The sequence below is a fragment of the Lygodium microphyllum genome, chromosome 29 (genome assembly GCF_053477565.2).
Source record: "Lygodium microphyllum isolate KBCC chromosome 29, Lygodium_microphyllum_v1.1.10, whole genome shotgun sequence".
Taxonomy (NCBI): domain Eukaryota; kingdom Viridiplantae; phylum Streptophyta; class Polypodiopsida; order Schizaeales; family Lygodiaceae; genus Lygodium; species Lygodium microphyllum.
Window position 1 is genome coordinate 2,598,259 of NC_141163.1, and position 144,179 is coordinate 2,742,437.

Consider the following 144,179-nt stretch of genomic DNA (forward strand, 5'->3'; position numbering starts at 1 on the left):
GTCAGTTTGGAAAACAGGCAAGGAAACCATTTCCTAGACATGTTCAAGAGAGTAAGAAGCCATTGGAATTAATCCACTCTGATGTGTGGACTACTAAAGCTGCATCTCTTGGAGGCTGTCATTATTTTGTTACTTTTATTGATGACTATAGCAGAAAAGTTTGGGTGTATTTTATGAAAAAGAAAAGTGAAGTTTTTGGGCATTTCAAAACTCTTAAATCTATGGTTGAAAAAGAAACAGGCCTGCAAATAAAATGCCTAAGGCCAGATGGAGGGAGAGAGTACCTCTCAAATGAGTTTGCAAGGTTCTTGCAGGAGCATGGCATAAAGCAACAATATTCATGCAGTCATACCCCACAGCAAAATGGAATTGCAGAAAGAAAAAACTGACATATTGGAGAGGTGTCTCGTACCATGCTCAATGAAAAAGACCTGCCAGATTTTTATTGGGCTGAAGCAGTTGCTACAACAGTCTACATAATGAACAAGACTCCCACTGCAGCAATACATGGAATGACTCGAGAGGAGAGGTATACTGGTAGGAAACCAGATATTTCTCATTTGAAAATTTTTTGTTGCATTGCCTATGTACATGTGCCAGATGAGTTGAGATCCAAGTTGGATCCAAAAGCTGAGAAGTGCATCTTTATTGGTTACTCTCTGCAGCAAAAAGGGTATAGATGCTATAACCCTTCTACTCGTAAGTTTACAGTGAGCAGAGATGTTGTTTTTTATGAGATGAGTAGCTGGTATAAACCAGTAAATGTGATTGATGATGTAGATGCACAAAATGGTAATGCTGCACAGAATTCACAACAGCAGTCACAAAATATTAGTGGACCTGGAGCGTCCTCTAGCAGTGGTTCACATTCTTCGCCATGGACAGGCAGATTGAGATCAGGAGAATCTTCTCAAAGTAATGCAGATAGTGGTATGCAGGTATCACGAAAAGGAAAAGAGAAGGTTGATCAGCCCATGTTTGATGTGAATGCAGGTCACTCTTATGTGGATGGTGAATCCAGTGGCTCAGAACAGAGCATTGATGATGAGTTGGGTATTCCTTCTATTGTTACACCTAGAGTAAGGAAGACCAGGGATGTTTTGAGAGAACCTGGGAGTGAACCCACTTTGCGCAGGTCTACCAGAGTTAGGTATCCTGTGGATAGGCTGAAATATGATGGATTTACAGCCATTCACTATGCATATATGGTCAAGGTGATACAGGAACCAGAACCCACTTCTTTTGAGCAAGCCATGGGAAAAGAAAAATGGGAGAAAGCCATGGATGAAGAAATGGATGCCTTGGAAGCAAATGCTACATGGGAATTGGTACCTTTGCCTAAAGGTAAGAATGCAATTGGCTATAAGTGGGTTTGTAAGGTGAAGCACAATGCAGATGGTTCTGTGAACAGATACAAGGCAAGATTAGTAGTCAAGGGGTATGCACAAACATATAGCATTGACTATGAAGAAACATTCAGTCCGGTTGCAAGAATGGCAACCGTAAGATCAGTCATTGCTATGGCTGCATCAAAGGGATGGTCTTTACATCAGATGGATGTAAAGAATGCCTTCTTGCATGGTGATTTGCAAGAAGAGGTCTATATGGAGCAGCCACCAGGTTATGTGCATGCTGTTCATCCTGAGTTTGTTTGCGGGTTGAAGAAAGCTTTGTATAGCTTGAAGTAAGCACTTAGAGCATGGTCTGACAAGATAGGACAGTATCTTGTCACTATTGGCTTTCAGATTTCCAAGGCAGATTTCTCACTTTATGTGAGAAAAACAGAGAAAGGTATTATGCTACTTGTCATTTATGTTAATGATTTGATTATGACAGGTGACAATGATGAAGATATCCTTCATGTGAAAATGCTCTTGAAGCAGAAGTTTGAGATGAAGGATTTGGGAGAGCTGCGTTATTTCTTGGGCATTGAGGTGATTAGATCACCAAGTGGGATACAGCTCTTGCAGAGGCAGTATGGATTGGACATGCTGTCCAAATATGGGATGACAGGCTGTAAGCCTATTTCAGTTCCTTTGGAGCAGAATGTGAAGCTGAGCGCAGATGCAGGTGAGCTTCTGGAAGACCCTACTATGTACAGATGCATAGTAGGAAGCTTGATTTATATGACTATTACCAGGCCAGATTTGAGCTATGCTATTGGATTGGTAAGTCAGTTTATGCAGGCTCCAAGGAAACCGCATTTGGATGCGGCTAGACGCATACTCAGGTATGTGAAGTCCACATTGCAGTATGGACTATTTTATGAGACTGGGGTTCAGATACAGTTGCATGGATACACTGATGCTGATTGGGCTGGTAGCATTTTTGATAGACGTTCTACCAGTGGATATGTGTTTTCTTTTGGGAGTGCTGCAGTCACTTGGAGCAGCAAGAAACAGCCTACAGTTGCCTTGTCGAGCACAGAGGTTGAGTACAGGGGTGCAGCAATGGCTGCATGTGAGGTAGCTTGGTTGCATAAGCTACTTTATGATATGCATCAGCCTACAGATGGGCCAGTTGTCATTTATTGTGACAACATGAGTAGTATACACTTGGCAAATAACCCAGTCTATCATGCTAGAACAAAGCACATTGAGGTGCATTATCACTATGTGCAGGAGAGGGTTTTACTAGGTCTTATTGATCTAGTTTATGTCAGCACAAAGGATCAGGTAGCTGACATATTCACAAAGGCATTGGGCGCAGAGAAGCTGCGCAAGTTCAGAGACCTGCTTGGTGTGCAGGAATTGGGATTGAGCCCGAGGGGGAGTGTTGAGATATCGAGCTCCACTCGTGATACGCCAGGGTGACCGTTGTGTATTTATGTCACTGACTTGTCAATTGTAGACGCGGTTGGTACACCGCCCATGAATAATAGCTACATGATAGCTATCCTTATCTACTCTAGTTCGTGGCTCAGTTAGTATGCCACCTTAGTTAGTTGAGTTTGGTTTGAGACCCATATATAGGGTTCTTCTATTTCTTTGTATGAGAGTTCTTTTGGCTTACACAACTAAGAAGAGGAAAACTATTTTCAGCCTCCACCTCTGTGTGTATTCCCCCATTGTGCAAGCAAAAAAGCTACAAGTGAGACTCCTTCCTTCTCTCCCACAATCTTGACAGTACACTACCACTTTGTGAGAGAGAAGGTACTTGCAAGAGAGATTGACTTGGTATATGTCAACACAAAGGATCAGATAGTTGACATTTTCACAAAGGCATTGGGTGTAGAGAAGCGTCGAAAGTTTCGAAGCTTACTTAGAGTTGCAGAAATAGAGTTGAGCTTGAGGGGGAGTGTTGAGATGGCAAGCTCAACACGTGCGGACATTGATGAGGGACTGCCTGGCTAGATGAGTCTGGATGTCTACATTTAGCACGTTGGTGGTCATTATGATACTCACATGGCCACTAACTTATCACTTATTATATTTAGTTTGTTACACCTACCTACAGTTGGCAAAGACATAGCGCCAATCGATTAGTGTAGTCCGTTGTGCACTGTTTGACTTAGTATGCCACTTTCCTTTATGTTATATCTTATCTATACTTTGTGTACATTGTATAGTGTGTGGAAGAAGAAGAAGAAATCAACAAGAAAACGTTTTGGCCTCCATCTCTCTTATTGTGTTCTTGAGTGAGCTTCCTCTTGTGTATACAATGTGTGTTTGGCGCTGCAGCTCAAGCAAGTCCCCCCACCACGTGATTCTTGACACGAATCTGTAGACAAAATATAACATTGGACCCATCCATTAACATTATAACTAGTTTTAATTGTATAATAGAGCGATCCCAATCAACATTGAGATTTTAATCCATGAACTAATGACACTTCCTTTTATCCAATTGACCATTTTACATTGAAAATGGCCATTTCAAGACTCATAAAAGCCTGATTCTTAGCAGCCTCACCTACCACAAGCCTTTTGTTTTGCAATCCAAGTCTTTTTCTCATCTTGCAAGAGAGAGACTACCTCTTGAAGACTTTGTTCCTAAGAAATCTTAGAAATATGGCTGCTAAGCAATACATGTCAACCAAATCTTTCTTGTTTAGTTTTATGGACAGCTTTTCAAGGTCCCTATATATCTTGCTATTTAGTACTAATTTGGGTTTGCATGCTAGGTTTTACTTCATTGGTAGTAGAGGCATAAATTGAGTTGCCTTGCCTATGTAGTTTGCTCCTCTAAAATTGGTTGAATGCTCTTAAGGGAGATGCATTGTGAAAGGGTCTGAGTGAGCACACCCCAAAAGCCTTGGAGACCCAAGTTAACTATGTTAGTAAGGCCCATGATGGCACCTAGAGCCATGTACTTGAAAGTTGTTTGCTTGGCATGTTGAGCATTGACGATTAGTTCATTTTTCTCCCCTCGTCTGCTTTCATGACCTAATAGAATGAGAGCATGGTGGTGAGATAGGAAAAAACAAAGTTCTACCTTCATTGTGAGGTGGTGTGAGAGAAACTCCTATCCCATTGAAGTAGAGAGCTTGTCAATCCTCAAGGATGCTGAGGCTGTTATAAGTGAAGTTGGAACCAACCATTAAACCCCATACCGCACAACCTTTGGAGGAAACATGTCTTTTACTCTATCCCAACAATAGGCTTCATTGCCCGTCAGCCTAGATGCTAGGGAGGTAGCACTAGAAGATTTCTCCACCATGTTCCTATTGGTTCCAAGAATGCCTTTGTGCACAAAGATAATGGCTAGATCATTCCAACAAGCAACGCTAGATGCTTTGCCATTATGTCCATATACAAGGTCCTCAATTGAATTACTCCTGATGTCCTTGAAGGAAGAAAAATATTTGGGCCTCTGAAGTGAACACCTTTAGAAAGCACTTGTTGTTGAGCCATCGTGAAAGAAAATCTCTTCCTCCATATGTAAATGTAGATTGTTTCACAACAGTCTACAATGTAGAGGGTCTTTAGCCAACGCATTAAATCGACTTGCTGCCTCTCCTGGCGTTGAAGGCTACCTAGTAAAAAAATTAAAAACCACAAAATGGCATTTGCACTAAATCTCAAAAAATTAAAAATCACAAAAGGCAACCAGGTCCATGAGTCTCAACTTTATGCTATGGCGGGTGCTGACCTAATCTTACTCTTGCCAAAATGCCAAAATGCCAAAAGCCTGAAATAGCCTCAGATGCCTAAAAAAACTATGGACAAGCCCTAAAGGGCTTGTTTGCAGAATAAACAGTGCTTTGCCCATCTAAAACATGTTCTCAAGAATTATCCAAGCTGCATGTGATGTTTTTTCATTCTTGATATGTCCCAACATAGTATTATCAATAATTGCAGATAACCAATACAATATCTTTTTGTCTTTTTAATTCCATTCTTTCCATGCCTTTAATTCATCTGGAGTCGTAGGGATACTCTGCTAGCTCCTTTTCTTCACTTGAAACAAACTCATAAAGGCCCTTTCCAATGAGGAAGTTCGTCGCACAAAACTTCCATGAAAGGTAGTTTTTCTTGTTGAGCTTCTCAATTATGGGATTGCCATTGTTCTCTATCATTATCACAAAAAATGATACAAAGCAGTAAGCTAGTCTTCTACAACCTTTCATAACAAGTGCATAGCAATACATCAAGCAACCTTTTTCACTGGTTGCTCAATGGTACATGTAACCTGCAACTTGTTTGTTGATAAACCTTATGTTTGCTTTCTGGAAAACACCTAAAAATTTACATATTCAAAATTTGTAACATGTACATCCACCTTCGGTTAATACAGCCAAAACCACAGTATACCTTGAAACTATTGTCTGCGACCTTGGGGCTCTAAAATGAAGCGTGAAATGGTCTTAGATGCCTAAAAAAACTTTGGACTGCCCTAAAAGGCTTGTTTACAGAATATACAAAGCTTTTCTCACACATTAAATCTCACAACAATCTAAGACTTTAATTTTACCTTGCTTCTAGTGCCTCCATAGGCACTATCCAAGAGAGAGAGTGGAAGAATGGGAGAGCTTCTTACCTAGCATTGCTTGCTTGCTCAAACCTTCCTTCTTCTCCTTCACTTCAGTCTTCAAAACTATCCTTTCTCAGTGGCTCCGCTCTAATACTATATCAAGAATCGCGTGTGGGGAGACTTACTTGAGGTGTTGCATCAAACACATACTATATACATAAGAGGAAGCTCACTCAAGAACACAAGAATAGAGATGGAGGCCAAAACGTTTTCTTGTTGGTTTTTCTTATTCTTTTATATACAATACAATGTAGAAAACGCATAGGTAAGACACAACATAAAGGAAAGTGGTCTACTAAGTCAAACATTGCATAATTGATTACTAGTCGACTGGCACTATATCTATGCCAACTATAGGTAGATGTAATAAGCTAAATATAATAAGTGATAATTCAGTGGTCATGTGAGTATCATAATGACCATTGATGTGCTAAGTGTAGACGTGTGGACCCATCTAGCTAAGCGGTCCATCATCAATGTCTGCATCAGGTATTGAGCTTGCCATCTCAACACCACGGTCCCTCACCCTCACACACTCACTCCCTCACTCCCTCATACTCCCTCATTCAAGCACAAGAACAAGAAAGCAAGAAGAAGATGATGAAAAAGAAGAAGAGACCTAGTTTTGGCCACACACAAGAATGAGCTTTTTCATTCACTTTTTGCCTTTTATACAAAACTCTAATCCCCTTTGGACAATCATATTTACAATCATTTTTGCATAGGTCCTCTTTTTGTATTCCCCTTCTATTTGTATTGTGATGTAATATTTCTATTGAAAAATATTACTAGCCGCATAAGTCTCATGCAAATGACAATTCCGGCATTAAAGCTACCGACGGTGCAATCTTTAAACTGGACGCAAGGTATCATAACTCTCCATTAGCAAAAACGGGACCGATGTTGAAAAACCCGCATAACCGCAGATGAACATCCTCTTGGGAGGAGAATAAGAGGATAATGAGGGGATAAAAAAATTCAAATTTTTATTTATTACTCCTTCTCCTAGCTAAATGCCAGGTTGGAGGGGAGAGAGTGTGGCGCGGATGTTTCAGCACTATTGCTGGAGGTCGTGGGGGGAATAGGGCCATGCGACAGGCCGCGTGTGGAGGGAGGTTCCCTCTCCCTTCAACTATAAAAACCCCCTTTGGCAAGGGGGGTAAGAAAAGGGAAGTGTGAGAGAAGGAAGACGACGCCCAGACTATGGCGAAAGGTATTGAAGCTACCGTTGTGCCGCGTAGGGGAGGAAGAATCTCTTGTAATTCGTAGAGCCGCTGTGCTGGTGGGAGGTCGCTGGTCAGAACGCTGCCACCTGTGGCTTAAGAGCTGCCGCTGGAGGTCGAGTTGTGCCGCCACTTTCCTCTTCCATGTAGACTGCACACGCCCAAAGAAGCTTCCAAGAAGCTTCCAAGAAGCTTCTTGGAAGCTTCTAAGGGGGCTCCCTAAGGCCCCTTTTCCATTGCATCCCTATAAAGCAGTTTTTACCCCCAAGATTTAAGCCCCCTTTCCCCCCTTGCATCCCCCAAAAGCCACCTTAGCCCGGGTTTTTAAAGGCCCTTCCCATGGATTCCCCAGACAAGTTCATATTACCCCCCAGGTTTCTTTAAAACCCCCTTTTCCCATTGCAACTCCCACAAGCCATTTTAACCCAGGTTTTTCTTAAGCCCCTTTCTAGAACATCCACCACAAGCAAAAATCTTTACCCCCCGGTTTTAAAGGTCTTTCCTTAGATTCCCAATAAGCCCATCCCGGCTTCGAAGCAAAGGAAGTTACTAAGGACCTAACCCCGGTTCTTGTAAGAAGAAGAGGGGTTTCTCTAAACCCTTCCCACTCGATTTTTCCCATAAGACCATTGGAGAGGGTTTCCTTAAACTCTCGGGATTTTTAAATAAAGAAGGCCCAAGCTCCGAACCCTAAGGCCTTCCAAAGCCCAATTCTGCAAGTCGGTGCTTCAGTCAAGGGAGCCATACTGCAAAGGGGATTTTGTGTATGAGGGAGAAGAGCCAAGATCATAATATTGCGGCCAAGGCAAGAAGGTCGAATTCACGATGGCCCCTAAAAAGGCACAAGGTGCAACCGCAGGAGGATCATCTCCTAACATTCATGTGGACATTTCACCGAACCCACAAGTCCAGATTTTCTTCCTATTTTTTGAGTTACATCGAAGTATTGCAATCATGCAGGATTAATTCATGAAATTAGAAAGTGCTTATGCTTGTCAAATCCACCTAATTTGACAAGAATGACTTACATTGGCTATTTTTAAAAAGAAATAACTCACGATTGAAGATTGGTCATTTGTATTTTCAATGAAACGAACGAAAAAAGAACATAAGATGTCTATGCATTCGTAGTTAGTTGTTTTTATGCATTGCAAAGTAATGAATCTAGATAAACTAACGACCATCATTACAAAGTCAAAATTATTGTAGTACACTTCGATTATGCATGGATTCTATTAATAGAAATTAAGGTATTGGTTAAGTTGGGTTAATAGGGTACAGCCCTAACCCAAGGACATAAGGGTTAACAAACGAACCCTTGGGGATCTTGCCGAGTCACAATTGATCCCGGATCGAATGCTGGATGCATTTGGAGAGAAGAATTCACTCCTTAGTAGTTGGCCAAATAACGACCACTGAAAATGATTGTGCTTGTAACAGTTTAAAGAGCACTGTTTGCTTTGTTTGACTAAAGGATGAAAATATATCTAATGCTTCAGGTTGAAGGCCTGAAGGGAGAGGCAGCCTTAGTTACCCTCCACTGTCTGCCTGACCCTAACCAAGGGGGTTGTTAGCCGCGTCGGGAAGGTGGACCAAACCTGCGTGAGGTCTTTCTGTTGAGCGCTACTTGGAGCAAGAGGATGCTTGGGTGCCAGGGGTGCTTTGGCTGTAAATCCTCGCCTTCTGGGCCCTACACAAGAGGCCAACATGACTTAGGATTGGATCTCGAGGCCCACATACTATTCTACGGGTGGAATCTTGGATTAATAATCCCTTTGGATTGCTGGATAGCCTTCGGGCAGATTATGGATAAGCCTACGGGCTGGACTTTATAAATGTATTCCAAAGATAAATATGATAAACTGTTGAAAAGGAACTTGTTTGACACTGCTTTTCTATGTCAACTGCTAAGATTATGTGAAGAAACTGGTGCCTAACAGGCTAATTAAGGAAGCTGCTTAATGCATGTCCAACTAAATGTGGTAGGTAATTAGACAACTAAAACAACTTGAGGAAAGTGTGGTGGATGTGGCCATGGGTCCGTCCTACAGATGGGTGGTCCCGGTTGGCCGAGAACTTTTCTCAATCATAATGGACAGCAAGGAGATCATTTCAAAGGAAATGAATAGCAAGGGCACTGACCTAGAGTCAAGATTATAATAATCCCGGTTTATGCTGTTTTAGGGGAACGGAATGGGACTATGCCTTATGGCAGAGAGGTTGAGCCTTGCATCCCTCTCGTTTCCCATTCTCCTTGAACCAAGTGTAGCGTGAATGCGATTTGGCCCTGGCGTTTCTGCGTAAAGTAGTTCGCTTGGGGTTCGACACTAGTTGTCATTTAGGAAATGACCATTAGGGGAAACACTGATTTAGGTCGGTCCTATGTGGGAACGGCCAAAATACTTCTGCTACGTGGCAGACGCGGGAAGTCCTAGATCGCGAACCCTGTAACATTCCATGGGAGTGCCGGGCAGAGCTTTCTAGATCTCCTTTCTGATGGACTGCTAAGACGTGTCTTGAAGGGAAAAGGTAGACACGTTACATGTGCCTTCACCCATGCCCATCTATACTTACAAATTGCACAACATGGAGCCTGGCGCTCTCTTATAAAAATTTAGGGCATGCCTTTACAATTAAAATACCCATTTTCTCTTTTGTGCTCGCCTTGAAGTTTTAAGGTAGTCTTTGCACTTTTGGCTTTTTTTCTCCGATATCTTTAGCCAGCAGGCTGCTAAATCCAAGTCTTTTTCTCATAAAATCTTGATTCTTAGTAGCCTCACCTGCTACGAGCCTTTTGTTTTGCAATCCAAGTCTTTTTCTCATCTTGCAAGAGAGAGACTAACTTTTGAATACTCTGTTCCTAAGAGATCTTAGAAATCTGGCTGCTAAGCAATACATGTCAACCAAACCCTTCTTGTTTAGTTTTATGGATAGCTTTTCAAGGTCCCTATATATCTTGCTATTTAGTATTGTTTTGGCTTTGCATGGTAGGTTTAACTTAACTAGTAGTAGAGGCCTAAATTGAGTTGCCTTTCCTATGTAGTTTTCTCCTCTACAATTAGTTGAATGCTCTTAAGAGAGATGCATTGCTAAAGGGTCCGAGTGAGCACACCCCAAAAGCCATGAAGACCTAGGTTAACTACATCAGAAAGGGCCATGATGGCACCTAGAGCCATGTACTTGAAAGTTGTTTACTTGGCATTTTGAGCATTGATGATTAGTTCATTTTTCTCCCCTCGTCTGCTTTCATGATCTGGTATAATGAGAGCATGGTGGTTAGATAGGAAAAAACAAAGTTTTACCTTCATTGTGAGGTGGTGTGAGAGAAACTCATGTCCCAATGAAGTAGAGAGCTTGTTAATCCTCAAGGCTGCTGAGGCTGTATAAGTGAAGTTGGAACCAACCATTGAACCCCAATACTCCACAACCTTTGGAGGGAACATGTCTTTTACTCTATCCCAACAATAGGCTTCATTGCCCATCAGCCTGGATGCTAGGGAGGTAGCACTAGAAGATTCCTACACCATGTTGCTATTAGTTCCAAGAATGCCTTCATGCACAAAGATATTGGCTAGATCATTCCAACAAGCAACGCTAGAAGCTTTGCCATTATGTCCATATACAAGGTCATCAAGTGAATTACTATTGATGTCCTTGAAGGAAGAAAAATATCTGGGCCCCTGAATAGAACACCTTCAGAAAGCACCTATTGTTGAGCCATCTTGAAAGAAGATATCTTCCTCCATATGTAACTGCAGATTGTTTCATAGCAATCAGTTTACAATGTAGAGGGTCTTTAGCCAACACACTAAATCAACTTGCCGCCTCTCCTAGCATTGAAGGCTGCCCAGTAAAAAGATTAAAAACCACAAAATGGCCTTTCCACTGAATCTCAAAAAATTAAAAACCACAAAAGGCAACTAGGTCCATGAGTCTCAACTTTATGCTATGGCAGGTGGTGCTGGCCATCAAACAACTCCCTACTACTAGGAACAAGCTCTCTAGAGTAATCTCACTCTTGCACATGTGCCCAATGTGTGTTAGGAAGGAGGAGTATGTCTACCATTTGTGTTGGGAGTGCCCTTAAGTCCAACCAATTTGGTCGATGGTGAAGAAGTAGATTTTGAGGCTAACTTGAACAACGCCATTTCTATTAAAGTTGATCTTCTTGGTGACAAAGGTTATTTTGATGATGAGGAGACCTTCACATTAATCCAAAATTCAAATTTTTGGAGCTTTGGTACTCAAGTTTATTTGGAAGCATAGAAATACTCCGATTTTTGAAAATAAGGGGTTCTATGTAAGCAACTTTGACAAATTTGAGAGATTGTGCATGCATTTACTCTTGAAAATAAGGGCTTCTAGGGTATGTTCGAAGATTTTACTCGATTGGGTAGAAATTGTGGAATTTGCACATATTCGAGTCTTAGAAATTGGGGTTTTTCATGTATTTATGGAAATTGCAATGAGATAGGTACAATTTTCTGAAATCTTGATGTATTGGACCTTGCACAATTTGGGGCTTTTGCGAATTTTGCAAATTTTGTGTCAATTTTGGTATTGGTATGTACTTGCAATGTAATTTCTATGCAAATTGAGCCATTGGACCTAGGACAAATTTGAAGCTTTTGCAAAATTTGTGAAATTTTGGCAAAACTGGATCATGGAATCTATTTAGGAGTTATGTTTGATGCAATTTGAGCACTTTGAGCAGATAATTTTTGGGGTTTTTGACTGTGTGAGTCAAACTTTTTGACGTGGATGCATTTGGAGGAAAAATTGTAGCAAAAATTTGGGGCTTCCTCATGCAACTGATGTAAAGGCCTATGCATAATCATTGTCAGCATTATGTTTCAAATTTCAAATCTCATACAATTGAGGGAGGAGATCCCCTATTGTGAGAAGGATTTCTCGGGTGCCCTTGCAAGACATAGACAAATTCTTGAGCCCACTCGAGGTAATCTTATGAAGCATCAACTCAATCAAAACATTGTTTAATTACTTCCATGTGTACATAATCTCAAGCAGAGTTTTGGTGACTTAAGAAAGGTTATGTTCATGTGAGATTTGAAGCTAATAGGTATATGAAAATGCTAGATTACAAAGGGTTGTTAATTAAGAATGGCTCATGGCTTCATTCCATACTTGTTAGCACACTTTCTAAGAGGGTCCACTTTACGATAAAAAATTGTCCCATTGATGTCTTCAATAGTCCAATGCGTGACCGCTTTCTTTCTCCATGCCTTTTATAGTGGATCAATAGGGGTCAATTCAGATGGTGTTGATGAGAGGGATTGTTAAGAGTGAGATTCCTTGCATTGGATTCATGAAGAGGATGCTTGGTATTGTTGGGTGAGATTGAGAATTCCCTTTTCATGATTGTTACTCCAAATAGCATTCCTTGTCATGTACAAAACAGATGTTGACAAAAGATGCATCAATAGTTGCATTTCAACATAGACATATATAGGCAGTTACACACAAATCATGAAAGTCTTTCATTTATAAAGTGATGTAATATGAATGATAGATTTATAAAATCTCTACCTTGTATCGCTAGGATTTGCAACTACGGCATGTAAGTGAAGGTGATCCCACTACCCTGGTGCTGCGGGCTGTTGCACAGAAGTTCCAACATGCAATAGATGATAATGGTCATGCCTAGTCAATCCTTGTGTTCTTAGGATGAAGCGATGCAAAATCATATCTTCACCACAATTTTGCAACAAAGGGCATAAATTTCAAATAAAAAATGGCACTTGCATACAAATATCTTAGGCAATAGGTATTTGATAGGCTCTTTTCTATCAAACATTCCCAAAAGAAGAGGAGATATGTATAATTAGGAAAGACTTCTAGCTGTTGTTGCTTTCCAATTTCTTACCTTTTTCCCTTTGTTGGTAAGTTAGAGAATGTTTGCATTTCTTGCTTCTTTTAAAAAGTTCAATTAGTGGAGCAATATCGAGTTCTCAAAGTTGATGTGTTCCTATTCAGTGGGCAAGTGACAAATAATTAGTAATTTGGCTTCATGCAGTAATATTTCATAGTCCTGTGTTACCCAATGTGTCAATAGTTATCCATTCAAATAACACATTGTTAATGTGGTGGAGATGAGCCATTTGTCTTTAGGTAGTATCCTACTTTGAAGTTACTTGGCCCCTAATTTGAGGTGAATAGTGCATATGATTGGAGAGGAATTGCAACTTTATTTAGAACAACTTGCAAGCAACACAACAATTGCAAGCTTTGCAACCATTTTGATAGTTGTTTGGTTGAAGACATACCACTAAGTAATGGACTAGAAGAGAACAAAGAGTTGCTAAGGAGCTCTTGAGGAGAAGATAATGATGACTTCCAGATTTCAGAATACTAGGCCTAGAAGAGAACAAAGGGTTGCTAAGGAGTGCTTGAGGAGAAGATAATGATGACTTCCAGATTTCAAAATACTAGGCAGGCAAAGGAAATGCATGAGCTATGACTAAAGTCGGACTTTTATATTATTCTGGTGTGAAAGGGGTGTATCACAACCTCATCACAACCATAATAAAGATTTATTTTGGTATCTCAATGCTGTTGAAAAAGGTGATGCATCTACAACAGAATTATTGGGGGGAATTTATGCTAGAGATAATCGCGTGAAGTGGAGTTTCACCGAATCCTTTGAGTGGTTTCAGGTAGCATCTAGACACAAGCAGCTCTCAACATACAATGGTATTGGATATCTTTATGTCAAAGGTCAAGGAATTGTGGAGCGAAACTACACGATGGTACTATGTTAGTCCCTTCTTTGTGACTTACTTGTTTAAAATTGGGCAGTTTTTTAGGTTGACTTGTATCTTTGCTAGCTTGAAGTTTCTGTTCTTTGAAAAGAAAGCTTTAGTTGTTCAATTATAAACTCTTAGATCCAAGTAGGCTATTTCAAACATTAATGCAATATTAGTAAGGTATGTGCACAGAAAAAAACTCTTGTACATAGTCCTAATAACTATATTATGCCTTCAACACTACTTGTGTATAATCGATTGATCAAGCACTATGGCCACTAGACACATGACGTTGTACTCAAAATCGACACAAGTAGACATTAACATCACTTTCAACAGTAAGCATCTAGGTTGCAAAGTGAGGCATAATCATAGTAAAGAGATCAAACACCAAATGCACTCAAAGATCAATCCAAAATATATTAATGAAATAAGGACAATACAACTTTCAGAGACTAATGGAGCCACAACGTAGAAGCTTGGGAATAGTTGGTGTGCAAGATTATAAGTACTAAGCAACTGCAAGACTCAAAACCAAGGCATCAAGACCAAGGTAGTACTACTACTGAATGTAGTGATTGTGGATGATACAATATAGGCTCTACTAGTAGAGAGTACTCAAGTCCCCAATCTAGAGAGACCGACATAAGGGACTTGGGAAGGATATGGTAGCATGACATTCTCTTCACTCGTGTGCCATGCTAGGTAGTCTTTACTATTTCTGCACCCATCGGATCTATAATGCACCGCTAGCGGCTCCTAGCTTTAAAGGCCACTAATTGTCGCCATCAGCACATGCAATGGCCTTGGATCCATGAATTTAATTGTCAATGTCTTTGTCATCCTTTGTATGGGGGATGCATCATCAGCTTGGAAATGGTCCAATGGGAGTGGAGGTGGGGCGAGAAGAACTAGAGGCAGAAGGGGAGGTAGAGAATGAGGTGGGTTGGGATTGGTTGGGAGACAAAGTCAAGGTGTTAATGGGTCGGGAGGTCGATGGCGAAGTGGGGGGAGGGGGTTGTACTAGAGGTGGTACTGCTACAACCATAGATCCATGTGATTCCAAGGAAGGTGCTACTAAATGTTATGGTAGATGAGCTCCATGGCTAGCTTCTCTAGGGAGATGGCGCCAAGCTAGATTTGTTGTTGTAGCTGGTCTTGTTTGAAGGTGATCTGGATGGGGTAGGCTTGGATTCCTTCCCATTTAAGTTTATGGAGACACTAGGCACTTAGGAGGGCATGGATCCAGTGCCAATGCTCAAGTGAGAGGGTCTTGGAAACCATGGAGGCTAAGCTTTTAAGCTTAGACTTAATCAAGATTAACTCTTAAAAGAGTTACAAGTGGCTATTTCCATGGCAACAATGCAATTGGCCAATGGATCTCTCAGGAAATGGGAAATGATGAGCTCACCATTGGGAATGACTGGATAGACTCCCCTTGGCAGAACTGCAAAGGACACGGCTTTCAAAGATGCAAATTACAATTCTCGTACTTTACATAAGTGCCTTAACTCATTTAACAAAAAAAAAATCCGCATAAATATTTCTTTGGTTAAGAGTTTTTATAAAATGTTTTTGAACCTCAATTTCAAATTTGGATAGTTTTTCGAATTTATGTAGGTCTGATTTTTATTTTAAAAAATAAAAAACCGTTAAAAATACTTTAAAATGGTATAAATAATTTTTTTCCATAATTTTTAAAAGATGTTTACTATGTCTTAAGAATCAAAAGTAGTTATTTTATATTAACATTATAGTATTTTTTGATAAAAATCATGTTTTTTAACGCAACAAAAATTAGGATCTTCTATAGAAAACCTAAGAATATAATTTTTTATGTTTAATGAAATTTTCTTGGGATCAAAGGAAAAAAAAAATTTGATGTTATTACTTTGAACATTATTAATATAAAATATGATGTGTCTAACTATATGCAAATTAAAAGTGTTGACGAGGTATTAAGTTATACCAATAATTGTCAAGGGAAATGTTTTAAAACAAAATTAGAATTTATGGGTTTGAAGAATGCTAGTTGATTTGATAATAAAAGGAATTAGATAAAACTATTGAATTTATGCTTTGAAGTTAATTCTCAGAGGGATAAAAATCCTAGTTTTAGTATTTAAGTGTCTAGTATAGAAATAGAGACGAAGTGCGAGAATATGTAAGCTTATTGAGTTCTTTATATTAGATAAGTTGGACTACTATAAACGAGTATCATAAATATTGAGGAAGGCTAGAATAAATCATATTAATTAGTTAGCAAGATCACCTATGCAGTGCAACAACTCCTAAGGAGTTGGCTTGACAACCTGGTTAAAAATGGCTTGGTCTTTGGCAAGTCAAAATGAGAAACACAAATGAGCACCAAGCAGCGATGGATGAGCCCATGGAGAGGCAGCAACATGTGGAGAGGAAGCAATCGGTGGGATTGTGGACAAGTCTAGAGCCATTGGGGGTAGTGGAGTGGGTGGATGCAAGTGGTTGGAAGTAGGGGCTGATTTTGAGCATGTGATGGGAGAGACAAAGGAGATGGAGTAAGAGGGAGGGTAGGAGGAGGAGAGATGGGAGGCAAGAGATGGAGGAGAAGAGGGGGGAACCTCAGAGGATAGGGTTTCCCCAAGGTTTTTTCTTTTGCCCTCTCTAGCTAAATGGAGATCCAAGTTGATAAAGGAATTTCACGAGAATATACATAAGTGTAGAGCTCTCAATGCATGTACTATTCATGAGGCCATTGTATTGTGCAATGAGTCACATGTGTTCTATGCTAGCACAAAAAAGGAAGCAGAGCATTGGGTGTTAATTACCCTATGCTAATTACAAAGTTTCCACATTACACATGTGATGGTTTTCAAAAGAGAAAAAGTAAGCATCAAGTTTGTATTCCATGCAAGCTTATCTATTATGTGTTTTTAAATGTTTTAGGCTTGGAACCCTTCTTACATGAGTTCATTCATCAAGCTACTTTGATAAAGGCTGAATTGATCCAAGATCTAGGAGGATGAAGTGCTAATGTACTTTCTTAGAGAGATATTTGCTGATAGTGGTACCTAATAGTGCACTTTTTAAGTGTATCAAGCTTCACTAATTTTTACTACTTTCAGGGAGATATAGCGATGCAACCCTCAACCTGCTTAGATAGATGTCAAATGCTATGAAGTTGCATTGCTATGCTTTTTCTCCTACATATCTTCTACATTTTTTATGTGCAAATATTTTGAAGATCACATCTAGAGGCTTTTGAAGATCACATTTTGAAGATATTTTTTATGTGCAGATATTTTGAAGATCACATTTTTTATGTGCAGATATTTTTTATGTGCAGATATTTTGAAGATCACATTTTTTATGTCATAAACTCCATGGTATTGGCTTTATGAGAACTGGTAAGACCAATTTGTATACTTAGGGCATCATAGAATCCATGGTATTGGCTTCATGAGAGCTTGTAAGACCAATTTGCATACTTAGTGTGTCATATTTGGCCTTCAACTCTTAGTGCCTAGGAAAAGTTTGTGGACTCTTGCCACCATCACAATACGCATGACAATCACACCACATACATAGTCCATTTGAATTATCTATGTTAGTTTCAACTCACATTTGAGATGTTTCTTCATGCCTTTATGAAGAAAGCTCCCATTTAATGATGAGTTTAGGAGATGATTTCTATCAACCTACTTAGCTTGTGTGACCCTACAACTATATCTCCATGCTTCCATGGTTGCTACGCTTCTCATTGGTGGATACATTGGCAAGTGAATGCCCAATTTGGATCTCCTTCCCTATTCTTTGGATAGGAAAATCAGGACACAAACTAAAGCTTTGGGGTAAGCATTGTATCTACTAGCTCCATCTTACAAAGCTATCATAGATTATAAGAAAGCCTCTATTCTCTAGGATAGAAAAATGGAAATGCATGAGTTCCTTGAGCTTTATGATATGGATGTGTTGGAGATTACAATGGAAGCCAAGTTCTCCTTCTTCCTTGATTCTTCATATATCTATAGGGCACTAGTAAATGCTAGCCTGCCAACATTAAATGATGGTCATTGAAGAGAAAAATACCAAAAAATAGGGAAGACCTTGAAAAAATCCTAGATGACAATGACAATGTCTAGCAGGTGTAGGTAGACTGTGGAAAGTAGAAATTGGCCTAGGGAAGCACATAGGAAGTCAATAAATAAAGAAAATGTACCTAAACTACTAGAGCTTCTATGTCTCTGTTAGACTCTAACAAGAGCTCACAACCAAGAGATAACAAACTAACATGACTAATATAGGTAGGCTAACATCCCCTCTCAAATCATGGGAGTGTTTGAAAACCCAAGATACTCATATGATAAAGAAAAAAAGACTTTGGAAAAGGCTTCATGGAGAGTTTTGCCCCTATGTGTCCATGCAAATGTTTAGTTTTGGCCTCGAAATGCATGCCATTTGGTATGCCATGTCACACTCCTCCCCCTTCCATTCACCCCCAGCACCACAATTTTTTTTTTGCCTTACCTCACACTTCTGAGCAACCCTCCCCCCATCCCAAACATATTCTCCTTCTCTCTCTTCATCCTCTTCTTCTTCTTCTCTCTCCTCCTGTAATGAAGGAGACCTAAAAGAGAGAGAGAGAACGAAGAAGACTGCAAAAGAGAGAGAAGAAGAGAGCAGAGAAGAGAGAAATACTAGGAAAAGAGAGAGAAATACAAGAAAAGAGAGAGAAAGAAAGAGAAAGAGGAGAGAGAGAGAGAGGAAGCCATGGGAGCTGAGGGTGAAGGTGAGGATACATATTTGTATTTATCAAATAGTACCCTAATCAAGTCCTTGTACACCTTAAATACCCCATCAATGTAACGAGGTATTCGCATGTGCTAACCCCATGTTAACCCCGTGTAGTAAGACCCTCTAATCCCATTCTTTACATTCCATCCCGACCCGGAAGGTTTTTGCCCTCAAAAACAATAAGAGGACGTATTGGTATGGCTGGGTGGGGGGGTAAAATCTTGTGGAATGGTGGCCGATGAGCATGTATGCAGTGTGAACATGAGGGAAGAAGGTAACTCAATACAAGGATAGGCACCAATTCCAAACAAGAAGGGTTGGACAACACTGGACAGCATGTTGTCCCGAACAGGCATGCAGTGGAAAAGTGATCATAACTTGCCATGGGCAACCCCAAACGAGACATTCCACATGTTAAAACGGAGCTTGTTGAGAGTACTTTCAGCCAGGTAGGTCATGCATGGGTGCAATTAATGCAGGCCCAAAACTGTTTGAAAACATATGGTTGTCTACTACAAAATAGGCCCAAATTGAGTTGTCCTTCAGCCAAGGTTGCCACCTCAAGGTGAGGGGATTGCACCGGGGGAGTGCTAATGTAGATAGAGCTTTTTTCCAACCCCTGGGATCAAATGGATAACCTACATGGTAAGCATCACCAGCATACAGATCATCCATGCAAGCATGAGTCTCTGCACTACCACTGGGGTCAAATGTAAAGTGGTTATCCTTTCCATGCATTGGGTTACCATCCACAAGTAAAGCTAGAACAGTTAGTACCACTAGCTGTTGCATCGAGTCTGCCATAAGCATAATATGTTTAAGCTCGGTCTGCGCTTGGATGTTGCCATTAACACATGGGGTTGCATAAGCTGAAAAGTGTATTGCATCAACGCTTATATGTGACATGTGTATAGACTAAAGGGTCTCCTGAAAGGACATGTTTTCTTGATCTGTAATATGAGCATGATCTTTAAGATCTACATGATCTTCTTTCTTGAATGAAAGTTCATCTTGCTTTGGATCCACATTAAAATGGTCTTCAGCAAGATCTGTCCTATCCTAGGCATAATGATATTTGAATACAAATAGGATTTTCGCATTCTGTGCTCTACATTTGTCTTAATGATCACAAGATATCGGCTTAGCACATAGATAGCATAATCCTGTAGCATGTTGTTCCCGTATCGTATTACTAGTAAGGTGTCTAATGCGTTTAGCCTTAGATAGCAATCTACACACATGCTCATCACTATTGGTTAGCTCAGTAATAGTTCTAACATGCTACTCATAGTCATCTTGCTGCTCATGTACAACAGATGGCTGCCCATGACAAGAATGCTCATGATGTCCATATGGAGGGTCATACCAATGTGGCTGCTGCTCATAATGATAGTCATGCTATCCATACTGCATATGGTGATAATAGCCCTACTGCTCATGTACATCTATTTGTTGTTGACTATTACTAAAACTTTGGCAATACTGTTTCCCATAAACATGATGCCCAAGATTGCATGATGACTGTCCAACATGACTACAATGGTGTCCTTGCATCCTAGGCTAACCATAAATATGATGAGTGGCAAGTCCATGAGGATAGGTATCGGCATGATGCTGGTCATAATCACTGGCTTGCTATTCCTACATTGCATAAGAATCTCCATATGCATGCTGCTGACCAATGTTGTATGAGATACCATATACATGTCCATGATCATGACTTGCATAAGAACTATGTTGCTGCATAAAGGAGTACTTGTGAGGGTAATCATGTTGTCCATTACCATGTGCATGCTGCCCATGTGCATCTACATTAGGGCCTTGTTGCCCAAAATTTTCATGCTTCCCATGCAATACATGCAAACCAAACTGAACATTGGGGCCTTGCTATGCAAAACTACCATGTGCATGCTGCCCATTGCCATATGCATGCTGCCCATTGCTATGTGCATGCTGCCCATTACCATGTGCATGCTGCCCATGTGCACCTATATTAGGGCCTTGCTTCCCAAAATTTGCACTTTGCCCTTGTATATAGCTTCCACTACCGGGGAGATGTTGTCCCAATGATGGGAAGGAAGGGTTCGTCACGGGTGAGGGGAGAATGTGTTCATCATGTTGCATAGAGGGATCGCCCAGCTCATAGGTGCTATGGGGAAAACCATGGGTGCTACCAAAACCTTGCTGGCCACATCCCATCTCCAAGGGGGGAGGGCGGTTGGTCTCACGGGGAGGACCATGCTCCTTGGGTTGAGTTGAGGAGGGTGAGAGAGTGGAGATGAGGGTGCCCATGCACTCTATGAGCAAGTCCATCTTAGCCTTTATCTCGCTATGATGTTGATCTTGGTGGTTTTCCACCTCCCTATGGCGGTGTTCCAGCTCTTGATGTTGCTCATCATGATGGGTCTCATGTTGACATAGTGTGTCGTTAAGCATAGCAAAATGGTCTGTCTTGGGGGCACCTTCTTCAAGCATGTCTTCACGATCCTCTTGGGTGGAGCTAGGAGCATTCATAGATGCACGAGAGTCTCTGATCTTGCGTTGTAAGTCTCCCTTTGTAGCTCTTGATTCGGCAGCAAGTAAGGCATCATAGTAATTAGACTGGTCTTTACAATCACTATGCCTGACAGCCATGTCAAGTCCTCTTGCTACCACCATTTCTGCAACATTGATGCCATGTCTTCATGTAGCAGCAAAGTGAAGAAATCACTTAACGATACTCCTCCTTGTCCTCTTTAATCAGAAAATATTCAGAATTGGTTGGCTATAGGGAGGCTTGTTGTGATACATGTAGGATAGCACACTGGGATTCCAAGCCTACACAATTGCATGCCATCATATGTTGTCTGGTGTGTACTCTGATCCAAATAGACCATGCCTTGTTCATCACATTAGTATGACATCTGATGTGAAGTTCAATCTTGCCCGCATACATGATCTTTTGATGGAAGCCAAGAATCCATACCCCCATATCAGAATTGAGGCAATTCTTTGTTTTTGAGTTCTGGACATGTTCATGTCAAGCAATCAATTTCATTACAAATACCAGTAATTTGCACAAAAATCCCAAATTCTACACATGGTCTTCTATCTTAGTATGCCATGGATCGAGCTATGAGCAAGGTGGAGGAGGTGCTTGAAATCAAGTCTCTCACAAGAGTCATTAGCGCCTACCTCAACTATGCAGTTGCCATGGAGCAAGATGTAGCACACCGGGAGAGATCATATAACAAACTTTGACTTGCCCAAAAGGAGATTCTGTCTCATCTCCCCAAAAAGTATGAAGGTGTATATCTGCAAATTTTTGCTTCATCCTAAACATGCTTCAGGCTTTTGAGACTCCACTTGACATGTCTCAAGACTATGACATAGAACCAGGAAGCCTAGTTGGGCAGAATAAACCTCCTCATTTTTCCTGTACCACAAGTGCAAATCCTCCTAGTGTATGCACATGGATTGATTTGAACCCGCCTTGTGAACCAGTAGAGCTAAACAATGGACAGTTACTGCTCCCAAAACGAAGTCCAAGAGGCTCTAGAAGTAATTTTTGTGCTGAAGATTACGAAACAACATATAAAAGGTGGTTTCAAATAGGAGTGGGCCTTTTGGTAGATCAACCAGTGGATAGGCTGCATAGAATAATATGTACACTGAACCAGACCTGGGAAGAAGCATAAGCAGAAGTGATGGTAGCAGCGAATGTCGGCAAGACATAGACAATGCATGGACTACTGCAAATCACCAATCGAAACCACACAATAGTAATAATAATGTCATCATTTATGGTATGGATTTTCGAGATCCTGCTTTTCAGCTTCATGTTCCTCTAGCAAATGTGGACAAGGTCAATTCACATTCTGCAACATCTGCAGCATTGCCTAGCTCCAAGTCTCCATCAAATGCCCAATTGATGCCTCCCACAAAACTCCAACATATGGAAGTGTGTCAATTGATGATGTGTTTGCAGGTTCAAACAATAGCAGTGTCGCACCTGTAATGAATCTGGATCAACAGCAAGGGATGAGACATTAGCACAGTAGTTCTATGGATGGCTCGGTGCCATTCAAGCAGGAGTTTCTCTCATCTGAATCGCATGAGGCCAAAAAAGCAATGGATATTCCTGAGATCGCGAAAGGTTCACTGTTGGGTCATCATTGGCGCCATAATTGGCGCAACGGAGAACGGATGAGGTACCCTATCTCGATCACTTTTTTAGCCATCTTGGATTAGGCAGCAAGGCATATGTTCTGGGTGACCACACTAAGATGCACAAATGGCACATCTACACAGCATCTGCTACTGATAAAGGCTTATCTTCTGACCCTCTCTACACTCTAGAAATGTGCATGACTGAGTTAGACAAGTCCTGTGCTGCAAAGTTCTTCAAAGAGAATTCTGCAACTGCCTCAGAGATGACCTTAAGTTCCGGATTTCTACCCTACTTCCACTTCGACTTCCTCCTCCTCTTGGCTTACCCTGAAAAAGCTTCAAGCCAGACAATGAGCATTGAGGTTAGCACCCAAAGGGAGTTATTGCATCAAAGACACTGAGCACTAAGGTCAGCTCCAAAGGGAGTTATTGCATCAAAGAGCTTTCATGTATCACCACACACTGAGATAAAGGGGAATCAACATCAATCTGTCACTCCCTCTAACAAATTCATCAGAGGGCTTGGCCACACGCTAAGCCTTACCACACAGCAGCTGTTGGAAGAGGTCAAGAAACCCAATCGATCTCAAAGCACAAGGTCTATGGATTGTGCAATACAAGAAATCACAAAAGAGGATGAAGACAATTATGATGCGGAGTTCTCTACCAGATATGGGCATAGTGTGAGGCTCTCACCAAGGCCAAAAGCTTCTCGACCCTCTGATCACGCATGCTGAAGGAGCATCCCTTGGCTTCAGATGAGCCACAGGAAGGCATGTGTCACTTATCCGCTTCAGTATCTTCGACCTTCTTCTCGAGCATAGCTTTAATTGAGGTTGAGAGAGAGCTCGACAGGGCGACTTGCAGTAGGAAAGAGGGGATCCACCCCACCTTCTACAACAAAGCTGAGGGCTAGTGCAATGGTGACCTCATGATGACGACTTGCAGCATGTAGCCCAAGTATGTGGTGGATGTTTGGTTGGGCAACCATCCCTTCTATCAGGGCAACAAGATAGTCTTCCTTTAGGATGCCAATCAGGTGGAGAAGTTCAACAGGCGCTATGGCGGCGACTTCGGCTATTCTCAAATCCTTGTTCTTACAATGGGTGAAATTGTCTTTGAGAAGAAGAAGAAGCAGATTGGCAAGGGCAAAGGAAAGAGGGAGGAAGGTCCATGAGTGTCACTGATGGCGAAGCTCCTCTCAGTCCTTTCTTGACAGGTTTACCTTTTAATGTTCACTAGGGATTGAAAACGAATTGCCATTCTTATCCTCTTACATCCAATTTGTCCCTGCCTCTTGCCATAGCTTGCATGGTCTTCAAGAAATTTGCCATCTCCCTGTGGTACTCCATCACTGCTCCATACGGCTCTTGCTATCCATGCTGTACCTTAAACCTTTTAATGTTCACTAGGGATTGAAAACGAATTGTCATTCTTATCCTCTTGCGTTCAATTTGTCCCAGCCTCCTGCCATAGCTTGCATGGTCTTCAAGAAATTTGCCATCTCCCTGTGGTACTCCATCACTGCTCCTTACAGCTCTTGCTGTCCATGCTGTACTTGTCTGACTAGTTTTTTTAATAATTATTTTTAAAATAGAATTGGATGTGAGAAAAGAGAAGAAAGAAGGGACCAAATACCTAAGCTCTTATACCAACTGTAATGAAGGAGACCTAAAAGAAAGAGAGAGAAGGAAGAAGACTGCAGAAGAGAGAGAAGAAGAGAATAGAGGAGAGAGAAATACTAGGAGAAGAGAGAGAAAGATAGGAAAAGAGAGAGAAAGAGAGAGAAAGAGGGGGGAGAGAGAGAGAAAGCCATGGGAGCTGAGTGTGAAGGTCAGGAGACAGATTTGTATTTATCAAATGGTACCCTAATCATGTCCTTGTACACCTTAAATACCCCATTAGTGTAACCGAGTATTTGCATGTGCTAACCCCGTGTTAACCCCGTGTAAGACCCTCTAATCCCATTCTTTACACCTCCCACCTCTTTCTCTCTCCCCATCTCTGCTTCTTCTCCTTCTCCTCCCTTCCTCCCTTCCTCCCTACTCCCCCCTCTACGCTTCCCTCCTTCCCCCACCCTCGACATCCCTCCTGCCGTCTCCCTCCTTCCTTCTCCTCCCCATTTCCCCCACCCTGCCACCTACCCAACTGCCTCATCATCTTCTACCCACCCTCCCGCCTACCCCACCCCCCAGCCCCTACCCACCCTCCATCTCTCTCGCCTACCCCACCCACCCTCCATCCCAATCCCCCACCCGCCCCCCATCCTCAACCCACCCTACCTCCCATCCCTACCCATCCCCATCCATATCCCACTCTGCATCCTCCCTACCCTCCCCTCCTACCCATGCTCTATCCCCGCCTAGCCCCCCTACCCTACCCCACCCTACTCGCAATCCCCTTCCTCCCCTACCCCCACCCCTTCTTCCACCTCCCCACCACCTCTTCTTCCTCCTTGCCCTCTCCTCCTCCTCCCCCATCTCCTCCCCCAACCCCCTAGAGCTCTTGTTTTCCTCACCCCATCCCAAACCCCCTTTCCCTCCAGCCCCCGTTTTCCCTCCCCCCCCCCTACGCACACACACATACAACCCCTATTCCCATGTTGGCCTTTGCCTCCTAGTATGTTCAATCACCCAACACTAACCAACCACCACCACTCGTCCCATGATGCGACCCATGTGGACCCACGTATTTTTCTTGTTATGGATTGTTCACACGTGGATTATCATGTTCGTGCATATGTGGTTGGTTGGCCTTTGTTTACACACAAGGACATGGATGTTGTCTTGATCGTGCCATGGAACTTGTAGAGTTGTTGTTCACGCCCAGTGTAGCGGGTTTGTATACACACCTTCTTGCAATTAATATACATGTTTTTGAACAATTAATTAAAAACTACTAAAAATACTTTACAAACCAACAGAATACATTAAAGAATAAAAATTTATTGCAAAAAATCTAAATTTTTTGAAATATCCACTTTTTATTTTAAAATTACCAAAAAAATTGATAACCTAAAATAAAATCAACTAAAACGTTTAAAATCCTCTAAATTCATTAAAATTTAAAAATATTACAAAAATGCTATAAAATTTTGGAATGTTTCATGCCATACTATTTTTACCATTTTGAGTTTTAAAAATGTAATATTTTAAACAAATTAAAAAAGAAAAAAAAAAACAAAACCACTTCAACACATATCCATACATGTCCCAATATTATTTATTTATTTTAAAAAATAAAAACACACAAATAAGTTGATTGATCCACCCCCAAAATCCCTCTTCCTTATTGGTGTTATTTGTTTTTCTTTTAAAAAAACTCAAAATCTCATAAATTGAGAAAAATTCCATCAAACTAAAAAAAAATCGTGAAAAAATACACGTGTTTAAGCTGTCAATTTTCCAGCTTGGTTGGATTGCATTTTGGGATTGCTTCATGGTTGTGGTTTCCTCTCCATTAATTGATTTTTCGTGTGCTCATTCAAATTAGTGTACATTCACACATCTTGTAGGCATCAATTTTTTTCTTCTCTTGTTGGTGCCCCACAAACCACATTTAATTGCTAAAATGAACCCGTCGATCACTTTTTCACATTCATCTAAGCTCAACACATACCATTTTAAATTAAATAAAATAAACCTACAATTCACATTTCACACGCTTCATGTGCTGAGCCCGCACATTGTAATTTATTAATACAATGAACCAATTGTTACTCATGCACATGTTGGCAAAAAAAAACACTTCAAATAAAATAATTTGTAAAAATGAATATGCATTTAGAGACCCTCAGAGTCGAGTTCTAAGTTCAATGTTTGTTTAATGCACTATGAATACGTAATAATTTTCTTTAATGGATAAAAGGAACCAATGCTTTCTTTTTTAAGATTGATCACCTAGTAAAACAAATCACCCATTGATAATAATTTGTAAAATTCACCTACCATTAAATCTAAATCTATTTACACTAAACATTTATTATCTCATAAATGAATGTGCTATGTGGGTGTGAGGTGATGAAATCTCTTAATCAATCCATATTCTCAAGTGCAGTCCACCAGTCTTGGTTCTATTATGTAAGGTTGGTGAATTTTTTGTGTTTTTGGTATTTTAATGGTCATGTTGATGTAGTGTGGGATATGATGTATATATATTTTTTATTTTCTTGATACAGGGGATCAAGATGCCTATATATTTGCATCTCACAAAGCTATCAGTCACATGTAAGGGTAGGTCATGTCGAATTTTTTCTAGGATGTGGTTTACTTAGGGTGGTCTTTTGTATTGTGTATACAAGCTGATACTCTATCCACATCTTATGTGTCTTTTGTTCTACTATTTTGCATGCATCCTTTGTGTTTGTTTGTGTGGTGTGGTGTGTGTGTGTGTTTTTTTTTAAATCTGAATGGCACCCAAACTCCTCTCAGTGTCCAATATGTTCCTTTCGTTAGTCGCAACTATTCTCAACTATTGGAATCGCACCTTATTACTAAGGCCATTCTATCCCATTTTGTGGCTCTCTCATTGTCACTCTTTATCGATGATTCTACCCTGTGTGATGAGTTTTTAACCTATTATAACAAGCAATCTGATTTTGTTCGTGGTACCATTGTCTAGATGACATCTCAAGGCTTGGGAAAGGATTTATCTCTTCCCTATCACCCAAAGAAACCTTTCCAATAGCCTACTAGATCTTTTCCAATGTGGACTTTATGAAGCTCCTACAAAGGTAGACCAAGAACCTAATGGATGCTAAATGGGTCATCATTATCTCTAATATTTGCCTTTCCATGATCTTCCATCCATTTCAAAAAAAGATTTGTCAGTTCCTTTAGGACATGTTCATGCCTGCCAAGACTCCATCTAATTAAATGTCCAAGGAATTATTCACTACTTCTAGAATGGTACTCAAGGGCATGACCATTGATTGGACTTCTTATCTCCTTGCCAAAATGGATCAACACTTTATCAGGGTCACTAGGGGTAATGTGACGGATGTCACTTAAGATTCTTACTTGTATGTTTTCTTAACATACTCTACCCCTTGCAAATGAAATTTCACCACCACTTGAAAATCCTCTAGTGGTTCCCCTCCTTCTATTGAAGATTATGAACCTATCCTTGAAAATCCTCTAGTGGTTCCCCTCCTTCTATTGAAGATTATGAACCTATCCTTGAAAATCATGACTCCCCCCTCCTTTGGTCCTCTAGATGAAGCACTTAAAGCATGTGGCTGAAACAATTCCTACCTCAGTTCCTCCAGTGTTAGTCCCTACTAGATTAGGCAATACCCTTCCTATATGCTTTACATCTACAAATTTATTTAGGACACACAGAGATGGTAGTTTAGACATAGGAGCTTAAGGCTTTAATGTTTACCCAGACAATGATAGAGTTACAATCAGCAAACTGCACATGATGGGACCTAAAATGGGCTGGCAATGGCTATGGCACTAGCTGGATCTCATGCATACAACAGACAACCCCACCACCACACGGCCTCGCGGGCCAGGATCTTCTAAAACTCACTTTGCACGAAATGCTTATGACAATTTTGTGTTTGTATCCAATATGTAGTCCAACATTCGCCTTCCCTTCTCCTCAAAGGGAGATCCCATAACATATAGGCATAATGCCTCATAATACACACATAGGGAAGCATCCCTCGTCTGATTGTCGTAGCTCCACTGCGACTCTCCTACACCTCCAGGATTGGCCCCAAGATGTGTCACTCCAACATATAAAACATAATGCACAAACTCCACTCTTTTATAATTCAGCATTCTAGGAGATTTTTATTTTCCTCATAGAACTTTCCCCAACGGAAACACCCATGTAACGTACAACTTAGGTTTCCTGTCCTCTCAGCGTTGGTCTAAGTTTATCAAACAAGTGCAATGCATTCTAGGAGATACCACATGGCATGCTTCATGCAAGGTGTATGACGATTATGCACAACCATTTTATTATTAAAAAAAAACTAGCCATGTGAGGTGCGAAAAACAGCCCTTTCATGAATTTGAACTAAGCATTACGTGATGGCTGCTTTAGGGACTAGCACCGGAACTTCCGTGCTACTAGTCACCTATATTTAATTATGGAACGATCCCTACATGCTATGCACAAAGAGGGAAATCAGAATTTGTATCTTTTCAACAATTAGATCATTGCACAAACTTCATCCTCCCCTTACCGTTTAAGCGTTACTGCGGTGCATAGGTGTAAATGGTTGTTTTGTATCATTTTTGTATATAAAAAGCAATAAACACGGACTATAACATAAAAGATGAGGTAAAACTAAGGCTTGACCTCATCTTTAACCTTGCCAAATATTCACACACATAAATCATATTTTTATATAATTTTTGAGCCCGAAAACCCCATTTTTCTTTATTTTTTGCTATTTTTCCTATTTATTATTCAGTGAAACTAGATATTTTCTGATTCATTTGTATTGGCTTATTGTTTTGACTGAAACTTAACATTTTCTTTGATTTTATCCCATTTTCACCCCTTTTCTCCACCTCAAAATTGAAAAAGACCACTAATTTCCATTGAAAATGACATTTTACAGGTTTTAAAGCATTAATAACAGCTCTAAATCATTACGGGTTTTGTATTTTTATAGTTACAGCCCTCAATCATGATGTAAACAATGTTCAAACAAAATTTCATTGCATATGAACAACAAAAACAATCAAATTTCTTTGCAAAATTGAAGTATACCGCATGTCTTGCGTGTTGCGGGTTTTTTAATCATTATTTTGAGCAACCCACAAAATGATCAGCAACCATTCTTTAGTATTGGATCTCTTTCCTCAGCCTCCTCTTCATCTTGAAGCAATCCGATCACAGCCAAACAAGCATTCTTTAGCCCCTCTCCTTCTTGATTTCTTGCACATGAATTGCCTCTATGCAGGAGAGAGAGGAAGGAAAGAGAAACACTGGTTTTTGTTCTCTTCACTCAGTGCATCATTCTTCGATCGGTTTGTGGTGATGAAGGGCAAAGGATAGAAGCATTCCAAGCCCAGGAGCATTCCTCTTGATTCACTTGATCTGAAAATCATGATTTGGGAAGAAAAGAGGGGGCATAAAAAACAGACACCCCCTCCCTCCCCCCCCCCCCCCCCATCGTTTCATTTTGTGGGATTTTTCCCCTTAAGCTCTTTTAATTAGAGCTTTAAAACTCCAATCCACTTATCTAGTTCAAGCCTCTTGCATTTACACTTTTGGGAAAATGATTTTTTCAGATTTGAGGGAGCAAACGACATCGGAATCGAGATCCCTCTGGACAGATGCCTCCGTGGCATCGAGATCTACAAAGCTGGGCCTCGTCACACTCTTCTCGGCTTCCAAATCCAGTAGCTGCTTCACAACCCCAAACCTTGCGGGGATTAAATGGGGGATCAAAGGACCTCGAAACGGAGATCCGAGACTTGTGTTGGATTCCTTAGGTCATTTTACATCTAGGAAAATCCCAGCTCGACCATCCACCATCGTTTGATTTCCATGAAAATAAGCACTAGCACATTAGGCACTTGCCGCTTAAAATTGTCCTAATTGCCATCGCCGCTTCGATGAAGTCTATTGTTCCCTTGATATTCATAATTTTTGGCTATTTTTAAGCACTTCTCAACACCAATAATCATCTGTCATTGGTGACCCCACGGGAGAGGGCGGCTCACCCCGTCGAGTCCCATGAATAGATCTACACAGAAACAACAAAAAAAAGCATCAAGCTGATACAAAATAGATACACAACAAAACACATCACAGCTCATACCCTACCCCCTGACAAAACCAAGACATGAAATCCACGAGAAATAGGCCTAGCATAATCTGATAGAAAGTCAGAAGCTAGTCACTAACCAACTGCTCCAACACAGCCAAGCTAAAAAGAACTATCAAAGAGATCGCCCTAAGTGGTGGTCTGAACTACCTACCTAACTAAGGACAACTCAACTAGGAGCTCCTACTAGGCGAGGACTCCTATAGCCTGATCAAAAGGTATTATCTTTCTTACCACAGTTTTTCTTTTAACCTCTCATTTTCCATACTCGAGCATGTAAAAAGGAGGGAGCTAAGCGTAGTGACCCAAGGAGAACATGGCATTGGCCTTAGGTCCTATCTCGGTACCCAAGAACCTACCAAGACCTCGCAAGGCGACACTAAATCCTTTTCTAACGCTCACTTTTATTTTTGCTCCAACCTTCTTTTATTTTTTTATTTTATGGCAAGATGTCACCCCCAGGAAAGGGCAAGGTATCGGCCCCGGATCTTACTCGTCCCCAGGAACCTACCAGGCCTTTGCAAGGCGATAAACAACAACTCAAGGATTTTTCTTTCTTTCCTTTTCTATTTTTGAAGGGATACAACCCCTTTTTACACACCTCCGTATATTCATATATTGGCTTTCAGATCTTTAGGGTTTTGTCTCTTTCCATCATTGTTTTAATAGGCTTCTCTAACTGCCTCACAACTAACAGGAATTCCTAGAACGGCTGCCTAGCAGGTCAGCAGAACAGGGTCACTAGAACTCCCATCTAAAATAGGTCTTTCAATGCCTGACAATGCCTTGCAAGAGGCAATCACTACTCAAACCTCCCCCAGACATACCTAACCTAAACCTGGGACTTCATGCCTTAAGTGCCAGTCCAACAAGAAAGAAAACCCTCACCCGCACATATATCATTAATTGCTTAAGAGGAAAAACCAGAAAAGGGAACGAAACCACCTAGAATGGCCACAAGAAGCTTCTTCACAGCCAAGGCTCCCTCTAGTGACTTCGTCAATCTGTATGGTGCAATCACTAAAACAACAAAGCATTAAACGTACCTACACCAAATAGAGATAGGGCCCTCTTGGCCTAACGGAATCAGACATTAACTACTTAAAGCAACTAGCCCTCTTGGCCTAACAGAATAAAAAAAAATAGCTCATAGAGATCCCTCCTTGGAAGAAGGCAGATATACGCAAATACACTCCATTCCAAGGGAAAAAATAAGGCTCTCAGCCCTAAACTAAATGCATCAAATTATGGCCCATACCTCCTGCATATATAGCAAGAGTCGTACGCATAACATGTCTTCTGATCAACCTATGGGTCCTGTCAAGATTGTGGGAGAGAAGGAAGGAGTCTCGCTTGAAGCTTTCTTGCTTGCACAATGGGGGAAGACACACAAGGGTGGAGGCTGAAAACAGTTTTCCTCTTCTTAGTTGTGTAAGCCAAAAGAACTCAAGTACAATGAAATAGAAGAACCCTAGATATGGGTCTCAAACCAAACTCAACTAACTAAGGTGGCATACTAACTGAGCCACGAACTAGAGTAGATAAGGATAGCTATCATGTAGCTATTATTCAGGGGCGGTGTACCAACCGCATCTACAACTAACACGTCGATGACATAAATGCACAACGGTCACCCTGGCGTATCACGAGTGGAGCTCGATATCTCAACACTCCCCCTCGAGCTCAATCCCAATTCCTGCACACCAAGCAGGTCTCTGAACTTGCGCAGCTTCTCTGCGCCCAATGCCTTCGTGAATATGTCAGCTACCTGATCCTCTGTGCTGACATAAACTAGATCAATAAGACCTAGTAAAACCCTCTCTCGCACATAGTGATAATGCACCTCAATGTGCTTTGTTCTAGCATGATAGACTGGGTTATTTGCCAAGTGTATACTACTCATGTTGTCACAATAAATGACAACTGGCCCATCTGTAGACTGATGCATATCATAAAGTAGCTTATGCAACCAAGCTACCTCACATGCAGCCATTGCTGCACCCCTGTACTCAGCCTCTGTGCTCGACAAGGCAACTGTAGGTTGTTTCTTGCTGCTCCAAGTGACTGCAGCACTCCCAAAAGAGAATACATATCCACTGGTAGATCGTCTATCAGAAATACTACCAGCCCAATCAGCATCAGTGTATCCATGCAACTGTATCTGAACCCCAGTCTCATAAAATAGTCCATACTGCAATGTGAACTTCACATACCTAAGTATGCGTCTAGCCGCATCCAAATGTGGTTTCCTTGGAGCCTGCATAAACTGACTTACCAATCCAACAACATAGCTCAAATCTGGCCTGGTAATAGTCATATAAATCAAACTTCCTACTATGCGTCTGTACATAGTAGGGTCTTCTAGAAGCTCACCTGCATCTGTGCTCAGCTTCACATTCTGCTCCAAAGGAACTGAAATAGGCTTACAGCCTGTCATCCCATATTTGGACAGCATGTCCAATCCATACTGCCTCTGCAAGAGCTGTATCCCACTTGGTGATCTAATCACCTCAATGCCCAAGAAATAACGCAGCTCTCCCAAATCCTTCATCTCAAACTTCTGCTTCAATAGCATTTTCACATGAAGGATATCTTCATCACTGTCACCTGTCATAATCAAATCATCAACATAAATGACAAGTAGCATAATACCTTTCTCTGTTTTTCTCACATAAAGTGAGAAATCTGCCTTGGAAATCTGAAAGCCAATAGTGACAAGATACTGTCCTATCTTGTCAGACCATGCTCTAGGTGCTTGCTTCAAGCCATACAAGGCTTTCTTCAACCTGCAAACAAACTCAGGATGAACATCATGCACATAACCTGATGGCTGCTCCATATAAACCTCTTCTTGCAAGTCACCATGCAAGAAGGCATTCTTTACATCCATCTGATGTAAAGACCATTCCTTTGATGCAGCCATAGCAATGACTGCTCTTACGGTTGCCATCCTTGCAACCGGACTGAATGTTTCTTCATAGTCAATGCCATATGTTTGTGCATACCCCTTGACTACTAATCTTGCCTTGTATCTGTTTACAGAACCATCTGCATTGTGCTTCACCTTATAAACCCACTTACAGCCAATTGCATTTTTACCTTTAGGCAAAGGTACCAATTCCCATGTAGCATTTGCTTCCAAGGCATCCATTTCTTCATCCATGGCTTTCTCCCATTTTTCTTTTCCCATGGCTTGCTCAAAAGAAGTGGGTTCTGGTTCCTGTATCACCTTGACCATATATGCATAGTGAATGGCTATAAATCCATCATATTTCAGCCTATCCACAGGATACCTAACTCTGGTAGACCTGCGCAAAGTGGGTTCACTCCCAGGTGCTCTCAAAACATCCCTGGTCTTCCTTACTCCAGGTGTAACAATAGAAGGAATACCCAACTCATCATCAATGCTCTGTTCTGAGCCACTGGATTCACCATCCACATAAGAGTGACCTGCATTCACATCAAACATGGGCTGATCAACCTTCTCTTTTCCTTTTCGTGATACCTGCATACCACTATCTGCATTGCTTTGAGAAGATTCTCCTGATCTCAATCTGCCTGTCCATGGCGAAGAATGTGAACCACTGCTAGAGGACGCTCCAGGTCCACTAACATTTTGTGACTGCTGCTGTGAATTCTGTGTAGCATTACCATTTTGTGCATCTTCATCATCAATCACATTTACTGGTTTATACCAGCTACTCATCTCATCAAAAACAACATCTCTGCTCACTGTAAACTTACGAGTAGAAGGGTTATAGCATCTATACCCTTTTTGCTGCAGAGAGTAACCAATAAAGATGCACTTCTCAGCTTTTGGATCCAACTTGGATCTCAGCTCATCTGGCACATGTACATAGGCAATGCAACCAAAAATTTTCAAATGAGAAATATCTGGTTTCCTACCAGTATACCTCTCCTCTGGAGTCATTCCATGTATTGCTGCAGTGGGAGTCCTGTTCATTATGTAGACTGCTGTAGCAACTGCTTCAGCCCAATAAAAATCTGGCAAGTCTTTTTCATTGAGCATGGCACGAGATACCTCTCCAATATGCCTGTTTTTCCTTTCTGCAATTCCATTTTGTTGTGGGGTATAACTGCATGAATATTGCTGCTTTATGCCATGCTCCTGCAAGAACTTTGCAAACTCATTTGAGAGGTACTCTCCCCCTCCATCTGACCTTAGGCATTTTATTTGCAGACCTGTTTCTTTTTCAGCCATAGCTTTAAGGGTTTTGAAATGCCCAAAAACTTCACTTTTCTTTTTCATAAAATACACCCAAACTTTTCTGCTATAGTCATCAATAAAAGTGACAAAATAATGACAGCCTCCAAGAGATGCAGCTTTAGTAGTCCACACATCAGAGTGGATTAATTCCAATGGCTTCTCACTCTCTTGAACATGTCTAGGAAATGGTTTCCTTACCTGTTTTCCAAACTGACAGGCTTCACATACCTTATGCATTTCTGCAACCTTGAATTTTGGCAATCCTGCAACAATATTTTGGGCCTGCATTGATTTAAGTCGCTGTACATTAACATGACCAATGCGTTTATGCCAGATATCAATATCTGCAACTACACCGGTCCCATGTACAAACATTGCTGCACTCAATTCAGACATGTCTGCATCCAATGTAAACATTCTGCCCTTCTTCTTTCCTTTTGCTATCAAGCGACCTTTATTTTTCATATCCTCAACAAAGCATCCATGAGGATTAAATCTGACCTGCAAGCCCTGTTCAACCATTTGACCAACTGAAACCAGATTCTTGGTGATATTCGGGACATGAAATACATCGGACAGGTATTTCTTTTTCCCACCCTGCATAGACAAGGGAATTTTTCCAATCTGCACAATAGGATGTGCAGTATCATCACCAGTCTCCACAAATCCTGGTTTTTCCATTTTCCTTGCATCCTCCATCCATTCTGCATGACCTGTCATGTGGTTTGATGCACCTGAATCAACATACCATACATCATTGCTTTCTTCTGCACTTGTCATAGAATTGTTCATGTGCTGCACCATGAACAAATGCTCATTTCTGTCATCACCCTGTCTACTAGAAGATGCATAATTCCCTTGTTGCAGTTTTCCATTCATGATGTCATTCTGTTTTTTATAGCAGTCTTTAGCCATATGACCCATTTTACCACAGTAGTAGCATTCAACATTACTGTTTGCATTTTGGCCTCTTTGCCATCCACCACGACCTCTTTGGCTCCCCCTGCCTCTAGAGTTACCACGTCCTCCTCCATAGGACTGGTTTTCTTGAGTTTGCTGCATATTCTGATTTCTGCCACGGCCTCCAAATCGGCCTCCTCTACCTCTGCCTCTACCTCTTCCAGCATTTGAGTAGAAGACAGCTTCTTTTGAAGTTCCTCCTGAAGAAGATGCACCACCATTTCTCTGTTCCTCAGAAATTAGAAGAGCAATCAACTCCTCAAAATCAGGAAATCTTTCACGAACTGAAATGGATGTCCGAAACTGTGCATAATCCTTTCCTAGACCATTCAAGGTCACGGAAACTAAATCATCATCTTCCACTGGCGACCCAATGGAAGCAAGTGCATCTGCAATCTTCTTCACCTTCATGTGGTAGTCGTTGATGCTCATACTTTCTCTTTGCACATTATGCAACTCTTGCTTGAGCTGCATTTTCCTGGCTTGCGTATTTGTGCTGTACATTTTTGACAAAGTATCCCATGCCTCCTTTGGCGTACTTGCATCCTGAATATGCACAATCATAGAGTCTGAAATACTGATAGACAGCCAATACATAACTTTCCTGGCTCTCTCATGCCATGTTTTGAATGCCTGCATTTGCTGTTGATTGGGAACATCAGGAAGAACTGGTTCTTCTTCATTTCCTGCAACAAATTCCCAATATCCTTTTCCCATAAGGAAATTTGTCATTCTAAACTTCCATGCTTGGAAGTTGTTCTTGTCAAGCTTTTCAGTGACAATCTGTGAAAGAGAATCAGACGCCATTACAGAATACTGCAAAAAATTCTGTCACTGCAAAAACCACAGCTTCACCCTCACAAGGGAAAATCTGCAAAAACTGGCGAAAGTGGTATTTGACCACACAGTCACTTCCTAGTGACGATTTTGCATCAACAGGCAACAGGGATGATTCTGTAACTCCCAATGTCTCTGCGCACAAGCATACAATGCAATTTTTACAGTAACTATTCACCGACCTGTAGAACAGTGGCTGCACAGCATAAAACTGAGCCTTTTCCTGAGTGCGTGCAGAAAACTTCCGCCTCCAAAACAGGCCCCGAAATGGCCTCAAATCAAAAAAATAGGGTCGCCGAAAGCTAAAGCTCTCTCCCGCAGCATATACTGCCCTCTTGCTTCAGCGCGAAGGGCGTCTCAACCTGAGACAATGCACTCCTGCAATTTCCGGCTGTGCTACGTGCAGAGATCTGCTCCCAAAACAGAAAATGAAAGCAACACTGCTCCTCTTACCAGAACACCGCGAGCTTGGCTTGCTTTCTTGAGCTCCTTACCACGAACAAGGCTCTGATACCATGTCAAGATTGTGGGAGAGAAGGAAGGAGTCTCGCTTGAAGCTTTCTTGCTTGCACAATGGGGGAAGACACACAAGGGTGGAGGCTGAAAACAGTTTTCCTCTTCTTAGTTGTGTAAGCCAAAAGAACTCAAGTACAATGAAATAGAAGAACCCTAGATATGGGTCTCAAACCAAACTCAACTAACTAAGGTGGCATACTAACTGAGCCACGAACTAGAGTAGATAAGGATAGCTATCATGTAGCTATTATTCAGGGGCGGTGTACCAACCGCATCTACAACTAACACGTCGGTGACATAAATGCACAACGGTCACCCTGGCGTATCACGAGTGGAGCTCGATATCTCAACAGGTCCAAGATAACAACGGTAGATGGGTCTCGGCTACTCTTTGCATTACCCATATCAACCATCGCCTGCCATATAACGCGTGATCTGATAACATCCCCTACAAGCGACCACGTCCTGTCTTAGTATCAATAACAACATCTAGACTAGGACCATAGTTGAAGAAGAGATCCTCCTCATAAGAAAAATTAGCTAAGGAATCCGCGAACTGATTCCAATAACGTGGAATGAGCTGAAGAGATATGCTCTTAAATTCATCAAGTAGGGTTATAACAGTTCGATGATACATACAAAGGAGAGGATTCCAGACTGTATATGTCCCATTGAGTTGATTTAAGATTAGCTAGGAATCCCCTTTTATTAACACCCGTCTAACGTCTCCTTTCTTGGCAATATTCAATCCCATAATCAGAGCTTAATGCTGGGCCATGTTGTTAGTAAATCCTACCCCAAGATAAGCAGCTAATTTCATTGTAACTCTACGTTGGGGATCTCGGATAACCACTCCAACACTTCCTTTTCTATTAGGGCCCCTAGATGCTCCATCAAAGTATAATATATACGTCCATAATGGGTTTACATAGCCAACCATCAAGAACTCCGCTATTTGTAATTATGATAGTCAAATTTCAACATATTTAAAGGATGAACTGACGGATCCATCGCACCTTCTTCATTAAACTCAACATGGATGCTTGTCAAGATTTGTAAGCAGTGATGGCAAAAAACTTTAATTTCCCACACAAAGGTACCGTCTTCTTGCTCAATCACTTTATATCCCTTGCTCCACCAAATAAGCCCCCCCTGATGATATCTTTGCTTGTGATATGGGTGCTCCAAATAAGGAATTAACTGCCCCATCAACTAATTTAAGCTCTCATGCAGGTCTCAAATCAACCCCAGCATGGACCTGCAATGCATTTTTCCACGTTAGCATACTTAGAAATAATAAGGTTTAATCTTATTAAGATTAACGGCCTTATTCTTAAATTCCATCCCTTGTAGATCAACTAATAGAACTGTAGACTTATTTTTTCCTATCTGCACTATCTTGTAAGGGCCATCCCATCGAGGTTCCAACTTTCTTGGAAATAGCTCCCTACGTGCATTGTAATATAGAACTAACTGCCCCTTTTTAAAAGTATATCTCTTCACTTTCAGATCATGCAACCGTTTCATCCGACGTTTAGCTACCTCCTAGTGCAACAAACTCTGCAATTCGAGCTCGTCTAAGTGGGCTATAGTCATAAACTGCTCAAAGAGAGCATTTTCATCACCCAAAGAATGATTGATTGTGAATCTAATGGTCAGCAACTCAATTTCTAAGGGTAAAACACACTCCTCCCCGTAAACTAATTTGAAGGGGTATGGCTATTGGCTCGTTTAAACGTTGTGTTATACACCCAAACTGCCACATATAATTTTGTATCCCAGTCCCGCTTCTTTTCGGAGACTATCTTGGATAGGATACCCATAAGTTGCTTATTGCTACTTTCGACTTGTCCGTTTGCTTACGGGTTATAGGGGGTTGTCTTGTTATGCTTGATTTGCCAAGCTTGAGTCAGACTTTTAATCACTTTATTTAAAAAGTGAGTTCCACGGTCCGATACTATTTCTTTTGGTGGACCAAAATGGCAGATGATTTGCTCAAGTAGGAAACTGACAGTCTCTTTTGCATTGTCCTGCCTCGTCACTCGTGCTTCTAACCATTTTTTAAAATAATCAGTTGCTACTATAATGTACCTCTGCTGAGTAGTAGACAATGGGGTGATAGGACCCACAAAGTGAATGCCCCACTTCTCAAATGGAAGGATAGCCATGATAGGCGTAAGTGGGCGTTTCCTATTCTCTCTGCTGTCATGCCTTTGACAGGTATCACGTCTCTTGACATACTCAAAGGAATCTTGAAAGATGGACGGCCACCAATATCCATCTCTTAATGCTTTCTGTGCCGTTAACAGCCCAACAAAGTACCCTCCACAAGCGGAGTCATGGGACTCTTCCAAAATAAAGGGAACCTCATCATGCATAACACATCGGTGATAAATATCATCAACACCCTGCCGATATAATGTGCTTGTGATCAAAGAAAATTTTAATGCCTGCTGTTTAATTTTCCTCTTCTCCGATTTTGATAAAGCAGCTCCAGTCTCTCCCGTAGAAAGATAGTGCGTTATAGCAACATACTAGGATGCCGTGTCAATCTTGAATAAAGTTTTCATGTCACTTCCTTCGGCAAAGACCTCTTTTGGCTTTCCGAAATCCACAAGACATTCTGCAATGCCTTGAAGCTTAAGCGTCTTGCTCTTAATCTCATAATCAAATTCCTGCAAAGTGATTAACCACTTTGCTAAACGGTCAGGCGGCTGTAACTTTTTCAACAACAATCGAAGCCCTTCTGCCTTTGTATAAAAAACCACCCTCTCATAAAGAAAGTAGTGCTTGAACTTTTTTGGTCGCAAATACCATCACAAGGCACAACTTCTCTATATAGGTGTAGTTAATTTCCGATATGCCCAGCTTCCGCCTAGCAAAAGCTATCTGATGGTACCACTTTTCCTCCCAAATTTGAGCTAAACAACATAGCTGATACTATACATGGTTGCTGCTGAAAATATATAGAACATTTTGCCTCTTTTTGGTGCTTTTAAAATAGGTCCTTTGGCAAGCTCTTGCTTCACATCATCAAAAGATACTTTGCAAGCATCACTCCATGAAAACTGACAATTAAAGGACAATAGGTTGGTCATTGAAAACGTCCTTTTTGCCAAGGCATTGATAAACCTCCGATAATACCCTACTGATGACAGAAAGCTATGCACTTCCTTTGGAGTACGTGGCGGACTCATGGCGACTATGACTTTGATATTTTCAGGATCAGTCACAATCCCTACGGAATTGACCACATGGTCTAACAAGGGCCCATAAGGGACTCCGAAAATGCACTTTCGTGGGTTAAGAGCTATGCAAAATTGTTTGAAACACTCAAAACACTTGCGCAAAATGATCAACTACCTATCCCTTTTACGGTGGCTGCCCCCATATCATCAATGAATACTTTTAGCTCCTCTGGGGAGATGTCACCAAAGGTCTTGTCAAATGTTATTTGCTAGGAACCAGGTGCATTACACAACCCAAACGCCATCACATGGTACGCAAAGGTACTGAAGACTATAATAAACGTCGTTTTTAGCTTGTCTTGCTCAGCAATTGCCATTTGGTTATACCCTGCAAAGCAGTCCATAAACGAATAGATTTCCCTACCTGCTAGTTGATCCAAAATTTGGTCGATAAACGGCAATGGATAGTAATCTTTAATAGTCTGCTTATTTATCTCTCTAAAGGCTACAAAAAGGCGGATTTGGTTATTCTTCTTCTTCCTGATCATTACTAGTGAGCACCATTTAGTATTTTGAACATGGAAGATCAAAACCACTTTTCACAACTTCTGTAGTTCCTCGTACAACACATCCCTTAATTCAAAAGGCATATGCCTTACTTTCTAATGTACAGGGCGGGTACCTTCCTTTACAGGAATAGTATGCATAGCTAGACTGGGAGGAATACCCTGAAGTTTGTCATAGCTCCAAGCAATGATATCGTGGAACTCTCAAATTAAGGACACATAATCCTCTCTTTCTTCCGAACTGAGCATGGACCCTAATTTAATTGGCCACAAATCATTTAGCATACCAAGATCCAGCTCAATAACGTCTGCATCTCTTATTCGATCATGAGGCTCTATTGGCTCATTCAAGGTTATATGATAAATATCCTCTATAGTGGACTCTTCCTTAGATCCATCACTCGATGACGTCTCACTACCAGATGGATCATCTATTGTTTCTAGTTCACTAGAGGATAGTGGATCTCTCTCACTTTGAGGAGACTCAGGGTAAGCATCCACTATTACACGATGGGCACCTCGACCTAGAATCACTCGACCAGTGGGTATATCGACTTGATAGTCTTTCTGTGAAATCCATGGCCTGCCTAGCAAAACCCGATAGCTAGGACGCCCTGCAAACCTTATCACTCTAAAGTCCAGATAGCATTCCACGCTCCAACTGTAACGTGGACCTTAGTAATGCAACCTTCTGGTTGTCTTAGACTATCATCAGCCATCCTAAGAAGTGTGGAGCTGTCTTTTTGGATCTCTAGACCTAACCTCTCCATCAAGTCTAAACTTATGATATTGACAAAGGATCCAGTGTCCATGATAGCATGCTCCACTAATATTCCATCCACAAATGCTGGAACCCTAGGGCAATGCTTTTCAGCATGATCGAACCAATCTTTCCCCACTCTAGCTATAGCCAAAGGTTCTACTATATACCCTATTTGCAAGATTTTCTTGAATTCCTTGCGTACTCTTGGAGAAAGTTTAATCAATTGCAGGAGATTCACGTCTGGTTTGACTTCGCAAAGGGAACTTGCTAGATCAAAGTCATGGTAATTAGCCAAAGTCCTCTTTTCGCGCCAAACCATTCTCTCCTTTGGTCTTTCCATTGGCTTTGGTCCTCTTTTCTAGCCTCCTTTACCTTCTTTCTTGGCAATCCTTTATCCTCCTCGGGATCGGAAGTCTTAACGGTTCACCTTCCTTATCAAGATTTAGGCTCACTTTTCCCTAGCATCTTGCTAGGGCTTCCCTCGACAGATTTTACAATTCCTTTGTCACCCTCTTTAATCTTTTGACCTCTTGTTACGGCTCATAGATTAGAAGTTTCAGTATCATTGACACGTACAGCCTCAATAAGGCTGACTCCACTACCATGAGGTAGCTCCTCTACAACAGCCTTTCCTCTTTGTAGTATTTGCCTTGGTCCATCGTCTTGCTGGAGATTATTCCCATGTGCGCGATGGTTAATTGGACTTGGTTGTTTACTTCCTTGTTGGAGAGAACTGATCTTACTCCAACAGGTAGTAGCTAAGTGGCCAAACTTCTCGCATATATCACATTTGACATTCAGGCAATTCCTAGGGAAATGTTGGCCACCACACCACTTACAACTGAATCTTGAGGGGCCACCCGGCTCCCTCTCAAATTCTGTTGCTTCTTAAGAAAATTGACATCCACAGCCATTTGGCGATACTATTCAGAGATCATATCAATGTAGTGCTTCATCATGTCCTTAACTTCACCAAGGACATTAGAAGCACTCGACTTATAGCCGCGATCGTCAGTCTGTCATCCCATGGGCCTAACCACTTGATTAGGAACCAACTGGGACAACATTAGGATTCATTGTTTGGTTTCCACCACTATTTAGTGAGGCCGCCTGACTAGCCATAGGCATAGTCATGCTAGGAGGAGCTGGTAACATAGGCAAATTTGACATAATACTCCCTCTGCCACTCGTATTTAACATGGGGTCCCCTTGATTCCCATTGGTCAAGGCTAGATTATTACCATTCCAATTTATCCTTGCTACGTAAGCCACTTGCAAGCGCGACTCTACTCCTGCTTGGGTAATGGCAGTGTTGATATTGGCCAAAGCAACACTACTCAGCTGGACCTAGATATTAAAATCCAATCCATGTAGGAAATATTGCAACTATGCAGCCATTGGAACGGGAATATAAGCATTAAGTTTACCAAGAACTTGCTTTAGTTTCTTGGCATATGCCTAGACATTCTCATTTGGCTCTTGGCGTATTACATTAAGAACACGCAACCAATATTTCCAACCCTTCTTAGGGGCAAACTCTCTATGGAAAGCCGTAAAGAATTGGGCACTGCTAGTTATAGTTCTGGCTTCTAGATCGTGATACCACACTGCTGCTCTTCCTTTTAACGTCATATTGAAGAACATCATTAGGTGTCCTTCGTCTTGGATTTGATAGCTGAACATGAGCGTTTGAAACTCCTTAATGTGGATTTCTCCATCTTCTTCTGCTAACCCATGGAAAATGGGCAACGTTGCTCCTAATGCCGGTAAATCCGGTGCACCTGCTGGAATTGCGATAGGTTGTGCCATAGCTACAACCAAATTGACAATAGGAGTTTGTGTAGGCAACACTACACCCCCACTTGTTGTGGCTTGATTAACTAGAAATAGGGAAGTACCAAGACTTCCACTTGCACTCAAAGAGCTACTTGTAACACCTAGGTTACTAGAACCACTGCCACTTATATGTAACTAGCTTCTCCTTTGAGGAAAATAGAGTCTTATAATCTCCAATTGCCATCTAGCCCTCTCAACACGTTCTGCTTTTTGTATTTCGGCTTGACCGTCCTTGTCAGAGGACATAAACTAACTATTTGGTCTCTAAAAACCCTAAACTCAAGAACCACCACTTGTTGGCGGCCCCGGACAGACGCACCACTGATGGGACCTAAAATGGGCTAGCACTGGCTATGGCACTAGCCAAACCTCATGCATACGACAGACAACCCCACCACACAGCCTCACAAACCAGGAGCGTCTAAAACTCACTTTGCACTAAATGCTTATGACAATTTTGTGTTTGTATCCAATATGTAGTCCAATGTTCACCTTCCCTTCTCCTCAGAGGGAGATCCCATAACATATAGGCATAATGCCATGTAATACACACATAGGGAAGCACCCCTCGACTGATTACCACGGCTCCACTGCGACTCTCCTACACCTCAGGGATTAGCCCCAAGATGGGTCTCTCCAACATATAAAACATAACGCACAAACTCCACTCTTTTATAATTTAGCATTCCAGGAGATTTTTATTTGCCTCACAGAACTTTTCCCAATGGAAACACCGTCTAACCTACAGCTTAGGTTTCCTGTCCTCTCAGCGTTGGTCAAAGTTTATCAAACAAGTGCAATGCATTCTAGGAGATACCACATGGCATGCTTGATGCAAGGTGTATGACGATTATGCACATCCATTTTATGATTTAAAAAAAACCAGCCATGTGAGGTGCAAAAAACAGCTATTTCATGAATTTGAACTAAGCATTACGTGCTGTGCTGCTTTAGGACTAGTACTGGAACTTTCGTGCTACTAGTCACCTATATTTAATTATGGAACGATCCCTACATGATATGCACAAAGAGGAAAATCAAAATTTGTATCTTTTCAACAATTAGATCGTAGCACTAATTTTATCCTCCCCTTACCGTTTAGGTGTTGTTGCAGTGCATAGGTGTAAATGGTTGTTTTATATCATTTTTGTATATAAAAAGCAATAAACACATACTATAACATAAAAGATGAGGTCAAACGGAGGCTTGACCTCATCTTTAACCTTTCCAAACACTCACACACATAAATCTTATTTTTTCATAACTTTTTAGCTTAAAAACCCCAATTTTCTTTATTTTTGCTATTTTTCATATTTATTATTCACTAAAAATAGGTATTTTTTGATTCGTTTGTATTGGGTTATTGTTTTGACCGAAACTTAACATTTTCTCTGATTTTATCCCATTTTCACCCCTTTTCTCCAACTCAAAATCAAAAGAAACCACTAATTTCCATTGAAAATGACATTTTATGGATTTTAAAGCATCAATAACGGCTTTAAAATTTTTCGGGGTTCTATATTTCTGTAGTTACAGCTCTCAATCATGATGTAAACAAGGTTCAAACAAAATTTCATTGCATATGAATAACATTTGGACCATGAAACAACAAAAACAATCAAATTTCTTTGTAAAATTGAAGCACACTTCGTGTCTTGTGTGTTGCGGGTTTTTTAATCATTATTCTGAGCAGTCCACAGACCAACCAGCAACCATTCTTCAGTGATGAATGTCTTTGCTCAACCTCCTCTTCATCTTGAAGCAATCCTATCACAGCCGAACAAGCATTCTTCAACCCCTCTCCTTCTTAATTTCTTACACACGAATTGCGTCTATGCAAGAGAGAGAGGGAGGAGAGAGAAAGGCTGGTTTTTATTCTCTTCACTCAGTGCATCATTCTTTGATCGGTTTGTGGCGATGGAGGGCAAAGGATAGAAGCATTTCAAGCCCAAGAGCATTCCTCCTGATTCACTTGATCTGAAAATCATGATTTGGGGAGAAAAGAGGGGGCACAAAAAATTGACGCCCCCCCCCCATCATTTCATTTTGTGGAATTTTCCCCCTAAAGCTCTTGTAATTAAAGCTTTAAAACTCCAATCCACTTATCTAGTTCAAGGCTCTTGCATTTACACTTTCGGGCAAATGGTTTTTTTAGATTTGAGGGGGCAAACAACATCGGAATCAAGATCCATCTAGACGGGTGGCTCCATGGCATCGAAATCTACAAAGCTGGGCCCCGTTATGGTCTTCTTAGCTTCTGAATCTAGTAGCTGCTTCACAACCTTAAACCTTGCGGGGATTAAATGGGGGATCAAACGACCTCGGAACGGAGATCCGAGAATTGTGTTGGATTCCTAACGTCATTTTACATCTAGGAAAACTCTAGCTCAACCATCCACCACCATTTGATTTCCATGAAAATAAGCACTAGTGCTTTAGGTACTTGCCACTTAAAATCGTCTTGATTGCCACCGCCGCCTTCGATAAAGTCTATTTTTCCCTTAATATTCGTAAATTTTTGCTATTTTTAAGCACTCCTTAACACCAAAAATCATCTATTAGCACAGTTGAGCATCAAAATACCAAGATTGAGGAATTAAAAGAATAGTTGGCTTAGTCATGCTCCATGCCTTCAAGTCCTAATGTACGATCATTACCTTCTTTATCAGCTACAAACTTGGATACTCTCTAGCGTAATGCAACCTTGTGTCCCTTATTCCAAGCTAAGTGGAAAGGATTCAATCTTGAATGGACCCTTTTCTAGCCTTGTTTTGAAAAGTTTATGGAATACATCCCACTAGATCATTCTTTCTTTGTGCAGTATCAACAATAAAAGTTGGCCTTTCATATGAAGCTCTCTAATATGGATTTTTATCCTCCAAAGGATGGATGGAGTGGTGGTGGGTCCTCAGATTTCCTATTAAAGATTGTTTGAATGGTCTTTGTTCAGTTATACCTGACACCATGCTTATGTCTTCTTTGTGGATTCAGTTATACTTGACACCATGTTTATGTCTTCTATGTATCTTAGAGGTGATCTTATGATTCCAGACAATGAGGATATATATTGGCATGTGGGGGACATTATTTTGCAATTTTTTCTTTATGTCCGACATTTGGAGTTGCCAATGGATGTGATTTTTCAAGCCTGTTTCTCCAAAGTGGTGGTTTGCCCTAAAGTTTCTTGGCATTCCATGATAGACTCTATTCTATTGAGTCAATGACAATCAACTGAGGGAGGATCTTTTGGCCCATGTTTCTAAAAATTCCCATTTTGCCACCTCCTTTGAAGTTTACAATCGTGATCTATTCTAGGACAATCATTGCCTTCCCTCATTTACTATCAACAGATGGCCCACAAATTTGATTCTTATTTATCTATACTTTAATTGATTTTCCATGTTATTTTTCTACTTATTTTCCAACCACAAGGTGCTCCCCAAATTCCTCTTTTTACTCATTGCCCATTCATTGTAGATAATGTTTTCTCCTCTAATCCTCCTTGCCCTCCACTGTCTACTTCACATCTTTCTACTTTTCCAACGTATTTCTTAACTCCTTTCTTATCCTATTCAATTAAATTACTTGAGTCTCCATCTTTAACACATTATTTTTTTTACAATTTTGCATTTTCCTCACTTCATCCCTTGATGCTTGTTACTCTTCCTCCATCCATATCTTTTATTCCTAGTCCTTCTCAATTTGTTAGTAGCCACTTGGGTTTTGATTTGTAGATACCTAGATGTAGAGGGTGGAGTCAAAATGATTCATTGTGAGACAGGAACTCATATTGATTGGCTTGTGATTTGAGGAGATTGGGAGACTCCTATACAAGCTTAACAAAATTATTTGTAGCTTGCCCATATTTATTGTGAATCTATTAATCCTTCAGTTAGATTAGTTGCTCATTTTTCTTGGTCCTTAGTGTACATACATCATCATTCTCATAATGATTAGAAGCCAGTACCAAAGTTGTGCATTAATGTGAATGTAGATATTGATCCCCATTAGTTGGGTATCTTGTATTTTCATGATCTTTGTCTTTGATGGACCTAAAAACGGGCCGGCACTGGCTCATGCACTAGCCGGACCTCGTCACTATGCGCAAGACAACCCCCTCGGCCTCGCGGCCAGGAGCGTCTATCAAAATCTCTGCCTTCCTAAACATTGCGTTTGTAATACGTTGTAGTCCAACTGATCCTAACCCAATATTGCTCCTCAGAGGGAGTCCCTTTCACATAGCCAAAAGGCTCGAATCACATACACATGGGGTTCCTCCTACGGCTGAATGCCGTCAACCCTTTGCGACTCTCCTACACCTTGGGGATTGGCCCCTCGATGCGTCGCTCAACATTTAAACATTTCGCACAAACGTCGCTCAAGGTACCAAATAAACGTATCCAGGAATGTACCATTTCCCTCACTTGCTGTCCCCTATAACCCTCGTCTATCCTACAGCATAGGAACCTCACGCTCTCAACGGTGGGTCACAGGCCTACTGAAAACAATTGCTATGCATATCCAGGAGCTGACTCTGATACTTTTAATTTCCTCTAAATGATCATGCAAAGAGGTGGATGCCTAGTGCTCAAACATTTTAAAAACCAGCAGCGTGCAAGTGCAAAACATCTCTTTCATGCTTTTCTTTCTAACCGCTTTGTGCTTCGTTGCAACACCTAGCACCGAAGTGATCTTCGTGCTACTAGGTTTTAATTTTTATCATTATTATTCCGTCCTAGATGCAATGCATATAAAATCAGCAAATTATTCCTCATGCTCAGCGGCATTTAACCATTTTTTCCACAACTCTACCCTTCCCCGTTGATAGTGCATCATTATATTCATTTCTTTCAGGGTTTCCTTGTCATTTTATATGGAGAAAGGAAGGAAACACGCACTAAAACATATAAACAAGGCTGAACTGAAGCATAACTTCATGCCCCAGCCTTGCTATACATCAACAAACATAAATCCTATTTTTCTGTATTTTTCGTAGCCCCAAACGTATTTTTCCCCCATTTCTCATGGTGTTTTTATCATTTTCCCGCCATTTTTCCATTTTCTTGTATTTTTTAAATTGCTGAAAATGAAAACCAGTTTATGGGCTGTGGCCCTTAGTTCATTTGCAACAAAATTGAAAGATTAGTTGATGTGTATCGACGGTTTTCCCCATTTATATGCCCAAAACCCTTGTTTTTTTCCCATTTTTCATGCGTTTTCGGGTTTCTTGACATTATTTCGAGCCATGAAATGCATGTTTTTCATGATTTCTGGTTATAAACAGTAAGAACTCAGAAGAATCAGCAGCATAATCAAATCTTAGTCCATATGAACGGCATTCCATCAATCAAAAGCATAAAACACTAAATTTTCTTTGTAATTTTTTGGTTTACCGCTTAAACGCGTGTTTCGGGTTTTGTGTCCATGGCTGTAGACTTGGAAAACAGCAACACTTCATGTCCAGCAACATCACAAATCACCATTCTCGGCCTGTGGAGCAATCCGGTCCATGCCGGACAAGCCTCCATCATTCTTTCTTCTTCCTTCTTCTCCCCACATGATCTTGCCTTTAGAAGAGAGAGAGGGAGGAGAGAGAAAGACTAGAATCAGAAATTTCAAACCAGGCCACCATTGCGCGAGCGAAGGGCGGCGATAGAGTCCAGAGACAGAGGGGAATGAAGCCCCATAATCCATTGGGGGGGTTGTTTGCAGCAGCCATGATGCCTCTCATCCATTCATGGCGCATTTTTGGGGCGCCATCTTCTTCCACGTTTTTTCATGCCTCTTCATTCTCTCTCCACGTTTTTTGCTTCATAAGGTGCATAAATTTTTTGGGGGGGGGTCCAAACTCAAAAGGCATGCTCAAATTTGGCCTCCCAAGTGTCCACCTTTTCATATCTTGACCGTTTCCTTGGCCATTTCCCTGTTCGGACTCCGAATTGAGCTCTGAAAAATCCTGGGCGTCTGGCTTAGCATCCCGCATTGGCCAGTAGCTTGTGTCAACCCGCACGACTGTCTGAAAAATTATGAAAAATCACCAAGTGTCGCTCGGGCGCCGTTAAAGCACTTTGGCGCTTAAAATCGTCCTAGATCGAGCCGCCGCCTTTGACAGTGAATATTTTTCCCTTGATCTTCATAATTTTTAGCTATTTTTAAGCACTTCCCGTCTCCTAAATTCCGCTCTCATTGGCGACCACGGGATAGGGCGACTCAGCCCGTCGAATCCACGATCATATCTGCACATAAACAACCAAAGAAGCATCAAACTGATACAAAACAATTATCATCATAAAACTCAGCACAATGCTCCCCCTACCCCTGGACAGAACCAAGGCATGACATCCACAAGGAGTAGGCCTAGCATCATCTAATAGAAGATCCGAAGTGAGTCACTAACCAACTGCTCCAACACAGCCAAACTAAAAAAAACTGCCAAAGAGGTTGCCCTAAGTGGTAGTCTGAACTACTGACCAACTAAAGACAACACAACTAGGAGCTCCTACAAGGCGAGGACTCCTATAGCCTGAGTAAAGGATAGTTTCTTTCAGTACATGTCTTCTTTTAGGATTTTTATTGGATGAACATACTTGGGCATGTAAAAAGGAGGGAGCTGAGCGTAGTGACCCAAGGAGAACAGGGCATCGGTCTCAGGACCTGTCTCGGCACCCAAGAACCTACCAAGCCCTCGCAAGGCGACACTGAATCCTTTTCTAACGCTCACTTTTATTTTCGCTCCAACCTTCCTGGTTTTGATATTATTTTTTCCAACAAGAAGCCACCCCTAGGAAGACAAGGTATCGGCCCCGGGTCTGACTCGTCCCCAGGAACCTACCAGGCCTTCGCAAGGCAATGATCAACTGCTTATATATTTTCATTTCTTTTCTCCTCTTCTTTGATAGGGGTTAGAACCCCTTTTTACACACCTTCGTATTTATATTCATCGTTTGGGATGTTCAGGGTTTCTTGGCATCATCATTATTATCTTCTAGCAGGCTTCTCTAACTGCCTCACTACTAACAGGAACTCCTAGAACGGCTGCCTAGCAGGCTAGCAGAACAGAGCCACTAGGACTGCCTTCTAAAACAGGTCTTTCAATGTCTAACAATGTCTTTACAGGAGGCAATGACTACTCCGACCTCCCTCAAACATACTTAGCCTAAACCTGGGACTTCATGCCTTGGTTGCCGGTCCCCAACAAAAAGTAGATCCCCTCAACAAGTACAAATACACATATAACAGGAAAGAAAGGTACTCGTAAAGGAGAAATATCACCTGGAGTGGCCACAAGAAGCTTCCATCGCAGCAAAGGCTCCTCCAGGCTCCACAAAATTCCACAACCCGCGAAACCTGTCCAGCACAACACTAAACAAAAACCCAATTAAACGCACCCGCACTAGACAGGGAAATGGCCCTCTTGGCCTAATGAATTCAGACATGACTTTGCTACTAAACTGTATCGGCCCTCTTGGCCTAATGAAATCAAACAATACTATGCAGAACATCCGCCTGGAAACAACTATGATAGACAACAAAACATACTATTCCTAGGGGAACAAAGGCTCGTAGCCCTAAACTAGGTGCATTAAATTATGACCTATCCCTCCTGCGTATATCGCAAGAGGTGTTCTCATCACATGTCGTCGAATCAGTCTGTGGGTCCCCGATAATAAAGGTAGATGAGTCTCGCTTACCCTCTGCATCACCCAAATCAACCATCGTCTGCCAAAGAGGGCATGTTCAGAAAGCATACCCCACAAACGACCAGATCCTGTCTCACCATCAATAGATATATCGGGACAAGGGCCACAATTAAAGAAGAGGTCCTCTTCATACGCAAGATTAGCCAATGAATCGGCAAACTGATTCCAATTCCGTGGAATCAGCTGAAAAGACACTCTATCGAATTCGTCTAGCAGGGCTATGGCAGTATGATGGTACATACAAAGGATGGGGTTCCGTACCATGTACGTCCCATTGAGTTGATTTAAAACCAACTGAGAGTCCCCTTTCACCAACAACTGGCGGATACCACCCTTCTTTGCAATATTCAAACCCATAATCAGGGCTTTGTATTCTGCCATATTATTGGTAAAATTCGCCCCGAGATAAGCAGCTAACTTCATGACAATGCGTCGTCGGGGGTCTCGGATGACAACTCCTACACTTCCTTTTTTGCATGCACCCCTGGACGCCCCATCAAAGTACAAGGTGTACGTCCATAAAGGGTTTACATATCCTGCCATCCTGAACTCTACTCGTAATTATGGTAATCGAAATTCAGCATATTCAACGGGTGGACTGTAGGCTCCATCCCTCCATCATCATTGAATTCAACAGGGATGCTCGTCAAAAGTTGTAGGCAATGATGGCAGAAGACCTTGATTTCCCAAATAAATGTCCCGCCTTCTTGCTCAATCACCTTGTATCCTTTACTCCACCAAATGAGCTTCCCCTGATGATACCTCTGTTCTAAATATGGGTGTTCTAAATAAGGGATCAGACGACCCATCAACCTCTATCACGATTTCCTTGCAGATGTTTGATCAATCTTGCCTAGACCTGCAAGGCAGTTATAGCATTAGTACAATCAGAAGTAATAAGGTTTAATCTTATTAAGATTAACCTTATTTTTAAATTCTATCCCCTCAAGGTCAGCTAACAAAACTGTGGATTTATTCTTTCCTATTCTAACGATCTTATAGGGCCCATCCCATTTGGGTTCTAGCTTGCCTGGGAATAATTCACGTCGTGCGTCATAATACAGAACAAGCTGTCCTTTCTTGAAGGTGTATTTCTTGGCTTTGAGGTCGTGTAGCTTCTTCATTCGGCACTTCGCCACTTCTTGGTGCAATAAGCTCTGCAGCTTAAGCTCATCTAAATGTGCCAGTGTCGTCAAGCGCTCAAAAAGAGCGTCTTCATCGCTCAAAGAATGATTGATGGCAAACCGAATAGTCGGCAGCTCAATTTCTAGAGGCAAGACACACTCCTCCCCATATACTAACTTGAACGGGGTATGGCCAGTGGCTCGTTTGAAAGTCGTATTATAAGCCCACACTGCCACGTATAACTTTTTATCCCAATCCCGTTTCTTTTCCGACACAATTTTGGACAGGATGCCCACAAGCTGCTTGTTGGTGCTCTCAACTTGCCCATTGGCTTGCGGATTATATGGGGTTGTCTTGTTATGCTTAATGTTCCACAACTCTGTCAAACCTTTGATCACCTTATTCAGGAAATGAGTTCCGCGGTCCGACACTAATTCTTTCGGCGGACCAAACCGGCATATTATCTGCTCTAAAAGGAAACTAGCAGTTTCTTTAGCATCATCTTTCCTTGTTGCACGTGCTTCTGACCACTTTGTGAAGTAGTCAGTTGCTACAATGATGTACCGCTTTTGCGTAGTCGATGACGGAGTAATAGGACCCACAAAGTCTATTCCCCACTTCTCAAATGGAAGTATCGCCATAATAGGGGTGAGTGGTCGTTTCCTATTCTCTCGACTATCATGTCGTTGGCAAATATCGCATCGCTTAACATACGCAAACGCATCCTGGAAGATGGCAGGCCACCAATAACCTGCTCTTAAAGCCTTTTGTGCTGTAAGCCGTCCAGCAAAATGGCCACCGCAAGCAGAATCATGGCACTCCTCCAAAATGAATGGCACCTCGTCAGGCATCACACATCGGCGATAGATATCATCAACCCCTTGCCGATATAATGTACCTGCGATCAAAGCAAACTTTAACGCTTGCTGCTTAATTTTCCTTTTCTCAGCCTTAGATAATTCGGATCCCGCCTCTCCTGTTGATAAATAATGCGTTATTGCAGCATACCAGGAGGGAATAGATGCCGTATCTATTTTAAATATCATCTCCATGTCACTACCTTCAGCCACAGATTCTTTCGGCTCCCCAAAGTCCACTAGACATTCCACGATGCCTTGCAACCTTGGTGGCTTACTCTTGATTTCATAATCAAATTCCTGCAAAGTGATCAACCACTTCGCTAAACGATCAGGCGGCTGTAACTTATTCATCAATAGTCGAAGTCCCTCCGCCTTCGTATAAAGCACCACTTTTTCATAGAGAATGTAATGCCTGAATTTCTTGGTCCCAAAGACCATCGCTAGACACAGCTTCTCCATGTAGGTGTAATTGATTTCGGATACCCCCAGCTTCCGACTAGCAAAAGCAATCGGGTGGTACCACTTCTCTTCCCAAATTTGGGCTAAACAGCAGCTGATACTATACATGGTGGCTGCTGAAAATATATAGAACACCTCACCTCTTTTAGGTGCTTTTAAAACGGGCGCTCTTGCTAGCTCTTGTTTCACATCCTCGAATGCTACCTGACAAGGGTCACCCCATACAAACGAACAGCTAAAGGACAATAAATTTGTAAGTGGCAACGTTCTTTCTGCTAAGGCGTTAATGAATCTACGGTAATAACCAACCGAAGACAGAAAGCTATGAACTTCTTTCGGAGTGCGTGGTGGACCCATGGCAACTATAACTTTGACCTTCTCGGGGTCTGTCGCAATTCCTACCGAACTGACCACATGACCCAGCAATAGCCCATAAGGTACTCCAAAAGCACACTTCCGTGGGTTTAGGGCGATGCAAAATTGTCTACAGCGCTCAAAGCATTTTCTCAGAATGATCAACTGCCTTTCTCTCACGGTGGCGGCCCCTAAGTCATCAATAAACACCCTCAAATCGTCAGGGGATATGTCACCGAATGTCTTATCAGCTGTTCGTTGCCACGAACCAGGCGCATTGCATAAACCAAAAGCCATCACGTGGTAAGCAAAAGTGCCAAATACAGTGATAAAAGTTGTTTTCAACTTGTCCTCTTCTGCAATTGCCATTTGGTTGTATCCTGCAAAGCAATCCATAAACGAATATATCTCCCTACCCGCTAATTGATCCAAAATCTGGTCAATAAATGGCAACGGGTAGTAGTCCTTAACTGTCTGCTTATTCAGCTCCCTAAAGTCTACACATAAACGGATCTGATTATTCTTCTTCTTTCTAATCACAACTGGCGAACACCATTCCGTGTGTTGCACAGGAAAAATCAAACCCGCTTTTCGAAGCTTCTCTAACTCCTCAAACAGCCCGTCCCTCAATTCGAAAGGCATACGCCTTACTTTCTGCCGTACAGGACGACTGCCCTCTTTCAACGGAATTGTATGAACAGCAAGACTGGGAGGAATGCCTCTCAACTCATCATAACTCCAGGCAAAGATATCACGGAATTCCTGGATCAAGGCCACATAGTCCTCCCTTTCTGCTGAGCTGAGCATAGAGCCTAATTTGATTGGCCGCGAATCATCAAGCGTACCAAGGTCTAGCTCGATAACATCTGCATCTCTTATACGATCTTGGGCCTCTATCGGCTCGTTCAAAGTGATCTGATAGATGTCCTCCGTGGTGGATCCCTCTTTGGACTCATCACTCGATGATGCCTCACTAACAGATGAATCTTCTAATGTCTCCAATTCTGTAGAAGATAGAGGAGCCCTCTCACTCTGCGGGGACTCAGGATAAGCATCAACCACCACATGCTGGGCACCTCTGCTGAATATCAATCGACCAGCGGGTATATCTACTTGGCAATCCGCTTGCAAGATCCAAGGTCGTCCAAGTAATACTTGATAACTTGGCCGCCCTGCAAAACGAATCACCCTAAAGTCCAACAGGCATTCTACATTTGCAACAGGGACATGGACCTTAGTAATGCAGCCTTCCGGCTGTCTCAAACTGTCATCTGCCATTCTGAGAATTGTGGAGGTATCTTTCTGAATCGCAAGACCCAACCTTTCCATCAGTTCAGAACTCATAATGTTAACAGATGATCCCGTGTCGACAATAGCATAATCTACTAATATCCCATCGACATAGGCTGCAACCCTTGGGCAATGCTTCTCAGCATGCTCGAACCAGTCATCACCAACTCGTGCAATACCCAAAGGTTCTACGATATAACCGGTATGTAGGATCTTTCTAAATTCCTTGCGTACTCCTGGGGAAAGCTTAATAAGCTGCAAAAGGTTCACATCCGGCTTGACTTCGCAAAGAGAGCTCGCCAAATCGAATTCATGATAGTTCGATAGAGCTCGCTTTTCACGCCAAACCATCCGCTCTTTAGGTCGCTGAACTGGCTTTATTGCCTCTTTCTTAACTTTCACCTTCTTCTTTGGTGGTTCCTTATCGGCTTTACTCTCTACGGGCTTCAAAGGTCCCCCTTCTAGGGCAGGATCCAAAACTTGCGTTCCTTTGTCGCCTTGTTTAGGGTTTTCGTCGACAGGCTTATCCTTGTCGGCTTCTCTACCCTTTTGACCTCTTGTAAGGACAGCTCGCAAATTAGAGGTTTCAGCATCGTTAACGCGTACAGCCTCAATCAAACTAACCCCACTACCACTTGGTAGCTCTTCCACTGTAGTCTTTGGTCGTTGAAGTATTTGTTTAGGCCCATCTTCTCGCTGGGAATCATTTCCTTGAGCACGATGATTGACAGGCCCTGGTTGCCGACTTCCTCGCTGGAGGGAACTGATCTTACTCCAGCAAGTAGCTGCTAAATGGCCAGATTTTCCGCAAATGTCGCACTTAACATTTGGGCAATTTCTTGGATAGTGCTGCCCGCCACACCATTTGCAACTAAACCTCGACGGTGCACCCTCCTCCGGGTATCTACTTCCTATCAAATTTTGTTGTTTTTTAAGGAAGTTGACATCAACAGCTATTTGTCGATACTGCTCCGTAATCATGTCGGTATAATGCTTCATCATGTCCTTAACCTCGCCAAGAACATTGGAAGAACTCGACTCATAGCCTTGGTCATTTCCATGTCGCTCCATCGGCCTAACAATTCGATTAGGCACTGGTTGTTGAGCCACAGGCATGGTATTAGAATTGACCGCCTGGCCTCCACCATTTGGAGCCATTTGACTGCCCGTAGGCATCGACATGCTAGGGGGAGCTGGTAATAAAGGCACATTCTGCATCATGTTCCCTCTCCCATTAGGGTTAGCCATCGCTATCCCTTGGCCACTACTGCCATTGGCTATTGCCATATTGTTTCCCAATACTAGACCCATGTTCGAATTGCCTCTAGAAGCATAGGCTGCTTGTAGTCGGGATTCCACCTCTTGTGCTCGTGTAATGGCAGTATCTATATCCCCCAAGGGGACACTACTCAACTGCAATTGGATATTAAAGTCCAACCCATGTAGGAAATATTGCAATTGGGCAGCTGCGGGGATAGGAATAGAGACGTCCAACTTACGGAAAACCTCTTTTATCTTCTTCGCATAAGCACGAATATCCTCGTGTGGATCTTGGCGGGTCACGTTGAGTACACGCAACCAATATTGCCCACCCCTTTCAGGGGCAAACTCCCTTCGAAAAGCTCCATAAAATGCATCAATGTTCAATATGGTTCCGGCTTCTAAACCATGATACCATATAGCGGCTCTTCCTTTGAGAGTCATGTTGAAGAACATCATTAAATGCCCTTCTTCTTGAATGCGACAGTTAAACATCAACTTTTGAAACTCCCTAATGTGGAGTTCCGCATCTTCCTCAACTAGCCCATTAAAAATGGGTAGCGGGTAACCTAGAGCCGGCAAATCCGTCGTTCCTGCTGGAATTGCAATAGGCTGCGCCATGACGTGGATTGGATTTGCACTAGGAATAGAGAACGGTGGGGTTACACCTCCCACAATTGACGTGGATTGGCTTATGGCAGGAAGGGGAGCACTAGAGCTTCCACCTTCTCCTAACTTACTGCTTGGGGTCCTAAGACCACTAGATCCACTCCCTCGTAAGGGTTCAGCACCGCTACGCTTAGGGGAATATCTCCTAAAGATTTCAGCACGTCGCCTAGCTCTCTCGTCTCTTTCCTGCTTTTGGATTTCTGCTAGACGATGCTTATCAATAAATAACGGATCGATCTCAGTATCCTTTGGCATAAACTGCTAGTTGGTCCCTAGAAAACCAGGATTCGAGAACCGCCACTTTTAAGCAGCTCCCGGCAGACGCACCACTGATGGACCTAAAAACGGGCCGGCACTGGCTCATGCACTAGCCGGACCTCGTCACTATGCGCAAGACAACCCCCTCGGCCTCGCGGCCAGGAGCGTCTATCAAAATCTCTGCCTTCCTAAACATTGCGTTTGTAATACGTTGTAGTCCAACTGATCCTAACCCAATATTGCTCCTCAGAGGGAGTCCCTTTCACATAGCCAAAAGGCTCGAATCACATACACATGGGGTTCCTCCTACGGCTGAATGCCGTCAACCCTTTGCGACTCTCCTACACCTTGGGGATTGGCCCCTCGATGCGTCGCTCAACATTTAAACATTTCGCACAAACGTCGCTCAAGGTACCAAATAAACGTATCCAGGAATGTACCATTTCCCTCACTTGCTGTCCCCTATAACCCTCGTCTATCCTACAGCATAGGAACCTCACGCTCTCAACGGTGGGTCACAGGCCTACTGAAAACAATTGCTATGCATATCCAGGAGCTGACTCTGATACTTTTAATTTCCTCTAAATGATCATGCAAAGAGGTGGATGCCTAGTGCTCAAACATTTTAAAAACCAGCAGCGTGCAAGTGCAAAACATCTCTTTCATGCTTTTCTTTCTAACCGCTTTGTGCTTCGTTGCAACACCTAGCACCGAAGTGATCTTCGTGCTACTAGGTTTTAATTTTTATCATTATTATTCCGTCCTAGATGCAATGCATATAAAATCAGCAAATTATTCCTCATGCTCAGCGGCATTTAACCATTTTTTCCACAACTCTACCCTTCCCCGTTGATAGTGCATCATTATATTCATTTCTTTCAGGGTTTCCTTGTCATTTTATATGGAGAAAGGAAGGAAACACGCACTAAAACATATAAACAAGGCTGAACTGAAGCATAACTTCATGCCCCAGCCTTGCTATACATCAACAAACATAAATCCTATTTTTCTGTATTTTTCGTAGCCCCAAACGTATTTTTCCCCCATTTCTCATGGTGTTTTTATCATTTTCCCGCCATTTTTCCATTTTCTTGTATTTTTTAAATTGCTGAAAATGAAAACCAGTTTATGGGCTGTGGCCCTTAGTTCATTTGCAACAAAATTGAAAGATTAGTTGATGTGTATCGACGGTTTTCCCCATTTATATGCCCAAAACCCTTGTTTTTTTCCCATTTTTCATGCGTTTTCGGGTTTCTTGACATTATTTCGAGCCATGAAATGCATGTTTTTCATGATTTCTGGTTATAAACAGTAAGAACTCAGAAGAATCAGCAGCATAATCAAATCTTAGTCCATATGAACGGCATTCCATCAATCAAAAGCATAAAACACTAAATTTTCTTTGTAATTTTTTGGTTTACCGCTTAAACGCGTGTTTCGGGTTTTGTGTCCATGGCTGTAGACTTGGAAAACAGCAACACTTCATGTCCAGCAACATCACAAATCACCATTCTCGGCCCGTGGAGCAATCCGGTCCATGCCGGACAAGCCTCCATCATTCTTTCTTCTTCCTTCTTCTCCCCACATGATCTTGCCTTTAGAAGAGAGAGAGGGAGGAGAGAGAAAGACTAGAATCAGAAATTTCAAACCAGGCCACCATTGCGCGAGCGAAGGGCGGCGATAGAGTCCAGAGACAGAGGGGAATGAAGCCCCATAATCCATTGGGGGGGTTGTTTGCAGCAGCCATGATGCCTCTCATCCATTCATGGCGCATTTTTGGGGCGCCATCTTCTTCCACGTTTTTTCATGCCTCTTCATTCTCTCTCCACGTTTTTTGCTTCATAAGGTGCATAAATTTTTTGGGGGGGGGTCCAAACTCAAAAGGCATGCTCAAATTTGGCCTCCCAAGTGTCCACCTTTTCATATCTTGACCGTTTCCTTGGCCATTTCCCTGTTCGGACTCCGAATTGAGCTCTGAAAAATCCTGGGCGTCTGGCTTAGCATCCCGCATTGGCCAGTAGCTTGTGTCAACCCGCACGACTGTCTGAAAAATTATGAAAAATCACCAAGTGTCGCTCGGGCGCCGTTAAAGCACTTTGGCGCTTAAAATCGTCCTAGATCGAGCCGCCGCCTTTGACAGTGAATATTTTTCCCTTGATCTTCATAATTTTTAGCTATTTTTAAGCACTTCCCGTCTCCTAAATTCCGCTCTCAGTCTTTTGAGTAAATATATTGTCCTTGTGGAGAGGACATGTAGCTTGCAATTCTTTCTAAGATATTTGTAGATGAATCCCTTTCTATGGATAGGTTCTCAAATCATCATGCCTTCAAAAGGGAACACCTTCATTGATGGTTTATTTTTTTATGTAATTAGTACTTGATCTTGAATGGAATCTATTTTCCTTCTCCCTAATTGGGGTGTCATTCAGATTTCTATGTGTTATGCATTTGTAGGTGTGTTTGCTTTGTGTTCTTCTAGAGATATGGTTTGAAAAAGTTGAAAATATTCAAAGATGTTGATTTATTGATATGGCTAAAGTTTTGAAGATTTGTAATGGAATGGAAGAACCTCTTATATCCCTTATTAGTTTGTTTTGTTGTATTTTGAAAGCTAAGGATTGGTTTATGCTTCAAGGTGTTTTCCTTTTGTCAATCTTTTTGATAGATCTAGGTCATTTTGGAGCTTGATGGAGTCCATGTTGGTTTGTGGATACTGATTGATCAATGTTCAACATAGGAGTGTTCACATAGTTTTTAGGTAAAGTATTCTTTATTTTCCCAAGGTCATTAAGGACGCTCCCTAATTAAGTGTGGGGATATGTTGAGGACTAAATTAACTTGTTTTTTGGGCTAATTTTTGTTGTTTTTGTGAACTGCTAAATGGTTGGATTTTTAATGTATTGATTGGTTTTTATTGATTTTGGAAGTGTTTTGGATTAGGTTGAGTAGGTTTAAGAAGCTCATGATGGTTTTGTTGAGTTATGATGTATTGATAGGTTTTGTGACATGTCTGTTTGGTTTATTTTACCTCTGATTTGATCTATTTTCCTTGTACTTGAGAGATTGAGATTGTAAATGATTTTTTAGAGAAATTATTGAGAGTGCGTTAGAAGGTTTTTGATGGTTTCAAGTGGTTTTGGTTTGAACTATATGGTTTTTATGGCTTCCATAAACCTTCTATAGTGTTTTGTAGTGTTGAGATGACAAGTTCAACACACGCAGACATTGATGATGGACTGCCTAGTTAGATAGGTCCACACGTATACACTCAGCACATCGGTGGTCATTATGACTCTCACATGGCCACTGACTCATTACTTATTATATTCAGGTTGTTATACCTATTTACAACTGGCATAGTTATAGCGCCAGTCGACTAGTGTAGTCGGTTATGCATTGTTTGACTTAGTAGGCCACTTTCCTTTATGTTGTATCTTATCTATACTTTGTATACATTGTAAAGAGTGTGGAAGAAGAAGAAGAAACTAGCAAGAAAACGTTTTGGCCTCCATCTCTCTTCTTGTCTCTTGAGTGAGCTTCTCCTTGTGCATTCTGTGTGTGTTCAGCGCAGCATCTTGAGCAAGTCCCCCCACCAAGCAATTCTTGACATGGCATCAGAGCCGCGTCACTGAGAGAGGCTGATTTTGAAGGCTGAAATGAAGGAGAAGAAGCAAGGTTCGAGCAAGCAAGCCACGTGTAAGAAGCTCTCCTATCCTTCCACTCTTTCTCTTGGATAGTGCTTGTCGAGGCACCTGAAGTAGGGCAGAGCAAAAATCTCAGATTGCAATGAGATTTGGTGTTTACGAAGAGTGCTATGTATTCTATAGATTGGCCCTTTAGGGCTGTCACACAGTTATTTTGGACATTTGAGGCCGTTTTAGGCCCCATTTTAGAGCCGCAAGGTTGCGGACAACAGTTTTAGGGTACACTGTGATTTCGGCTGTTTTGACTGAAAGTGGGTGCACATGTTACATATTGTGAATTTGTAATTCTTGAGCTGTTTGCAGGAAGAAAACACAAGGTTTATCTACAAACAGGTTGCAAATTGCATGTATTGTTGAGCAGACAGTGAAAAAGGCTGTCTGGTATATTGTTGTGCACTAAAGGTCAAGGGTTGCAGAAGATTTGCTTGCTGTTTGGTATTAGTTTTGTGATAATGGCAGAGAACAGTGAAAGCCCCATCATTGAGAAGCTCGACAAGAACAACTACCCTTCATGGAAGTTCCGTGTCACGAACTTCCTTATTGGAAAAGGCCTCTACGAGTTTGTTTCAGGTGAAGAAAAGGAGCCGGAGGTGAGTGATTCTCCAACTGCAGAAGAGACAAAGGCACGGAAGAAATGGAATGCAAAAGACAAGAAGGTTATGTATTGGCTGTCTGCAGTAATTGACAATAATATGCTGGGACATATTAGAAATGTAGAGAATTCATATGCAGCTTGGATCATACTTGAAAGTATGTTTCCTGTAAATACAAAGGCACAAAAGATTCAACTCAAGCAAGAGTTGAATACATTGAATAAAGGGAAAATGTCTATCAATGAGTATGCACTAAAGGTAAGGAGGATTGTAGATGCATTGGCAGCGATTGATGCAATGCCTGATAATGTTGATTTAGTGTCATCTACCTTGGCTAGACTTAACAATGAAAAGGCTTGGAAGTCTTTTGTAACTTTCGTATATGTTAGAAAGCCATTTCCATATTTTGATGAGTTGGTCTCCCTTATGATCACTGAAGAGATCAACATGCAGAGTGAGACATCTGAAAGAAGTGGTGAATAGGTCCAAGCTTTCTACTCCAGTTCAGGAAGGGGACGTGGCAGGTTCTCTTCAAGAGGCCGTGGTACAGGCCGTGGTAGTGACAACCAGCAAAATAGATTGAATCGGCAATTTGGCGATATGCAAGTTTGAGGAGGTCGTGGTAACTTTAGAGGCAGGGGAAGCTTTAGAGGAAGAGGTGGATGGCAGAATAGAGGCTCTAACAACTCTGGTATTGTGTGTCACTACTGTCGCAAAACAGGTCATATTGCAGCCCAATGTTATGCTAGGAAAGATGATATTCACAGTGGTAAGTTGCAGTAAGGAAACTATACATCGTCTTCACGACAAAATGAAGATAAAAATGAACGTGTGTTTGTTATGCAGCATATGCTGAATGCTATTACAGGAAAGGGAACATATGATGATGTTTGGTATGTTGATTCAGGTGCATCCAATCATATAACCAGCCATGCAGAATGGTTTAGAGAGGTCCAGGATTTGTAAAATGCAGGTTGTGTGCAGACGGGCGATGATTCATGCCACCCAATTTCACACATTGGAAAAGTTCCCTTGTCCTTGCATGATGGTAAGACAAAGTCTTTCAGATGTATTATATGTCCCATCTATTACAAAGAACTTGGTGTCAGTCGGTCAAATGGTAGAGCAAGTGCTGCAAGTCAGATTTAATGCAAAGGGCTGCTTTGTAGAAGACTTCAATGACAAGTACAAGTTGGTAGAAAAGGGAAGTAGAGTTGGACGTATGTTTACTCTGGATGGTGGAATTCCTACTATGAATGCTGCTATGTATGCTAAAGAAAAAGGTGTTGTTGCAGATATTGAAATTCGGCACAAATGCATTGGACATGCAAATGTACAAAGGCTGAAACTAATGCAGTCCAAAGGGTTGGTTACAGGTTTTCCTACATTTAGAGTTGTAAAATTTCATAAGGTATGCGAAGCATGTCAGTTTGGTAAGCACGCAAGACAACCCTTTTCACATGACAGAGATGTAAGCAGAAATATCCTTGATGTTGTGCATATAGACATTTGGGGGCCTACACAAAATGTATCTCTTGGAGGCAGTTCATACTTTGTCACATTCATTGATGATTGTTCTAGAAAGCTGTGGGTATATTTTATGAAGGAAAAGAGTGAAGCGTTTGAGAACTTTAGAACTTTCAAGGCTGCAGTTGAAAGAGAAACACGCTTGAAAATAAAGTGCTTGAGGTCAGATGGAGGGGGAGAGTACCTCTCGAATGAGTTCAGTGATTTTCTGAGGTCTCATGGGATAAAGAGATAGTTCACATGCAGATATACCCCACAGCAAAATGGGGTTGCAGAAAGGAAAAACAGGCATATTGCAGAAGTTGCACGCACCTTGATGGCTGAAAAGAATATGCCTAAGCATTTTTTGTCTGAGGTTATTCATACTGCTGTTTATATTATGAACAGAACTCCCACAGCTGCAGTTCATGGGATGACTCCTGAAAAATGCTTTACTGGCAAGAAGCCTGATGTATCGCACTTGAAGGTATTTGGCTGTTTTGCATACGTTCATGTGCTAGATGAGCTACAAAAGAAGCTTGATCCAAAGGCAGAAAAATGTGTTTTTATTAGATACTCTTTAAAGCAGAAAGGGTATCGCTGTTATAACCCTGTCACATGTAAGTTTAGAGTAAGCAAGGATGTCATCTTTGATGAAATGAGCAGTTGGTATGCATCTAGTGGTGATGCATTGGATGATGATGATGATCATGACACTCATGTGCAGGCTGAAAAGCAAGAATCACGGACTCTTAGTGGACCAGAGACATCATCTGGTAGTCCTTGGTCTGGGAGACTAAGGAGTACCTCTACAACTTCAGGTGCATCTAGTAGCACTACAGGTAAAGACAAATGAAAGAATAAAGTGTCAGATGGCATTGATGCAATTCTTGATGGAGACTGCAGTGGCTCAGAGAGCTTGGATGATGAGCTTGGTATTCCTTCTGTCAAGACACCAGGTGTACAGAGAGCTCATAGTAATGTAAAGGCTCCATTGAGTGATCCGGTGGTACACAGATCTAGCAGGGTCAGATATCCTATTAAAAGATTTGGTTTTGAAGGTTATGCAGCTCACCATTATGCTTATATGGTGAAACTAGTTGAGGATGTTGAGCCCACATGTTTTGAGGAGGCTGTTGGTCATGCTCATTGGGATGCAGCAATGGATAAGGAGATGGCTGCATTAGAGGCCAATAAGACTTGGGATCTAGTATCATTGGCGAAGGGCAAGAAAGCTATTGGATGTAAGTGGGTTTATAAGATTAAGCACAATGCAGATGGTTCTATTAGTAGGTACAAAGCTAGGCTGGTTGCAAAAGGCTATGCCTAGACATATGGCATAGATTATGAAGAAACCTTCAGTCCAATTGCTAGGATGGTAACTGTCAGATGTGTGATTGCTTTGGCAGCAGCCAAAGGTTGGAGCTTGTAGCAAATGGATGTGAAGAATGCCTTCTTGCATGGTGATTTGCAGGAAGAAGTGTATATGGATCAACCAGCAGGTTATGAAGATTTAAAGCATCCCACGTATGTGTGCAGGTTGAAGAAGGCGCTTTATGGGCTCAAGCAAGCACCTAGAGCATGGTTTGACAAGATCAGAGAGTATCTTGTCAATATTGGCTTTTATGTTTCTGATGTTGATCACTCACTTTATGTGAGAAAGGGAGATGCAGGTTTGGTCATCATAGTCATCTATGTGGATGACTTGATTATTACAGGTGATAGTGATAGTGGGATTATTGAAGTCAAGGATTTCTTGAAGAAGAAGTTTAGATGAAGGATTTAGGTGAGCTAAGGTACTTCCTTGGCATTGAGGTGATCAAATGTGATGATGGTATATGGCTGTCCCAAAGACAGTCTGGCTTGGATATGTTGTCCAAGTATGGTATGAGAGCATGCAAACCACTTTTAGTCCTGTTGGAGTAGAATGTAAAGGTGAGTGCTGATGTTGGGGATGAGATAGAAGACCCTACTATGTTCAGGAGGATAGTGGGAAGTTTGATATACATGACCATTACAAGGCCAGACTTGAGCTATGTTGTTGCTCTTGTGAGTCAGTTTATGCAAGTACCTAGAAAGCCACATTTGGATGCAGTCAGATGCATATTGAGATATGTGAAGTCCACATAACATTATGGACTTTTCTATGAGGCAGGTACAGATGTACAGGTGTTTGGATACACAGATGCAGATTGGGCTGGTAGTATGTCTGATAGAAGATCTACCAGCAGATACATGTTCTCTCTTGGTAGTGCAGCAGTTGCTTGGAGTAGCAAAAAGCAATCTACAGTTGCTTTGTCGAGTACAGAGGCTGAGTATAGAGGTGTTGCTGTTGCAGCATGTGAGGTCGTATAGCTACAAAAGTTAATGGTTGATTTGGATGTGTAGGTGGAAGGTCCAGTTGTCATTTATTGTGACAACATGAGCAGTATACAGTTGGCTAGGAACCCTGTATTCCATGCCAGGACAAAAAATATTGAGGTACACTACCACTTTGTGAGAGAGAAAGTATTAGCAGGTGAGATTGACTTGGTGTATGTCAGCACACAGGATCAAATAGCTGACATCTTCACTAAGGCATTGGGTACAGAGAAGCTTCAAAAGTTTCGAAGCTTACTTGGAGTTGCAGAGATGCAGTTGAGCTTGAGGGGGAGTGTTGAGATGACAAGCTCAACACACGCGGACATTGATGATGGACCGCCTGGTTAGATGGGTCCACACGTATACACTTAGCACGTCGGTGGTCATTATGACTCTCACATGGCCACTGACTCATTACTTATTATATTCAGGTTGTTACATCTATTTACAGCTGGCATAGTTATAGCGCCAGTCGACTAGTGTAGTCGGTTATGCATTGTTTGACTTAGTAGACCACTTTCCTTTATGTTGTATCTTATCTATACTTTGTGTACATTGTAAAGAGTGTGGAAGAAGAAGAAGAAGCTAGCAAAAAAACGTTTTGGCCTCCATCTCTCGTCTTGTCTCTTGAGTGAGCTTCTCCTTGTGCATTCTGTGTGTGTTCGGCACAGCATCTTGAGCAAGTCCCCGCACCATGCGATTCTTGACATGTAGAGCTTCTATATGTCCCCTATAAGCATCTATTTGCTTCTCTATATGCGTTCTAATTGATGAATTTTTAGCTTAGGGATGTTTTATAATCTTGGAAGAGGAAGAATACAAAACCAGAATAGGTTGAAAAAGTAGAAGAAGTAGCTAATGAAGACTTGAACTGAGGACTACAGTGACAATGACACTGATGAGCTTCCAAGGGACACTATAGTGGCTTTGGTGACTCTTCATATCAGCCATACCTCTTGGGAGGGGTATTCATGACCAATAAAGGATTATTGAGAGTTATTATTTGTTATCAATTTACTACTGAGAGAGAGCATTGTTAGAGTGACAGTGTGTGAGAGCTAGCCAATTTTCTATGAAAAACAATGTATTTATGAGTGAGACTACAAGAGAGATCGAGAGAAAGACTATGAAGATGATGAAATATGAATACTATTGATGAATTCCATTCAAAGTTGAGCATTTCTTTATGTTATTTTGGTTCTTGGATGGTTTCTATGAGGATTATGAAGAATATGTTGAAGATTTGTTGTGAAAAGTCTATGGGAGATTCGCTATATGATGTTGCATGAAGATTGATTGTTATTGGTATTCCTTTTCTTCTTATGGTTGATCAAAGTATGAAGAATATGATTGTTGGTGTGACAAGATAGATTTTCTTACATTAGTCTCCCATTTTCTTGTTGTTCCTCTTTGGACTCCACTATGAAGAACCACATCAACAAGATGGAGAAGATTTGGGATGAATTAGCATCCCTTGTCCATAAGGTTTCTTTATAGGTGCCATAAGGAGACTAATGGTCACCCTAAGTATTTGCAATGTAGGAAGACTAACAAGGGAAAGTGTTGGGAAAAATAACCCCATCTTTAGTTTGGAGAAAATGATGGAGAGAAAAAAATTGAAGGATACATTGATCATGACTATTGACTTCCTCTTTGTCCACTTCTATGATGTGGAAGACACCATTTTAACTTCTACTTGTTTAGAGAAGCCTTATGGATAGTAGTGTGTCTTCTCATATGCCTCACCACAATGATTTAATCTAAGGCCTTCATGTGATAGAGGGAATCTTAACATTGGTAGGGATTCATTGGTTCTTATTCAAGGTGTGGATACGAACCCACTTCTTCTTAATAGATTGGTTCTTATTTAAGGTGTGGATACGAACCCACATATTCTTAATAGATTGGTTATTATTCAAGGTGTGGACATGAACCCACTTCTTCTTTTTAATAGATTGGTTCTTATTCAAGGTGTGGACACAAACCCACTTCTTCTTAATAGATAGGATTTATCACAACTAAAGCCCAATGTGTTCCAAATTTGGGCTCTACCTTACTTTGTTCAAAGATTCATTAACAAAGGGAATTATGTGGTCTACATTCCAAATTTGGGTTTCAAGTGAACTTTAGCTCATGGACTTACTAAGAGGGAACCTATGCAATCCTTATTTAAGAGGTGATGACTATTAAAGATATTACTACTAGGGATATTCTATGGCATGGTATTCAAGAGAGTGGGCTTTATAAGGCCACAATCCTTTCTACCATCTTTTCATCAACACACTAGGGCTACTAAGGCATGCTTTAGCACTTCTGAGACCATTTAGCTTCGAAGGTCATTAAAGGTTGAGTATGGAGCAGGTTCTTATACCACTTTTGAGACCAATTATCCTTGGAGATTATTAGAAGAGCTTGGGAATTCATAGATAGGGACCACTACACTCCTATGCCACAATGAGAATTGCATATCCTTGGCATAGAATCCTATATTCCATGTGAGGATGAAGCATATAGAGATAGATCTACTATTACTATATTTGTAAGAAGATATTTGATCAGACCATTGATGTGAGCATTTTAAGATAGAGAATAATGTGGCAGATCTATTTACTAAGGCCATTCCTCAAGCCATTCATTATCATCATTCTAGATCCCTGAGCCTTATTCCGCATCCAAGATCTAAGATAGGGTGTTAGAGATTTTGTCATCCCTAGGATGGGGCAAGGCATGTACATGGCAATTTAGGGTAGATTCTGTACTCATATTATGTTCAAGAGTAGGTTAGGCAATAGTTATTTAATCACTCGCAAAGAAGGATGATATTCGTGGTGGTAAATTGCAACAAGGAAACTATGCATCGTCTTCACGATAGAATGAATACAAAAATGAACATCTGTTTGTTATGCAACATATGATGAATGCAATTACAGGAAAGGGGACACATGATTATGTATGGTATGTTGATTCAAGTGCATCTAATCCTATGACCAGTCATGTTGAATGGTTTGGAGAGATGCAAGACTTACAAAACCTAGGTTATGTGCAGATGGGTGATGATTCATGTCACCCAATTTCACACATTGGAAAGGTTCCCTTGTCCTTGTATGATGGCTAGACAAAGAGTCTCACAGATGTATTACATGTTCCATCAATTACAAAGAATCTAGTATCTATTGGCCACATCGTAGAGCAGGGGTTGCAGGTCCGATTCAATACAAAAGGTTGTTTTATAGAAGACTTTAATGATAAGTGCAGGTTGGTCGCAAAAGGAAGTAGAGTTGGCCGAATGTTCATTTTAGATGTTGGAATTCCTGCAATGGATGCTGCTATGTATGCTAAAGGAAGAGTAATTGCAAATATTGAAATATGGCATAAACGTATTGAACATGAAAATGTACAAAGGCTAAAATTAATGCAGTCTAGAGGATTGGTTACAGGGTTGCCTTCTTTTAGAGTTGCAGAATTGCATAAAGTCTGTGAAGCATGCCAGTTTGGTAAGCATGCAAGACAACCCTTCTCGCATGATAGAGAAGTGACTAGAAAAATACTTGATGTAGTGCATAAAGATGTTTGGGGGCCTATACAGAATGTATCTCTTGATGGTAGCAAATACTTTGTCACATTTATTGATGACTGTTCAAGGAAGTTATGGGTATACTTCATGAAGGAAAAAAGTGATGTGTTTGAGCACTTCAAATCTTTTAAGGCAGTTGTTGAAACAGAAACATGCTTAAAAGTAAAGTGCTTGAGATCAGATGGAGGGGAAGAGTACCTCTCTAATGAGTTCAGTGGCTTCTTAAGGACTCATGGAATAAAGAGGTAATTTACTTGCAGGTATACACCACAGCAAAATGGTATTGCAAAAAGAAAAAATAGGCATATTTCAAAAGTTGCACGGGCATTAATGGCTGAAAAGAATATGCCCAAACATTTTTGGTCTGAGGCTGTCCATATTGCTGTTTACATTATGAACAGAACTCCCACAGCTGCAGTTCATGGGATGACTCTTGAAGAATTCTTTACTGGTAAAAAGCCTGATGTATCGCACTTGAAGGTATTTGGCTATCTTGCATACGTTCATGTGCCAGATGAGCTACAGAAGAAGCTTGATCCAAAGGCAGAAAAATGTGTTTTTATTGGATACTCTTTAGAGCAGAAAGGGTATCGCTGTTATAACCTTGTCACACGTGAGTTCATAGTGATAGGGATGTTATCTTTGATGAGATGAAAAGTTGGTTTACACCTGTTGGTGATGTTTTGGATGATGATAATGGTCAAGACAGCTATGTGCAGAAAGATAAACAAGAATCACGGAGTCTTAGTGGACCAAAAACATCATGTAGTACTACACCTACAGTGAGTCCTTGGTCTAGGAGACTAAGGAGTAGCCCCACATCTTCAGATGGATGTAGGGAAGGACAAAGGAAAGAAGAAAATGATGGATGGTAATGATGCATCTACCAGTCATTTGGGATTGGATGGAGATTCTAGTGGTTCGGAGAGCTTGGATGATGAGCTTGGTATTCCTTCTGTCAGGACACCAAGTGTACAGAGAGTTCTTAGTAATGTGAAGGATCCATTGAGTGATCCAGTGGTACGAAGATCTAGCAGGGTCAGATAGTCTATTAAAAGATTTGGTTTTGAAGGTTATGCAACTCTCCATTATGCTTATATGGTGAAACTAGTTGAGGATGTTGAGCCCACTTGTTTTGAGGTTGTTGTTGGTCATGCTCATTGGGATGCAGCAATGGATGAGGATATGGCTGCATTAGAAGCCAATAAGACTTGATGGGATTTGGTACCCTTACCTAAGGGTAAGAAAGCTATTGGTTGTAAGTGGGTTTACAAAGTCAAGCATAATGCAGATGGTTCAGTTAGCAGGTATAAAGCTAGGTTGGTTGCAAAAGGCTATGCTCAAACATATGGCATAGATTATGAAGAGACATTCAGTCTAGTTGCTAGGATGGCAACTATTAGATGTGTGATTGCCTTGGCAACAGCCAAAGGTTGGAGTTTGCAGCAAATGGATGTTAAGAATGCCTTCTTGCATGGTGAATTGAAAGAAGAAGTGTATATGGAGAAGCCAGCAAGTTATGAGGATTTAGAGCATCCCACATATGTGTGCAGGTTAAAGAAGGCGCTCTATGGGCTAAAGCAAGCACCTAGAGCATGGTCTGACAAGATTGGAGAGTATCTTGTCAATATTTGAATTTTTATTTCTGATGTTGATCACTCACTTTATGTGAGAAAGGGAGATGCAGGGTTGATCATCATAGTCATCTATATGGATGACTTGATTATTACAGGTGATAGTGACAATGGGATTGCTGAAGTTAAGGACTTCTTGAAGAAGAAGTTTGAGATGAAAGATTTGGGTGAGCTGAGATACTTTCTTGGTTTTGAGGTGATCAGATGTGATGATGGTATATGGTTATCCCAAAGGCAGTATGGCTTGGATATGTTATCCAAGTATGGTATGATAGCATGTAAGCCCCTTTCAGTACCATTGGGGCAAAATGTGAAGTTGAGTGCTGATGCTGGGGATGTGATACAAGACCCTACTATGTTCAGGAGGATAGTAGGGAGTTTGATTTGCATGACTATCACAAGGCCAGACTTAAGCTATGTTGTTGGCCTTGTCAGTCAGTTTATGCAGATGCCTAGAAAGCCTCATTTGGATGCAGTTAGACGTATATTGAGGTATGTGAAGCCCACTTTACATTATGGACTTTTTTATGAGGCAGGTAAGGACGTACATGTCTTTGGATACATAGATGCAGATTGGGATGGTAGCATGTCAGACAGAAGATCTACAAGTGGATTCATGTTTTCCCTTGCTAGTGCACTAGTTACACGGAGCAGCAAAAAGCAACCTACAGTTGCTTTATCGAGTACAAAGGCTGAGTATAGAGGTGTTGCTATGGCAGCATGTGAGGTGGTATGGTTGCAAAGATGATTTGGACTTTTAGGGAGATGGTCCAATTGTCATTCATTGTGACAACATGAGCAGCATACAGATAGCTAGGGATCCAGTGTTCCATGCTAGGACAAAACACATTGAGGTGCACTACCACTTTGTGAGAGAGAAGGTACTTGCAGGAGAGATTGACTTGGTATATGTTAGCACACAGGATCAGATAGCTGACATTTTCACAAAGGAATTGGGTGTAGAGAAGCTTCAAAAGTTCCGAAGCTTACTTGGAGTTGCAGAGATAGAGTTGAGCTTGGGGGGGAGTGTTGGGATGGTAAGCTCAACATGTGCAGACATTGATGATGGACCGCCTGGCTAGATGGGTCCGTACATCTACACTTAGCATGTTGGTGGTCATTATGATACTCACATGGCCACTGACTTATCACTTATTATATTTAGTTTGTTACACCTACCTACAGCTGGCAAAGACATAGGCCAATCGATTAGTGTAGTTGGTTATGCACTGTTTGACTTAGTAGGCCACTTTCCTTTATGTTGTATCTTATCTATACTTTGTGTTCATTGTGTAGTGTGTGGAAGAAGAAGAAAAAACCAGCAAGAAAACGTTTTGGCCTCCATCTCTCTTCTTGTGTTCTTGAGTGAGCTTCCTCTTGTATATACAGTGTGTGTTTGGCACCGCAGCTCAAGCAAGTCCCCCCACCATGCAATTCTTGACAACTTTGATATCCCTTTACAGGGGCCACTTCACTAGTTTTTTGACCACTACTCCTATATCAAAGTTAGGGGCTCTCATCACCCGCATGTTACGCTTTCAAGAGAACTACGCTACATAGATCATTCTTTCCCCATAGCTACCCTTTCCGACCATGGGGGAGGAGAATCATTGTATGTCTAGAAAGGTCCCATGGGTCATAATTTAGATGGAGCACTGCACGACTCTACTCTCTCTCTATCTCTCTCTCTCCATTTTCTTAGTAGATTTGGTGAGAAGAACATCTAAATTTGATTCTCCTCTCCATATCAAATGTTACATTGCAGAACAAAATTGAGTTTAACTTTCTCCCTCTTACACAATGTAGACTTAGAAGATGACTCTCTCATACATGTGTGATGCATGTTCAAAACAACACACACACACACACTCTCTCTCTCTCTCTCTCTCTCTCTCTCTCTCTCTCCCTCTCCCTCTCTCTCTCTCTCTCTCTCTCTCTCTCTCTCTCTCTCTCTCTCTCTCTCTCTCTCTCTCTCTCTCTCTCTCTCTCTCTCTCTCTCTCTCTCCCTCCTTCCCCTATCATATGCATAAGTTAAGAAGTAAGTGTGGTATGCAGGCCGTGACTTGGCGGTTTGATAAATTCAATAGGTAGGAGTGAGGTCTTGGTGTACCATGGCACCACAAAGTAGTATGCAAACCATGAGTTAGTGGTTTGATAAATTTGATAGGTAGGTTTGGACTCTCGGTGTACCATGGCACCACAAAACCTAGTTTTAATGTTTGGTCATATGCTACAAATGCCATGCTCAAGTGAGCCAACTCTCAGAGGTTTCAAAAGCTTTGCTATTTATTCATGCAAGCATGTTTATTGATTGTGCAGGAAAGAGAGGGCAATTAAAAAATAGGGAAAGAGACAACTTGTAGTTGAGACTCCCTTACCTCTCATGGCTTCTCCATTCTCCATGTACAAGCTTCTTTTTCATATGAAAGATGGCAAGAACAATCACAAGACTTTGTGTGTGTGGGGGGGGGGGGGGGCATTCTCTAAGGTTCACAAATTCAAAATGGTGGTTTAATCATGAACCCTTATATTAACCAAAGTAGATGTTATTGACTCAAGGCTTACATATAGTCCTCCCCCCTCTCACACACACGTGTGCAAAGCCAAAGAAAGGATTCTTCCATACATGACTACAAGGCCGTCAAAGGAGCAAGGACACTCTTGTCTAAGATCTAGATTCAATGTAGTTGTTATGGTGAGACGAAGAAAGATGAGAGATAGGAGGAAGAAAATGGAAGGAGAGAAATAAAAAATGATGAGAGCAAGAGGGAGGGCAAACATTTATGAGCCCACACAAATAGACTCACGTGCATTAAACACACACATACACACATACAAGTGTAGACAAAAATCCAAGTCTTACTTGACACCAGCTTACAACTTTATTACCTCATAAGATAACTTATAGGATCATCCTATACACAGCTCAAGATTGATACTTCCTTTGGAACTTATCTTACATTCCACTCATGCTCTCTTCTAATCATAGAATAGCCTATGCCAACCTTTCCTCTTCTATATACAATTCCCTTCTCCCTACAAACCAATTGACACATCTAATGAGATTATTGGATATATTTAACTAGGAGATCAATACTCTTAGCAATTCAAATTGGACATGCTCAAGTTGACATGAGTACATAAAGTACTTAGTTGTTCTTAAAAGGAGTCGATAGGAAATATTTTCGTACATTTGTTGTTTTTTATTGGAGGAAAATGTTTGATTTTAGGGTAACAAGGCTAGTTAAAGAGTATTTTAGCACATTCAAGTTGCATACATACCCTTGGAATGAATGCAAAACTAGGAAGCTATACAATACTAGCCATTGAATCTTGTGAGATTAATCTCTTTGAGACACATTTGTACACATGTACTCACACTTACTTCAACAAGCTTTTGGTTAAATTTCTCTCACAATCACACACTTATGAAATTAGTAGTAGGACACATTTCTTTCACACACACATATACACAATTATAGCCATTATTAGCAGTACCTACTATTAACTTGAGCTTATACAAAAATAAATGGGCGTATCAAATGTAAGTAGCAAATCTCCATCATTCTTCCTATAAGACCCACTATACACTCATACATGATAGTCACTAGATACCCCCTACGTAATCATAGAATCATCTATCCCAACCCTTGAAGCTCCTCTATATTATGGACATCCCTTCCCCAACAAAAACCAGCCTGCTATTAACTTGGGAGTATAAGGAATTGCATAGATTGATCGAATGTAAATAACATTTGTAAATGTGTATATATTTAGGGGTAACAATCGCACTCATCCTTTGTATAAAGACTCACTACACACCCCTAAGCAATAGTTTCTAGAAAGGACCCTCTTTTCTTGCAACCTTTAAGTAATTCTCGATTGGCCCTTGGTCTCATGTGAGCCCACATGGATGATGGAACGGCTATTAGAACCAACTAACAATCCCCAATCCTTGTGTTGCAGCTCCATTCACAAAACCCTTCATTGAAATTTCTAAACTAAGCCTTGGGAAACCCCCATGTCATATCAAGGTACTTTGACTAATGACAAGAGAGTTAACCTTTGAAAGAGACTTGTCACTCATGCCTAGTGTGGCCATTACAGTACAACCTTTTTCACTATAAATTTGTAACAGTTGGAAGCTACCATGTTATTTTTTGGGGAGGTGATAATATATTTTCAAATTGATCAAAGTACAGCCTCCTGTTTCACCCTTTTTTCTCACTATAAATTCATAATGGTCAGAAGCTGCCATGATATTTCTTTGGGGCAAGTGATAATAGTTCTAATAATTTTTTGAATTGATCAATGATATTGAAGTGTAGTCTCTTTGGACACGCAACTCTTTTTGTAGAATTCACATAATGTGGCAAGAAGGACAATAAGATGTAGGAAGATTTTGTGTCATACAAAATGACCCACGATTCTTTTTTTCCTTATTTCCCAAAACATAACAAGGCTAAAGAAGTTAGGGGTAAATGTGAAAATATGGACCTCTGTGTGTGTGTGTGTGTGTGTGTGTGTGTGTGTGTGTGTGTGTGTGTGTGTGTGTGTGTGTGTGTGTGTGTGTGTGTGTGTGTGTGTGTGTGTGTGTGTGTGTGTGTGTGTGTGTGTGTGTGTGTGTGTGTGTGTGTGTGTGTGTGTGTGTGTGTGTGTGTGTGTGTGTGTGTGTGTGTGTGTGTGTGTGTGTGTGTGTGTGTGTGCACGCACACGCACGTGCAGACCTCTGTCTCTCTCTCTCCCTAACCCTCCATCCATGTCACGTGAGTCGTTTCTAGCCTCATGGTCTCTATCCTCTGTCTTAGCCTTTGGTGATTAGGGTTTACAATAGAGAGACTTGAATTTTCTTAGCCTTTGGTCATCTCAATGTTGTAATCTTCAAAGCAAGGTTGTCAAAAGGCAGGGAGGTGAGAGAATGCAAAGGAGAGAAAGTTTAGACTTTCTTTGCAAATAATTGAAGAAAATAAATCATTTATTGATGTTATCTTGTCTCAACAGCGTGTAGATGCTGTCACTAACTATAAATTGGTATTCTCTTGGAGCCGGCTATCTCAAAAGGTCCTCCAATGGGCTATAGATCAGACCAATATCTCCTTCTCTCTTGCAAGTTGACTGCACTAAAAATGCCACTCTCCTACCTCTAAAGATGTTTTTTAGTTTTGGATTGGCATTTTTGACAAGTGGCAACCTTCTTTAATGGTTTTTCTAGCATTATCCATACTTCAATATTAACTTTCAGTTTACAAATATAGAAAATTAATCTAATCAAATTTTTATGTCCAAAAAAGTAATATGACAGTCTAGTAATCAAAGTGGCTAGGAACTTTTATTCTTGAGTGTCTTTGACTATCTTTTATCATCGGATTGGCATTAGGTATCATTAAATGCTACTTCTTTGATGTCACCAATTGACACTTATGGCCAAATAAATAACCTAGACCAACAATTGGTACCAGATACCACAAAATACCTATGCAACATAACTTATAACAACTTTTTCCTTTGATATCCCATGATTTTCTTGGAACCTAGTCTCGTAAATTTACTCTAACCCTTGTTACACCTCACATGTGCAACATTTCTTAACCATGTGATTGAGATTTCAAAGATACATGTCCTCATGATAATAGGCACTAAGGAGGGTGGATTCTATACATAATGTGCGTGGAATGCTTGAGGGGAAAGCGTAAAAGTAGTCTATAATTGGGATTGTTAATCAACAAGGTCAGCTTATGTAGGATCAAAATTCAATAGTGGAAGCCCTTAGCTAGTACTTGGCCTAAATAGTTGGTATGCGCTCTATTAGTTTTCTTGATTACGAGGAGATAGTGGAAGCCTTTCTAGTGGACGCTACAATGGTGGTCCTAATGGAGTAGGCCTTGTGCTAGATAGGACTTTTACGATTGGGGGAATAAAGCAATTAGTCAACATTAACATAGATTGGGAGAAAGCGTACAATAGGGTGAATCAGAGTTTCAAATAGTTGTGCTTGTTGGCATGAGATTTGGGCCCACATTTATAACAACAATAGCCTCATTGAACAAAAAGGTGCCTGCCCCTTTGGGCTTCATAGATTTGTAAGGTAGGGATGCCTCTTGGCACCACTCCTCTTTGCTCTCATAATAGATCCACTTCTTAGTATGGTGGACAATGCTTTGTAGGATGGCTCTATTAGAGGGCTTCCCTTACTTGATAACACTCAGGTTGCTCAGAAGAATGGATGGTTCTTGGATGGGTCCTCATGGAACGATTGGATTGTAGGGGTGAAGATAAAAGGAAATATTTGAAAGGGAGATTCAATGGCAAGGTGTGTTGGTGTGTGTGCACATACTTACTTCAAGATCTTGGACTCAGGGATTTCTCAAGGGTTGGCACGACAATCACAAGGTATGCTTCTCAACATACCTTGGAAGTTTAGGGGAGTGGCAAAGGTGGAATTTTTCCTTGGCAGAAATATTTGGATTTTTGCATTGGCATTCGATCCTCCTTGTGCCTTGGTTCACATTTTATTAAAAATGTTGTTCACACTTGCTAGAGAAAACTAGCTCACTATGAGTGCAATGACGATGTGTTGAGACTAGGTTTGAATCTAGGCCAAATGGAGGAAGATTTCCAAAATTGGATAGAATGGAGGTCATCCATCCCCTTAAGATTTTAGGGGGCTAGATGGCTAGTCCAATGGGAAAACTTTTAGTTAAGCATGCAATGGTGTGAACAATACTAGGACCGATGATCTCCTGAGAAGGAAAGGTACAAGGGCCCCCACCTAGTTTCTAACTCATTTATCTGAAATTGGTTAGATTGTTGTATGGTAAAGGGGTAACAACTTGGGAATATGTTTGATACCCACAAGGCAATGCCTTTCTACAAGTACAAGGTAGAAGTAATCAAAAGGATATGCTAGGAATATGTTTGATACGCATAAGGCAATGCCTTCCTACAAGTATTGGGTAGAAGGAATCAAAAGGCGATGTTGGATAGAAATCTTCATCAGCTTAAGTTCAAAGTGCTATATATTCTAGGTGGTTGTAAGAAGGGGTGTTGGATTTTTAGATTATTTTGGAAGAAGCTTTGTGTATTGGCTTAAGCCAAGTTGTATCATGTGGATGTTGTAGTTATTGCTTTCCTATCTTTGAAATATCAAAGAGCACTTTTAGAAAAATGTAAATAAACAAACATGATTTTTAATTTGATGCAAAGCTCACGACTTTAATGAAATAATGTTAATAACATAATGAAAATTAATTTAACACAAAGCTGACAATTTCAATGAAATGAAAACAAAATGTAGTAAATGGATAGGAGATTAATTGGATGCAAAACTTACAATTTTAATGATACAATGTCAATAACTTAATGGACATTAAATTAATGTGGTAACAATTTCAACAAAAAAATCGTTTTTATCCAAAGCGTTAAATGTTATAACTTCAATGAAAAAAACATTTTGATTCAAAAAGTGAACAATTATAACAAAACAAGCAGGTGCAAATCCAATAATTTCAATGGAACAACATTCATAACCTAGGGGCATGAGAGCCATCAGATTGAGTCACACAATGACCCTCAAATCACAATCAAGTTTTGGGATCAAGTGCTTTCAAATTTGAAATGTGAATGTTTCTTTCTATAAATACCTAGGAACACAATATTAGTGTGTTTGGGAATCTCCCAATTCCCATTTTTTGAATACTAAAAAGGTGGCACCCAGATAACATGCCCATAAGTTTCTCAAAACCATATGATGTGACCTATCATTGGAAAGCACTTGAAAAATGGAATCTATTGAGCTATAGAGCACTCAATTTGGAGTTATAGTGTTTGAGTTATGACAAATCCAAAGATTTGACCACATATCCCAAGCTTATGGGAAATTCCTATATTCCTCAATATGGTGTTTAGGGGGTTTGTAATTTTTAAATGCTCATTGCCTTAGAAGACTAAGCCTACCAATGGATGCCCCAAGTTCGCATAGTTGGTTCAAATATGTCCAGAAAGCTATTATGGCAGTTTCTCACCACAAAGCTGGTTTACTTTCTTTACCTCCTCTCTTTTATGTCGCCTTCACAAAAATAATGTTGTTCTTGGTGCTCTTTTAGTGAGTTAGTATTTTTGTGAAGCATATCCAAGCAATCTTTTCACTAAATTGCTTCACCTAATTGACCTATTCATTGGAAAGAGTGAGAAGTCCAAGGAGGTGCTAATTCCCTTCACTCTTAAGGTCAATGTGTTGTTGCATTCGATTTGACTTTTGATCTAGTCCTCTTGTTATAAAAAGAAGGTGGTTGGAGACTCCATTTGTCCTTGACAGAAAGTAGCTCCGAGCTCGATTGTTGCTTTTTGTACAAATCTAGGGGTTGTGCTTTGGTCCTTTGAGTAGAAAGTCCCAAAGCACACAGTTCTGCCTATATTGTTAGGCCATAATGTTATAAAACAATGCAAAATGCATTTTTCTCCTGCTAGTGTGGAGGGGGGTGAAAATGACTTCTTTCTCTCATTTTTTGACATGCCAACGCTCATCATGCTAATATCCAAATTTATTGCTATGATCCTTGATGAAAGGAGTCTTTTCATTGTTCTAGTAGCCAATTTTGACAGCCTCCCACAGTGCCTCAAGGCCTATTTGAAGTGAAAAAAACTATTTTGCAAGATGCCTACGTGAGAATCTAGGTTGCTTGAGACCAATTTATTTAGCGAATTTTGTGCTTTGCTTAAGAGCGAAGATGAGTTGCTTCTTTGCAATTGAAAAGCTATCCATAAGTGTAGAAAAGTTTTTGGAGTTTATTAGAGGAGATTTCTCTAAGGAGAGCATAAGTTACCTATTGTCTAGTTGTACAGTTGGTTTGTAGTGATACCAAGATGCCTCTTAATTTAGAAATGGTTTTTTTAAACAACAAACTTTTCAGAATTAGATGCTATCTTGTAGGTCCACTCCAAAGAGATGTACGAAAATTGTTGAGAACGGTTTTGACACAAGTCATAGTTGAGCACCAATTTACCAAGGGTCTAGAAACTATGCATTCTTTATAGATTGTTCCTCAAAGTGGAGTAGTTTGCAAAGCAAGGCAGGGCATAGTTTTTTGTGTAAATGTTAGATTAAGAGGCCAATAAATGCACAGGGCCATTGCCGCAATTTTATGTGCAAAGGCCCTCTAACTCATATGTTGGTGTGCATTCTTGAAAGGAAAATTGTCAACTAACCACAAGCCTACTCGAGGAATATCTTCTGGGAATAATGAAATTACTATTTATCTAAAAATAGAGAATTTGAATCACAAAGGTGTGCACAAGATCAACAATGCCATTGGACAAGATTTGCTTGCAAAGAAATTTGGTGAAAATCTTATCATAGCAAAAATTGGAGCAAAGTAGCACGAAGTTGCCATTGCTATGATGTGTGTTAGATTTGGTTACAATGTGTTTACATGGAGGCCAAAGATATGGAGGGACAGACTTTTAATGTACTCAAATTGAGACTCCTTGGAGTTGAGGTCAATATAGCCTTGATCTTCTTGAAAATTTAAGTGTACTCTCATGTTTGAGATGTCTTACGTCTTGTAGGTGTGTTGTCCATTCTGGCACTACATTGAAAGATGCAACATCAGAAGCAATAAGAGATCTTACCACAAATGTAGAGACCATGCATTATAATTTAGGATCTATATAGCTAAACCTCACTCTTACCCCATGCTAGTGAGACATTTCTATGACATTATTGGCAAAGAAACTTCTCAATAGGATTTAGATAAGTGGGTAGCCAAACTAGATGTTCTTGTTGTCTATATTGGCAAAACATCGAATGCTAAGGGCTTGTCTCACAAGTTTGTGAAGGATGAAGATGTAAGGTTGATTGGGGTTGAAGGAGCTCAATTTGGAATAAGTTTTGGTAAACAACTGCTACCTTGACAAAGGGAGAAGTGGGAGTTTTGCATGGGGAATTCACCTACTTTCTACAAGATGATGATGGTCAAATTATAGAGCCCCATTGTATAAGTGCAAGGTATGTTAGCATATCCTTGTGTTCACAAGCTTGGGTGCTAGGTATAGTTTCCTTTTTTAATATTGCTAAAAGCAAGTGTCACATAGCTTACATGGTGCTACTTTTATTTCTTTTTTGTGATCTTCAGGCTTGATTATCTAGGTGTTGCACCAAAACATATCTTCTTGAAGGATATAGGCTAAGCTAAGCACTTCAACATCACTGGTAAGGAGGCTTTGGGTGGCAAGATACTAACCAAGGATGATGGATTTCTTGTAATTATAATTTTACTCAAGATTATGATTGGTTTGTATCTTTTTGTTCAATAGAGTCGGCTTAGATGAAAGTGAAAGTAGGCTAGAATGCATGTGCATGTGTGAATGTAAGTGTGCATTTGTAAAGATTATATCATTACAACACATCTTTTCATTGAATATTTGATGGCTCTATCCATTTATGTTTGTTCTAATGTTCTCAACAAATTTTTAATGATGTTGACCATACTAATAACATAACCCTTTGTCCTTTGTGAGGGCTTGGTAAACTAACATCTGATGTCTCACTCATGTGAAGATCATTATAGCACATCTTTTCATTGTAGATTTGATGGCTCTATTTTGTTTATCGCTGTTATAATATCATATTTTTGAGCAATTAATTCATAGTTTAGAATGTGTTCACCATAAATATGTAATAATAATATAAAGTTGTGTCCCATGAAGTATAGGATCGAGAAATTACCTAGTACTCCACAACATACTCAAATGATGTACTTTTTGATGGTTAAAAATGCAAACTAATAAATATGATATCATGATGCATAAAATTCAAACTTGAGAATTGAGCTATCAGCATGTAATTTACTATATGTAGAACAATACTGAAAAGTGGATGCATTTCATACACAATACTCTTACAAGTCAAAGATTGCAAAAAAAAAAAGTTACAAAAAATCACTTACACTTGTTGGTTCTAGAAGTGGTCCAATCGCATTAGCATTTTAGTGCCAAGCCTTGTTGCCCCTCATAAGCTCTCAAGAAAAAGTCACAATAAATACATAATCACAATACAAAGTTGTGCGTACAAAGTACATGATCAAGCAATTATCTACTACTCTATAGCATACTCAAATCACATGCTTTTTGATGGAAACAAGTGTAAATCAATAAATATAATATCATAATGCGTAAATTTCAAGGTAGAAAATTGAACTATCAAAACCTGGTTTACTATATGTAGAACAATCGTGAAAAACGGATGCACTTCATATACAATGCTCTTAGAAGGTTAAAGCTTGCAAAAAAATTTTAATACAAAAAATTACTTATACTTGTTGGTTTTGGAAGCGGTCCAGTCTTGTCAGCATTTTAGGGCTAAGCCTTGTTTCTCATAGGCTCTCAATAAAAATTCATGGGTGTACTTGCAAATTAACTCTTCAACTAACATCCACTCAGTTGTTATTTTGCCATGTTTTACTAACCTTTGACCCTCGCTTAGTCCACACATTTTTCATGTTTAAAACCTTGGTCTACTAACTTTGCCTTATACTTTGATTTGAAATTGCTTTTGTAACCTTCAACTTATAGATAATGGAAAACATTTTGACCCTTGGGCAAAGGAACCAACTTCTAAGTCTAATCCTTCATAATGGAATCCACTTCAAAATGCATAGCTAGCTCCCACTTAAGCTCTCATCATGACACATGGCCTCTTTATAACAATTTCAATTAATTAAGCATCCTAGTAGTAAAGTGAATTGACTATAAATTTGTTGAGATAGGTTGAAGTGATTGTCATTTTTCAATAGTAATGTCTTGCAATTTCATTTCAATAATTTCTCTTATTGAGGTAAAATAGAGGTGGAAAATCCTATTGTTTGAATTCTTTTAGTATTCATTTCCTCCTCTCTTCCCTCCATCAATAGCCTTGGAACTTCCTCTTTGTTTTCTTTCCACAGTGTCACACATTTTTCTCTCCATCTTCCTACTCCATGGAGGAGTCTACTTGGTACTATAAACGTTGTGCTTCCATTGAATCCATAGTCACTTATAATATGCTTCAATAATGAAGATAGGTAAATTCCCTTGACCATAACAAGGAAAGTTGGATAATCATGTAACAAAAAAACGGAGGAGATCCTCAATAGCAAGTCAATAGCCAACCCTTTCTTATGATGTTGGAAGGGCATGGTAATAGACTTTAGGCTCACAATCTAGTTTCATATTAGATATTACACATGGTGGAATATGTAGTGACATCCTTTGGTGAAGAGCATGATAAGGGGGAGCCAAAGCAACACTAGTTGAGAGGGGCATGTTCTTCTACGATCATTTTTAGATATTGTCTTCTTTCAGTGATCAATCGGGGATCATTTTCTCTACGTGTTCTCTCTTTGTCCACTTCATCCTCGAGGAAGTTACCATATGTATATCCTCTACATCACGTGCGTTCAAGGCCTATTTATAAATATCCTTATTTTTTAATTTTTCTTAAATGAAACATAGCTCTTTTCTATTCAATCTACAAATAACCCCTTTATATTATACCCTTCTATATGTAAAAAATGTATAAAAATTGTATTTTAAAATTACCTTATTTTGAATCCACGCGATGCACACATATATTCATGAGTAACTTATCCCAGACTTCATCTCCTTGAACCACCACCTCCCTATGGCATTGAGCAATACAAGCTACAATAAACTGAAGGGTGGTGATCTTGAACATTTTCACATTAAAATAGAAGTAGCTTCATATATTAATATCCTATGTCAAAATAAAAGTTACAAAATGTCAGATTTGATTGGATAAAATAAGCTGGCATTGTAAAAACCACTCATATTTTGAAGATCATATACAATGCTTAGGATAAGAAATGTGTTGATGTATGTTCTCCATCCACAATTGTCGTCTTGATTGGGCTAGTGTGGGACTCACACAATAATGTGTTCATTATACCCACAAGGTCCTCTTGACTATGTAGAAAGCTCTCCATGCTTCTAACAAGCTCATCAAGGATTGTGTCAAGCTCTCTATCAAGAATACACCTCTCCTTTGTCAAAAGATGTGGTGGTTGGTGAGATCTACGAACACCAACTATAGTTGAGGCAAAAGACAAGAATTGTGTAGAAGAGTTCGGGGTTGGAAGTTGGTAGGGTTTGATCGAGGGCACTTAGGACTAGGACTAGGGTTGGGGGCTTGAGGTTGTGGGGCATCGGAGAAGGCGCTTGGGCCTAAGACTTGGTGCTGGGGCTTGAGAGAAAGGTGCAGTTGGGTTTAGGTGATGCCAGGAGGCATATTCCACGGTGGATTCCGTGCCACGATGGATTCCGTGAGGTTTTACGGTGGATTCCGTAAACTTAGATGACCGGGGCTCATACACAAAGTGGATTCTTTGTGCGAGAAGTTGATGGGGACGCCTGTCCTTTTTGGTCGTTTCATTAATTTAGTGTGTACATGGGTGATTCCATAGCGGGTGATTCCGCAAAATGCATATTAAATTAATAAACGTTTATGAGTTTAGAGTGCACACTCGTAATAAATTAAGGTTGGGATTTATTTCTAACCAGTTGATTTATTTATGTAGCTGAAGACTGCTAGGTATTCACTTTTGTCGATTTAATTGTATTATTTTACTAACGATTGTGAATGCTTCAGTTGATGTGTAGAGATAGCAGCAGTGGCGGAGGAAAGCATTGGAGTCTAGTGAGTATTCGACCTTTGGATTATATTTTGATAGGTGTCACGCCTATATTTTGTTATGTCTATTGAGACATTGATTATTGATTATTATTTTGTATGCGCCTATGCGCACGGATATGTTATTTCTATTTGGACATTGAGATTGGGCGTGCGAGACTCCATGGGCACCGTCCATTAGCTTTATTTCCTATTTTTGTAGAAAGCAAACTCAAAAGCTAAAAGCTTGATATATTTTTGTAAATTGGGCTATTATTGAGCATGAAGATGGAAATATACATAAAATACATGCTTTGTGAAGCACTCACACAAGGCATGGGGGGAGATTGAACCCAATTGGTCTCTTGCTTCTTGTCGTTCATGCTTTTACATTGTTTTTTGTGCAAAAAGGTAGAGTTCATTGTTCTTGGGGACCTTCTAGGATTCACTACGTGAGCATACTGCGACCGATCTGCGCACCAGTGGTATCAGAGCAGAGCTGAGATCAAAAGCTTCCACTCGCTACCCATCTCGTGCAAAGGCGGAGCTCCTGGAACGATCGGGCTCTACAGTCACTCTCGTCGTGAACCGTCGATACAGGCAGACTTTTGGCGATCAAGAACCCCTGTTTCTACTCTCAGATTGCGAAGGACGAGGCTGTACAGGCGGAGGACCACGCAATCATCTCCATAAACAAGTCGTGGATATACAGTAAGAAGTTAATATCTATTTTCTTCAAAAGCTTAGTCATAAAGCTTAAAAGCTTAAGGAAATTCCACAAATCCTCATCGAGCTGTAAGAGGGCCTTCCGAAAATCACGCTACGTGGAGAAAATGGCCCCCCCCCCACGAAATCAGACGATTGATTGATTAAGCTTCTCAAGCTTAATCCCTTATGTCAAAGCTAAACTACTCAAGTCAAGTCAGACAAGACAATCAAGTTCATAAACTTCAGGTCCTGCACCTCCGAAGTCAAGTCCTGCAAGTCGACTCGAATCAAGTTCTGCAAGTCTGCAACTCTGCAAGTCGGCTAAGTCTGCAACTCTGCAAGTCAGACTAGTCAACTGGAGTCAGAACTGACTAGTGCTCAAAACTCCTAGAAGGGTTGTTCCTGCGTAGAAACTCTGAACTGCAAAGTTGTTCGTGGCAAAGTATTCTACCTATCCGCAGGTCCGTTGAAGTATTTTCAGCATACGAAGAAGGAAATATTGCAGATTTTCTAAAAATTGAGAAAGAAATACCCAAAAACACATAGCCTTGTAACCCTGAATTTGAGCTACGCTCATCCCGCTAACCTGATTTTGAGTGAGAAAGGTCTATTGAGTTTTACAGGATTACGACACCACATATGGATGATCCTATGGCTGAAGACGACCTACCTGAGCCTACCATGGAGCAAAAGCTGGATCTAATCATGCTGCAATTGGAAGATGAACGAAGGGCTAGGCAAGCATTGCAAGCGCAATTGACAAAATTACAAAGAGTGTCCACCGACAAAGAAGAACCTCAAGCTGAAGATTTGATTCGACGTACCATCGACACCACTCTTGAAGCTCAAACCATTTGCAAGGAATCAAAGATAAGTAAACGAAGTTTCAAATTTCGCACTTTCAATGGCATACGAGAAGGAAAGATTGTTTTATCATTCATTAGCCAGTTTGATGACTATTTCCATGAGGAAACCTATCCAGAAAAAGATAAAATCAAGTGTGTTACTAATCATTTGGTAGACAGAGCATCACTTTGGTGGACTGTAGTACGCAAGAGCATAGAATGTCCTGCTACTTGGGAAGATTTCAAGAAGAAGTTCATGCAGAATTTCCTTCCACCGCAATTTCATGAGAAGGCTATCAAGCAATGGGATCTACTTCAACAACGGGATCGTGAGCCTATACCACAGTATACAGAGCGTTTTTGGAATGCACTCCTACAGCTACGCATACTTGAAGACGTACCAAAGACGACACATAAGCGGAAGTATATGTCTGGACTCCTTGGGCATTACTACGCTGAAATGAACATGTTCAAGCCTACTACCCTTGAAGACGCCATCTCACTAACTCACGACACTGAAGATAAGTTACGCGGTAGAGACAGATGACCACAACAATTCCAAGCCAATGGTAATTGTGGATCTAAACAATTCAATTCCAATTTTAGAAGGTTTAATCCAGGTCATTTCTCTTCACCATCTTTCCGCAAGAATTGGGCTAAACCACCTGCATTACCATCCAATGTCAATCCAAATCCTAAGCCTATTCCACAAGCAAATCCAAATGTACCTAGACTTCCAGCCATTGCAAATAATGTAACCAAAGCCAAGCCAATAGTATGCTATAAATGTCACCAGCCTGGACATCTCGCAGCAAATTGTCATTCAAAGAAGCCACCAGCACATATCAACTATCTTGGAGCCATGGACGAAGACAAGCATGAGGATATGCCTGATTTCACTGAAGATGAGGATGATACTACTACTACTTCCGACACTTTACCAGGTATGCCTACTTCACATTCATTATTGACTATGAAATGTTTGGTGCATGGAAAGGAAAAGACTATCTTGCATGATGACGGTAGTACTCATGAATTTATTTCAGTAAAATTGGTAAAGGAATTGAAATTACAGACTGTACCTACGCATTATCGCATAAAAGCTGCATTTTTAGGTACTAGGTATAATGGTACACAAGAAGTTCAAGATTTAGAGATTCAAATTGGTTCATACACTGAAAGAAGAAATTTCTTAGTTGTTCCATTACAGTCAAGCGACATTATTTTAGGAATGCCTTGGCGACACCAGCATAACCCAAATATAGATTATTCCACACATACAATGAATATTAATTTTCAAGGAAAATCTATTATATTATATGGTATGCATGCATCTAATGTCTTTCCACTGCTTTCGCATACTCAAGCAAAACGTGCATTACGCAAGAGTACTAAATCATATCTCATTTGGGTGAATGAATTGCAAGCAAAGGAAAATCATATGCACCCTAGGCATAAGGAATTTCTTGCATATTTTAAGGACTGTTTTGCAGAAGACCTACCACCAGGTTTACCTCCTTCACGTCCAGAAGACCATAAGATTGATTTGATACCTGGCAAACAACCACCTTGCAAAGCACCATATAGGCACAATCAGATAGAGCAAAAAGAAATCCAGAGTCAAATTGAAGGATTACTAAATAGAGGTTTAATTCCACCTAGCAGTTCTCCATTCGGTGCACCTGTACTCTTAGTTAAGAAAAAGAATAACACTTATCATATGTGTATTGACTGCCGAGCTTTAAATAAGATCACTGTAAAGAATAGGTATCCTATTCCTAGAGTTGATGACCTTATGGACAAACTGCAAGGATCTTCTATATTTAGTAAAATTGACCTTAAGTTTGGATATCATCAGGTGAGGCTAGATAAATCTGACATATTTAAGACTGCATTGAGAACACAGTTTGGCCATTACGAAATCTTAGTCATGCCATTCAAATTGACTAATGCACCTGCCACTTTCAGTAGAATGATGAACCGTATCTTTCTAAAATATCAGTACTGTGTGATTGTTTTCTTTGATGATATTTTGGTGTTTAGTCACAATGAGACAAAGTATTATGAGCATTTATCATTAGTTTTTCAATTATTGAAAGAAAATCAATTGTTTGCAAATCCTGAAAAGAGTGAATTCTTTAAGACAGAAATAGAGTATTTAGGTCATATTGTATCATCTGAAGGAATTAAAGTTGATCCTAAGAAAATTGATGCAATATTGCATTGGCATGTTCCTAAAAACGTGCATGAGTTACGCTCATTCCTTGGTCTTGCTAGTTTCTATAGGAAGTTTGTACACAATTTTTCATTACTTGCTTTACCATTAACCAAACTTATCAAGAAAGGAATTGTTTATCAATGGACCGAAAATCAGCAGAAATCCTTTGACTTACTGAAACATGCATTAACCAATGCCCCAGTTTTACAGTTGCTTGACTTTAATAGACCATTCTTTCTAGTTGTGACCGATGCTAGCGGATCAGGAATAGGAGCCGTACTAATGCAAGACAATCATCCAATAGCATATTCTAGTTCTAAGTTGAAACCCTCTGAGCTAAAATATTCCACCTATGACAAAGAACTATTAGCAGTTGTACAAGAATTAAGACAGTGGAAACACTACTTAATGGGCTCAGAATTCATTATAAAAACCGATCAGCAAAGCATTAGACATCTACTTAGCCAACCCCAAATTTCTGACCGTCATATCAAATGGGCTTCCTTCATTCAAAGTTTTCATCCTATCATTCAATACCAACCTAGAAAAGAAAATGTAGTTGCTGATGCATTGAGTAGAAGACCTGCAATTCATAATATTTCTGTCATATCTTTTGATTCTTTGATTGCTATGAAAGATACATATCACCAGGATATTACTTTTCATTCTGATTGGCATAAATTAGTTCAAAATAATTTCATTCCTGTTGATTCATTGTCATATAATGATGGATTTATGTTTTATGAAAAGAGACTGTGTGTTACTATTCCATTCCGATCTTTTGTTTTGAATGAAATTCATTGTCCCCCATATCAAGGTCATAGAGGTATCATATCTACATTACGTATGTTAACTGAAGATTTTTATTGGCCGCATATGGATGCAGATGTATCTAATTTTGTTTCTGAATGTTTGATTTGTCAAAGAGTAAAAAGACATCATGGTAAATAGTATGGATTACTAATGCCTTTGTCTATTCCATCTAAACCTTGGGAACATATTTCTATGGATTTCATTACTGGTTTACCAAATACTAAATCTAACCATGATATGATTTGGACTGTTGTAGATAGATTTAGTAAGCAAGCATATTTCATTCCATGTAAGAAAACTTTAACAGCATCACAATTATTTTTGAAAACTGTTTTTACTAACCATGGATTGCCAAAAGTGATTATTTCAGATCGTGATTTTAGATTTTGTAACAATTTTTGGATTACACTGTTTGCAAATCTAGGCACAAAGATTGATTTCTCATCTGCATTTCATCCAGAAACAAATGGACAAACAGAAGCCACAAACAGCACCATTCTAGATCTTTTACGTGCATATACTATCTCTAAACCTCAGACATGGGACACTCATTTGCATTTATTACAGTTTGCATATAACAATACACCGCACACATCTACAAAGAAAGCACCTTTTGAAGTCATTTATGGATACAGATTGTCTACACTTGTTGCATCTTTGTCTAATAGAATTCAGAGTGCTGATGATATTGCTAGTATGTGGGGGTATGATGCCAGGAGGCATATTCCACGGTGGATTCCGTGCCATGGTGGATTCCGTGAGGTTTTACGGTGGATTCCGTAAACTTAGATGACCGGGGCTCATACACAAAGTGGATTCTTTGTGCGAGAAGTTGATGGGGACGCCTGTCCTTTTCGGGCGTTTCATTAATTTAGTGTGTACATGGGTGATTCCATAGCGGGTGATTCCGCAAAATGCATATTAAATTAATAAACGTTTATGAGTTTAGAGTGCGCACTCGTAATAAATTAAGGTTGGGATTTATTTCTAACCAGTTGATTTATTTATGTAGCTGAAGACTGCTAGGTATTCACTTTTGTCGGTTTAATTGTATTATTTTACTAACGATTGTGAATGCTTCAGTTGATGTGTAGAGATAGCAGCAGTGGTGGAGAAAAGCATTAGAGTCTAGCGAGTATTCGACCTTTGGATTATATTTTGATAGGCGCCACGCCTATATTTTGTCATGTCTATTGAGACATTGATTATTGATTATTATTTTGTATGCGCCTATGCGCACGGATATGTTATTTCTATTTGGACATTGAGATTGGGCGTGCCAGACTCCATGGGCGCCGTCCATTAGCTTTATTTCCTATTTTTGTAGAAAGCAAACTCAAAAGCTAAAAGCTTGATATATTTTTGTAAATTGGGCTATTATTGAGCATGAAGATGGAAATATACATAAAATATATGCTTTGTGAAGCGCTCACACAAGGCATGGGGGGAGATTGAACCCAATTGGTTTCTTGCTTCTTATCGTTCATGCTTTTACATTGTTTTTTGTGCAAAAAGGTAGAGTTCATTGTTCTTGGGGACCTTCCGAGATTCACTACGTGAGCATACTGCGACCGATCTGCGCACCATTAGGACTAAAGTTGGGGATGGGGATGGGGTTGGGCCTTGTGGGCCTCAGGTTGGGCCTAGGATAGGGAGTTGGGCTCAGGGTCACAACACTTGACATGCTTATGGGGCCACTTAGTGGGTTGGGAAATCTCATGGGGCTCAATAGGTTGGGGCTCTCAACTAGGGTGCTTGTTGGGCAAGCTCGTGTAAGTCACTCATGAATATATGTGTGAATCACGTGGGTTCAAAATAATGTATTTTTAAAATTATATATATATATATATATATATATAAGGATAGAATATAAATGGATTATTTACATATTGAATAGAAAAGGGCAATATAAAGTGCCAATCCCATGGAATTCCATCATAGGTAGCATGCTCCTACTTGCATCGAAGACATGGATGCTATGGATAGTTGTGTGTTGCCTTGGAGGAATCGATGTGGAGTTGCCAAAAAAGAATGCTTATGGCACTAGGTCAACTATAGTTGGAGTGTTGGTAGTTAACATAGCTAATGAGGATATTGGTATTCTTAGGATTCTCTTGGTGAATTTCAATGGTGATCATTCTCCTCATAAGCTTCAATGGTGTGATGAAGGACAAAGGTATTGGACTAAAGGTCAACAAAAAGCTAATGGTGCATTCATTTTTCAAACCTTTAGTATCTACAATTGGAAAACCTCTCAAATGGTCTCTTCGTAAGGGTAATGCTAGTCTTCTTATCATGTACATGACATATGTTGTTGGCTTGGGAGATGAGTTAAACTCCAAGTAAGCTTAGATTATTGCCCTACACTTGAGGACCCAAATCATATATAGGTCATTATACGAATATTACATAAGTGCTCATATGTGCTTAAGTATTACTTAGTTAAAAGACAACTATCTCGATTCCTCTAGTGGTGTAGTCCATGAAGCATGGGGTGCAATTAGATGGGAAAAATTAGTTGTGGTGAGGAAAAGTACACTTGAAAGAATTCTTTAGATACCTTCATTGTCTTGAACAATGAATTTTATCATAGTTGATCGACTTGATGTATTAATCTTTCAACAGCTGAAACTACTTGTAGTGATTGAAGGCATTTTATCATATTTGAGTGACTCGATGTCTTAATCTTTCAAGAACTACAACAACTTGTAGTTGAAGAGAACTTCCCGATCCCTTTTTACCTTGCTTTGTGATGGCATTGAGATGAAATACAGAAAGAAATGTGCAAGTGGCTAGGGGACTAGGGACGGAGCCAGTTGATCAAGGTCATTGGACATTCTTGATTTGAGAGCCCCTAGGTGTGGTGCTATGATTGTGCATGGATTTTACCTTTTTTCTCTTCTTTTTTTAATAACATAATAATGTTATACAATGAGGCTTTCAACCTTGCAAAAGAGATAGAAGAATGTTAGAATTTGGGGGTTGGGAATAATCAATACTAAAGGGATGATTGATACTATAGGGATGGCCATTCTATAAGCCTTGATCCTAGAGGACTTGTTCTTGATGGAGACGTGCACTTAAATTTCATGCCCAACCATCATACTTCATGTGAAAGTAATAGAGAGATTTAGGTAGCTAGTGGAGTGAAATTTGCTTGACAAAATCAACCTCTTATTGTTAGATTTCTTTTGACATTCTCATGGAGTGTGTTAAGAGTTCTTCTTATCCTTATCTTCAGCCTTCTTGTATTCTTGAGTGCTTATATTGTCGACAAGCTCCATGGGGCCAACCTAGTGCTCAATAGATGTGCCTCTCTTCTACTTGTGAAGTATCCTTGGTGATGATGATTGTTCCAAATCTGATGAGGAGAAAGCCAAAATGGCCAAGGTCTAATATTCATCATGTGTGGGTACACTCATGTATGCTATGATTGCCACTTGCTTGGACATTGCAATTGCAGTGGGAGTAGTGAGCACATACATGTCCAATCCCAACAAGAAGCATTGGGAAGAAATGAAAGGCAACTTGAGGTACTCAAGTGGAAAAAGATATATGTGCATATTCTTTGGGAGAAGTAACAATAGTGTACTTCTATACATAGATCTAGACTATGCAATGAATGTTGACAGGCTTATTATCTAGTGGGAGACTTAGGCCTTAGTGAGGACATGTCATTGTTGCGTAGTGATAGTTAGAGTGCCATCATGTGGGCAAAGAATTTTAGTGAGGACATGTCATTGTTGTGTAGTGATAGTTAGAGTGCCATGGTGTTTCATGTTAAAAACAAAGCACAGAGAAGTGAGGTATTACTTCATTTCTCAAGTGCTTGAGAATAAGCGAGTTTGGCTTATCAAAGTGCATATTAATGATACCCATGTAGACTTTCTCACCAAGAGTCTTTAGGAGAAATATGGACCCTCTTTTTTTCCCCTTAAGGGTTTTCTCTCACCTCTCTTTGTCTCGCTAAAAAGAGATTCCAAAATAATGTTATAATAAGTGATCTTCTATAATTAAGAAAAACTCGTATTTGTATTTTTAATAGAATTCACCTATTATTTTATCCCCAAATTGTAGATAAGGTCACTTTTTCTCAAAATCCTCATAATAGAAAAAATACAATTATATTTTCTCCACAAATAGAGCCAATCATTGACAGACAACTCTTTAATACCCTCATGACTTTTCAACATTCAAATATATTAAAATTGTTCTCATTCCCGCTTCTTATAAGGACAGAAGTTTAAAAATGACATCACTTGATGTACACATCATATTTTAAAATTATTTTTTACCCAAAGACACATTTTTGACTCAAGAGTTTCCTTGTAAATTTTTATCTCTTTTGGACAAGTATCCATTTCTGGGCATTTTTTCCTTCCCTCTAAAAGCTCTAGTTTTATCCCAAATTTTATGTAATGTTCTCTTTCCCTCTAGAATATGGTTTCTTGCATAATAAAATCTTCTGAAGCAACATTGAGGAGTGGTTTGAGTACCCTTTTCTGAAATTAAATAATCTCCATCTACAATACTCTCTACACTACTACAAGAAATCTCCCTCTTCAACAGTTTATGCTACAAGCAATCAAGTGATAATGGAGGTATCTATATTTTTTAATCTCTGTGATGTTATTATTATTCATAATTTTTTTAAATCCTTTATATATATATATACATATATATACATATATATATATGTATATATATACATATATATATATGTATATATATACATATATATATATGTATATATATACATATATATATATGTATATGTATATATATACATATATATATATGTATATATATACATATATATATATGTATATATATACATATATATATATGTATATATATACATATATATATATGTATATATATACATATATATATATATATAGAGAGAGAGAGAGAGAGAATCTAATTGTGTGAGATAAGCTAAGAAAATAAGTGATAGAGTGATACAGAGTACATTTGGGTAGAAGATAAGATTATGTTATTATTTTTCACTATCCAAGCTTATGTATAAATGTGTTTAATAATCTTTGACTAATTCTTGTTTTGTGTGTGTGTGTGTGTGTGTGTGTGTGTGATTGTGTGTGTGTGTGTGTGTGAATATTTTGGATAGAATAGAAGATATGATTAGAGGCTAATAAGAAGTTGATTCTAAGATAAGATTAAAGGATAACTAGGGGTTGATTAGGATCTATCATGATTGAAATCAAGTGAAAGAGTCAAGATCCAATTGGGTAAAAATGAATACAAATATAGTAAATCAAAGGGGTATAATTATGTGATTTGAATGTTAATCCAAGTTAAAATTGTCATACATTTTTCTTTGCAAAACAGAGGTGCAAGACGTACTAAGAGAAATAGAGATATTCATTTCCAACTACAGGATGAATATGCACAAATGTTCAAAAGAATTGTGGAAAGGGATGATGCAATAAGATACACGATGCAACAAGAAAGAAATACAAGGGAAAAAAATGTAGATCTTTGGGTTGATGGGTTCATTTATCCACCTAATCCACTAACTCAAAGGCCACCACAATTTAATGGGCTTACATCATTTGTGACACAAGGATCAGCAAGGGTTCAAGCCTTAACAAATATGCATACAAGATTACAAGGATGTGTGTAGTCTTTGATGGAAAAATATAGATTGTTGGTTGACAAGGATAGGGAGAATCAGAGCCTACAACAAGCTATGTTTGTCATTGAAGATGCTATGCATGCTATACATGTACAAAATATTGAGTTACAATCTAAAATTATGGAGTTCGAGAAGGAGAACATAAACTTAAAGAGAGGATTCTCATAAGAACTTTGAAGATTGTGTCCACTTTAAAAACCAAAGAAGCACATCAATGCATCTTCGATTAGTCAACCAATTCACTAATTAACCAAAGGAAGTGGAAAATATCATAGATAGATATATGCTCAATCTACTACAATGAGAAATATGTTTCCTCATGCATAGAATGATACTAGTTCTAAAGTCCTTACCAAGGATATGATAAAAAATGCATTTGAAAATTGTAAATTTAGGGATATTGTGGATGGTGTCGCAAGTGAACATCTTAGGGATGTAAGCAACTTGTTTACAACTACAGATGCTCAGGGATTATGTGACAAGGTGGGACCGAATTCTGAGTCATATAGTATGCTCTATCAACAATTGGATATAGGTTTTAAGAAAATCTACAAAGCTAAGTGAGTAGTGCCTATGCCAAAATCATTTCATGTGAAGAAGGCTCCAAAACAACTAAATGAGAAAGTTTTAAATTTGATTGGTGAGCCTGCACATCTAAAGCACACACACATACTGGAGTATGGTTCCAAAGAAGTTACCTTTGTACTGAATGCATCCAACAACTTTGTATTAGATATACGTAGGGTGCAGTTGGCTATGGTCAAGTTCTACAATATGTCTTCGGAAGAACATAGAGGAAAGTCCTCAAACTTAATGAGAGGGAGATTATAAAGGGGCAAAAACTTGAATGTGTGAGTATAGCAGTAATGAATCAAGCATTGGATCCCGATATCGATGAAAACCATCATGTATACTTCATGTGCAATCAAAGAATGAAACATCGTGGCTTACAACATTTGAAATACCAAAGGAGGATCATGAAGTACTTAAATTTTTTTTGAACCTTACTAATATACCCAATGTTATTCAATAGAAAAATAATGGAGCAACTTTACATGTTGAAGGATTTGGGGACTATCAAGTTGAATGGCATCTTGCAATTGATTTGAGAACAATGAATTGTATGTTTGATTTATCGAATGTAGAAAATGCAAAATTTCCATGCATATATTGTATGCAAACTGGGAAGGAAGGGAAAGATGGAAAGAAAGAATGGCTTGCCAAGACATGATGACAAGGTGCTCCAACACATGATTAAAAAGTCATGAGAAATGGAGTGCTAGTCCCAATGGATCCAAATTGGCTCCTTATTTTCGAAATACCGTTGACAAGGGTTCATTTTTGCACATTGCATTGTTTGGTTAGAATAATTGAGAAGCTAGTATATGAATATGTATGCTTCGCATACAATATGTAGCATGTGGAAGAAGCTAATGCTACATGTAGGAAGGTAGAACAAGTCCTCTCTAAAGTTGGATTGCACAGGGGCCAAGTAGAAATAAGAAAGGACAAGAAAAAATGGGCAAGAGTGGAAATATCCCTTGCAAACCATGCTTTGGCAGAACCAAGGCTAGGAAGATTCTATCTCCACCTTGAGATGAGAAATGAAATATACTTGTGAAACAACCAGAGAAGTATGAAGCATGGAAAAAGTTACTCCTTGTTGTTCCAGATTGGAGCAATGGGGGAAGAATGGGGATTGCAAAGGCAGAAGTGTGGATACACCTAGATAGATTAGCAGCTCTGTAACAAAAGTTAAGGTTTAGGGATGGTGATGCCAATACATTTAAAGAGACAATTGCTAAATTTCACAACTCTATGGTGGAGGCATGGACTTCAAATAACATAACACACTACATGGTCAATATTGTCACCATTACAAAAATGTATCATCATTGCAAATTAGTTTGTGTTTCTAATCTCTCTTTCTTATGTAGCATATACTTGAGACACATGGTCCATACTTTGCTGATCATGGGAGTTTAGAAAAATGGTCAACTCAAGGCATTTAATGATCTCATTGGCAAGCTCATTATGCTTTTCAAAAGTCAATTAATCATGGAGATAGCATCAATAATTCCAATTCTATGAGGAAATTATTCCAATGGTGGTATAGGAGATTAGAGATACGATAAGAGTAAAAAAAGAAGAAGTCCAAAATTTCTCAAGCTAAATCTATAAGTAGGGAAATCTATGAAGTGAGGAAAGAAAGATATGAAAATATCACATCTGGACAACACCATGTAGAATGGTTGGCAACCCAAGAGAGAGATGGCAAGAAATGGATACCTAGATAAATAGTATAATTTTGATCCATTTAGAGTCAAAGAGAGAGTATAGGTACTAAGGATATGACTCATCAATACTCCTATCTTAAACATGAGATGTCTTTAACACTCCTATCTTAAGCTTTAGATAGTTTGTCTATTTGAATTTGGCTAAAAGAGCTTTGAAGTTTAAGGTTATGTCTAATTGAGTCCTTTATTTGAATATAGATACAAGATATTGTTAGAACTTTTAATCAATTGAATTTAAATTATGTAAATTCACTTTTGAAATCTAAGACAAAGATTTGAAAATTCCAAACCTTGGAAGATTCACTAGCCTAGAGAGAGGGGGCATGAGGGGGGTGGCAAGAGGCAGAGAGAGGGAGAGATGGCGCAAGTAGTTTTATTGAGGATAAATTTTATGTGCAATCACGCACACGTTGGTGAATAGTTGTACTTGGACCGATACACTATATCTTTACTTTATTTTATGGTTTTTCAATATTATATCCAATAAAGGATATTTCATTTTTTCCCATGATTTGAATTTTGTGAATTTTTAAGTTTCCAATGTTGCACATAGTTTGGTGGAGAATACATTTAATATGCAAGTACACACATTTGGTATTTTTTTTTTTGTTCTTAGTGAACTATAATCCAGTTAATACATTTTCCAAAAAAAGATTCAATCGTTAAGTTGATAAATATTGGTGAAACTTCACCCATGTGTTGGGTATCATAAGGACTCATTAAAATTAAAAAATTGGCCCCGTTAGAAGCCTCTGGGAAACTTGGCCAGAGGCTAACATGTGGAGCCCTCATTTTTCAAAATTAGGGCCCCACATACGAGCCTTGGACCAAGTGTCACAGATACTTCTGATGGGATTTTTTTTTCTGTGGTAGTTGATGTGTCCTAGAAGAGTCCACATGTAGAATTTCAAGTCAATCAGATCACTAGTCCTCTTTTTCTGAAATCTGGATACATTATTTCAAGTTTATGGATTTTTAAAAAGTTTGGCTATAAGTTGAAAGTTTCACTTCATTTTACCCATTTGAGTTATGTGTTTCAAGTTCTCACTCCTAGAAGACATGGCACACACTAAGCAAGTGGCTCGAAGATTCCCCCCAATATCTCCCACGCAAAGGCAACCTCCCCCTGCTCAACCACCATGCCACCATCGCAAGCATTGATGGTAGTTAGGCACAGTGGCCCCTTGAGAGATTTTCCATTATCCCAAGACCCTCTTGATACCAAAGGATTCATTCTAAAAGGTGGTGTGGGAAACAATGTAGGACATACTGATTAGAAATAGCAATTGGCACTTCCCCGATAGTTCAAGTATGGATCAACCTAATCGATGGACTACCCAGGCTCTCCTTACACTATAGGAAGCTAGTGAAGCCTTCCTATATGGCTTGTTCAGAGACTTGATCTATGCAGCAGTGCATGCAAGGAGGGTCACCATTGTGGAAAACCAAAGTTGCAGCAAGAAAAGTGTGTGCAAGAGGGAGATATGAGCTCAAAGTATAGGAACAAAATCTTGTTTACTAAGTTGCTCAAAGTATAACTTGGGTACACTCTATCTCACACTTTGATAGTGACCCATAGGCTATTTATATAGGCTCTGCCTAGCTAGGGTTTGGGTTTCCCCTGTCCTTCAGGCTATTCACACCCATCTGCCCTTGTAAACCCTTGCTTACGGTGGGTTCCTATGCCTATCTTTTAACACCCCCCCTCAATGCCAAGGTGGCATTGGATTAAAAAGAATGTAAAATGTCCCCCCCTCAAACAAATGGGATGCATTTATAGATTAGGCTACAAGAGTGTTTATAGGTAGATGGTTTAGAGACTCAAAAAAGTCGATCATTAGATGGATTGGAGGCATAGTTGGCCACCAGTTCTTTGGGTACTTCAGGAATGTTGGGGCATTTACTACTAATATGCCAGTCTTCTTGCATTTATTACATTTCATTTTTTGGGGATACTTCTTCCAATAGTTGTTTACAATATACAATTTTTTCTTACAAAAAGAACTTTTAGTGAGAACTATATGTACCAAAACTTAATCACGGGAAGTTGATGATGCCTAAGTGGTCCTGCCTTCTTTGTGGTTCCTCTTTTCTTCATCCAAACATGATTGGATGGTACTTGCCAAGGTAGGATTTAGAATGTTGGTAAGAGTGGTTACTGTGAGATTCATGGATTAGCTTGTACTAAGGCAAGCTGTGCCATGAGACCCTTCATGTGAGAAATGAATTTTCCAAAGTCTTCTCTTGATTTATATTCCAAGCTAAAGAATTCAATTTTAAGGAAGGTTTTAGTATTTTTACTAGTGGCTCCATAGAGCTTTTCAAGCTCATCCCATTTTTCTTTAGCAGTATTTAGTTGATCAGCATGATGAATCAAGGACTCATCTAAGTGTAACATGATGATTTCTTGGGCACATTGGTCATCCTCTACATCAACCAAATTTGCAGAGTTTACATCTCTAGTGCCTTGAATGAGAGACCAATACCCTCTATCCATCATCTTGTACACTCGATAAGTACCTGCCATGGGTGGAAATATTTGACATCAAATTTATGAATTTGAGGGTGGACATCAGCTTATGTTGTGGCCATTGGGAAGGTCTTACCACTTGCTAAGACAAGGGCAATGTCTAGTCCCTTACAAACTTGCCAATGAATGAGGAAGCAAGTCAAGGACACCCTTACAAACAATTGATATTCAAAATTGCAATGAAGAGAAAGGCTGAAAATCATACATATGTAGTACTTCAAAATATGACTTTGGTGGTCCTTTCTTATGTGCAATCTTATTCCGAGGTTTAATGGTCTTTTCAGGCTTCAATGACGTGAACCTAGATTGGACTTTTGGCTCCTCCTTGCGGTATGGTTTAGTAGATGAACCTTGTGTTGGACAAGGTTGGTCTATGATTTCAATGCTTGTTGCTTATGACTCTGAGGAGAGTACAATGACACTCATCTCTCTGATTTCATTAACCAATATATTTGAAAGAAACCACACATGATATGCAGCAAGCAACACAAGTTTAGGATAGGATGGTCTACGTGTTTATAGTTGTACACATAGCCTTACAAAATGAAGTAGAGCACTTAATGGTTTTAATTTTCTAATGAAAAAACTTAGATTGAGTAAATACCAGTAGCAAAATGATTGAGCAATGTGATTTAGTGCTTGCAAGCACTCATCTCTAGTTTATGCTACTAGAGATGGTAGATGTTGGTCTTGATGAGCTTGGTGATGCCCTACCAAGTGAAAGAACCTCTATAATGAAGATTAGTAACTGTCTCTAGAAGAGATAACTCAGTGATTAAAATCACTATTAGTGATAGTAGAAGATGAAAAAAACAAGAATGTCAAGCTTTCAAGCTTGTGGCTATGGGTGCCATGAAATTGACAGTTAGGGTTTGGTTGATTGCAGCCAAGATTGTAGCCAATACAAGAAGAATTTCAGCAAACCCTCTTAGAGGGAGATAGCCACTAGGGGTTCTTTGTAAGCCCTATGGTTGTTGGAGGGGCCACACTGATCTCTGAACATTAATGTCTGCAAATGTGCACCAATCTCACATTTTTGTCAATGCTGTCTTCCATAATGCCCAATGTTGCTCTTTGATGTCCCAAGAATGGTTGCCTTGTGTCAGGAAGAAGTTCTTAGTTGAAGCCAGGAACAAAAATGCTCTCCTTTGGCTTCCCAGGTCCTCCAAGGTTAGGGGATCGAGCTGGCTATGGAGTTTGAAGGTTCAAGATGAGAGAAATGAAGATTTTCTTGTGCACTTAGTGAGGCTGAGGTTTGAGGAAGCTGAAAGGATCAGAGGAGGCTCTGATACCATTTGGAAAACTAGAGTTACACCAAGAAAAGTGTGCACAAGAGAGAGATAGGAGCTCAAAGTACAAGAACAAAATCTTGTTTACTAAGTTTCTCAAAGTACAACTTGGGTGCACTCTATCTCACACTTTGATAGTGACCCATAGGCTATTTATATAGCCTCTGCGTAGCTAGGGCTAGGGTTTCCCACCCATTAGCCCTCATACACCATTGCTTACGGTGGGTTCATATGCCTATCTTCTAACAACTATCACTAACACGGATCTACCAATAGTAAGATTCTTTCCGCGATGGAGGGACAATCTTGGTGGAGAGTAGTAATGATAGGGATCTACATCTATGGAAGCTAGCTTCTGAAATGATTTTGTAAAAACCTACTTATATTGAGTCCTCTGTAAATTGCTATGAATACGGATACAATTTTTTTGGTGCAACTTATTTTTGTTTAGTCACTTGTTATTGGTTTTATTTATTTATTTAAGTTATCCTTACGTGTCTTTGGTTAAATAAATGTTATGCAAAAATTCAATAAAGAGTTGTGTATTAAATTTAAATGACGAATCATGTTGCGTATAAATCTGATAAATAAGTATTATAGTCAAATACAAATAATAATAAATGGCATGTATCACAAACTACATTGCACGCAAATCTAACAACATCGATTTTTATTAATATAAGAGAAGATTACAAACTATGTTATACTGCAAAGGAGACATCATTAGGTAGTAGGTATATCTAATATATCATAGGCTTCTTGGAGCTAGGCTTCCCATGATCAAGGATGCTCTTTATCATAGGTAGCAATACATTTTGCCCCAAAAGTTCCTACCTAATGACATTGGGTTCTTCAACTCCAGCAACCATACCATGGGCCACCGTGGAGAAAAGTGGGCCAGACCTGGTACTTGTGAACAAGTAGAGCATCTTTGAATGTGGAAGCAACAACAATTTTCCCATGGTTAGAATGGCCTTGAAGGGGCCAACCTTCATCACTGCCCTCAACTTTAGGAAGTTCTCAACAAAAGCAGGAGAACATGTCTTATAAAATACTACTATATCACTGACAAGTTGGCCAATGTACTCTTTCGATGCAGAGTCATCTACCCTTCCTTGGCCACCAGATTAGCCACCTTGCCTAGATGAAAACTCATCTATATAGATAATGTCTTGCATCAAATAAGTTGAGTATCAACTCACTATTCATGGAGTATGAAATATATATACTTAACTTTTTTGAATGCAACTTCACCCATAGGGCCTCGAGGACATTAGGATCCACATCATAAAATTTGACCGGGATTGGACCCCTATAGATTCAAGTCTCCATATGCAAGCTTGAGGACATGGCTCTTGTAGGGGTCCACTGCCACTGATCCTAATCAAATTTCATGATTTGGGTCCTTATGCCTTGGAGGCCCTATGGGTGAAGTTTCATTGAAAACCAAAAACATTATCTTCTCCATGTCATCTATCTAGCATTGTAATGGAGCATCCATGTTTGCTCCTACAATCGGGTCACCCTCATGTCTCTCATCGTGGAAAGGTATCGTGTAATTGAGTCAAGGGCCAAAAAGGCTTTCGTATAAGTGCTCAAAATCCTAGTTGGAGATGTCATACTCTAGCACCACATCCTTAATTTACTTTTGGATGCTCACAATGGCAAAGATGTCATTGATACTTGTGCCATCATATCGAGCTACCTTATCCATGTATGGTGGTGCATCTTGTACATCAAAATCTATAAAATCATCTAATGCATCATGCATCATGATACAATATATTTCTTCTTCTCTTATCTCTGAAATATCCAATACATATTGCATGAACATGTATTCAACCCCCTTGATGGTGGCAGTACGAAGAGAAGCAAGGGGTGGCTCATTGCTCAGCATCTCAATAGGGCAGAGAGGTGGGTATACAATAGCTAAGCTCTATGCTGCCTCCTCACTTAGATGAAGAGTGATTTTCTCAGGCTCCCTCTCGAAATACTGTGACTGCGGTGGCTGAGAGGGCACGTCAATATCTTCCTCATTGTCCTCTTGCACATCAGTGTACAAAACATAGATGGCAAAGGCTACATCACGCTCGATGAGATCCATCATGATGTGGTCCTGGGATGAGGTGGGTACATCTCTAGAACAGAGTTATTTTCCCACATGCACCAGAATGTGATTTCTTACCTTTGCATGGCTCAATTTGTCACATAGACTATACAAAAAATCTATCGGAATCCACCTAAGAGCAGAGTTCATGACGGAGCAAGTGAGAGGGTTCTCCTCATCACAAAATGATGCCAATATGCTAGAGCTAGGATCTACCATGGAAAGTGAGCTCTCTAGATTCAAGGTCATACAAAATATCAGGTATACCTAGTATTTGATAGGTGCGTAGCATATGGAGCTAATCCATGTGACGAAGGCGAGAGTAGTAGCCATGGCACAAAGAAAGAGAGAAAGAAGGAGAGCACAGGTATAGAGAAATAGAGAATGAAAGTGAAAATGAGTTTGGAGATCTAACTTTTGTGTATCAAGAGTTTTAAATAAAGATTCTTATGAATTTTGTAACCTTAAACCTTCAAATTAAAATCCTAATCATAGATACTTTATTTCAATAATTCAAAGCTACCATCAAAATCACTCGAACAAAAAACACTTCATTGCACTTCATTATATCCTCAAATATGTTTGGATCGTTGAGTATGTTCAAGTCTAATTAGAGAAAATATTGGTTTTTTAAAGAAAAAAAACTAAAAGACCTTCAAACACAATTAGAAATCTAAATACTTTCAACACTTATTTTTATTCCTTCCAATACAGAGCGAGTGCTCAAAAAATGAGTAGAAGAGATGAGCTGCTACAATATATCACTATGCTAAGCCAATACTCCAAAGGCTATAGAACCCCAGCTTGCAATTTAATTGTGATTTTAACTAGCACAATTGACTACTTACAACATAAATACTCACATGCTTGGATCATACTAAACCAAAATTATCAAATTAAAAGTACACAAAAAAAAGTTTGTACTCACTCTTTATAAGAATTTTTACAGGGATTCCACTATCTCAAGGATATGTGGAGAAGCACATTTCTTACATGTCAGAGGTTGTTCACTACGAGTTTTGACCTTTCTATTATCTAACGTGAAATAGAAGTTGCACAAGGGCTCATTAGACATTAGTTGGATTTCTTATCTCAGAAAAAAATGGACCAATGACTCTCTACAATACTGACTACAAAAGGATTATGACCATTCCACAAGATAATCACATATGTGAAAGCTATATGTGTCTCATCTCGGGTATCTTGATCCAAGCTAATCCACTCCCCTTGCAAAAGTTTCCATCTTCTATATGGAAATCAAATGCATAGAGTTTTTCAAGTGATGAAATACTTGTAATTAAAACAAAAAATATGGTAGGTAAAAGTGACTAAAATAAAAATTCATTTGAGCAATGCCTATATCAATTAAATGAAGGCATACAATTTAGTAAAAAAGATTTACTTGAATGTAAGATCTAATTGGTTGACCTTGCACTTGATCATCTCATCAAAATGTGTTCTTTTGACCTGCCATGACTCGCCCAATAGTTGACTCATCCATTCCTTAGATGGACACTTGCATTGATAATTAATCTCCATTTTCTTTAGAACCTCACTTGAACCAAACAAATATACAAACAATGAAAATGGCATAAACCAACTAAGATGCATATCTTTGGAGCATGTGGTAGGTTTCATAGCACTATTGATGTCAAATTTTATATTTGACCTACATACTCTTGACAACTCCAAGCTACTAATCAACCATTCACAACTAGATAATGGCAAAAATGGGACATGCTGCAATCTCTGACTTTCTACTACATACAATGAATTATACAAAAAGATATTTTGAGTTACAAGTTGACTTGTAGAGTTATTATCATAGCTCAAAGAACCTATGTCTTCATGCCAAACATGTATATTGCCGCTCAAACATTCCACATTCTTCCATTCATGCAGAGTCGATGGATATAGAGCTGTTAGTAAAACACATTTGAATTAGAACACTGCAAAGGTTATACAAAACAACTCTGATGTAAAAGAATAAACAATGATAAAATCTAGAAACTTACTATTTTGTTTATATTTTGCAATGTAGTTCTCATCGTGCACATTGATTTTTTAATGAGTATAAACATGTTGGATCAACATTATTGTTACTGTACTTGTCCCATTAAACACTTTTTTGAACTCTAAAATTCTACCTTTCCAATGTTTGCTAGGGTCTACAACATCCTTACACTTGACCTTGAAACTTACTCGAGTACTTGGATATATCAAAATCCAATCCAACTTATAGTATTTAGCACAAATCCATTTACTGCTACTATCTTTCATATTAAAGACCTCCATTACAAGTATGTTACTAATGTTTTTTCTCTTTGAAGACATCTATATTAACCAAATTCAAAAGTTGCCTATTGGCAAGTTTTTATATGCTTTTATTATTCCATGTAAGTGAATTTTTCCATACATAGAATCATTAGTATAATTATATGTTCATGCACAAGCATCTCTTTTTTATTTCACATATACAATTCTAATATTATGCAATGCTATGAGACTACAACACTAATGCTATCTCATGCTATTCTATTCCCACCCGTCCGAGAGGGAAAGGGGAAGGCCACACTCCACCTGATCTCACCTACCATCTTGTCGGACACCCCAACCATCGCAACAATGCCAAGCACTCCAACCACAGTAGATGCCAGTAACCTCATGGCATGGGTGCAATTCTTGGTCGATAAGACACATACCCCAATGATTGCCTCTAGTGCAAGAACCCCAATGACAGGAATAAAAAGATGGTAGTTGCGAACGCTAAATCTCAACAGGGACCCAAGTGACCAAGAATGGTTACCACTACCATGGGGTAGCATACGTGTAACCTTGTTTACAGAGAGAAACCCAAATATGTTAAATAAGAAGTTGAGTATTTAAAAGATCATTGTTATTTACTGTGAGAGACTCCGATAGTACCAAAACAAAAGAAAGTTCATGTGAGAGCATGCACATAGATTACATAGGTTTTTTCCAATGAGATAAAACTTTACCATAGAACATCCATGGAAAAGAACAACATACATGTAAACTTTTATTAAGAAAATCTCAAGGATTTTGTAGAATAAGCTGCACTCTCATAAAACATAAGAAACTCACTCCGTGTTTGTATAGAGGCAATGAAATTTCACAAGGCTACAAACATAGCAAGAAACAATGATGCTATAAAATTTCATCAGAAAAGAAGAAGTGGAAAAAGAGAAATAATAAATTTGAGTTTGCCTATGGAAGAGGGGGAAATTGAAAAGGGGAGATATGAAAAGTCAAACATAAATATTTTAGAAAAGAAAAATAAAAGTCACTAACTTTTGTTGAGATGGCAAGCTCAACACGTGCGGACATTGATGATGGACTGCCTGGCTAGATGAGTCCGCACGTCTACACTTACCATGTTGGTGGTCATTATAATACTCACATTGCTACTGACTTATCACTTATTATATTTAGTTTGTTACACCTACCTAAAGCTGGCAAAGACATAGCGCCAGTTGATTAGTGTAGTCAGTTATGCACTGTTTGACTTAGTAGGCCACTTTCCTTTATGTTGTATCTTATCTATACTTTGTGTACATTGTATAGTGTGTGGAAGAAGAAGAAGAAACCAGCAAGAAAACGTTTTGGCCTCCATCTCTCTTCTTGTGTTCTTGAGTGAGCTTCCTCTTATGTATATAGTGTGTGTTTGGCGGAGCACCTCAAGCAAGCCCCTCCACCACACGATTCTTGACATGGTATCAAAGCCGCGCCACTAAGAGAGGTTGATTTCAAAGGCTGAAGTGAAGGAGAAGAAGCAAGGTTTGAGCAAGCAAGCAATGGGTAAGAAGCTCTCCCATTCTTCCACTCTCTCTCTTGGATAGTGTTAGTGGAGGCACCGGAAGCAGGGTCAAGGCCGTTTCAGGCCCCATTTTAGAGCTGCAAGGTTGCAGACAACAGTTTCAGGGTACACTATGATTTCGGCTATATTGACCGAAAGTGGGTGCACATGTTACAGATTGCGAATCTGTAATTTTTGAGGTGTTTGAGGTTTATCTGTAAACAGGTTGCAGATTACATGTACTATTGAGAAATCAATGAAAAAGGTTGCTTGGTGTATTGCTGTGCACGTGTTGTGAAAGATTGCAGTAGACTAGCTTGCTGTGTTGTATCCTTGTGAAGGAAAAGAGTGATGTGTTTGAGCACTTCAAATCTTTTAAGGCAGTTGTTGAAACAGAAACAGGCTTAAAAGTGAATTGCTTGAGATCAAATGGAGGGGGAGAGTACCTCTCTAATGAGTTCAGTGGCTTTTTGAGGACTCATGGGATAAATAGGCAATTTACTTGCAGGTATATCCCACAACAAAATGATGTTGCAGAAAGAAAAAACATGCATATTACAGAAGTTGCATGGGTATTAATGGCTGAAAAGGATATGCCCAAAATTTTTTGGTCTGAGACTATCCATACTGTTGTCTACATTATGAACATAACTCCCACAGCTATAGTTCATGGGATGACTCCTGAAGAATGCTTTACTGGCAAGAAGCCTGATGTATCACACTTGAAAGTATTTGGCTGTGTTGCATACGTTTATGTTCCAGATGAGCTACGGAAGAAGCTTGATCCAAAGGCAGAAAAATGTGTTTTTATTGGATACTCTTTAGAGCAGAAAGGGTATTGCTGTTATAACCCTTTCATAGGTGAGTTCAGGGTGAGTAGGGATGTTATCTTTGTTGAGATGGGAAGTTGGTATACTCCTGCTGGTGATGTTTTGGATGATGATAATGATCAAGACAGCTATGTGTAGAAAGATAAATAATAATCACAGAGTCTTAGTGGACCAAAAACATCATCTGGTACTACACCTACAGTGAGCCCTTGGTCTGGGAGACTAAGGAGTAGCCCCACACCTTCAGGTGGATCTATAAGTGTTGCAGGGAAGGACAAAGAAAAGAAAAAAGTGCTAGTTGGTAATGATGCATCTACCAGTCATTTGGGATTTGATGAATATTCTAGTGGTTTGGAGAGTTTGGATGATGAGCTTGGCATTCCTTCAGTCATCGGGACGCCAGGTGTACAGAGAGCTCATAGTAATGTAAAAGGCTCCATTGAGTGATTCGATGGTACGTAGATCTACTAGGGTCAGATACTGTGTTAAAAGATTTGGTTTTGAAGGTTATGTAGCTTACCATTATGCTTGTATGGTGAAACTAATTAAGGATGTTGAGCCCACTTTTTTTGAGGATACTGTTGGTCATGCTCATTGGGATGCAGCAATGGATGAGGAGATGGTTGCATTAGAAGCCAATAAGACTTGGGATTTGGTACCCTTACCTAAGGGTAAGAAAGCTATTGGCTGTAAGTGGGTTTACAAAGTCAAGAATAATGCAGATGGTTCAGTTAGCAGGTATAAGGCTAGGCTGGTTGCAAAAGGCTATGCTCAAACATATGGCATAGATTATGAGGAGACATTTAGTCCAGTTGCTAGGATGACAACTGTTAGGTGTGCGATTTCCTTGGTAGCAGAGCCAAAGGTTGGATTTCGTAGCAAATGGATGTTAAGAATGCCTTCTTGCATGGTGAATCACAAGAAGAAGTGTATATGGAGTAGCCAGTAGGTTATGAGGAGTTAGAGTATCCCACATATGTGTGCAGGTTAAAGAAGGCGCTCTATGGGCTGAAGCAAGCACCTAGAGCATGGTCTGACAAGATTGGAGAGTATCTTGTCAATATTGGGTTTCATATTTTTGATGCTAATCACTCACTTTATGTGAGAAAGGAAGATGTAGGTTTGGTCATCATAGTCATCTATGTGGATGACTTGATTATTCCAGGTGACAGTGACAATGGGATTGCTGAAGTTAAGGACTTCTTGAAGAAAAAGTTTGAGATGAAAGATTTGGGTGACCTAAGATACTTCCTTGGTATTGAGGTGATCAGATGTGATGATGGTATATGGCTATCCCAAAGGTAGTATGGCTTGGATATGTTATCCAAGTATGGTATGGCAGCATGTAAGCCTCTTTCAGTACCATTGGAGCAAAATGTGAAGTTGAGTGCTGATGTTGGGGATGAGATAGAAGACACTACTATGTTCAGAAGGATAGTATGGAGTTTGATTTACATGACTATCACAAGGCCAGACTTGAGCTATGTTGTTGGCCTTGTCAATCAGTTTATAAAGATGCCTAGAAAGCCTCATTTGGATATGCAATTAGACGTATATTGAGGTATGTGAAGTCCACTTTACATTATGGACCTTTTTATGAGGCAGGTAAGGATGTACAGGTCTTCGGATACACAGATGCAGATTGGGCTGGTAGCATGTCAGACAAAAGATCTACAAGTGGATCATGTTTTCCCTTGGTAGTGCAGCAGTTATATGGAGCAGCAAAAAGCAATCTACAGTTGCTTTATCGAGTACAGAGGCTGAGTACAGAGGTGCTGCTATGGTAGCATGTGAGGTGGTATGGTTGCAAAATTTATTAGTAGATTTGGATGTGTAGGGAGATGGTCGAGTTGTCATTCATTGTGACAACATGAGCCGCATATAGTGAGCTAGGAATCTACTGTTCCATGCTAGGACAAAACACAGAGGTGCACTACCACTTTGTGAGAGAGAAGGTACTTGTAGGAGAGATTGACTTGGTATATGTCAGCACACAAGATCACATAGCTGACATTTTCACAAAGGATTTGGGTGTAGAGAAGCTTCGAATGTTTCGAAGCTTACTTAGAGTTGCAGAGATAGAGCTGAGCTTGAGGGGGAGTGTTGAGATGGCAAGCTCAACACGTGCGGACATTGATGATGGACTGCCTAGCTAGATGAGTCCACACATCTACACTTAGCACATTGGTGGTCATTATGATAATCACATGGCCATTGACTTATCACTTATTATATTTAGTTTGTTACACCTACCTACAGCTGGCAAAGACATAGCGCCAGTTGATTAGTGTAGTCAATTATGCATTGTTTGACTTAGTAGGCCACTTTACTTTATGTTGTATCTTATCTATACTTTGTGTACATTGTATAGTGTGTGGAAGCAGAAGAAGAAACCAGCAAAAAAACGTTTTGGGCTCCATCTCTCTTCTTGTGTTCTTGAGTGAGCTTCCTCTTGTGTATATAGTGTGTGTTTGGCGCAGCAACTCAAGCAAGTCCCCCCACCACGCGATTCTTGACAACTTTCAAAAAGTGACAGCCTTGTATTCCCCACAATTTCCCTTCTTTTATTGTTGAGAGAAGATTTGGGCCAAGATTTGGGCCAAGATATGGCTAAAATATTCATGTTACATGAATATGAAATCCCAGCTCTCTCATTGGTTAGGCCTATTTTTGTTTATTCACTCCTTAAGAAGCAAAAATAGAGTCCACATTTCTCCTAATGGTTTGCTATTTGAGAGTTTGCACATTGCAAGGAGTTGATGAGCACTTGGTGAGGGTAACTCACATGGATTACACCTCACACATTCTCTCATTCTTGTTCGTTACTTTAAGGCACATTAGCCTTTAAGTGAGAGGCTATTGGGGTAGAGGCCAATGTGGTCGACTTACTTACTAGCCCTAACTATATGTGTAGGCATTTATCATTTATTTAATAGTGATACAATAATAAGGTGCTACTCACAAGAGAGGCTTGAAGGAACCATAAACACATCTCTCTCTCTCTCTCTCTCTCTCTCTCTCTCTCTCTCTCTCTCTCTCTCTCTCTCTCTCTCTCTCTCTCTCTCTCTCTCTCGTTGCAATCTCCATTCTCATTGTAACTCCAATACATTGGTCTATTTTGAGCTTGCGATTGGATGTATCTTGTTGTTTTTTGTGTGTAGACATGTGTCATTATAGCTTCTTCATTGAGTTTATAGAACATATTTTTTAATATTGAAAAAGTTTATGAAACAAAATTTTTATATTGAAAAGAGAAAATATATAATGAATTATCTCAAAGAAGTAGGTGAAGTTGATCAAATGTACTGAGATTAAGCCTAAGGACATGAAACTAAATATATGGGAGGAATTGGATGAGATGATAAGCTTCACTATTATGCTCATAGTCTCAAAGTTTGTGCATTTTAATATAATAAACACAAAAGGTGCATATGGTTTATGGAAAAAGATTAGCAACATATGTGAAAAGAAAAGTACAACCTCATAAGTTTATTAGTTGAAAATTCTCATTGATCTTTACATGGAGGAGCCTGGGGGCTTGGATGTCTAATGCCCTTAATGATTTTAATTCTTTTTTCATCATACTAAAATCTTAGAATATTGTTTCTCATGATTTAGTAAATTCCATATTCTTATTGGTCTCCTTGTCTGAGAGTTGCGACACTTTTATGATTACCATTAGTAACTTCGTAGTTGCAAGTAGTCTTATGAGTGCTAATATTAAGGGCAATTTTCTCACTAGATGAGGTAAATAGAAAGAAAAATGGAGGATCAAAGAGCCCTAGTGTAGTTATGGTGAGAGGAATGCCAAATGCCATGGGAAACTCTAATGACAAAGGCAAGTCGAGAAGTAATTCATGTAGCAAAAAGGAGGTAGAATTCTTAATAAGAAGGGACACATTAAAAAATACTATTATAAGTGGAAGAACACGAAAAATAGCAAAAAGATAGATGAGGATAATGGAAAATAAGAAGAGAGAAGCAATGTAAAGATAGAAGAGATAAATGTATGTGTAAGTGATGATGGTGACGTTTTAAATGTATCCTCTTTGGGTGATGCATTCAAGAATAATGACATGTCTCAAAATCGACTTTTGAATTTTAAAAATGTTTTCCATCTTACTTCACATATGGAGTGGTTCTCTACTTATGATTACAAAAAGAGATTATGCATTTGACTTAGAAATAACTATGTATGTGTTGAGCTAAACACACCAAAAGTTAAGACTTTGGACACGAACTTCTCTTGTTTCAGAAGCTACAACTCACTTCAGCATCATTGTCCTCCCAAGTGGAATGCCATTTAGAACCAACTTGAACTATGTCATCATCAACAAGGCCTAGATCAATCATTGCAAACAACTTGGCATAAGCATTGTATATGGCCTCAAATTGGAGTAGGTATTTTATTTCAAAGGAATTGAATTTCTTTGCCAAATGAGCAGCCATGGTACTCAATGGTTGACATACTAGCAAAGGCTTGAAGCCATAAGGAGGGTCATGTTTAGTAGGTGTAATAGAGTAAAAATGCCTTAATACTGTAGCCAATATTCAGCCTACTAGGGTTAAGTATAAAAGGCTATGTTGTAACTAGCCAAGGATCTTTTTGGCTATTTCTAACATTTCATGTTTGAGGTCTCAACTTCCCACCATCTAAGAGGGTGCATACTCTTGGCCACCATAGTGTCAAGGATTGCATGGTGGGGGGACTTGCTTGAGCTACTGCGCCAAACACACACTATATACACAAGAGGAAGCTCACTCAAGAATACAAGAAGAGAGATGGAGGCCAAAACGTTTTCTTGTTGGTTTCTTCTTCTTTTTCCACACACTATGCAATGTACACAAAGTATAGATAAGATACAATATAAAGGAAAGTGGCCTACTAAGTCAAACAGTGCATAACTGACTACACTAATCGACTGGCGCTATGGCTTTGCCAGCTAGGTAGGTGTAACAAACTAAATATAATAAGTGATAAGTCAGTGGCCATGTGAGTATCATAATGACCACCAACGTGCTAAGTGTAGACGTGCGGACCCATCTAGCCAGGCGGTCCATCATCAATGTCTGCACGTGTTGAGCTTGCCATCTCAACACATAGCTTGGGGTGCATACCATGATGTAGCCTCTCATCACTTGATTCTTAGCCATTTATGGTAATATCATTTTAGTGTAGCCACCTTAGCTATGGTTTCTTCGTAATTTAATCTAATTCTTTATATTTTCAGTTTAATTGTTTCATGTGGGAATTAACTTCTTTACATTGATATCAAAGCAAATCTTTGATCCAAGGGGAAGGTCATTTTCATGGTGAATGTGGTTACAAGATTAGGCATAGGGTAACTGGAGTACAAGAATTAGTCACAAGATTTGACACAATTGAAACCATGAGTAGTTAAGATTCTCTATATTAAGTCATGACTAAATCTGAGAATCTTGAAGAAGGCCTGAAGGAATAATTGATTATTCAAGGTTATTTTAGTGGTTTGTAGTCAATTTGGGGCCATTTTGATCGTTCTTAGACTTAACTGGAGTCTAAATAAGGTTTAGAAGAGTTAAACCATTGATACTTTTTGAAGCAAGCTCCTCTTTCCTCTTTTTAAGCTTCTTTGTGAAAGCTTCCATGGAGTTCTTTTCTCATATCTCTTTGCCATGGCCATATCTCTTCATGCAACCTGTAGGGGATGATTCATGATGCCTTGGGCAACCTATTAACTACCCTTATACTTAATCTTTATCAAAATTTTGACCATGTGATGCAAGAGGAGGACCTGGAAAATTTGCACTGATTTTTTAACCTCCTTCCCTCCTCGAAATTAGCATTCATCTCCAACATTGAAGCTTCTCCTTCATTTGATGATCAATGATAGCCCTGACATGAAGCATTTGCCTTCTCCTACTTGATTTGCCCCAAAAGGAACACCAAGGAAAAAGAAATTCTCTTGCAAGAAAATCTATCTTGTAACATCAACAAGCTTTTATTTCATTCTTTTGATCATCAAAACAAAGAACACAGCAAATCTTCACACAACATCATAGTAGATTTTTCCCACGGATTTGATAGAATCAACAATAATCTTCAACATCTTCATAAAATCCATCAATAGAACAAATAACAAAAAATAATACACCATATTTTAATGGAAATCAATCACATATTATTCTTCTTCAATGTCTTCATAGTTCTCTCTCTCAATCTATCTCATATGGTTACACTGTTTTGATAGAATTGACTATCTCTGACTCTCTCTCTCTCTCTCTCTCTCTCTCTCTCTCTCTCTCTCTCTCTCTCTCTCTCTCTCTCTCTCTCTCTCTCTCTCTCTCTCTCTCAATAGTACATTATCTCCTCACTACAATTCTCTCATAATAACCCTCAATAATCCTTCTTAGGTCTTGGACGCACCTCCCAAGAGGTAGGTCTGATATGAAGAGTCACCAGAGCCACTACAGTGTCTTTTCACAGCTCACTACTGTCATTGTCACTTAGTCTTCTCTTCAATCTTCAGCAGCTACTTCTTCCACTTGTTTTAGCTCTTTTGAACTTAGATTCATCCTTTCCAAAGGTTATAAAACTTTTCCCAAAGTCACACATACATTCTACATAACACTTGCAGAAGGTCTACAGAACAGTTTTTGTACAGCACCAGACCAGCTACAGTACAGTTATAGTACAGAGACAGAGTAGAGACAGAGGGTCTACAGAAGGTTATTAGAACCTCATAACTCATACTCAAACCATTCCAAACTATCAAAAACTATTCAATGAGCTTTCAAAATATCTCAATCTTCATCAATCATCAATCCATGCTTCATACAGAAGACAATCATAATAAAATAGAAGCTATACAGAAGGTATACATGACCAATCAGAACCTATCAGAACATCACATCTCCACTGAAAATCATCATGAACTTCCAAAACATAATCAACATCATCCTAAACACTCTCAAATACTTCCTTTAACAACCATATATCACTCTAAATCCATCAAAAATCAATCATTCAGTCCTCAAAAACAACAAAAATCAGTCAAAAATTCAATCTTTTTCCACTCTCAACATATCCCCACACTTAGAAAGGAAGCGTCCTCGTGACCTAAGGAAAAGAAGAATATAAGTTCACTAAATATCTCAATTTTATCTTCCTTTATATCTTCAATAATCTTTCCAAAACACGACCCCAACTTATCACCTGTATCTAATAGAAAAACTACTAAAGAAAAACTTCCATTATTCATTAACTCATCTGATTAATCATTTAAAAGCCATAACAAATTTGTAAAGGATATAAGAGGTTCTCTTCAGCTTTCCACCATAGGCTTTTCTTCCACCAGTAATCTTTTGAAAAGAGCTCTCGAACAAGTTATTCGCAATCAGCACAAACTCATCACATACAATTAATACAACACATACACAAACACTAACACAACCATCTCAATGACATCTCCAAAAAGAGATATATATAATTAAGAATCATCCAAGATACATTGCAAAGACATCAATGAAGATGATCCCTTTTGAAGGCTTGGTGGTTTCGAAAGTGATCCATGGAGAAGGATTCATCTACAAATGTCTTTGGAGGATTTTGAAAGAACTACAGGTAGCACATCCTTTCTAGCAAGACAAGGTATCTGCTAGGGAGACATAGGGCATGAAAATACAAGACATCCAACTGGTGGGAGTCAATGTTCACATTGACATTCATACAAAGTTTTGGAATGGTCTTTTGATCATTATGGGAATGCTTATGCATATATCCTAGATACCAAGAAAAATGAGTTGTCAATCTCACCGAAGGATCCAGAGATTGTGAATATTGGTGAGCAAAATGAAGGTAGTTTTTGTATGCTTGACTAACAATTGTCAAATCTCCTGGAATTATTGGCCAGTTTATGTGAGGTCCTGTAAGAGAATTAGTCGAGCTCCATCCTCTTCTTCTTCTTGGAATCTGCTGATCAAACCCTTCATATTCACTAACCAACTAAGGGGGGTTGAGAGATAGAAGTGGCAGGAGATGGAAGTGGAATAAGTAAAAGTGGATGAAGAGATGGGTAGGCAAAATCATAAAAGGAGGAATAGGTTAAAGAAGGAGTGGCTTAAAATTTTAGGAAATCAGTGAGGAAGGGTGTTAATTGATAAATAGGAAAGGTAGAAGGTATATGGATGGATGGAGAAGGGCATGGTGGAGAAGGAGAAAATACTCTATCTTCAATAAAAGAGCAATATATAAATATGGAAATGTGAGAAAAATATTGAGGTTGGAAAAGAAGGGGTAAGATTGCTGCGGAATTTGTTTGATAGAGGGAAAGATATGTATCATAACGGTGAGCCATTTGTTGGTAATACAGTAGGCTAGGAACAGAGGGACCTAAGATAGATCTTCTCTGATAGGCATAAAAAAAGGTGGAATCAAATGGATTATTTTTGGAAAGGTGAGCTAAGAGATCCACCCTCAGTTGGTTAGTGCTCTGTACATAGGTAGAAGCTGCATTCTTGATTCAAGACCACTGAATCAATCATGGAGTGCCAGGAATTATCAGGGAAAGTAGCAACTTTTGAGGAGTAACTCTAGAACATGTCATCTATTCACAACTCCAAATAGTTGACATACAAAATAGCTTGTAGAACCACGTCTCCCACATACCAGGCCATATCTGCTTTATCTGGAATCAACAAGTCTCCCCGTAGATACATATATGATAGCAACATGGTATCCATCGTGACAGAATCTTCAAACACCATACGGACCACTTCTGTCAGCAATTCAGGAGACCAAGCCCCACTCCAACCATCCTCTGGAAGAGGAAGATCCGTCGTTGAAAGCTTCATGTAAAAGGCCAACTTTTGCAATTGATAGTGGACAAAGAAAGAATGGTCTGGAGGAACATATTCCAAGAAATGCTCAAATGTAGACCATAGCAGATCCATCCTGGACTGCAATCTTTCCACTTTATCTTGGAATAAAGGACATAAGGTAGCTTGTCTCCGGAGAACTGCCAAGTCCTGCTATGAGAGAGAAGAAATCAGGGAAACTTTAGGGCTTGGAGGAACAGACTGTGACTATGCCAGTTGGTCTTGCAACTGCTTGATTTGGGATTAGCAGTCTGTAAGGTAGAGAGTTTTACATCTAAAAGAGTTTGAAACTCTTGCGTTTCTTTGGACATCCTCTCTTTCTCCTCTAAGATTCTAGTGACCTCTGATTGAGCTTCGGTGAACTGAATCTTCAAAGAAGATATCTCTTCTCTTTGGGTCTCAATCATGTGGGTTTGTTACTCCATCTGTTTAAACAGATCTGCTAATGTGTCTTTAGTAGAGGCTAACTTGGATGTGGCCTTATGCAATTGGTCTTTGGACTGCATCAGTTCTTCATAAAAGGAAGCATACAGCTGTTGAACACAGGCTGTCACACTGAAAGTTCAATTGAACTCTGGATGTCTTTACATAGGAATGGAATGGCATCGCCCGATACTAGACTGTTCAGTGAGGGGACTGATATGTCCAAGGAACCCTCTCTATGTGCTCTGAACAGGTTGTTACATGTGAGATAAGCAGGGAGATCACTGCCAGAGGTAGCAGGAATTGTCACGGAAGGAAGAACTGAAGGAGCTTTATCTGCCACCCGCTTCAAGAGTTTGCGTTGTATGACTAGTGGAGGAGGAGAATCCAGATCCTCTATATCAATTGGTTCTGACTCTTCGGAAGGTGGAGGAGGAGCTTTATCTGCCACCCGCTTCAAGCGTTTGCGCTGTATGACCAGTGGAGGAGGAGAATCCAGATCCTCTATATCAATTGGTTCTTACTCTTCGAAAGGTGGAGGGGGAGGTATTGGATCAAATGGAGGAGGTGGAGGCACACTCTTCTTTAAACCTGAATATGTCAAGAAGGCAGACAGGTAGGATCCATAGGTGACATTTGTGACATTGCCCCTGGTTACTTTAATGAAATGTTGATCCATCTTTGTGAGTAGGTAAGTGCTCCAATCAATAGCTACTCCTTTTAACACCATCCTTGAAGCTGTGAAGAGCTCTTTGGACAAGTAATGGGATGGTGTTTTTGCAGGCATAAACCTGTCTTGGAGGAACAGGTAGACCAATTTCCACAAAGGATCAGTGATCATGGAAAAGGAAACTCTTGAAGTGTTGATCACTTTTTTGACATCCAGAATTTCCTTGGTCTGTTTCTATAACAGCTTCAAGATCTCATCATTAGAGAATAGCTGGTGAGTTGTAACAAAGGGCTCTCCTTTGTAGTGAAGAGACAAAGCCTTCCCTAACCCTCGGGGTGTCTATGTCATGGAAGTACCACGGACCAGTCCCGACTTCTTGCTGTATGAGGCAAGGAACTCATCACACATGGATGGATCTTCTGGAATCAAGGGAAAGGAGGCAGCTATGAAAGTCGCGAGTCGCGCCTTTGTGAGAGGCTCAAAAGTGAGTAGGGAAGAAAAATCCCTACTAACTAGGGGGACATACTGGATAGGGGGAGGAGCCTGAGGTGCCATTCAGATGGTAAACACACACACCACAACATAGACAGTCACAAAGAATGCTTGCAAAACAACCAAAGGGTTTATCAAAAAGGAATCAATCCAAAAAAGAAGGACACTCATACAGACATAAACATAACTAACCCAATTACCACCCCTGACAATACACAATCTAAAAAAATTTCGGCATGATCTCTACACATATGCGATCGAAAGCTTCATGCGATGCAACATTCAAGCACCCAAATCCCTGTATCAGGCAATAAAGAAAGAACTACACACCGTACCCATAATCGTAACACATGGACAAATCAGACTACCATAAAAATGTACACCAAGACTTGACCATAACCTGGACCATTAGTGTCAACTAAAAGACTTGTACGCGCCCATGCCACGAAGCGTGTTTATTCAAAAAGAGGAGAAAAGTGCAGTGAGAGGGAATTATTTTAATGAAGGATTCATTTTAATAAATTATTAACAATGGGTGACATTTTATTAGGTTATAAACCTTAATAAGAAAACGACTGTTCCTTCTTAAAATTTTAATTACAAATTATTAAGTTGAAACGGTGCTTTAATGCAACCCGGACTTAGATGCCCAGACTGGGTCTCTAAATGTAAATTTCTTAATTAAAAATTAATAGTGATGTGGAGTGCTTTTTTGCCAGCACGTGCTTTTGTGACGGCTGGTTCATTTTTATTACAAATTAAAGTGCCTCTTAAGCACACGTAGCGCGTGCAAAGGGAACGGCAGGTTGATGCTTAAATTATGAAGTTATGTGTTTAGTGCGAATGCGCGTGGAAAATGTGGGTGAATAAATAGTTCATATTAACAATTAATTATGATTAAGGGGAAAGAAAAATAAATAAAGTGCACAAAATAAATACCTGGTAGGGGTGTGTATGCAAAGGCCTGAAGGCGCACGGAAGAGTCTCCCAAAAGCAATGAATCCAGTAAAACAAAATCAAAGACCACTGACTGAACAACAAAGACAACACCTTAGTGGGTTTTATAATTTTTAATATTATGATTTATGATTTTTTTTTCTTGAATTATGAGTATTTGTTTAATTTTATATTTTATTTGTTTGGTATTGTAGGGGGTTTGTTTTGTGTATTATAAGGTGGTTTGGGTAATTTATTTTATTATGTGTATTTGGTTTGTGTGTGTGTTATGTGTTGTTGGTTTCTGTTTTTGTGTTTTAATAAATTGGATGTAGTTGTTTTTTTTTTCCAAAAGGAATAATAATAATCAATTATGGATATGTGATAAAGGAAAAAAATAAAATTTCAGCCATTTAGGAAATATCCACAAGTTATGTTAGGAAAAGAAGATTTAGATTTTTATGTTTAATCTGTTTTTTTTTTAAAATATTGGTGCCTTGTATGAAAATAGTTTAAAGGAGAAAATTAGTGGAAAAAGGTCAGGGGGTGGGTGGATTTTTCTAGAATTTTTTTGAAATTTTTTGTAAATTTGTACTAATTTTAAATGAAATTTTCGTATTTTTAGGTAATTTTGAATAAGTCATCAAAGATTTAATTTTTTGTAATTTTGGTGGTGGAAATTTCCACTTGAAAATTTTTCCAAAAATTTGCAAAAATAGAGGGGAATTTTTAGAATTTTTTTATAAAAAATTTTGAGTTGAAATGAATTTATAAATTAACTAAATCAATTAAAGCATGGAAATCAGGTTAGTTTGGTAAGTAGGGTCAAATCAGGTCAACTAAGTCCTGGTAGGCTGGGTAAGTCAAGTAAGTCAGACTAAGTCAAGTCAGGTTAGTCAAGGGGGACTAGGTTAGTCTAGGGTAGTTAAGTTAGGCTAAGTCAAGTTAGGTTAGGTTAGTCTAGGTGAGTCTAGGTTAGTTAGGGTAGGCTAAGTCAATTCTAACTAACCTATGTTAGGCTAACTAACCTAGGGTTAGTTAGTAGGGTAGGGACTAACCTCAAGTAGGTTAGTGAACTAACTATAGTTAGGTTAGTAGACCTAAGTCTAGTTAGGTTAGGGTTAGGGTTAACCTGAGTCCAGTTAGGTTAGGGTTAGGGTTAACCTAAGTCCAATTAGGTTAGGGTTAGGGTTAACCTAAAGAGGGTTAAGGTAACTAACTGAAGGTTAAGGTAACTACATGAGGGTTAAGTTAACTAGATTAAGGTTAGATTAACTAAATTAAGGTTAGATTAACTAAATTAAGATTAGTTGAGCCTAACCTGTGATGGCAGTTAGGGAGGAGGAGGAGGAGGGGGAGGAGGAGGGGGGCTGACGGGGAGGAGGAGAAGGGGGAGGGGGGGAGGAGGAGGAGGAGGAGGAGGAGGAGGAGGAGGGCTCACGGGGGTGGAGGATGCCAACGGAAGAAGAAGAAGGGGGAAGAAATGGAGGAAGAAGGAGGGAGGAGAGGGAGGAGAGAAGAAGAAGAAGAAGAAGAAGAAGAAGAAGAAGAAGAAGAGGAGAAGGGAGAGGAGCGGCGAGCTAGTACGTAGGTTTTTTTTTCTCTCTTTCTTTTTTTTCTTTTCTTTTTCAGCATTTGTGTTTTTTTTGTTTTATTGTTTTCTTCTTATATATATATATATATATATGTGTATGGATGTTCCTATGTATGTGTATGTGTGTGTTGTTGTTGTTCTCTTTTTTTTTGCTTCTTCTTTCGTTGTTTTAAAAAAAATTTGTTATTATTATTTTTTTAATTTTGTTTTTTTGTTGGTTTGAAATTGTATGTATAATGCTTTTAAATTTTGTTTGTTCTTGTGATATTAAATAATGAAAAAAAAAAAGAGAAAAGAATACATCCCCGGTCCGTGCACATGCGCGGGCAGGGGTTAAAAAATTTGCAATGACAGGTTCAAACGGGCAAGGACGGGGACACGTGAGCCATAGACGCCATGGGGGCATGCCGAGGCGCGTAAAACCAAAAACATGAGCGTTCGCGCGTGAGGCGAGAAACACGGTTAACGAGAAAAATTAATAAAAATTAATAAAATCCAAACCATTTGTCAGATCAAAAATCCGTAAAAAGGACAAATGGGCCGCGAGATGAGGGGAAAATGTTGGAAATATGCAACACCGGTTCCAGGACAAAATTAGGGTGTTCACATGGGAAAAACACAAAAAAAAAACCTAAAAACACATATGGGCATTAATATCGAAAAATCCACGAATCGAAACGAAGTGCGAAAGGAAGGAAAAGTGTGCAAAACAATGTGTCCAATAACCCTTTCACGTCAAAACACAGTTCCGATCGAGATAGGGCACGTTCACATGGGAAAAACCCCAGAAATGGGTTGGAAAATGGACTCAGAAATTAATATGGGAAGAACTCTGCGTCGGAATAGCACGTAGTAAAAAGAAAAAATGTCCAAAAAAAGAAATTCATAGGGCTGGCACATCAAAACTCTGTTTGGGGAAAATCAGGAGGGGTTCACGTGGAAAAAACACGAAAAATGCATTAAAAAACTCTCGAAAAAATTAATAACTAAAAATTCGGCAAGCAGAAGAGGGGAGAGAAAAAAGGAAAAAGTGGGGGAAAGGCTGATAGGACACGACTGTCAAATCAAATTAGAATTTTAGTGAAAATAGGGCAGGTTCACATGGAAAAATGTGAAAAATAAGCACGAAAAAGACTCGAAAACCCGCAAAAATTAATAACGAAGGAACCGTGCATCGAAAGGACATGGAGTGAAAAGGAAAAATATCAGGGGGAATAGGTAGGACAGGCGTGACTCATCAAATCAAGGTTCTGAAGCAATAAAGACGCGTTCACATTGAAAAATGTCCCATTTATGGGAATTGCTTCAAAAATGAATAACTGGAGAATCGTATGCCGGAACAGGGGTCGGTAAAAAGGAAAAATGGGCAGTTTGAAGGGACGACCAGGGCTGTAAGGTTGGATTGAGTTTTCGGTGAACGTAAGGTCCGTTCATAGAAAATAAGCGCAAAACCCAGAATAAGGACAAACGGTCAAGGAACAACCCCTAGGACAGGGTGAAATAGAACGGAAGGGTTGGGAAGGGACCCCATCAGGGTAACATGAAATCACGGCATAGATGCGTGATTAGAAAATGGTGTATGCATTGGGGTATGCAACATGGACGCGCAGGGACGCATCCCCACACTTAAGACCTTAGCATGAAGGGTAACCCAACTTCAAGGACTTGGTACCTCACATCAGACCAACCATAAAGGTCCCCACACTTAAAACATAACCAGCACTTAAAAACAGAAGTTGTAGGGTTAGAAAAACTTGGCCCATATTGCCGAGGAGAAATGTCGACTATCGATGTTGCGTCTGGAGGCGTCGTCGGCTGCAAGAGGTAACAAGGTGTCTTCACAGCACACATCCTTCATCCTTCGTGGCAGGGACATTTGTCAAAGGAATCACAGGAAATTTGTCGATGGTGAGGGACAAATTTGTCGATGGCGAGGGATATGACACTCAACTCACAATCACTCAAATGGATTGAAAGAGCAGGCACTCACCCCATTACTAATATCACTCGAGGAAATAAGGATGAAATCCCAAAGCTCACACCTGGTTTAGGAATTGACAAGGGAATGATGCAGAGGTAGTATGCCAGGGTGCACAATTGATGGTGTATTAGTGCGTCCAACCCGTTTGGCATAGGTGCAAGGAAAAAGGCCAGGGAGCCTTGTAGTGCAGTGTGTAGAACATAATGACATGTCTTGTGCTTATGGCAGAAACCCAGCCCGTGGGTGCATAGGGAAATGGAAACGTACCTAACTCCAAAGGTCATAACGTCCCTCAATCCTCACCTCTCGGTAATTGATTGAAGAAACTCCAGTCACACTGAGCCCACCCTTTGTCTCACGCTCTGTTGAAAGATATACAGGGCATCCCTTTCCTGAAACCCATTGATGTAATTCTCACTGTCGCTTGTACAGAGGTTGTATACCTTGTGCGCATTTGATGGTGCAACTGTGCATCCTGCCCTGTGTCGGCATACAGTGCAAGGAGGAAGGCCAAGGAGCCTTAGGGTGTAGTGCACAGAAACAGATAGTGCTTTGTGCATTGAGAGGCCCATCCCGTGCGTGCAACACTCCGTTCACACATCTCACCTCTCATTTGATTTGAAGGGAAAGACTGGTCACTCCCCCCACCCTCTGTCTCACTCTCTGATAGATACAGAGGGCAGCCCATACTCACGTCCCCATCCTGTTAGGATGAAAGCTCACATCACTCAAGGAGTTGATGATGAAGATCATGTCGGCTGTTGGTGTCATCAAGATCTTGAGGCCGAGGCGTACCCAGGGAGGCAGCCTACAAATCTCGTACTTCAATGATTGGTAAGAAGAGTTGTCTGTTAAGAAGGGCAGACGAACTGATATTGCAAAGACAGCACACCAAGGGAGGTGGCTTCAAATTACTTGCTAAAAATGTTCTGCTAGTGAGTCAGCTATCCTGAACTGTGGGGTGTTACCACCTTTTCCACAGTCAGCTCCTCGCATAAGGGTGTTTCCACCTTTTCTTGGAACGAGGCCTGTTATGACAGGGAATTTCTTCCTTTTCTCCCATAACAGTTTTGTTGTTTTTGTGTTTTTTTTCTTCTTCATTTTTCTTTTCTTTTTCCTTTTTTTTTGTTTTTTTTTTTTCATTAAGAAAGAGAACAATAGAAATACCATATGTTAGGACCAACCTTGCCACCATTGTTGGATCAGCCGAGAAGAGAACAATGTCAAGTTGAGATGTTTCTGCGAGGGGGTAGCAAAACGAGACTGCCTCATGAGGAGAATCATAATGGCTATCAGAAGCACGACAAGAAGAACAATGCAACACCCAAAAGGGAAAGGGTAGGTCGACTATTATTGTCAAGATCCCCAGGGAGGGAAGTACTTTTTCAGGCGATAGCCATTGATGAGGAAAGGATCATTAGAGGCATCAATGGTCTACACCTGAACAGAGCCATTAGGATTGAGAACAAGTACCTTGTAAGGGCCCATCCACCGTTGTTGAAGCTTGCTAGGAAACTTGCCAAATCTTGAATCATAGGCTAGAATAAGATCACCTTCTTTGAACTTCTTGTGCTTGATGAAACTGTCATGATAGGCCTTAAATCGCGCTTGAGTGGTTTCCATGCACTGTAGGGCCATCCGATGTATCTCATCCAAACATTCCAAGTCCAGGAGATGGCATTGCAATGACTCACTATCTCCCAAGCGTTCTTTAATTGCCACTCGCAAAGAGGGAAATTCTAGCTCAACAGGGAAGACGGCTTTTGTACCATAGACTAGCTGAAAAGGGGTTTGTCCTGTAGCTGCCTTATGAGAGGTTTTGTACGCCCAGAGGGCCTCTGTAAGTCAATCATCCCAGTCCCAACGATGTGCAACAATTGTTCTTGTCAGAATAGAGCAAAGGATACGATTTGTGACTTCAACTTGACCATTTGCTCTAGGGTAATAGGGAGTGGACTTGCGATGGCAGATCTTATACAGTTCTGTCAACTCCTCCATGATTTTGTTAAGGAAGTAAGTATCTCTGTCACTTACTGGTTCGAGGGGACTACCAAAACGGGTGATAATATTCTCATACATGAACAGGGCTACACTTACCATCGTCCCGCTTTAGGGCTTTAGCTTCACACCACTTTATGACATAATCCATACATACTAGGATATATATGTTCTGCTTCCTTCTGGTAGGTGGATCAATGGGACCCACAAAATCAATCCCCCATTTCTCAAACGGCTTTAGGGGAAGAATGGGTTGCAGTGGCATGGCACTTGTTTTGGTGGGTTTTCCCATTCATTGACAAGCATCACATCTTTTACAGTAGTCATAGGCATCCTTGTGGAGGGTCGGCCACCAGTATCCTGCTAATAGAGCCTTCCTAGCTGTCGCTTCTCCTGCGAAGTGTCCACCACATGGTTTGTCATGGCATGCTTTCAATACTGTGCCAATTTCATCCCCTGCGACACATCTTCGCAGCACTTCATCTTTGCCTCTTTTGTACAGTGCACCACCTAGCAAAGTGTAGGGGGCTGATTCTAAGAGAAGCTTCTTCCTCTCACGACTTGAGATGCCAGGAGAATACTGTTGAGTTGCCAAGAGGTTGGCTATTCCTGCATACCAGGGAGTAACTATTTCAACTAGAAACAAGGAAGCATCAGGAAGGTCTGGATCATCCTATTCCTCTTCTTCTGTTTGAGGGATTCGTGATAGATGATCGGCTAAGACATGGGAATGGCTAGGCTTAGTGACTACTTCAAAGTCAAAGTCCTGGAATAGGAGCAACCATCTCATCAGTCATCCTTTAACATCTGCTTTGTTCATCAAGAAGGGCAGGGGTTCATGATCCACATAGAACTTGAAATGTGTTGATAGTAGATAGTGTCGAAACTTCTCCAGTGCAAACACCATTGCCAAGCACTCAAGATCTGTCACTTTATAGTTCTGTTCCCTATCAGTGACCTTTTGTCTTGCATAATATATCAGTTGAACTAATTTAGAAGGGCCCTTTTGACATAGGACAGCACCTAGCCCTTCAACTGATGCATTTGTGTGCACATGGAACTCCTTCATCCAATTAGGAGGCTGTAAAATAGGTGCTTGGATCAGGCACTATTTTAGGGTATTAAAGGCCTCTTCACAATCATCAGTCCAAAGGAAATCAACTTCTTTCCTTAGGAGCTTATGCATAGGGGCTGCCTTAGTTGCAAAATGTGCAATAAATCTTCTGTAGTAGCCCACATGGCCAAGAAATCCTCTTAATTGCTTGAGGTTTGTTGGTGCTGTTAAGGTGGCAAACTTCTCGATCTTCGCCGGGTCTATTGCAATTCCTTGTGCAGAGACAATATGGCCCAACAGAACTCTTGAGGAGATGCCAAAGACACATTTGCCAAGATTGAGAGAAATCCCATACTCTCGGCATCTGTCAAAACATTGCTCTAGGTGTCCCCAGTGCTCACGGATCAAACTATAGACACAAAAGTCATCAAGATACACCTCAATGAAATCATGCAAATGATTCTGGAAGGCAACCATCATTACTCGTTGGAAGGTGGCAGGAGCATTACAGAGCCCGAATGGCATCACTCTGTAGGCATAGGTCCCCCATTCTGTGGTGAAGGTTGTTTTAGATTGGTCATCTTCTGCGATTTGGACTTGGTTATATCCGCTGAATCCATCCAAGAGGGAATACAGCTCATGGCCTACCACTGTGTCCAACAGTTGGTCTGTAAAAGGGATAGGGAAATGATCCTTCTTTGTCTTCGAATTGAGCTTTCGAAAGTCGACACATATTTGGAGTTTCTCATTCTTCTTGGGTATTACCACAATGGGCGAAACCCATTCACTATTAGCCATGGGATAGATGAACTCTGTTTCGAGAAGTTTCAATAATTCAGCCTTCACCAGAGCAGAATAATTAGGATTCATCTGCCTTTGTCTTTGCCTTACAGGTTTGGCATTGGGCTCTAGGTCAATGTGATGTTGGCATACTGTGGGATCAATCCCCTTTAGGTCTTTATATGACCAAGCAAACACGTCTAAGTTCTCCTTTAGTAGGTCTCGCAGGACCACTAGTTCTTCTTCTGGAAGATTGAGACCCACTTTCAGGTGACGTTCAGTACCCTCAGCATCTAAGAATGTTACCTGTCTTTCACCTGCCACTTCACAGATAAACGTCCCACGGATTGCTTCTGGATAGAGGTCTAACTCTTTCAAGAGAGTAGTATCCTCGTCTGATGTTCCACTAGAACCACTGTCCTCGTTCTGTACAGATAACTCATTCGTTTGTTTAGGTTGCTAGAAGGGTATCAGAGCTTTGTTTGCTTGTGTGTGAGTGGTAATTTCTTCAGGACTTAGGGATTCATCTTCAGAAGATGCGTCTAGGAATGTCGCATAGCACGGACCTTCTAGAGGCCGTGGCTCGAAGGGCTTTGGCTTCTGTTGGCAAGGGGCATCATCATCATCATCTTTTCTTTGGACTGAACAGTCAGGGTGACAGGAGCCACTGGTGAACTTAATTTTTATGCTTTTAATCCATTTCTTATACAAATTCTGCATACTTTGTGGTCCATTGAACAACCCAAATGGAACCATGGCCATGGTCATTCCATTAACCACCCTGAGATATTCGGCCTCTGAGGTCTATGTAGGGACATCAACAAGATCATCCTCTATCATAGGAAATTCTTCATCTACACTTTCATAACCCACTTCATTTTCTTCCTCATCATTTTCATTCTCTTCCTCTGGAGGCTCTGTCTCTGCTTCTGTAGAGGCTATGTAGGAGAAGAATAGATCTTTTGCCTCTACATCTGCTTCTGCTTCTATCACAGCTTCAGACTCTACTTCTGGCTCTGGCTCTGTATCTATTACTGTCTCTGTAACTCTCTGTATTTGCTCTATCTTTGTTCTGTAGCCGCTCTGTATCTGCTCTGCCTCTGTATTGTCTCTGCTCTATAAGTGTACTGTCTCTGATCTGTCTCTGCGACTGTGATGTAACAGGGAGAACAGTACATCCATGCTTCTATTTCACTATCAAAGGTTATTTTCGAAGTTAATTCTAGTTGAGGTAGGAGATATTCTCCCATGGACAAGGATTTTGCTTCCCTTGGCAGTTGGCTTATAGTGCCGACTGTTAAGGACTGTGCCTCTATTTTCTTAGGAAAGATCTGCTTAACAGCCTCTTCATCTCCTGATGTACCATCTATTACCTCATTAGAGGAGTCAGTTATGGCTTCAATGGATGTGGATCCATTTCCTTTTTGTGATCCATACAGCTTTAACACCGCTTTATTGGGTCCTCTGCCTAGGGTTAGGGTTCCTTTGAACCAATCCGTCCTGGCTCTTGCTTCAAAAAGCCAAGGTCTTCCCAACAGCAGAGGGTATGAGGTTCCATAAGAATTTGGTTTGACCACCAGATATGTTAGCCAATAATCTCTTTCTGCTAGGGTTGTTTTTACGTATGGGAGGATGCCCAATGGTTTGACTCTGCTTTGGTCTGCCAATCTGATAAGCCACTGTGTAGGTTGAATTCCTTGCCACCCTAAGTCCTTCATTGTGACATCCATCATTATGTTTACTGATGCGCCTCCATCAATCAATGCATGTAAAATAAAGCATCCTTCTATCCATACACTAATCTCCAGGGTTTCAGGATCTAGGAAGGCATTAGCCACATCGACTTCTTTTACAGGCTCCGGGGCCTTATTGGTCTTGGTCACTGTTGAAGGAGCGATCCTTAGTCCATTCCTTCTTGTCAAAATGCTTTTGAATTTCTTTCAGTAGCTGGGAGACAGCATCAGCAACTGTCGGAATGTTAAGTTTGGTTTAAAAGTATCTAGGTCTTTGACCAAGTCATAATCTTTTATAGGATCCCCAGGCTTTTCCAACTGGCTGGGAAATGGGGCTACACCCATTTTCATCTTTCCTTTTTCTTCTAACAACTGCAACATTGGCACTTCTTCTATTTTTGGAGGTGCTTCTGTATCTTCTATTTCCTGAGCCTCTGGTCCTATCTCTGAGACCGTCTCTGTAACTCTCTGTGGCACTATACTATAGTGCTCTGTACTGCACTGTTCTGTTCTGTACTGCTCTGTCCCTCTGTAGGTAGGTTAAACTTCACAGTATTGGTAGGAGAATTATCTTCATTTTGAACCGCTGGTACCTTCTTCTTGGTATGCGTAACAGCGGCAACTTCCAACTCTACTAGATTGGAAGTAGGCTCTTGTACCTTCTGCTAGCTATCAGTGGCATTGGCCTTTACAGGGGCTGGATTGGGACAGTCCTTTGCAGTGTGGCCTTCACCTTTACATCAACTGCATAAGGGCTTGTAATCCATAGATTGCCTAGGGTTTGGACAATTCGGGGAGATATGTCCCTTTTCTCCACACCTATAACATTCCACCTCTGATCTCTGACCACCGCCAGACTATCGTCCTCTGTAACTTTGAGAGGGAAACCTCCTTGGACTAAAATTAGGACCAAACTCCCTAGGCTTTGGTCCAATATCCTGTGTTGTCATTTTGGATCCCAGCAAATTGAATCTTGCATTTTCATCCTTCTGTCTTGTTCATGCATTTCTTTCAGAGAGCAAATATCCTCTGTATGGTTCTTCCGCAAACAATAGGAACAGAAGGCTCCAGGAATGGTTGGTTTTCGGGTACATTCTGTGGCTAAATGTCCCGCTTGATGACACTTTCCACACCATGTATTAGAGCGCATCACATCTCTTCCAAGTCCCGCAGGAGTGGATACATTGGTGGTATTCACCTTCAGCATCTGTAGGTGCTCTGTAATCACATCTAGAAGCTCATTCTTAATACTTGCAATTGAGTTGGATAAGTAGTCCTTCAGATTTTCACCTCCTGAAGTACTTATATCAAGATTTTGGGAAGCGTCTGTAATTACTGCATAGACTGGTTGGATCGATCCAGAGGGTCCTCTGCTCTGGCTCTGATTCAGAGCTCCTGTTGTGGCTTGGGGTTGTTGATTCTAGTTGGTAGGGTTCCACTATTGTTGAGTCACCATTGGAGGAACTGTTTGAGGCCACTGTTGTTCTGGTTGAACCATCATTTGAGGCACTGTTGTCTGCGGTGACCACACTGGATTAGGTGCATTATACTGCGGCACTGTTTGCATCTGGGGATAGGGGTAGGGAACTGTCCCTAGGACTACATTTGGTGGGTATACCATTCCTGGCATGGGAGGAGGTAAGACTCCCCTTCCTGGAGTCATTGACAACCTTGCTTTAAGTTCGCCATACAGTCTTGCACCTACCACTGCAGCTTGCAGATTGATTGGTCTTCTCAATTCCACGAACTTACGAACTTCTGGTTGTAGGCCCCTAAGAAACACTCCTTTTTGGATTCCTTCATCCAAATGATGGTTAGTCCATCTCTTCAAGATGGATTCCATTTGCGAGACATAAGCTTCTAATCTTTCTCTAGAGGACTGACTTAGGTTCATGAAATCCTCTCGCATCCGCTCTTCAAAACCTTCACGCCTGAATTTAGTGAGGAAGGCCAACGTCCCTGTGCCAAAAGTTCCTGCTGCTTGTTTCTCATACCACTAAAATGCCATGCCCTTGAAAGTGGCAGGGAATATTGCTAACCAATGCTCAAGGGTTCTGGCATTGTTAGCCACACATGCTACCATGAACTCTGCTACATGAAGATCAGGGTCTTCATTGTACTCTCCCTTAAAAACTGGCAAAATGGGACTACATTTGCTGGCCTGTCATCAATATTTCCAAGACGAATCTGACTAGGAAGGGGACCTTGAGTACCCATGGGGACCTCTGTAAAGAGTGCTTTTAGGGCGTCAAAGGAGGCTTCTGCTGCGAGCTCATTCTCAGCTTTGATTTTTGCCTTCTCTCTTCTCACGTACCTCTGGACTCGTTCCAATGCTTGCCTCTTTATTGTGTCATTCATCAGAGGGTTGGCTTCAACCAGTTGGTCTGGACTCAACAGGATACTATCAGAGAGGGTTTCAGTCTCTGATGGATTCTCTGGCCAACATCTCTTCTACTTCCTTCTTCTCAACATCTCTGAAATCAGCTTTCAAACCACTACAAAGGGGAAGATATTCTGTTCTGAAAGTATCAAAACTCATTCTTCTTAGGATTGTTGTTGCGTCATTATAATAATGCCAGCTTCTGAGGGTTTCAACAGTGTATGTTGTGAAAAACACTCTGTCCACCAACTTCTAGTGGGTTGCTAATTGAACAAACAGAAGATTGTCAGTGCACCAAGCATCCCATGTATTTTGCTGTTGAGCATCCACAAACAAATTCCAACTCTTCTCAATCTTGTTTTTGTGAACCTCTACAGACCAAGACTCCTGAAGCTTCTTCACAATCTCCCACTTGATGATGTCTAGAAACTTCTCAATGAATGCCAAATCATCCATGGATGGTCATTCTCTCTGTTTTTGCTCTTCAGTTTGTTCCCAAATAGTTTGCCACCAAGATGCAAGCTTTTGCTGCTTCAATAGGAAGAGGAAACAGTCCACCACATAGAGCATGCATCATGATGGTGATATGTTTCCGCCATTGTGGGATGAACTTCTTGTGAAAAGTGGCTTTGATAATGAGAACTTCCAACTCTTCAGTGGAAGAAGGAACTTTAAAATATCCATTGAATTCTCCTCTTCTTGACAATGCCAGCCTACGCGGCACAATGGCAGCTTCAATACCTTCCTCCATAGTCTGGCGCCGTTTTCCTTCTCTCACGCTTCCCTTTTTCTTACCCCCTGCCAAAGGGGGTTTTTATAGTTGAAGGGAGAGGGAACCTCCCTCCACACTCGGCCTGTTGCATGGCCCTATTCCCCCCACAACCTCCAGCAATAGTGTTGACACATCCGCGCCACACTCCCTCCCTTCTAGCATGGCATTCGGTTGGGAGAAGGAGTAATAAATAAAAATTTGAATTTTTTAATCCCCTCATTATCCTCTTATCCTTCTCCCAAGAGGATGTTCACCTGCGGTTATGCCGGTTTTTAAACCTCGGTCTTGTTTTTGCTAGTGGAGAGTTATGATACCTTGTGTCCAGTTTAAAGATTGCACCGTCGGTAACTTTAATGCCGGAATTGTCATTTGCATGAGACTCACACGACTAGTAATATTTTTCAATAGAAATATTACAGTAACCCACACAGGAACACCTCCTCAAGGGGGAAAAAAAGGGGATAATTGATAAAATTGTGCAAATTTTTTTATAATAACCCCCTCCCCCTCAGCCGATGCATGGCGGGGAGAGGGAGTGTGGGAAGAGCATGAGTTATGTGGAGAAGAAAGGAGCATGGGGAGGGGAACATGCCACTAGCCACGTGTGTGGCTATCTCCCCCCCTCTACCTGTATGACCTCCCTCCTCTCAAGCTTGGGGAAGAAGAAGAGAGAGGAAGGTTGTCATGTTGCCCGCCCTGCCGCCGTGAGGAGCTGCCACTGCTGTCTGTTGTTGCCGCCACGCTACCACCTCCGTCCTCACCACCATCATCATCGTCTTCTTCTTCGTCATCATCATCACCCCCCTCATCATCTCCCTTATAATCATTTTCTCTCTCCATGTCATCTCTGGTACTCCAGAGGCTTGGAAGCTTCTTTGGAAGCTTCTATAAAGGCTTCCCATAGCCCTTATTCACCCGTGCCTCCCCCGGGGTTTTAAAACCAAGTCTACAAGGGCCGTGTCCTGTGTGGAAGAGGGAGATCTTGGACTGAGAAACTTCAGAACATGCAAGTAATCCAAGGGGGAGTTGCTGTGACGAAATTCACTACATAAATGGCTCCTAAGCAGAAGTCACGAGGTGCACACACGGGAGCTTCCAACCCGAGTTCACGTGTGGACAACGCCCTGAGTCCTAATGCCCAGGTTTCATTAATAAACCCGTATGAAAAGAATGCATTTAAGCATGTTTAATTTTCGTAGGGAAGTTATAAATGCATTTATTCATTCGATTTACAAAGTTTAGTGCATGTCGAATATTTGAAATTGTTCGCACTCCCGTGGACAAGGGTAATTGCAATCTTCTTGAACGTATAATGCACAACTTAGAATATGATATCATGCTAAGATTGCATCCTTATTGCATCTCGCAAAGGATAGAGCTTATGTCGCATGATGCACTTATAAAGTAAATTCATGGTCGTGGTTCATATAGAAGATAATCTTAGACGCCCATTGAATGATGTCCAAATCGTCGCAATGCATGGAAAGGAATTACAAACTTTGCAAATTGCATGCGAAGATGGTTGCATTTTAGGTCTGGTTAAGTAACAAAATGAAAGATTATATCAATAATGGTCTCATGGCATTCACCCATTGTGGGAGCTTTTGCTCAACCGCCAAGGCCCACGGACCGCTTATTGTTTCAAGCATTCCAAGCCGAGCACTAATGGCTACCTCTCACATAGCCGATGCATAATGCCTACCTTATGGGTGTAGTGAGCTTACCTCTATCCCGATTGAGTTACCTCCTCTCCCACGCACTTCGGTAGCTCCACGATTCAAGTGCAAGCTTCAAGCATGCTCCATCCTCAAGCTCCACGCTCCAAGCTCCATCACCGCGAGCAAGGCAAGAGAAGAGAAGAGAAGAGAAGAAGAGAGGAGAAGATGGAGAGCTTCTCCTCCCCAGTCCCTCACCCTCACACGCTCATTCCCTCACACTCTCACACTCGCTCTCTCAAGAACAAGCTCAAGCAAGCAAGAACAAGAATAAGAATAAGAAGAGGAGAGCCACTTTTGGCCACACACAAGAATGAAATTCTCATTCACTTTTCAACTTTATATACAAAACCCTAAATCCCTTTTGGGCGGGTCATTCCCTTTTCCCTTTTTTATATGGTCGGCCGTAGCCTAGGCCCCTTTTCCCATTGTCCTTCTATCTCCCTAGCTTCCTTTCCACTGCCCGTCTACATTTACAAATTCCACGGGTGAGAGCCCGGCGCTCCTTGAATTAAACCATGATGCGCTTGCGCTCTTTTACTAAAGTATTGACTTGCGCTTTTCCTTGTGTGCCTTTCTCCCTTATTTAGGACTTTTCTCCTTGTGCGTCTTTGTCTTATGTTTCTCTTTGCCTTGGCCTTTGTCTTTGTCTTCTGCTTTAGCTTTTCTGGATTTTCCACCTTTTTTCGTTTGAGGGTTAACATTACCCCCCCTCCTAGACGAGTGCCAGTCCCATGGCACTCACCGTCGTAGGTAGTAGGCTGCTTTAGCATGCATCGATGACATGGGTGGCAAGGATGTCTATGGTTGCCATGGCGGAGTGTTGGTAGTGGTGGGGAGGAAGGTCGTTGGGGGCACGTTGGTGGTTTAGGTGGTTGGTGGTAGGGCTATTCTCTATGGGGATTGCACTAATGGAGTACAAGTGGCAGTTTGTTGGGGATTCTGCACATGACGATTCTTGGCAGGCTTGTAGGATGATAAAGGATAGGAATTCAGAGTTGAGTGTTAATGAAGAGCGAACGACACCTTCGTTGGAGTCTTCAATACTTGCAATTGAAAACCTCTCATAGGTGGTCTCTCCCTAGGGGTAGTGCTAGTTTTCTCTATCGTGCACAAGACATAGTTTAATTAGTTTGGGAGACAGGTTGAACTCTAAGCAAGCTGAGAGTATTGTCCTGCACTTGAGGATCCAAATTGTGTATATATTTTGGTACATATATTATATGAGTGCTCGTGCATACTTAGATATTACGTAGTTAGAAGACCGCGGGCTGGGTTCTCATAACGATGTGTGGATTAAGCAAAGTTGTCCATGGTGAAAAGAAGTACACGTGAAGGTGTATGCGGCATCCTTTGCATTGTGACTGCACAACGTAACATAATTGAACACATGGACACTGCACTATCGACAGCTGGTTGCTATTGGACTTGTGTGATAAGGACAGTGTACTTTTCATGGCCATTCTTGCAGTGCTGACCACAATTGATTGCAATGGTATGCTAGGGGTACTAAGAAATTAGGGACGGAGCCAGCCGACCAAGGTCACTGGACGCACCTAATTTGAGGACCCATAGGTGATGTGCTGTGATCGTGGGTGCTTCTTATCGTTTCGTTCTTTTCTTTTCCTTTTTTTTCTTTTTCTTTTTTTGTTTTCTTTTTTGTTTCTTTTTCTTATGCCTTTTTTCTTTCTTTCTTTCTTTTTTTTTCTCTCTTTTTTTTTGTGACTTGCCTGAGTACAACCATTGCAATATGTTGAGGCTATCAGCCCTCTCAATGGGTTGGGAAATGTCAAGCTTTGAAGGCTCAAGAAATGGATATTACAGTGATGATGGTGCCCTAGCCTCGTTGTTAGAGAAGCAGTTGTTGAGATAGGGAGATGTACTTGAGATACTGCAAACCTCTTTGCAACACGCGATGTTGGTACAATTGAGGTAACAACCGTCGTGAGCCCACTGTAGATTTTGACCGAGTAAGAGAGCACAACTTATGACTATGCTTTGGTTTGTGCGATGTGGGCACTCACAATGATTTTTTGCGTTCGGCAGCGTGGCTTTTCCGGGGTTCTTTGTGAGGTTGGTGGTCTTGCGGTGACTTGGGCATTGAACAGGTTTGCATGAAGACCTGTATCATCCTGCATCCACTTGTCACTTCATGAGAGTATATGCAAGTCGCATGCATCAAGTACAACAAAAAAATGCAATCATGTCAAGATATAAATTTTTCAAAATCCTATGATGCTGATTGCGATGCCTATTCCAGTGCTTGTTAAAGACATGACATATATTAGCGATAGGTAAGGTAAGTGTGTACAAGTGGGGAGCCTACCCCTTTAACCATCAAAAGACAAAAAGTTATGGGAGGATGGCTTGTTAAATTGCTTGTATATCATAGGGGCTACTCGATTTGCACGAGGCAGGGTGAGTTCGGGTGGTCAAGCGACTGAGGCTCTGCTGGTGAGGGGCTCCTGTGAGGTTGGGTACGGAAGATGTCGAACGGGACCTGAATGGTGTAGTCTCTGGCTGCAACCATTTCCAAAATGCTTTTGAACAATGCATCAAATTCTTCCTTGTCTCGATCTGCCCTTTTTGCCTTTGAGCACCTGGTGCCCGAGCATGTGTTGGGGGTTTGCACAACCGGTGTTGCCACACCTTGTGTGCTTCTTTGAGCTTCTACTCCCCTTGCCTGGGGATTCATCGGCCTACATCCGGGATGGTGTCTCTTGGGACCTCGTTTCTTTGCATACCTTTTGAGGGTAGGCACGTAGCGCACCGGTGGAGGAGCTTCTGCTGCATGTTCCCTTCAACAACGGAGAGGGTCTTTGCAAGCCAGCTGCCCTAGGTGCTCCATGTCTTCCTCATAGGGGGACCTGCAAAATGCGAACCAAGGATTAGGCCTTGATACAGGATAAAACCATTCGCATGGAAGGGATTATAGTGTGGGTTATCAAGTGCATATGACGAGAAGGGGAGGGGTGAGGCATGCAGTGTTTGTTGTAGAGGGATGCCCCCCATGATGATGTTCATTTAGCCTCTAGCCATTAGCAGATCTTGGCTCATGCTAAGTTACGTGGGCTGGTGGTCATGGAGTGGGGTAGGGCTCATCCTCGGAAGGATAGACTGGAAAGGGAAAAATGTGTATAGAAAGGGATGGTACCCTGTCTACACCATCAAAGATGTTGGTCAGGGCTTCCTATGGTGGTAATGAGGGTTGCATGCCCTCTGCCCGAAGGTGGAAATGGTCACACAACTTCTAAATGTGTGGTGAGAGGAGGACCAGAGGAGCTTAGCCTATTAACCCCAACTCTTCTCCCTGCGCTTGACTATTATTGGTTGTGTGTGTTGATAGTGTCTATACAGGGTCACAAAAGACATTGTTTATTTATATACATATCCATGAATCCATGTCACTTCATGAGGATAAAAGCCAATTGTAGAACTCTAGATTGTACCGGAGCGTGGCACACGCATCTAGTACTCGTGGCAGCTTACTCAATACCGATAGATATTTTGCAACATCGAGTAGCATGGAACCTTGTCCAAGTCTACTCGCAACATGTAACTCCTCCTTAGTGAGAACCTTATTAGATTGAGAGTTCTCTTGGCTAGTTTCAGCTAAGTCTGTACCTCTAATGGTAGTCAGCATTCGAAGAGAAGTTGATGCCACATAGGTTGGGTCTCGTTGAGACTGCCATTTGGCCAATCGCTCCTCTGAGACTGTCATGATCTGGGCTCCTAATTCGGCCATTTCAACACCGTTTTCACACCAACATTGTTCAAATTGACTTGACCCTCTGACTTTAGTTGCTCTATCTCTAAGAGATTTGGTTGGTAGAGCATATCATTGAATGTGACGGTTAAGCGTAGTTCATCGGCTTCCTCGTCAGAGATGAGTCGCATGCGTTCATACAGGAGCCTATTATAGTGCTCATCAAGATGTTCTTGCTCTTCCTAGGATAAGGGAAATGGCAAGTATTCTTCGAGCTACTCTTTAGGGAATGCACCTATGTCTGCCAGGACATAGACACGTGCGAACACTTTTAGCTTAGCATCCAACTCAATTAAGCACTCTATGACACTTCTATGTTCAAGGAGGGCTTGCTCGGTTGCCATCTCATGCAAGGTTCTAGGAGTTTGCTTGGGCTTTAGCGTAGCTGGGGGCTTAGGCCTAGATGAGCAAGTTTGGCCAATGCTAGGATTTCTTATGCTCTTGGGGTTTTCATGTTTCTCTTGAGGCTTTGTCATTGCCTCATGATTCTCCTTGGATGTGACTGGTATAAATTTGTCACCCTCTTGTGATAGCATTGTATCCACTCTTAATTGGTCAATGCGAGTTCTATTGTTGGTGGATAGAGTGTTGCAAGCAACCATTGATGGTAACAAGTGCTTTGATTTTTCAGAGCACACGGATGTGTCTGAGGTTTCATCGCTATTAGGAGAGGCATCAACTGGTGCAGTAGTGGATGGACTTGATGCTTTATTCCTCAGCTCTCCAACGCTCTTCGTCTCAATGTTCTTGGGGTCCACAACCACTTGAAACTACTATTGTTTTCATTTTTTTCTCCTCTTTTTCCTGGTCAGTGTAGGTGTATCTCTCAACGACTCAGGACCCTGGACTAGGTCAACTGTTGATGTGCTTGGGGCCTCAGCATTCTTTTTCTCTAGCATGTCCTTATGGGACATAGCCATGGGCTGTTGAATAGCCTCGCCAGGTTGTGACGGCAAAACTGCCTCCCTTTTCGGAGAGTCTAGCTCTTCAGCCAATTCCCTTGTGTTTAACTCCTCCAACCTAGGCTTTAGGCACTTTGCTAGAGTTGTCAAGAAAGTTGGCTATGACACCTCCTCCACAGGTAAACTACTAAGGACACATTCCACAAGGGGCATTGTCACGGCCAAGGGCTGTGACTGCTATGATCCCTGATTGGAAGCAGTAGCAGCTAGTCCCGTGGGCTGGCTACCCTTGGTGGATTGCTGTGTCAAGTCCCTAGGGCGATCGGAAGTGGTCGTGTCTTTTGTTGCCCTTTGAGCATTCATCTATGTAGATCGAGCATGAGTTGATCTAGTAACATTAGGTTGCTCAGGCATATCCTTGGGCCGAGAGCTATGGATGGTGTCATGTCCCACCTCTTTGACATTTGGAAGCTTAGATGGAGATAGAGATTGGGATTGAGCAGTCGCCTTTGACGACTGTTGTAGTGCTTCCCGTGTTTGTTTGGAAAAAGAGGGTGTAGGAGATCTAGGACTCTTAGGTGGACTTGGCACTAGCTGAATTATTTGCTCGAGGCCATTAGACAATTGTGCTATTTGCTTTGTTGAACAATCAGCCTTCTTACGAGCAGTGTTGTGCCTCTGGTGCTCATTATTCTCTTGGGAAGTCAAAAGCTCCTTGAGCACTAATGGTCTTTGTGCACGCTCAATGGTTACATATGAGCTATGCTTATTAAGCATGCTAGGCCTTGGCTCTTTCTTTTGAATGCTCATGTTTTGTTTATTACCTCGAGACCTAGAGTTTCTCTTAGGTTTCCTCCTGTGCCTCATTGCTTTTGATGCAATCTGGCCTTCAACTGATAAAGGTGGTTTAGCAGGGGGTTTTGGTATCCAAATCCATTGGTTACCTGCGTAATACCCTTGAGCACGTAGCAACGCTTTGGATATCCATCACGACGTTGTGCTAACCCTCCATGGATGCCTTCGTCTATAAGGCTTGGCCTTCTTTTGGGGTCTTCTATGATATTTGTAAGTCCAAAGCCTGTCCTTGGCATTGTCTCTTGACCTTCTTGTTTTAGGCATGGCCTCACTCACTGGTTCTCATTGTTTGACCTATGCTTGTATCAATTTTTCCAACAAGTCCTTGCTCTCGTTAGTAGGCTTGACTGTTATGTCAGCACCTTCCTTGCCTTTCCCTCGAGGTCTGATGAGGTCACCCTTGCTAAATGTTGTGACTATCCTCACACCCGGTAGCGTCAGGTGTATCCTCTGAGCTACATAGTCAGCCTCACACTTGGTCGCCCTTTTGAAGGGTCTTCCTAGGAGGGTTTCTTTCCCGTAGCTAGCACTATTTGGAGGAACATGAAATAGGATAGGCAAGCTTTCCGTTTCAATTGTCGCAAGGATTTTGCACTTCCCTATGAGTGCTTGTGGATGTCCCCCATAAGGGTTAAGAGTTGCACTAGTCGGTGTGAGCTCTGTTTGGCCTAGTAGGGTCCATGATTCATAGGTCAAGATATTAAATTCTGCTCCTTCATCAATCAGAACATCGACAGTATGCTCTCTTTTTGCGGTGAGTTTGATCCTAAGATAAGTAGGTGGTACTATATCTTCATCTTCGGGGTCTTGGCTTGTAAATTTAAGCCTTCTGACAGATGCCCTTGAGTCCCCAATTGCATGACCAGATGTGGATTCTGCACCAATGTCTTGGGTCATCTGTGCAGTGTTGCTCAAGGTACATCTCTCGTCAAGAGTGTCATGTCTAGTCATCATCGCTATTGTAGCTTGATGTTGTTGCTTTCCGCTTTGACTAGATGTAGTCTGAATGCAACACATATGTGTTTTTGTAGTGTGGCCTCTTTGCCCTTGTTGGCTAGATTGGCCCATTGAGGTTCTAGGGTCTCTGTTTATCTCTGTTTGGGTATGGGATTTTGATTGCTCTTCTGCAAGTGAGAATCCATGCTCGTGTAGAGCCATTACTACACTAGGGTCTAATTTGGAGGACCTGTCATGGCGAGCATTTTCTCTCCAACCTACTTAGGGGAGGTGCGGGGGTTTGGGGGGGGCAGTTCCCCTTGGCACGTAGAGCCGTTACGGTAAACACCATGTGCAATTTGGAGGACAATTTATAGCCAAATTCGGGACTACCTGCTCTAAGTTTCAGCCCAGTGTTGATGGATCTATGATGTGCCTTTAGCTCTACGTAGCATTTGGGGTCAATTTTAGAGTTTAGGTGCATCAAAATTTGTGTTCTAGATACCTAATCAATTTTGATAGTTTTTTGTCCGATTCTCAGACGTCCAATTTTCAAGAGTCCAATTATCAGAATCGGACGTCCGATTTTGGGTTGGTCCGATCAACCCAGTGGTCCGATTTTGGTCACGTCCAATTTCTGGAATTGGACATCCGATTTTGACAAGTGTCTGATTCTGAGTGGTCCAATTCCTTGTGTCCGATTTCTAGGGTCCTTCTCGAGATGAGGACATCTTGATTCCTCTAAGGGGGAGAGAATGTAATATTTCTGCTCGAAATATTAAGTCAACCTTAAAATCCACACATCCCGCATAATAAGGCATCCCAAAGTGATCTCCCACATCGAAAAATGTTGGCAGTTAAACACTTACCCGCACGGGCGATAATAAACCCCATCCGCATTGTGCAAATAAGACCGAGGTTAAAACGCTCAAGTCGTACGAGAAACACCCCTTACGTAAAGGCAAATGGATAAATGATTAAATTAGTGCAAAGTTTTTTTATTATTTACCCCCTCCCCTCAATCGATGCATGGTAGGGGAGAGGGAGTGGAGCTAAGTGGAGAGAGGGAGGAGTGTGGTGTGGGGATGCATGAGGGAGGGAAGGCATGAAAGCCCTCCACGTGTGTGGATCTCCCCCTCCTTACACACTATAAAACCTCCCCCCTCGAGCTTGGAGAGGAGGGACAAGGAGAGAGAAAGGAGGAAGATTGTTGCTGTTGTCGTGCCATGCTGCCCAGTCCATCGCCATTCCGCCCACGCAGTCCTCCTACAGTCGCGCTGCTGCTGCCACTTCATCGCCATCATCATTGCCTTCATACTTAGCATCTTCATCATCAATCCCCTCTTCCAAACATTAACCCCCCCCCCCCCCCCACATCGATCTGTTAAGAGCAGAAGCTTCCTTAGAAGCTTCTAAAGACAAGCTTCTAGAAGCCTTGTTCATCCTCACCACTGCGGGTTTAGGAAAAAATCACATTCTGTAAGGGCCGTGTCCCGCATGGAATAGAAAATCCAGGGTAGAAAGGAATTCGATACGCGAAAGAGTCAAAGAGGCGTTGCTGAAACAGAATTCAATGGCTCGCAAGAAAATGGCAAGAGACACAAACGCAGGAGTTTCTTCCCCAAGCATATGCGTGGACATCCCTACGAGTCCTAAGGCCAGGTTCTTAAAAGAATGATTCAACATTAAAGCAATGCATTAGGCACATTAAATTTTCATGGGAAGAATGCATTTATGCATGTTTCGAATTCACGTAGTCTAGTTAAAATAAATTTGGGAAATTATCTCCTTGAACGATTTACAAGGGTTAGTGCATGTCATGCAATTGGGTTGCTTACATTTCCAAGTTGCAAATCCTAAAGCGCATATTGCTTAGGTTTAAAAGATGAAATTGTTTAAATGCATCTTTTGATTGGCCGTGGAAAAGAAAAGCGCATAAGACATTTAGGTAGTAATTTTCTACTTGTAGATTCGTATGGCATAATCGTTGTTGATATTGTCCAAGCAGTTGCATTGCTTGGAAATGAAACCATGAACTTTCTTGTTGCATGTGAAGATGCCTGCAATTTAAGATGGACTAAGTGCCGTAGATCGGATTAAGTGAACATTGGTCTTATGACATTCGTCATGCATGAACTTCATTTATCAAAGTTGTCTCTAGAAAGATTGCATGTCATATTAAAGCCTCAAATTCAATTGCATTAAACGAAAGGTTGTAGGCATAAGCTCTTGATGTAAATCTATGTAGGTTTTATGCAAGTTACTTCCCAAATTATCAATCATCATGATTCTAGCAAGGAAAAGAAATGGTCATTGGAAACCTTATAGTTGCATAGAAGTAACGAATCGCATATTTGCACGTAATGTGATGTCTTGCAACTATTTACACCTTTAGAACAAATTTTGTATCTCTTAGGAAAAGTATTCTTCGTTTCTTTTAAGAAAAGATCACTCTTGTCGCAAGACAATTAGATCGTTTTAGGTAGATCACTTGTAGTGGTTTATCCCTCAAGGGATTCGTGAAAGCACAACTAGTTGGTATGATGAACACTTCTAAGTGCTAGGTAGGGTTTAGTATGTTAAAAATTCTGCCTAGTATCGCACTTGGGAAGCCAAGTCGAGACTTTCGAACCCAAAGGTCCTACCTGCATTCATGGAATGTTTGGGTAAATTGGACGCCCATACAATAACGATCTAGGGTCTTACCCTAAGGATCGATCGACCTAATTCTAAAATTCCGATTGAGTTAGAAACCCTAGGTCCGAACATTGTTGACCTGGTAGGGTTAGGGTTGTGTTGGGTCAAGAGGACTCCCAAACCTTGCATCTTGGCCAAACATTTTTATTGTCCAAGAAACATTGTTTGATGGGAGAAATAATCCCACAAGTTAAGTGCGACACTTGTGCACAAGTTGCAACGTCGCATGGCTTTGTGTTTTAATCACAAGATATATTTTCCACTCCGTGGAATAAGATTGGCAGGTTCAAGCGCAAGTCTTACTTGCAAGAGGATGAGTAGACATCCTGCTACATCACCCTTCCTTGGGCTGATTTGCCAAGATAAGGAAGTTATGTATTTCCTAGCAAGAAATTGACCAATCAAGTTGGGCGACGAGCTTGCCCAGGATTTACCATCTTAATTCAAGGAACCTAAGGTGTTTGTTAATTGGGTTGACAGTGTATAAACCCTAACCGAAGGATAAAATGGTAAACAAATAAACCCTTGGGGATCTTGCCAAGTCGCAATTGATCCCGGATTGAATGTTGGATGCATTCGGAGAGAAGGATTCACACCTTAGTAGTTGGCCAAATAAAACAACCACTGGATTGATTGTGTTTGTACAGTTTAGGAGCACTGCTTGTATTGCTTTTCTCAAAGAACTAAAGATGGAAAAATAATTAATGCTTCAGGTTGAAGGCCTGGAGGGAGAGGCAACATCAGTTACCCCCGACTGTCTGCCTGAGCCTAACCAAGGGGGTTGTTAGCCACGCTGGGAATGTGGACCGAACCCGCCACGAGAGGTCTCTCTGTTGGGTACTACTTGGAGCAGGAGGATGCTTGGGTGCCAGAGGGGGCTCTAGCCATAAATCCCTTTCATTTCGGGTCCTGCACAAGAGGCTGACGTGACTCGAGATTGGATCTCAAGGCCCGCATACTAGTCTACTAGCAAAAACTTAGATTAGTAATCCCTGTGCATTGCTGGATTGCCTTCGAGTGAATTATGGATATCCTTCGGCTAGATTATGGATTAGCCTATGGGTTGGATTATATGATGTATTCCAAAGACTTATTAGTAAGATAACTTGTTGAAAAGGAACTTGTTTGACACTGTTTTTCTATGTCAGTGCTAAGATTATGTGAAGGAACTAGTGACTAATTGGCTAATTAAGGAAGCTGTTTTATGCGTGTCCAACTAAATGTGGTTGGTAATTAGAAAACTAAAGCAACCTCGAGGAAAGCGCGGTGGATGTGGCCATGGGTTTGTCCTATGGATGGGTGGTCCCGGTTGGCCGGGAACTTTTCTCAAAGAAGTTGACAGCAAGGAACGTGGACCTAGAATCTAGGATACTAGAGTCCCGATTTGTGTTGTTTTAGGGGAACGGAATGGGACTATGCTTTATGGACAGAGAGGTCAAGCTTTACATCCCTCTCATTTCCCATTCTCCTTGAACCAAGTGCAGCATGAATCTGCTTCGACCTTGACGTTTCTGTGTAAAGTAGTTCCCCTGGGGTTTGATGCTACCTGCTGTTCTAGGAATTTGACCACTGGAGAAACCCTAATTCAGGTCGGTCCTAAGTGGGAACGGCCGGAATGCTTTCACTTCATGGCAGACTCGGGAAGACCTAGATCGCAAACCCTGTGACATTTCGTGGGAGTGCCGGGTGGTGCTTTTTGGACTCTCTTCTCGATGGGCTGCTAAGACGTGTCCTACGAGCAAACAGGTGGACACGTTACACTCCAGGCTGCATTGTGCATAAGAGGCCAAGGCTCAAAACCCATAACCCACATGAAAACACCTCCTCAAGGGGGAAAAAAGGGGATAATGGATAAAATTGTGCAAAGTTTTTTATAATAACCCCCTCCCCATCAGCCGATGCATGGCGGGGAGAGGGAGTGTGGGAAGAGCATGAGTTATGTGGAGATGAAAGG

General features: G+C 40.6%; 1 pseudogene; it reads left to right on the forward strand.

The window, feature by feature from the left end:
• The first annotated feature begins 22,998 nt into the window (after nt 1–22,998).
• LOC148010314 (tryptophan synthase beta chain 1-like) lies at nt 22,999–81,226 on the forward strand (annotated as a pseudogene).
• The last annotated feature ends 62,953 nt before the right edge of the window (nt 81,227–144,179 follow it).